Genomic DNA, 137,623 nt, shown 5'->3' with positions numbered 1-137,623 from the left:
CCCCGCCCCCCCCCCCACCTCTGGGCACTGACCCCGCAGACTGACCAGACCCAGAGCCAGCCCAGGACAGGCGCCCACTGGGGGCCTGGCACACCCACTCCTCCTGCCTCTGGGTGTGGACCCCGGGCTCACAGTGCGGGGTGTCGAGCCTGAGTTGAAACCGTGTCACTGGGAAGAAGCAGTAACCCCTGCCCCTCTCCCACCCAGCCCCCTCCACACGCTGCTCGCAGACTCTCCCCAGGTTTCCAGCCTGAAGGAAGCCTGTGCTCTTTCTGAGCAACATCAAAGCGGGAGGCGCAGGCTGCCCGGATCAGTCAGGCGGCAGCCTAGCCTTCCTGCCCAGCCTGCGGCCCCCGGGAGCTGGTGGGGGCAGAGCACATGGGGGCAGGGGGACGAGGTGCTCGGGGGGCACACTGATTGTGCCAGGGGGAGAGAGGTGCCCAGAGTAGATAGGCCTCAGGGCACATGAGTCCTCCCCACCCCCATCCCCCAGTGCAAATGGGGAAACTGAGGCCCACAGCAGGGCCAGCCCAACACAGCTCCTGGTTTTGTGAATTTGCATCAGAAAAAGCCTCAGAGAAGAACAAGACTGTCGGTGGCAGAGAATTTTGGGGGGGTGAGCCAGTAAGTCAGAGAGCAGGGAGGAATGGGCTGGCTAAAACAAAGAGACGGCCTTCTCAGACTGGATGGTGAGGCCAGAGATGCCGGATCCAAGAACTGTAGCTAGTGGGCAGTGGGGAGGAATAAACAGCTAGCAGAGAATTCCCAGGCAGTATGGACAGAGCTCCTCTGCTGGCCCACCTGGGCCAAAGAGCCAGGAATCACTGTGCCTGTCCAACGTATCCAGATGCAGTGGGTCCATCGGGACATGCCCACTGGCTCCAGGAAGGCTGCCACTGCACCTGCCATGAAGGAAGATCCCAAATTCTCTTTGGGTCTTCGAGAGACTCAGTCACAAGCCTAACTACTGATTCAATCTACCAAACCTCATTGAATTCCTTTTGGTTGTTTCTTCTTAGCTTTATTCCTCCCCACTGCCTACTCCTTTTACACACGGACACGCACACAATGCAAGCACGTTCCCATCCTGACTCAGCCACTGAGTGCCAAGATGCGGGCTGGCTGTGCGTCCTGGGCAGGGCCCCCAAGCTCTCTGAGCTTCAGATCATCTTTGCAGCCCCACCTTCTCAAAGCTGCCAGCAGGGCGCAAAGCCTAAGAGAAAACAGGACGAAAGCCCCAGGAGCCTCACACCCGGACACTGATGACGGAGCTCACTGAGGTCAGGGAGAGGTGTGCACGGGAGCTGTTGTCTCTAGCCCAGCAAGACAACTTTACACATAACTGCAGCACACAACACACTCACAACCGCTGCTGACAAAGACGTCTCTCCAAACCCACACTGAGCGGGCCCCTGCCCGACCTTCCACTTGACAGGCCCGCTCAGGTCACCCGACGGGGAGAGGCCCATATCCCCATCCAGCTGTCCCGGATCAGTGGCCCAGGATCCACAGGGACGGTCAGCCCCTTCTGCAAGGCCGAGACACCCTGCAGTCAGAAGCTTCTCACAGCCACTCATGGGACACCCGTGGAGCAGACTCAGCTCCACCTCAGTGCACCCCCCAACCAGGGCCAGAGAACCTGCCAGAGGGGCCTGGGGGCATGCACACAGGGAGCCGGCTCCCCCACCGGCGCCCTCAGCCCGCGACCCAGGAGGCGGGGCCACAGCCCCTCTGCCAAGGACAATGGAAGTGACAGAGCAGAGATGGATCGGCCGGGCTCAGGAGAGGAGGCTCGTGCGGGTCAAGGCCCCACACTCGCGGGTGGAGGTGAGGGGCCCTGACTGCTGGTGCGCTGGGGGCCATCCAGCGAGGGTGGGAGACCCCTCAAGGCAGACACCTTCTAAAGAGAGGGTTGTCAGGATGGCGGGTGGTGTCCGGATATCAGGTTGTCAGGATGGTGGGTGACGTCAAGGGTCTTATCAAGTCCCTTCTGGCATCCACAAGGCCTCGTCTAAAGGACTTGTGGGGGAAGGGCCAGCGGCTGACACTCAGCGGGCCTTCCGCTCGCCTGGCCCGGGGGCAAGGCCTGAAGGGCTCCTGCCTTGCTCTCGACTCTGTTTCTGACCCTAAGTCCTCCGGTCTCCTCCTGGGCGTCTCTCTCATCCTGCAGGGCCCGGGGTGAACCAGTGCTGTCCCATTCAAGGCCGGCCGGCAGAAGGAAGGCTCCCTCCCCAGCACCCCAGGGAGCCCCCTGGACGGCCCCTCCGAAGCCTCAGTGACACAGCCGCTGAGAACCGCCACCAACAGGGAGGAAACTGAGGCGGGGGGGTGATGGGGGGGCCTCGAAACACAGGCCTGCACCTGGGCCCCCCACGCATCAGGCTTGCTGTGAGCGAGACAGTGAGGCGCATGCAGTAGGCACCTACTGAATGCTCTCCTCCAGTGCCGCAGGCCCACTGTCCCCAGAGGTCCCCCAGGCTTCCTCCTTTGACTTCTTCCTAAGGTACAGACCTGAAAACATCCTCATTGTGTGTTTTCAAACACCCCCCGTCCATAGACTGGAAAAGGGCAGGTCCCTCCTGAGAGGTGAAGGAGCCAGCGCGCACCTCTCCAGCTCAGCAGGAGCCTGACTCCAAGTCAGGTGCAAATTCACGCGTTTGAGTGCCACAGGCTCCTTGAGCACGTGGGCTCCATGGGCACACGGGCCCCTCACGACACAGGGGTCCCTCACACACAGGTTTCTCAGGCACACAGGGTCCTCGGGCGCACGGGGTCCTCGGGCGCATGGGCTCCTTGGGCGCGTGGGCAGCAGCACCGTCCAGGCTGTTCTGCTGCTGGTCCTGCTCCCCGGGTCTGGAAGCGCCTCTCGGTTCTTGGGGCTTCAGCACGGCCTCTCCCTCCATCTGCTGCAGCCATGCTCAGCACCCCCTACATGTGGACACTCACTTGCTTCCGGGATGTGACCGCTGTGGGCTGAACTGGAGACACCAAGACTCACACACCCCTGGGGCCAAAACCATTCTCCAGGCCCTGACTCTGTTCCTCGCCACCCCACAGAACAGAGCACCCCAGACGCTCCAGAAAGACCCTTCAGGCACACAGAGGAGGCTGCAGCTCAGAGGACCCCTCCTCTCGGGTTTCGAGGCCGAGCCAGCCACCTCTGACCCAGGGTCTGGCCCCAGGCAGCCAGGTGGGCACCCGCAGGAGGCTGGCTGTGGGCAGAATGAATGAATCTGTGAACCAAAGATTCAGCAACAGGAAACACTCCCCAAAGCGTGCCTTGTGCAAGGGAGGCCCTTGGAGGATGGGCACACGGCGAGCTGGCACGCATGGCCCCAAGCTCCTTCCTCAACCAGCCTGAACCTCCGGGCCTACTTACGCCCTGGAGCACCTCTGTCCCCCCAAAGGGAGCAGGGCGGGCCAGCCCCCACCCTCACCTCCCGCAGAACCCAAGCTGCATGGAGACAAGAGGCAGTGGGCAGTCTGACCCAGCACCTCCCCACCGCGGCGCCCACAGACACACTCATCTCCTCCTTCCCTGCCTGTCTCCATCCTGCCACCAGCCCCAGGGGGAGGCAGGCAGAGCCATGCCCCGAAAATGCTCCACAAAACCCCGCGTGTGTCCAGGCAGCTTCGGTTACCCGGTGTCCGGCTGGCCCAGCCTCCCACAAGCCCTGCCAAGGCCTGGCACCACTGCCCCGGCCGCCCCTCTCCCTGCCAGCAAGCCCGCAAGGCCCGAGGGCGCAGGCAGATTGCTTTCCCGGCAGGCTCAGCCCTGCTCCCCAGGGAGAAGGCCTCAGTGTTCCCACCCCCAGCGGCCGCCGCCTGGCTCGGAGGCACCCGGGCTCTGAGCCTCGCGGTCACCGGGCCGCGCGGAATCCACCTGCAGCCACACCAGCTTCCAGGAAACCGAATCCCTGCGGCAGATGACAGCCGTGGCTGCAGGACAGAGTGCCCATTCAGCGTCCGCCGGAGCCGGCCTGGCCCGACCTGGTGGCCGCCTCCCGCACCCGGGCCCTCCCGCGCCCGGGTACCGACTGCCCAGTGCCAGTGCTGCCCAGACCACCCGCCCACCCAGGAGCTGCAGGTGGGATGGAGGGCTGGGACATGCCTCACCCTGGATGCCCAGGACAGGCGTGAGGAGGAGCGGAGAAGGGGCAGAGGCCCTGTCCCACCTGCAGAGCCTCACAGACCGCAAGCTGCCTGGGTGGGCACAGGGAACTCTCAGAGCCAGCCTTAGGGGAGGCAGCCACCCACAGGAGCCAACATGTGTCAGGCGAGTCTTACTGCACCCATTTCACAGATGGGTCAGGTGCAAGCAGCCTAGGAAACAAGTGGATTCGTGGGTTGCATTGAAAGCAGAAGGTCCCCACCCTCCCCACTTTAACACCTGCAGGGGAGTCCCAGAATGACCTGGGGCTCCTGAGTCCACCGGCCTTGGATGGTCTGGTTGGCCTAGCCCAGCCCTGGGCTCTGCATCGGGGCACGGGCTGCAGCCTCCCAGAGCTCAGGGATGCGGCGGGGGACAGGCAGAGGGAAGCTATTTCTCTTCCAGCGGGGTGTCCCACCACCAAGACTCCTGCCAGAGGGGGCCACATGTGGATCAGGTAGGAAGAAAGGAGAGGGAAGGGAGGGGGGCTCAGCTTCTGCACGCCCACACCCTCTGTGTTTGGAGGCACCTGCCCGAGAGACTCGGGCTCAGACACTTGTCCCTGGATTCCCAATTTCCAGGAATATTAGTTGGCAGGCTAACTTTCACTAGAGTGTTACTGACTACTCAACTTTCAGCTTCTCTTTCTGGTAGTAAGCCCCCCGAAGGAGCAGCTAAAGAAGACCTCACCTGAGCCCTGAGGAATATATTTCGGGGGATATTTTAGAATTCTGACCCCTGCTAAGGGGAAGTATTTGAAGACCCCCTCACACATACACAAATCATGACTCAGCCTAGCTGCTCACAGCCTTAGAACCCAGCACCTCCCGCATCTCCAGCATCGCCCCCTCATACACCAGGGACAGAATCCCAGGCCTCAGCCCCACCCAGCTGACCCGGAGATGGACAATGGTCCCCCTGCCCTGCCTCTGTCTCCCTCCTCCAGGAAGCATCCTCACCCTCGGGCTGGGTCAGGGGTCCCTCACGCCACAGCCCCTTCAGATGTGCTGGGAGCTGGGGCTGAAAGGCAACAAGGTCCAGCGGCCACAGCCCAAAGGGTGTCACTCTGAACAGGATCAGCAGGAGCCCATTTGTGCCCCCTGGGGAAACCAAGGCCCAGAAATGGCCTCACGCACCGTCCTCGGGCAGGTGTCCAGAGTCTGAGCGATGCTGTTGAGGACTTAGACAGGCATCAGGTGACCCGGGAATCTATCTCCAGGGCTCCCGGTCCTGCCTCCTGCTTCCAGAACGCTGGGCTAACCCGGTTTACCCGCAGGGGGCTCATGGGGCTCCTCTAGCACCACCCTCTCCCACTGTTGAGATTCTCTGAGGACTTGGTCCTGAGCAAGGAAGGTGTGACTGCTGACTAGTCACTGAGCCTGGGTCACCAAGCTGGAAAGCCATGTGCCAAAGAGTCCCCCTGCCGTCTAAGGCCCACAGAAGACTTTACAATCACCGTTCCTGAAGATGTAGGGCATTAAAGACCATGGGGGGAGGGGCTGTCCAGATGTTCAGTTGGTCAGTTTTTAGTATCTCGACCCCCTCCATCCATGCCCCCTCCACCCACCAGCTGGGATTCTAGGAAGGACAGCACCCCCTCTCCAGAAAGTCCTGCCCCGGAGGTAGGCAGGGCAACCCGAGGTGCTGCAATGGGGGCTGGGGCAGCTGGGGACCCCCACCTAGGGGCTCCGCTGACTGTGCGGCTACGGACCCGCCCTGCGAGGGGCTCCAAACCCCCAGGCCAACCTCCGGCACAGGCCCAGCGAGAGCCAGGCCTCCGGTGCCCGGCCCCGGCCTGGGCCGCTTGGGGCCGCGGGCCGGCAGGCGGGGCGGGGGCCGGGTCGGGGGTCCGGCCAGCTTTAACGCGCTGACAAAGCCTCATTTGCAGGTCAATGCCGCGGCACACTCGCCGCTCCCCTCGCCCGGCGCCCTTTGTCCGGCCGCGCCCGCTCCTCGCGCCAGATGGCCGCGGAAATGCTAATTTCGGGCGCCCCCCGCCCCCCGCGTTTAATTGCGCCTTTGCAGATGGGCCGCGAGTGTGCGCTTCATGCAGATGAGGGCTGCGTGGCCGCCGCCCGGCCTGCGGGCCGCCGCCCTCGGACCCGGGCCTGCCAGGCCTGCGGGCGCGAGGGGGAGGGGGAGGGGCGCCACCCCCCAACCCGCGCGCCGCCGGGCACGAGCGGGCACCCAGCGGGCCGGGCGCGGGACGCGCGCTTTTCTCCTTTCATTTCTCCAAAATGGGATCTTAAGTGATTCTGAATGAAAACAAATTGGCCCGCTTTCTTCTCCAAACAGACGCGCGCGGCGCAGTGGGGGCGGCAGGCGGGGAAGGCACGGCCGGGCTGGGGGTGGGAGTCGGGGGGCGGCCACAGAACCCCTGCTCTGGTCCGGGCGGCCACAGAACCCCTGCTCTGGTCGGTCCCTCGTACCCCGACGGCAGGGCCCCGCCCCAGGTTGGCACTTGGGGCGGCCTGGTAAGTCCTGGAGAGCGTGGGACCTCCTTAAACTGGACCGACTGCTCCTGGGACTCAAGCAACCCAGAATACGAACAGACGCCCCTCCCCCGATTTCCAGGCAGAAACAGATGCCCAGGCCGGACTGGACGCAGGGGGCAGGCCGCGGTGGGGCGCGGGGGTGGTGGGGGACAGCCTCTGGGGTCAGCAGAGCCTTTTATCTGCTCTGTCTCCAGCTCCAGGAGCCTAGCTGCCCCTCAGGCCTCTGCCCCCATGAGGGGAGGACGAACCCTCAGATGCAGGGTTCCCCTCCGCACAGAATGGGGCTCAGACTGCACTCGGTGCAGGGGTGGGCAGGGTGTGCAGCAGGACCCAGGATGGCGGGGCTGGGGGTTGGGAGAACCATAGGTGATGACGATCACCGAGAAGGCCCTTTGTGACCTTGTGTTTTAACCATGAACTTACAAACCTTATGCTTTGCTGGGTGAGGGACTTGCTCCACTAACAGCTCCGAAACAAGGAGAGGGCCATTTTCTGGACCAGCAAATACTCCTGACACATAACTCAGGCCACAGCACCCGTTAGAAAGACAGGGGACCCGTATGCTCCTCAGAGCATGAAATTAAAAGACGCTTGCTCCTTGGAAGGAGAGCAATGACCAACCTAAACAGCGAATTAAAAAGTAGAGACATCACTTTGCCAACAAAGGTCTGTACAGGCAAAGCTATGGTTTTTCCAATAGTCAGGTACGGATGTGAGAGTTGGACCATAAAGAAGACCACACATTGAAGAACTGATGCTTTCAAACTGTGGTGTGGAGAAGACTCGAGAGTCCCTCGGACTGCAAGGAGATCCAACCAGCCAGCCCTAAAGGAAATCAGTCCTGAACATTCACTGGAAGGACTGATGCTAAAGCTGAAGCTCCAATACTTTGGCCACCTGATACAAAGAACTGACTCATCGGAAAAGACACTGATGCTGGGGAAGATTGAGGGCAGGAGGTGAAGAATGAGGGCAAAGGATGAGATGGTTGGATGGCATCACTGACTCAATGGACATGAATTTGAGCAAAACTTTAGGAGATGGTGAAGGACAGGGGAGCCTGGTGTGCTACAGCCCATGGGGTCCCAAAGAGTCAGACACAACTTAGCAACTGAACAACGCCAGTGTTCCTCAGACTTTCTGTTCTGTTTCTGTGGTCCCCTCAGGCAAAGGGCTGACACAGCACTATACCAGGTGATCCATCGGTCAGTTCCAAACTCGGCCGGCACCAGGGAACTGGTCCAGCTGCCACCAGCCCAGTGCTGGCTCCTGGCCGCTGATCCCTCTGCCCGGAGTGCCTTCCCTGCTGGCTCCATGCCCCTGCCCCTTCCCCCAGATTCTTCCGGGCTTCCGGTACAGGCCCCAGCCCCTCCCTCACCCAGGCCCTCAGGGGAGCCCTCGGCCCACTTCATCTATGCATGCACAGCACCCAGCCAGCACAGAACGTGGCTCAGGGGGCTCAGAGGGGGACGTCACAGGGGCATCAGCTGACACTCAGGCCTGGGCCAGAGAGCTCCACCGACCCCTGACGCCCGACCTGCTGCGCTAGGACCTGCACCGACACGGTGACGAGCTGCGGGGAGGCAGGAGGGCTCGTGGGAAATACACAGCTGGACGCACCATGGAAGTTTCCATGGTCACGGGATGGAAACCATTTCCTATCAACGTGGAAATAACAGGTGCCCCCTCAGGCCTCCCCTTTCATTTCTTTCCAGGAAACAGTTCAAACAAGATTTGCACATGCGTTTGAGACAAACATGGTTTGTCTAACCTAACCCCTGTGATCACTTCATTAACCAGAGACTTCCGTCTTCATGGGAATGGTCCTGGAGGCCTTGTGGGAATGGAGACCATTCGTGGGAAGGGTGGAGCGCTCCCCCACCCCTGCGAGGTGTCCTGGGACGGCAGCCCTGCCGAAGCCTCGCCGGCCACCCTGGACCTCATGTCCAGTGACCGCATGTCTTTGGGCGAGCGGCCTCTACAAGCATGCCTCCTTTCCTCCTGGTGGTGTTACCACGCTTCAACCTGTCCACTGGGGAGGGTCCAGCCCTTCACCAACACAGGGACTAAGACACAGATTTTGCTACAGCCGCCTGTTGCCGCTTGGGCTGAAATCTTTCTTCCAAACGGTGTCTGTCATTTCGTTTACCACACTCATATTATGGGTCTCAAACCTCTCATCATGGTTAAATATTTTGAAATTAAGCTATGTGCGTATATGTGTTTACTCTGATGCTTTAAAATACGTACTAGAATATGTGCTTTGAGTCTTAAGGTAAACGTGGGCCCGACATTGTGTAGAGCCCCAAACTGCCATCTCTGATGATGCTCGGGTAGGAGGTTCTGTCTGGAGGAATTTTACTTTCTTTTTGATGCATTTCTGTATTTTTTGAATTTTTTCACAATGAGTGTATAATACTTCTACAATCAGAGGGAAACAGAAGGCTATTTTCATGTTGGGAATTTAAAAAAAAAAAAAAAAAAAAAACACCATTGGTTTGCCAACCGTGTGACCTGAGCCTTGTGGCAGCAACTCAGGGAGCTGGCCCAGGGCCAGTGGGGGAGCAAGGGTACGAGGCAGGACCACCTTACAAGAGGAACCGCCTTCGAATGGAGTCCTGGGGTCGCCTCAGTAACGAAAGCCCCTTGGACACAGGCCAGGGCAGGCCCCCTCCATGCCAAACTCCACTCGGGCCCACTCGAGGCTCCAGCAAAATTCCAGAGTATATTGTTGTTATCATTATTATTTTGCAATTACGTGACATTTTTTAAATGCCTGGAGTGTTTTTTCAGCCATTTTCATTAGCTCCTTCTCACTCTGCCCACGAGCCTGGTCAGCATTTTGCTTGACATGGAAGAGGCCTGCCAAGGCTCAGAGAGGTCAGGAAAACCTGTTTGGGTCACACAGCAACTGGGGGAGTTGGGGGGTGCCGGGCTCCGGCCCCAGGTCATCCTGCAGAGTGTGGAGTCCGTCTCACGTTTCAGCCCCTACTGGGCTTTTATTTGGATTTAGAAATTGTGGGGGGCGGGGGGACATTGGGAAAGAAAAGAAAAGTCAGGAATGTGATAAGAGAGGGAAAAAAAGGAAAGAAAAGCCCAAGTCAGGCACGAGGGACAGAGCAGGAAGCGCTGATTCTGTGGGGCAAGGGGCTTGGCAGAGCCGCCACCCCGAGGCCCAGGAGGGGGACTGGGGCCCTCGAGGTGGCCCTGCCCCCCTGGACTGGGGCCCAGTTCCAAAGGACCTGCGCTTGAGATAAGCATCCATTTCTGGACTCCAAGGGGAATATTCAGTCCAGAAAGGAGGTGAGATGGGCCTGGAAGGGCGGGGGTCTCTGAAAAATATGAGGCCCTATAGCCTGCATTACTCATGAGCGTCGGTCACCAAGCCCACCCCCACCCCCAGCCTCGGGAGCTGGCACCACCGCCCAGCCCCCACTCTCACACTGACCCAGGGTGCTGGAGGCAGGACAGGGTAGCTCCCTACTGGGCATCCCAGGTCACAGGGCATGAGGCCCTAACTGGAAGCCCAGGATTATGGGCTGAGCTGTGCTGTGTCCCCCGAAAACTTCTCCTGGAGTCCTAACCCCCAGTATCTCAGAGTGTGACCTTATCTGGAGAGATGACCTTTAAAGAGGTGAGTCAGTTCAAATGAGGTCACAAGGATGGGGCCCTAATCCCACAGGACTGCTGTCCTCATAAGAAGAGGAGGTCAGGATGCAGACACACTCAGAGAGACGACCCTGTGAGGACACGGGGAGGGGAAGGCCGTCTGCACGTCCAGGAGGGGGGCCCCAGGAGGACCAGCCCCGCCCACAGCTGGGTCTGGGATTTCAGCTCCAGGACTGGAGATGTGAATGTCCAAGGGATGTTGTCAGAGCAGCCCTGGGAGACTACTACCCCAGCACCCACCCAACCCCAACTCTACTGAGGGGAGACACCTGTCCAGACCCCTGTCCAGACAGAGAGGCCACGCCCCCGGCCTCCAGACCCACACAGGCCAGGCTTTGAGACGTTTCTGATTCAGCGCATGACGCTGCCTCCCAGCCAGCTTCCACTAGAAGCAGCGTCCCGACACCTGGGGACTCCTCATGGAAGTGGGGAGTCCCGCAAAATGCCATTTTCCGAGGACAAGATGAAAAAGCCAGGAGCAAAGCCCATGGCGGTGTGCCCCTAACACTAACTGGGGAGAGGGCAAATCTGGAGCTGACAGGCTTGGGTCCCCTGGAGAATGGGGCCCGTCTGCAGGGCCGAGCCCAGGCCGAGGGCTGCAGAGCTGCTGGGCCTCCGCCCCGCCCACCGGGCCTTCATTAGCAGCCTCATCCAGTCCAGCTGGAGTCAGCTGATTAGCCCATTCTGGTGGTATTGGGAGTCCCCTATATCTATTTTTCCACCCTCGCATGTTCAATTAAATTTTGCTTTTGTGCCAGAGGGGCCTCTGATGTGAGCGTTTCTTGGGAGTTTTTCCATGTTTCTTTATGTCCTTGAAACCAAAGTCAATCACCAAGTTTCAGAAAACACCCTCCTGGATGGAGCGGGTAACAGGAAAGAAAACCACAACACAAAACAAAAGCAGAAGAAACAAAAGAGAAAGCATTGGGTGCCTTTGTACAGAATCCTCCCGCGAGGAGACAATTCATTCCGACTGAAACGTCTCCATTGTGCAGCGTTCGCCGAACGCGCTCCTCGCGTTGGGCAGAAATGCAAATCCTCCTTTTTCCTTTGATTCAAATATTTAAATTTTCAAATATATATGCTGTGACAATTGAATGGCAGCTGACCTCACTTATTTTCATAGAAGATGTGGAAGCCACGGGCAGCAGTTAATCTAGCCAGCAGAGGCCCCCACGGTCCTGGGTGGGGGGGAGCGGGGGAATAATCCTTTTATTCAGACATTTGGCTTAAAAGAATAACAAGGAGAAAAAGCTGGAACGTAATTGCATTGCATGGAAAACAGAGAAAGATTTCTCTCTCTCTCTCTCTCTCTCTCTCTCTCTCTCTCTCTCTAACGAGCTTTCTCTTTTTCCTTCTTCAAAGAATGGGGCGTATGGCCGGAGGCTATTTTCTTGGTTAAGAAATCAGAAGTGTTTTCCTTCCTCATTGCCCCCCCACTCCCACCCACCCCCAAGGGATTTTCTCTTGGGGGTTGGGTTGGCTGCCCTTGGTTCATTCATTCATTCATTCACTAAATTCCATTGGAAGACCTACTGTGTGCACAGCCCAACCCATCTCAGCTCTGGCTGGCCCAGTGGAACCAGACTCGCTACCCCCACCAACCCCATCTTCCTTCTGGTTCCTTTCCTGGGGGCGATTAGGGTACTTGGTGCCCAAGCAGAGCCACCCCTGACCCATCACTGCTGGGAGGTTCCCTGCGCACCTCCTCCCCGCTACCTAGAGCACCTAAGAGCCAGGCGTGGGAGCACAAGGGAAGGGGGAGGAGGCGGGGACCCGCGCTTGGGCCGCAGGGCCGGCGTCTGCCGCTCTTGCTGCCTTGTTCCCTGGTCTGGGGCTCCCAGAGGACCCCGGCCCAGCCCCTCAGCAGGGCTGGGTCTTTAATATTTAAAGAGCTCTCCCGGACATTTCAAGAACTCCCCGACACGATTTTCTGTGATGCGTGTGCTGTCCGGACATCTGTCTTCTATACCTAATAAAGTCGCCCCGATTCAGAATGAACTCCTCGGCACCACTTTGAATCCGGGCTCACATATGGTTGGTAATTAGCTGGCTATCTCTTGGAGTTAAATGATTTTTTTTCTCGCCCGTCCGCATCCATAATAGACGCGAACAGAGTTCTGATTGTTCCCCGTTGCGGGACATTCTGCGCCTGAATGAGCGGGGGGTGCTGTGTCGACGCGGATTTGCCATATGGTTGCACGGAGCCGGGAAGAATGGGCCCCTGTGTGTGCGCCCTGGACGCGGCGGCGCGGGGCTGTGCCAGCCGGGCGGAGCCCGATGCCCGACGGCGCGTGAGGAGCGGGCACCGCGGCCGCGGGCGCACGTCGGGGCGCGGGGTGCCCTCCGGCCGGGCTCTCGGGTCGTGCGCGGGGCCAGAGGCCCGGGCGCGCGGGCCCGGCTCCCCGCCGCTGGGCGCGCGGATGGACGCGCCAACAAGCGCACGACGGAGCGGTGGCCCGCGCCGCCCCGGGGCCCTCGCGCCCGGGGAAGGCCTCGGGCCGCCGCGGGGGCCGGCCCTGCGGCTGCGGCAGCCCCATTGTGAGGCCGGCGAGACAATGGGCGGCCCGAGGAGGCACCTGCTCGCCTGAAAGGCCCATAAATCGCCGCCGCGTCCAGCTGCCTTCACGCCCCTCCCCGCGGACCGGCGAGCCGAGCGCGGCCGCGGCCCGGGGAAGGAGCCTCCCGCCTGCCACTACCGCGCCCGCGGCCGCCGCGCCCGCCGAGCGCCCTCCCCTCGGGAGAGGCCTGCGCCCCGGACCGCTGTCCCCTCGGGTGGCCAGTGCTGGCCCTCCTGCCCGGCGCCCAGGCACCCACACACGCACCCGAGCTCAGGTGCTCGCTCGGGCTGCCCCCGAACCAAATTCTTGAGCTTTGGAAGCCCAGTTGTTAACTGTTGAGCTGCGGTTTACAGGGTTGAGGGCCTGGGAAAGCACCCTGACCCCGAGGACCAGGCTCCCCGCCGACCGAGTGTGGGATAAACAATGCTTCCTCTGCGCCCCCAGCCAGCCTTGCTCTGGCCTAGCTCCCTAAACTAGGTCCAGCCCATTTAAGGACCTGCCAGCCTGTAAAAAGGCCCGTCTAGTCAAACCTATGGTTTTTCCGGGAGTCACGGAGGGATGTGAGAGCTGGACCATAAAGAAGCCTGGGTGTGAAGAATTGATGCTTTTGAACTGTGGTATTGGAGAAGATGCCTGAGAGTCCCTTGGACTGCAAGGAGATCCAACCAGTCCATCCGAAAGGAAATCAGTCCTGAATATTCACTGGAAGGACTGATGCTGAAGATGAAGCTCCAATACTTTGGCCACCTGATGCGAAGAGCCTACTCATGGGAAAAGACCCTGATGCTGGGAAAGATTGAAGGCGGGAGGAGAAGGGGACGACAGAGGATGAGATGGTTGGATGGCATCACTGACTCAGAGCACATGAGTCTGAGCAAGCTCTGGGAGATGGTGAAGGACAAGGAAGCCTGGCATGCTTCAGTCCATGGGGCCTCAGAGTCGGACACGACTGAGGGGCTGAACAAGAACAGCAAGCTTGTAAAAGAGGGGCGGGCACCTGTGTGTCCCAGTCACACCTGGCCCTCCTGGTCCCTGCCAGGCCAGGGTCCCCACACTTCCTATCGGCCTGCCCCTTTCAGAGGCTGGACTGAGGCCTGCAGCTGGAAGGGCCACGCCCTCAGGTACCTGAGTGAATGGCCTTCAATTTGTGGACACTCACCCGTGCACCAGCACCAATGTCCCCTACAACTTGTGATCAAGAAAACCAGCCTGTAGCCACGGTCATCTCCGTGGTGACCCCGGGCAGAGAGGGCGGGGAGACGCAGCAAGTGCAGAGCCCACGGGGTCAGGGTGGGGGTAGACCACGCATTCCTCCCTGTTTCTCATGCAGCTGTGGGCCTTCCCAGATCTTCAACATTTTTGGTGGCCCCCAATCTCCCTCCCTGGAGGGCGGAAGAGACAGCCAGCCTGGGCCCTCTTGACCACTGGGAGGTGGTGCTGCTACGGAGGCTATCATGGCGCCCCGGGTGCCCCCAATGCAGCAGGCAGGCTCACCTGTGAGCATCTGCAGAGTCAGGGAACAGGGCCTGCCCCAACAGCCGGCTTCTCGCCGACACTGAAGCTGGGCCTCGGCCTGAGTGGAGGGTGGGGATGGCTCCAGGCTGTGGACAGGCTGTGAGTCCGGCTGTCCCTGCTGTGGAGCACCCTGTCTGTCCATGGAGGGGGCTAGACTTGGGCACCACACGGTCTAGGCATCTTCACGTGTTGGCACCCAGTTCTGCTAAGAGTTTTCTTCCAGGAAAAGGAGTGCATTCAGCAACCAGGTCTTTGGCATTGCCAGCCCTGTGCTGGTGGCCTGCTGCGTGCACCCTGAGGGACGCCTCATCCCTCCGCCTGCAGGAGCCAGCGGGGATGGCCAGGCCTGTCAACGTGGATCTGGAATCCCAGCAGAGGGGCTCCCCAGGAGGCCCCTGAGCCGACTCCTTGGGTCCCCTGGGAGCAGGAAGGTGCTCACCCCAATCCCAGTTCTCCAGTTCTGTTGATCTCCATGATCTTGATTTTAATTATCTTGTGCCTCCATCTCCCCCCACCCCTCCCCTCATCAAGGGCGAGCATTTCCCCCACTTCCTCTTTTCTCCCTGACATATTAGAAGAATGTTTTTCCATTTCCTTTGATGTCCTTTACAAGTTGCATCTCATTTCCTGCTTGGGCATTTCTGACCTGGCATGACCCCCAGCAGCGGGGCTGTGTGGCGGTGTCTCCCCCTGAACACCCCGCCCAGATGCCACTTCTGGTTCCTGCCTGTGCAGTGGCCCAGCCAGTGCAATTTCCTCCCACCGCCTTCCCTGCCTCCCGGGGGGCAGCCCCGGCCAGCCTCCCTGGAAGGCTCCTCAATGGGAGGCCCATCTCCCCGTAGAACCAGGGTGATCTGCTTCCCAGGGATCCATGCTCTTTATTTTCTCAATTCTTTGGGTGGGCTGGTTCTGCTCACTCTTCTTCCCTTGGCGGTGAGCTGGGTGGGAGGGATGGGGGGCCTTCAGCTCCCCAGGCAGGTGGCAGGAGTCTGTATTGGAACCCGAGGGACACCGTGGCAGCCCGTGGGGCTGATCTCTCCTTAAGCCCCCAAAGCAGCTCAAGGAGAACTGAAAGGCACGTCCCTGAGATGAGCTACCCAAGAAGGAAAGCAGAACAAGAATTAACTCGGCGGGGATCTGCTGGAAGGACCCTCACGGCATGTCCTTCGCCCACCTCTTCCTTCTCCCTTCCTTCCCTCCTCTTCTTTCTTCCCTCCTTCCCTCCTCCCTCTTCTTTCTATCCTTCTTTCTTTCCTTTCTCTCATGCCCCCCAAGACCCAGTCCCTCGCCCTCTCTTTCCTGATCAGGCTCCTGACTCTGAGCTTAAAGCACCATCACAACCCGTGGAGGTCTCTCCATCACAGGCTGGGAGCTGGGTCCAGGGTCCTGACACCCAGTGCCTACGCCCTGGGGTCTAACAGGCCACACTGGGATCCCCCTGGGGCAGGAGGACAGTTAGGGAAGGAGGTTTGCACAGGAAAGCGGAGGAGACAGACACTTGTCTTTGTCTCAAACCCCAGCCAGACTCCTCCCCAGGGAGGTCTGCATATGCGACAGCTCCACTTTTATTAGAATTTCTATTTCAGTCACCAAAAATGGACTCAACAGAGGATCAGAAGAGCAGCCAGGACTCTGGATGTCCTCTCCAGGCAGGGACTGTCCCCCCAGTGGGAGGCTGCAGAGGAGGCCCTCTGGGCGGCGAAGACCGTCTGCAAACAGGACATCGTGCGCTGGTCCCCTGCGCCAGGCCTCTGCTTCAGCACTGGCGTGACGTCGGTCCCCTGCGCCAGGCCTCTGCTTCAGCACTGGCGTGACGTCAGCAAGGTTTCTGTGCTGTTTTCAAATGAAGCCCAGGGCTGTCCCTGGAAGCCAGCAGTGATCTTCTAGGACGCGGGGAAGGAGTGCTTTCTGGACAAACTGCCCTGAAGGCGGGGCCGGACCACAGCCGCCTCGGCCCTGAAGGTCAGGGCACTCGCTGACCGATGCCCACCACGTGGTGGGGACAGACTTAGCCCGTGAGAGGATTCGGGGTCTGGAATCTGCTTTAAAACAAACAGCATTAAAAAAAAGTTAAAAGTTGGGGGAGGGAAACAAATGGACAAGTTTAGGAAAATGTTAAGGATTGTTGACTCTGGCTGGTGAGCACGTGGAGCTCAAGGTGCACTTCTGTGAACCTGGTGTGTGTTTGCAGGTTCCAAGTTCCCTAAGCACTTTTTTAAAGGAGTTACAAGTGATACTATTGCTGAGAAACTTGAGCGCTAGCTACAAAGTTAACAAAGAAAAGGAGAAAGGATACATGTGTGTGTGCTCTGTACATGATACACATATATATAATACCTGTCACGTGTTGCATATCTGTATAAAGTATACACACGTACAATAAAAGAAGAAGGAAAGGTATTGTCATGCTGCCAAAGTTTCTGTGGTCTTGGTGCGGAGGGGTCCCTACTGGCGGTGGCATGTGCCCCCAACTCTGACTCTCGCCTGGATCCAGCCACCCCCGGCGCTTGGTCCGTTCAAATACAAGAAGTACTCAGTGCTTTTTTCCTGCTTATTACTAAAATTCCCTGCTGAAGGAAACCAATTTTGTTTTTCATCTGGGTAACAACTGTCAAACTTGGGAAAACTCGGGGAGACGGTAAGAAGCAGGGGGGGCTGGTGTGCTGCGGTGCATGGGACCACAAAGAGTCGGACGCGACTGTCAACTGAGCAGCAGCAGCAGCTGTCCTGTGAGTCCTGAGGCAGAACCGCAGAGCACGCCGGGTACTCACCGAGCCCCGGGGCTGAGCACTCCCGGGAAGGGCGCTGTGGCCAGGTGGTCGCAAACTCTTGGGCAACGTATCTGTTTGGTCGGACGGGGCAGAGGTGTCTGGACTCAACATCCCAGGCCCGGCTCCTACAGACCCTGCCGCTCCTGCCAGGACCTGGATCACGAGTACTCAGAACCCAGCAGCCACGCTGCGAGGAAGCCCAAGCAGGCCTGAGGAGACACCCCACGGGAAGGAGCGGAGGCCCCAGCTGGGGGCGGCTCTGCCTTGCCGGGCGTGGGAGTGAGCCAGCCAGCCTGGGAGCCAACCCCCAACCCCATCAAACCACCCTAGCTGATACCCCTTACACCAGAGCCAAGCTACCTGCCAGCGCTTCCCAAGCTCCTGACTCATCACAGCCTAGGTATCAACAAAACGGTTGTTTCAAACCACAAAGCACTGGATGGTTTTTACTTGGCAAGAGATCACTGGAGCAGGTGTTCTCACGCCGGTGGGAGAAAAGGGCCAGGTGCCAGCACTCCTCTGACTCCGTGCCCTGGCGTCGAGGGGCATGACCCCGGCTGGGTTCCAGGGCTGACGGGGAAGTGGGCTGGCTCCTGGGGGAGCCCAACCCCAGGGCTCAGGCAATGCCTAAGTTCACAGCATTTCTTCTTAAAGCCACTCATGCCACCAAAGGCCATTTCCCTGTCTCAGTCTAAGGGACACAGGCCAGTGGTACAGTCTGTATCTTCACCACCCCTGAAAAACTCACTTCCAGGCTGAAAAAACACCAACGTTAAATTTCAGAATAAGTGACTGGGGTTACCTAAGTATGGTTGAGACTTCCCTGGTGCCCCAGGGGCAAAGGCTCCATGCTCCCAATGCAGGGGACCAGGTTCAACCCCTGGTCGAGAAACTAGATCCCACATGCTTCAACCAAGAGTTCACACACCTCAACTAAAGATCCCACGAGACCTGGCACAGCCAGATAGATAAATAAGGATAAAAAAGAATCACGCGCACCTGTGGGCACAGAGTTTAATCTCCGAGGCTGTGTTGTTGCTGTTCAGTGGCTAAGTCGTGTCCAACTCTGTGACCCCACAGAGTGCAGACTCCTCTGTTCTCCACTCTCTTTCAGAGTTTGCTCGAATTCATGTCCACTGAGTCAGTGATGCTTAACCATCTCATCCTCTGCTGCCCCCTTCTTTTGCCCTCAATCTGAGACTGGGACTCATTCCCAAATTTTGATAATTTTCCACCTTCAACAAATAAAAAAGTTAGATGAGTTACTGGACATGTGTGTATGTGTGTATGTGTGTGTGTGTGTGTGTGTGTGCGCACGTGTGCAGGAGGTTTCACTTGGGACCAGTCTCAGACTCACCCATACAGGGGAGTGAAGGAGCAGGCTTGGGAAGGAGAGAAGCTGAGCTCTGAACGCAGATGTGACAAAGGTCTCCGCCAATCCCCTGCGAGCCCCAGAGCTGGGACAGCCCCTCAGAGTTGTCTGTTTAAGGCAAGGGGCCAGGGCTTTCCCTCCAGATCTCTCAGCCTTTGGAGGTGGGGCTTCTACGCACAGGGATGAGACTGGTCTCTTCGACCCAGAACAAGACCTGCAGAAACACTCGCCTGAGCTCCAGCTGCCAACCTCCCTGCGGCGGGGGCCGATGCCTTCATGGCCCGCACACTGAGATGTGGGAATGTGAGCCTTGCTTCCAGGGCCCAAGTCCCCTGACCACCCAGCCGGCTCAGTGCGGGGCCCAGGGGGAAAGGCGGAAGAACCATGTGGGGTCTCATTCGGGTGATATCTTGTGATCAGTCCTATTGCCTCAGGAAAGCTCAGGATGGTGGGTCCCCATGGTGGGGCTGAACACGCGGCCAGCGTGTACATCTAGGGATGAGTCAGAAGCTGGGTCACTGTGCCATTAGCCCTGCAGAAGAACCACCGTCCTGCCCTCAGATTCTTCCATCCCACCTGCAGCTCCTCTGCCCCGATGCTCCCTGATGTGCCTTGTCGTTCAGCCACCCAGGGGCCTTGCTATCATTCCTGGAAACCTAAAACAGTGCGTTGGGATCTTCGAAGAAGCTGTCTGTGTCAGCTTAATTTACCTTATGCTGCGTAACAAAAATCTCAATTGGTGGCTCACACCGCTACAGAGGTTTTCCCTCTTCGACAGTCCCGTCCTGGTGGGAGTAGGCTGGGGCTGGGTTCTACTTACTGCAAGTCAGCAGAAGGGGCAGCCTGTTGGGACCCTGCTGGTCTCATAGCAGAGAGATGAAAAGGTGGCCCCCCACCCAGGGGAGTAAGGACTTCTGCTCAGCCGTGGCATACGTCACACCAATCACATTTCACTGGCCAGAGCAAGTCACGTGGCCAAGTCTGATATCAACATGCAGGAGATATAGAAGCTTCCCACGACTTGGGGGGCGGGCAGCAAATACTTGGACAATGATGCAATCCACCACCATGCAGAGCAGCTGACCAATGTCTTGGGCTTTCTGTCCCAGCCATGTCAAACCTGAGAGGTACTGAGAGAGAGCCATAGTCACCATCAGGGTGCTTTTGTTTTTCAGTCACTAAATCATGTCCGACTCTCTGTGACCCCATGGACTGCAGCGTGCCAGGCTTCCCTGTCCTTCACCATCTCCCAGAGCTTGCTCCAACACATGTCCATTGAGTCAGTGATGCCATCCAACCATCTCATCCTCTGTCGCCCCCTTCTCCTCCCACCTTCAATCTTTCCCAGCATCAGGGTCTTTTCCAATGAGTTGGCTCTTCACATCAAGTGGCCGAAGTATTGGAGCTTCAGCTTCAGCATCAGTCCTTCCAGTGAATATTCAGGGTTGGTTTCCTTTAGGTTGACTGGTACATCTGTCCAAACCCACAGAGTATCCAACATTGAGTGAACTCATATAAAATATAGACTCTAATTAATATTTGAATAACATTAAATATTTGAATAAAGAGTCGTGTGACTCTTTGTGACCCTATGGACTGTAGCCCATCAGGCTCCTCTGTCCATGGTCTCCAGGCAAGAATACTGGAGTGGGTTGCCATTTTCTTCTCCAGGGATCTTCCCCACCCAGGGACTGAACCCGGGTCTCCCGCATTACAGGCAGACTCTTTACCAACTGAGCCACCAGAGAAGACCATTGAATAATGTATAACTTAAAAAAAAAAAGCTCTTGAGACAGCATCAGCTAGTCCCGTGGGGCCAGCAGCGTGGGCTGCATCCTGACTGGCGCTTTACCAGTAAGTGACCTTGGGCCAGTGACCTTGGGCTTTGCCATCCTCACCTGTAATGTGGAAAGCTAAGGCCTCATTGACAGGACTTTTGAGAGAAAAAATGTGTCATGGTGACCACAGGGCCCGGCTGAGAGTGGAAATCAGGGCAGCCTGGACAACAACTTGTGTCCAAAAACGGGGGGACTCTCCCTTCCTCTGGAAAGGGTTCCTGAGCTCTGGGAATGGCCCACGTTCACCTGTGTCTGGGACCAGGGCCCCCACAGGCCTACCCCTGCCGGCCTTCTGGCCCCGCACTCCCAGTCCCAGCCCAGGCCACCAGCAAACCCCAGCGGCTCTCCCTCCCACTATATCCCACAGCTCACCCTCTGCAGCCCCGCTCCGGCCCCTCCAGTCCACCTTCCAGACCTCAGGGCCTCTGCACCAGTGGTCCCCCTCCTGTGACTGTCTTCTTCCAGTTAGTCCTCGGGACCAGCACCCCTCACATCCACCGAGCTCAGGTGGCACTTGCTGCGGGGTGGGGAGGGGGCTTCCCCACGTGGCCTCCCTTAGACAGTAGCCCCCAGGCCCCAGGCTCAGCTCTGCGCACTCCTCACACCACCCAGGAGCTCACTCATGAGGTTTTAGGGGGTCAGCTCCCACCACGGAGGCAGCTCCAACGAGCAGAGAACCATGTTCCTTTCCTGCACTGCTGTGTCTCTGGGGTCCCGAGCAGGGCCTGGCATGTCAGAGGCTCTGGAATTATTTGCCGACCTGGTACCTCTGCCTGGGTCGCCAGAGGAGCCCCTAAGTGGCCACTACTTCGCTCCCGTCCCAGCAGCCTCAAGATGCTTTCTGAAATGGCCTCAGCTTCTGTCCCCCATGAATCAGCCCACCCCCCACCAAGGGCTCCCTACGGACTAGAGTCAAAATCCAGCAGTTATTCCAGCTCATCAGACCCAGGAAGGTCCAGGAGACCAGGGGGACACCAGGGAATGAGGAGGCCCGGGAGGCATACCCTAAAAGGAACGATTACATTGAATAATACTTAAACTGTGTGCCCAGACGACATGCACCAAGCAGGCCAGGCCAGCTCCAGGGAAGACCTCCCTCTGCGGCCCCCTTGGCCCCACTCTCCTGCTTCACCAGGACCCTCCGGTTCCAATGCGCTCACCTTGTCTCCCTCTCGGCCTTGGTCCTCCGTCCACGCACAGGCCCCATCCCACCCAGCACATGGGTGCCAGCCCATGCCCGAACACCCAGCTAAAGTGCCTTGCCCATCGCTGCCCAGGGCAGTTCCTCCTCAGATTCTGCCCTTTATCCTCCCTTCCTTGGTTTATGGTTAAAGGCCCTACATTCTGTCTTCCCAGTCTGGTCCAAATTAAGCTGCCTGGTCACATATGTGTGTCAAAATGCAGGGCTTTTCCCCTATGGGGGGCAGCCTCTGGGTCTCTGCTGCGAGCCCCTTCCCCTAGGGGAGGGGACTAGCCCCCATCCCTACACAGCCCTGGCGCTGCTTTTGAGAAAGCCACCCTCGGTGACACCAGGAATCCAGGTGGCAGGGGGCTGCCTCTGCAGGTCCCAGGCGGGGGCTAGAGCTGTGAGAGGCAGACAGGGGCTAGGATGCCTGGGCGGCACTGAGTTTGGGAGTGGGGAGGTGCCCACCCTGGCCAGACTCTGTTCTCAGTCACGAGTCTCCTTCAGGCAGGGTGTCGCTGCCCTCGATGGCTCCCAGCACCCTCCCCCGCTCAGCGGGGCTTCACTGGCTTCTGGTGTGCAGGGGGAGGGCAGGCGTAGCGCAGACCCCCATGTTGGAGGAGAGGCGTGGAGTCTGAAGTCCTGGCAGGCCTCCGTGTATTCAGGCTGTGCTGAAGGCAGCAGGGGCCCACTCTCATGTCCCTGGGTGGCAGTGGGGGGCTTTTCTCAGCCCCAACTGGGCCTGGGGACCGTCTCCATCTCCCTCCTCCCCACCCTTTCAGGCAGCTAGGGGAGGGTAAGTGAACCTCCAGGACTGAGGCTTCAGCCAAGCCTTTGACCCTGACCCGTGGGGGACATCAGTGTCGCAAACAGTCCAAAAACAGTTAACTCAGGAAAATACACCACCGCTTCTCTGCTTCCCCTGGTCTGAGGCACCAGCAAAAATACCGCTAGCCGTCGGATTTTGCTCTTTTCCGTCACCCTTTCCATTGTAAGCCATAATTTTCAGGGGTTTATAGGTCAGCTACTAAAAATATATATATAATAAACTTCTCCTTTTGACTAAAAGGGAGCAGTTAGAGATGAGAAGGCTGATGGGTGCGCGCGTGGACCGAGCCTTGAATTCTTCCACCGAAGCCGCGGCTCATGGCATCCCTCCCCACCCCCGCCTGCCTCTGGGCGCCTCCCCATGTCTCCCCCTCCCCCTTCTTCCCCCGCAGCCCGCCCCTCCCCCACTGTGGGCTCAACGAGCCACGAACACATCTGGGTCGTGCGGCCCCACCCTGGGGGACACCGGGGCCCACGAAGCTGGGGGCTTCAGAGAGGCTCGAGGTTCCACCTTGTGCGGGGTCTCGAGAACTTGAAAAGCTCAGGTCCCGCTCATTGCGCCTGCGGCCAGCCCGGCCCCTCCGGTGCCCACCTGAGTCCCACTGGGCAGCCGGGGTGTGGGTGGTTTCCCCGCAGCCAGGGAAACTGAGTCTTGGTCCCCACTCCGAGCCCTGCACGGGGTGTGTGTGTGTGTTCGTGTGTGTGATAAACCGAGAGCGAGGGCGGGGCCGCTCATCCCTAAATTAGTGCCCTGGTGCATGTGGGCGCGCGCCAGCGCTGCCAAGAGAAAGTCCCCGTTGTGCCCCGCCGTCCTAGGCTGCCCCCCTGAGCTCTAACTCCCTAACTTTTGGGGGGCGCCAGGGGTGAAAGCTGGAGGCAGTACAAGCACACAGGGGCTGATTTGCAGCAGTTTTCGGCCTCTTTATTTAGAACCCGGCGGACGAGGAGCCGGGGCAGTGGTGCAGACGGCTCAGGAACCATTTTTTAAAAAACAGATTTGTCTTCAAGTTTAAAATAATCATAATAGTAAAAAGAGACAGCGAAAGCGCGAAGAGACTGCAAGCTAGATGGGCTTGTACGGCAGCTACAGCTTGTGAGTGACCCACTCCCCCTAGAATACGCTATAAAAAATAAATTTACATTTGTTGATAACCAGATGCGAGTGAGGTGCCTTTGGCATAACCAATAACCGAGCTGCGGCGTGGCAGAGCGGCCCACGCCTCGACATAAATAGAAAATATAAGTTAGTATAATTTTAAAAACTTTTTGTACAAATATACAGGTTTTTTTCTTTTTTCCTTTTTTTTTGTCTTTTTTCATTTTTTTTGCACTGAGTTTCAGCAGAGATTAAACATTTTATATAAATGACTCTTAAAGCTTTACACCTTGGGGCCAGTGTACTCCTTGGGCAGAATACATTTAGATATAAAAGACGTTATTAATACATTGCACAGTTGTCAAACTTTAAACACGAAACCGAACGCTGCTCGCGGCAGCTGCCGCGGGTTGCTGCTACATGGACGGTCCCAGCCGAGGCCCAGCGCTCCTCTCCTGTCCACTGCCCAACGGGCTCCGTCAGGGCTCTTTGAGCACGAGGCTACGGGAGAGAGGCGCGGTGAACGAGGGGCGACAGAGGGGCCGCGAGGACCGCGCGGGGCGCCCCGCCCCACCCCCCCACCCCCGCCACGGCTGCCGCCCTCACCTCTCATCGCAGCCGCTTGCGCGGGGTTTGCTCAGCCGAGCCGACGGCTGGAGCGGCGCCAGGCGCGGCGCATCCCCCAGGAACCTCGTTCGACGCCTTGGCTTCGGGCGCGGGTCTCTTGCGCTTGGCGAAGAAGTCTACGGGCGACAGCGCGCGTCGCCGTTCAGGGCGGGGCGGGCCGAGGAGCCTGAGAGGGGCCGGGGCAGGGTGGGGGGCGCGCGGGCGGCTGCCGGGCCGGGGTGGGGGCGCCGTCCCCGCCCGCGCCGAGGTCCGCGGCGGGTCAGCTTTGTTTACGTCGCCGCGCAATGTGCTGTGTAAGCATTTCCCCTTGTCCCGCGGCCAAGCCCCCCGGGGCTACCGCCGCGCTTAACCCCCTCCGCGCCGCAATCGCGGCTCCGGGCCGCGCCCGAGGAGGGGCTTCGGTGGCCCCGGCGAGGACCGTGCTCGGAGGGGACCAGGGCGCGCCCTCCCAACCCCCCCGTGCGAACCTCTCGAGAGCACGACCACGGGGTGGGGACGGGGTGCGGGTGCAGCCTCGCCCCGCGCGGTGCGGGCCCTTTAACGCCACGGAGGAGGCGGGGACCAAGCGAGGCCCCCGAGGGCTGGGGAACCCGGCCGGCCGGACAAAGCAGGGCCGAGCCGGGCCGGGGCGGGGCCGCGCGGGACTCACCGGAGATGAGAGGCCCGGACAGCTTCTTGATCGCGGCGCCTCCGGCGGCGGCAGTGGTGGCAGCAGCGGCGGCGCTGGTGGCAGCGGCCGCAGTGCCCGGCGCGGGGCGCCCCGAAATCCCTGAGTGCGGCGGCTCGGCCTGGGGCTCCTGGCTGCGCGGCGGCGGGACCGCCTCCAGCTCGGAGCCCTCCTGAGGCGCCGGGGCCGCGGCCTGGGCAGGCACTACGGCCGGGCCGCTGGACGGCGACGCCGGCGCCTCCCCGAGGCCGTCGACAGACTCATCGGCCGGCGGCCCGGGAGGCGGGTTATTGACCGCGCCGTCCGGGCGGGGACGAGGCGCCAGAAGCAGGCGACAGCGCCCCACCTGCACCGTCTCGCGGTAGAAGGCGGGCACGGAGTCGCTGTCCACCTCGGTCCACTGCAGGCGACCGGGGCCTCGCAGTGGCATATCCAGCTGGAAGTTGTAGTCCCAGCGACGCTGGTCCTCGGCGCTCAGCTCGGCCAGGCGCATCTGCAGCTCGCGGCCCAGCTCCTCGTGGTCCACGGGCCCGAAGAGGCTGCGGCAGGCGCTGGTGCGCGCGATCATGGGAAAGGTGCGGCGGGCGACCAGGCGCTCCATTGCCAATGTGCTGCGGAGACACACGTCGGACGTGTCCGGGGGCTGCGCGGGCCGGGCGGCAGGAGAGGAGAGAAAAGGAGGAGGGAGGAGGAGAAGAGGGAAGGAGGGCGGGGGCCGCGTGCAAGTGAGACCCCGCGCAACCGGAGTCTGCATTTGCACAGGGACGCGGCGGGAGCGTGCCGCGGCGGCTACCTGGCTGTCGGGCAGCTGACTGCTCCTGAGGCTCGTTTGCGGTGTCGTCCGACCGGCGGCCGCGCCCCCTCTGTGCCTGTCCTCGCTCGTTCGGCTGGCTCTGGCCTGGCTGGCACCCACCGAGCGCAGAGCACTTGGCCTGTGGAACGCCCAGTCCTCGCGCGCCCCTTTATACGCGAGGGTCCCACCCCCCCCCCCCCCCCCCCGCGCGCGGGCCCTGATGCTATTAGCATAATGTAGTATTTTCAGTTTCAACAACACCGCGGCGATTGGCCGGCGCCGCGCTACCCCCGCCCCTCCGGCGGCCCGGCCCCCGCCCGCCGCCCATTGGCCCTGCGCACACACCCACCCGAGGGCGGGGCGGGGCGCGAGGGCCGATTGGCAGGGCGCGGGGCGCGCGCGGCGGCGGGGGCGGGGGCGGGGCGCGGGGCGGGGCCGGAGTTAAAGGGCGCTGCGGGCGGTAACGTGACACCGCGGCGCCCCGCCCCCTCGCCCCATTTCCCCCCCCCACCCCCACCCCCCGCTCCCGCCCCCCGCCAGCTCCTTTGTCTGCAAGGCGGGGGCTGCTAGGCGATGGTGGCGAGGGCCCCCCCACCCCACCCCAGCCCGCGCGCCCTCTCGGGCTTGGCGGGCGACGACCCCCCGGCAGGACCGGCGTTCAGCCTGGCCCAACTGGCCCCCCGGGGGTCGTCCAGCCGGGCCGTCTGCGCTCGGCCTTGGGCCTCCGGTGCCAGTTGACGGGCCTTGAAGCCGCCGCGGACAGCTCGTCCCTGACTGGAGCTAGAGGGGGTCTTCGGCTGCCCCCGCGCGGCCAGCCACGCCCAAGGCTTGTGTACCCGCCGGGGTTCCGCGCACCTGGAGCCCTAACACCTGCTAGACCGAAGGCCTTCGGCGCTAACAGAAAGAGGGCATTGGGGGACCAGGCGGAGGAAAGCTCTGCTCCACTGTTTTCTCCGAGGGAAAGTGGCAGACACCTTGAGGGCCAGCTGTAATCGTCTGGGGCCAGGGTCTGAAGACCCTAGCTCTTGAGGCCGCCCACCCTGCTCCGTGGATGGGAAACTGGCTGTGCCTATCCTGAGCTGTGCCTATCACGTCACTAACTGGATGCTCAGCTGCACAGGGCTTGGCCAGGGGCGGGGGGCTCTGGACTGCCCAGGCTGGCTGGCTAGAGGCTGTAGTGCTCCATATTGGACAGGGCACTGGAGGCTTCACTGGGGTGGCCTGGCCCTGCCCAGCCTGGGCCCCTGACTGCCTGTGCTGAATGCTGACCCTATCTCTGTCACCGAGGGAGGGCAGTCAGCTCTGCTCCAGAGCTGCACCTCTCTTCCTCCATCCTGGAAGGCTGGCACTCCTTCATTTGTGCCCATAAACATTGTTAATTGAAAAGTACACCCCTAAGAATGCTAGTGTGCCCACCCACAGTGGCAGGCAGAGAGGCCAGCCCAGAAAGGGCAGGCTCTGCCAGGCAGGGTCATGACCGCCTGCCTCCACTCCTTGGTGCTCTCTGGGCCGGGTCACAGGAGACCATCACATTCATCTGCTTCCCCTTGGCCCAGCCTGTCTGGGGGCTGAGAGCCTAGGAAGTGCCTCCAGCAGCCCAGGCAGGGATGTGACCTGCTAGGTGCCTACTGCAGGGCCCAGCAGAGCCCGGGGGAGCCCAGGGCCCAGTGAAGGAGGTGAGAGGAGGCTGGCCCAAACCCACCTGTCTGCCTCCCCCGCAGGGTCCCGTGGGTTCCGGGACACTCGGGGAATGGGGCTCCGGGATGACACTGCAGACGTCCCGGAGGTGGCTCAGGGGAGGCAAGGTTTGAAGGGAGGGGCATCAACCCAGCTGAGGGACAGGACAGGTTACCACTCTTGGCTCTGGAGAGCAGGACCAGAGGTGATGCTTTGTATCAATTTCTTTATTCTTTTTTGTGCACTCTAGTCCAAATTTCCCACAGCAAGTACAGATGCTACACATTTTTACCTTCAGGAAAATAAAAACAAAATGACAAAGGCTGCCCTGGCCCTGTGGATCCCTTGGGTGGGGCTCGTGTCTCCCAGCCTGGGCCTCCCCCCACCTGAGTGCCACGGCTGTGCCAGCCTCCCCAGAGGCCGTGTGCACAGATCACAGTGGGCAGTGAACACATAACGTGGAACCACGCCCCTAGGATTTCCCACCGGGTCAGAATGCCCCGGCTCCAGCCATCCAGGAAGGCAGGCCAGGGAAGGGCCAACTCCCAACCCAGGCTTTGTCTCCAGACTGTCTCCTTTCCACAAGAGAGAAGCCGCCACCCTCCCAGTCCCGCTCTGGACCCCGGGGACTGCGTGGGGTGAGCACCTGTCCGCCCAGGGCCCCACAGGGCGGGAGACCTAGCACGCTCCTCGTACACGACCGGGATCCGGCCCTAAACCAGGCCTCCACGAGACCCGCCCTCCGCAAGCATCATCCGTGGAGCGGCTTGGGAGGGCCGCCCCACCCACCTCGGGGCACACGGGACACCTCCATGGGTGCCAGCTGAGTCCAGGCAGGTGGGCCCCAGTGACAAGCCTCCACAGTGACAAGCCCAGCAGCCTGTGACCCAGAGCCTGATCTCCACGATCAGGGGTGGATGTGCCATCTCACCAGGTCACACAGTGCCGCAGCCGTGGAGCCCTCGGGCAGCTGAGCCCTGGGCAAGATGGTTGGTGGGGCGGGGGGGCCCTCACTGAGCCCACCTGTCCTACAGGGGAGGGAGCAGAGAGCCTGGGTGAGCCGCCAGGGCCGCAAGGCAGGGTTTAGACCCACCCCACCACCAGGCTTCTGACTTCCTACTTAACACTTCTCCAGGGGCCTTGGGGACACCTCCTCTCGGGGCCACCTTCTTAGTGAAGGGAGGTGACTTTCTGAGTCTGGGATCTAGAATTTGATCCAGGGTGGTACCCACTGGCCTACTAAACCTGCTGGTCCCAGGAGTGGGCTAGGTCCCCCCTGAACCTGGGATGGGGGGTGGGGGGGTGCTGAGTTCTGCCCTGAGAAGAGGCCCACAGCCTCTGAGAGCGAGCATCTATCTAGGCACAACAACCAGGCTCTACTTTTGTAATTAAAAATGTAGCCGAAGGAAAAAAACAAGGGAAAAGGAAAAAGGTTTGTACAGGCATCAGAACCGGGAGGGGTGTGGCTACTCTTGCCCCCAAATCCTGCAAGAGGGGAGGGGAGCAGAGCCTATTTGCAGCAGGGATGAGGGGGGCGGGGTAGCAGGCCTAAGCACCGGGCCCCCTGCTGGCATCCTGCATCACCCTGGGCCAACCGAGGAGGGCACAGGAAAAGCTGTGAGCTCACCAAACCTCTGCCTTCTCCTCTAAGCACACTGAACCACATGGTTCTCCCCAAGCCCTTAGCGGCCGGGAGTTGGGGGGGCTACAGAACGTGGGTAGGGGTCACTTCCCCACCAGGCCCGCAGGGCAATCCTCTGCCTCCCCGCTGCAGGGGGCAGGAGCCCCGAAAGCCCATCCAGAGTGGGACCCCCCCCCCAGCGTGGGACTCCCCCAGCCCCAGCGGTGCCCTCTGCACACCCACGTGACCATCTTGGGAGTGCGAAATGAACTTTTAGAGCATCTTCAGCCACTGTAAAAATGAGGGGTGTCTGCGACAGACACTGGTTCCCCCGACTCCCATAGATGGCCCAGGGATACCCAGGCGGGCACTTTGTAGGCGAGGAGCGAAGGTTGGGGAAGACCCAAGGGCCTGCTCCAGCTTAAAGTGGTCAAGGCCCCGGTGGGGTTTAGTCCTCCCAAAGCCCCCCAGGCAGTCATGGCTATTGTGGGCTCTGTTTACAGCTGTGGAGGCTGAGGCTGGGAGAGGGAGCTGTTCTGGACTTAAGCGGGAGCCTGGTCCCTGGTGCCTGGAAAGCGCCATCCTCAGCCGCATGCTGCCCCCTGCTGGCCGAGTCCCCCACAAGCCGCCTCTCTAGCTGCCCCAAATCCCCTTTTCCCGGGGGTCCCACTGGGCCAGTGTGTGTTGGGGGGCTCATCCCCCACAGTTCTCCTGGGCCTCTCTTGTGTCTGTGCCCCTCCCAGCAGCTCCCCAACTGCTATACAGAGCGGCGCCCCATCTGAGAAGTCTGGAGGGACACGGTGAACGCTGACCTTGCGTTGGAATTGACCTTTTTAGTGGAGAACCTCTGTGAAATGACTGCTTCTGCAGCTCCCCCACCGCACTGTCAGCGACCTCCAGCCTGCCCTGCACCCCAGCTGGGCACCTTGCCTCATAAACCTTTCCAGAACCTGCAGAGGGAGACGTTTTGATGCCCATTTTCCAAGAGAGGAGCCCAGGGCTCAGACAGGTTAAGCACACTGCCTGTGGTCACCCAGCGCTCAAGGGCAGCTGGTTCGTGCCCCTGGCCCAGCCCCCTGGACTCCTCTGAGGGTCTGGTAGGCAGGAAAGCAGGAGAGGAAAGAAGTCAAGAGCCCACAGGTCAACCTCCCCTGACATTGCTCCCAAGCCCTGCAGGGATGGCTGACCCCTAGGGTTCATCCCACCAGGGAGCTGACCATGCTCCTGCTGGGTCAAGTCTTCCTTCCCCCATGTAGGTCTTAGCTTGTCCACCTGGCGCCCACCAGGGCAAGGCCCTCCACCAGCCCATGCAGAGTGCCGGGGGTGTTAAGGCGCATCCCGCAGTAGCGAATCGCACCAAGGCTCCGGGCCGGCCCGCAGGCCACTCTAAGCCTCACTTTCCCTCGTCTGTAAGATGGGGCCTCCAAGGGGTATGGAGAGTTACAGATTAACCGACAGCCCCCAGCGATGGGCGGCCCGACCGGCTCTGAGCCCCCGCGCCTGCTCAGGAGGGTTCCCGGCGCACTTGGCCGGCGCCCAGCGCCCGCGCGGCCGGGCTGTCCCTCCCGCACCGAGTTCCCGCGCTTGGCTCGCCCCGCCCCCAGCCCCCCCAGGACGGGCTGTTCTCGGGCCGCTGCCAGGCACGTCCTCCGCAGGTGCCGGCCTCCCTCCGCTGACGCGTCCACAAGCTGCACGATGCGAATCCGAAGCTCCGATTACAGGAACGGCCTTGTGCTCGGGGGTCCGGGCCGGGGTCCTCACGCCCCCCTCCCCTGAGTCGGCGGGAGGGACTGGGCAGCCCTGGGTGGGGGGAGTAGGGGGAACAGGAGCAGCCCTGGGCCCCAGAGCGCCCCAGCCCCAACTCCAAAATAGCCCGGGGCGGCTCTCCGCGCTCTCCCCGGGGTCTCAGGCAGGGGGATCCCCCGTCCCACCTTGCCGCGGACTTTTCTGGCTTTAGTCCTGAAAGGCCCCGGAGACCCTGGTCACCCAAGGCTCCAGACAGAGCTTCCCAGGGCTGAGGAGGGGGTCCTGGGGCAGGGGGCAGGCACCGAGGAGGGTCCCAGGGCCCACCTCAGACCCCCTCTGTGGTCAGCTCTGAGCCCCACCAGGCTTCCCTCCTCCTCGCCTGCAGGAGACAGACTGGACGGTCCTACCTCGGGAATAAACTGCCCCCATCCCCAGACCTCATGCCCACGATGCCCCCCACTTCCTGTCTCGTCTTCTTGAATTAGTGGGGTCCCCCATGAGCATCTTCTGTCCACCCGGGTACACCGGGGACCCACCTCCCACCCTGCTTCCCCTACCCAACCTGGTTTAGGAGCAGCTGAAATGCCAGGGAGGAGGTGTGAGCGCGTCCCCCGCCCCCCCCACCCCGCCCCCCAGCGGGACCTGGTCTGCAGTCACCCAACAAGAGAGGGGGTTCCGGGCCTCAGAGAGACCTTGTTTGAGACCCCACTGAGCACTGGTACTGACCCAGTACTGGGCGGCCAGCCCCGGGGCGTCCCGGGTCAGGGCAGGATGCAGGAGCCGCTGCCGCCCTAGCCACCCGTCCCCTCCCCCTTGTCCACTCTTTCTTCACGTTTCCCCAACTCCCCCTGGGCGAGTTTCCAAGGTGAGCGCAGCAGCTGATCAGGACAGGGGTCAGGAGGTGAAAGCCGGCCCTCCCCAGGGCTGGGCAAAGTGGGCGCTTGGCGCCAGGGGTGTCTGTCCCGCCCCCCTCTCCCCGCAGAGGGGCTGAGGCCAGGGGGGCCGTCCTGCACGTGAGCGGCCGCCCCGGCCCCGGCCCCGGCCCCCTCCCCACTCGGCCTCCGCGGCCCCGAAGCCGGAGACTGGAGGCCTGCTGCCCCCTGGTGTCCACTGGTGGCACCGCCGTCCGCTGCAGCCCGCCCAGCGCGCACACGGGACCCGAGCCGTGCCCCAGCCCGGCCCCCCGCCCTCGCCTGCGCACCTTGCCCCTTCCTCACTGTGTGGGTGGTTCGGACAAGGGCCTCATCCCCTGTGACCCCTGAGCCTCAAGTCTAAGGTTGGGGTGGGGGCCTGCCCAGTGTGGAAGTGGAGCCGGGAAGCCTCAGTTTCAAAACCGTCCTGGCACCCCTAGGTGTCACTCACACCTTAGTGGGAAGTAGCGCTGGGCCCCTCCTGTCTCCAGGGCTGTGTGGGAGCCAGGGAGCCAGGGAGCAGGGAGCAGGGCCGGGGACGGGGGAGGCAAAGAAGCCACAGACCCCAGGTGAAGCCCTGCCGCCCTCCCCTCCCCGCTTCCCCAGGCCCGACCCCGCCCTTCCCTTCCCCTCACTCCTTCCCTCCTTCCCCGCTGCCCCGTCACGCCCCACCCTCCTTCTCTTCTTCTCCTCAGGGCCCGCCAGGGGCCAGGCCTCACCCCAGTGCCCCTGCCTTCGCCCCCTCCACTGGGGTCGCTGGTCTGAGCCCCCCTCTAAGGCCTGCCGGTGGCTGCGCGCTGCAGGGCCTGGGCAGCCGCTGCAGGGCCTGGGCAGCCGCTGCAGGGCCTGGGCAGCCGCTGCAGGGCCCTTCCTCCTGAAGAGCAGCTGGGGAGCCCCTTGGTGGTCCAGTGGTTTGAACTGGGCGCGTTCACTGGCATGTGCCTGGGTTTGACCCCTGGTCTGCGAACTGAACTCTGATCCACCTAATAACATCAACAACCAAATCAGTAATCGTAACTCTGGTTTCTGGGCTGGGAGCCAGGGCCTGGAGCCATGTGGGCACATGCGGGCCCCTTAGGCGGGAGCATCTGACTGGGGAGCAGCAGATAAGACGCAAGCTTGAGAGGACGTGCGTTCCCCGCATTCTCCATCAGCTGTCCACACCCGAAAATAAGCCTACACCCCGAGGGAACCCTGCAAGACGCCAGGGAAGGCCTGCAATCCACCTCCAAGCCACCGACAACCAGGCACAAGCCCTGATCCTCCACAGCTCCTGGGGGCAGGGGTCGTGCCACGAGGGGGAGGCAGGCTCCAGAAGGAGCCCCCAGCAGGGGCCAGTCCAGGTCTGGGACGAGGAGGAGGTGCTTAGGAGGGGAGGGGGCCCCAAGGCAGGGAAGGGGCTGGGCATTCCCAGCCCATCGCGGCTGGTGCCCCGCAGAAGGAGACGGGCATGGGCCGGGTGGGGGCTGGAGAGGGCTGGCTCGCAGGGCCTGGGGCTCCGTCTGGCTCAGGACTGGTTTCATCCTGAAGGCACAGGGAGCACCGGAGCTTTCTAGCTGGGGGTCCAGGCTCCTGTGGTTTGAGTGGTGGAGGCAGGTGCCAGCGCCTGGGAACGAGGTGAGAAAGGCAGTCAAGCGGGTAATGACGGGGCCCCAGGCCGGGGGCTGGGGACCCAGCAGGTCTGAGGGCTCCAGGAGCCTGGGGCGGCGGCAGGCAGAAGGAGGGGGGACTCAGGAGGACGACGCCTCGTGACTTTGGAGCGCAGGTGGCAGGTGAAAGGCAGCAGGCCCTTGCTGGGGGTCAGGGGGTCTGGCCACCAGCCACAGCTGCCCCCAGGGTGCTGGGGAGCCCGGATTCCTGCTGGTGGCATCTGGCTTTTCCACCTCTGCCACTTTACTCCCTGCTGGTCGGCTTCACACAACAGGAGGAACGGGCCGGGGGGAGATCTGTGGGCTCTGAAGCTGGGCAGAGTGACCGCCCCCTCCTGGGGCCAAGGAAGGACGGGTGGCTGCTCTGCACCTCACTTTCTCACCTGTGTGGTTCCTGAAGAGGCTCAGAGGCCGTGTCTGCGTGCCTGGCCCAGCGGCCCCTGCTTGAGAAGGGCCAGCAGCCTCCCTGTGGGTCTCTCCCTCCAGACCTAGCGGAAGGGCAGGGCACAGCTGAGCCCTGAGGACCCCACTGGCTGCCTTTGTAATAAAACCTAGACGTTCGCTCCGAGCCCAGGGATGTGGGCTGGCAGCGTGACTCAGACCCCAGCAAAAGCATCTGCGTCACCCAGTCATGTGCGGTTCCCCAATAAACCGTCAGACGGGATGAAGCGGTCTTTAAGTAACAAGCAGCTGGGACCCCGGCCCACCCAGGGGTGACTGTGGATGCAGATCGCCGTGCCTGGTGGGCCTCCAGCTAATGCTCAGGCCGTCCAAACCACTGCACACATGCCCGACTCTCACCAGTGGCCCTGGCTGGGACCCAGCTGCTGCTGGCACCACACCCGCTCTGTGCCAGGCAGCCACCCCCAGCCATGCAACTTGCGTGCAAATTGCTCCATTAAACCCGCATATGTGTCTTACGAGGGAGGAATTAGCGTTGTCCCCTTTGCCCCAGCAGTAAAGAATCCGCCCGCATATCAAATTACCAATGGCATTTTTTTCACAGAACTAAACAAAAAATTTCACAATTCGTATGGGAACACAAAAGACCTCAAATAGCCAAAGCAGTCTTGAGAGGAAGAAGAATGGAGCTGGAGAAATCAACTTACCTGATTTCAGGTATATACCACAAAGGTCTAGGCTATACTACAAAGCCACAGTCATCAAGACAGTATGGTCCTGGCACGGAAACAGAAGACCAAACCAATGCAACAAGAGAGAAAGCTCAGAGATAAACCCACACACCTATGGGCACCTTATCTTTGACAAAGGAGGCAAAAATACGCAATTGGGAAAAGGTAGTCTCTTCAATCAGAGAAGGCATGGCACCCCACTCCAGTACTCTTGCCTGGAAAATCCCGTGGACAGAGGAGCCTGGTGGGCTGCAGTCCATGGGGTCACTAGGAGTCAGACATGACTGAGCGACTTTGCTTTCACTTTTCACTTTCATGCATTGGAGAAGGAAATGGCAGCCCACTCCAGTGTTCTTCCCTGGAGAATCCCAGGGATGGTGGAGCCTGCTGGGCTGCCGTCTATGGGGTCACACACAGTTGGACATGACTGAGGTGACTTAGCAGCAGCAGCAGGAGTCTCTTCAATAAGTGGTGCTGGGAGAACTGGACAGCTACATGTAAAAGAATGAAATTAGAACACTTCCTAACACCATACACAAAGATAAACTTCAAATGGATTAAAGACCTAAATGTAAGAGCACGCATGCTGTGTCTGACTCTTTGTGACCCCATGGACTGTAGCCTGCCAGACTCCTCTGTCCATGGGATTCTCCAGGCAAGAATACCAGAGTGGGTTGCCATGCCTTCCTCCAGGGGATCTTCCCAGCCCAGGAATCAAACCCACGTCTCCCTCGGCTCCTGCACTGCAAGTGGATTCTTTACCACTGAGCCACCAAGGAAGCCCCAAAATATAAGACCAGAAACTATAAACCCTTAGAAGAAAACACAGGCAGAGCACTGTATGACAGAAATCATAGCAAGATCCTCTATGACCCACCTCCTAGGATAATGGAAATAAGAGGAAAAATAAACAAACGAGACCTAATTAAACGTAAAGCTTTGCACAGCAAAGGAAAGTATAAACGAGGTGAGAAGACAACCCTCAGAATGGGAGAAAATAATAGCAAACAGAACAACTGACACATGGTTAATTTCCAAAGTACGCAAAGCGGCTCATACAACCCAACAGCAGAAAAGCAGACACCCATCAAAAGTGGGCAGAAGACCTAAGCAGACATTTCTTCAAAGAAAATATATGAACGGCTACTAAGCACGTGGAAAGATCCTCAACATCGCTCATTATTAGAGAAACGCACATCAGAACTATAATGAGACGTCACCGCACACTGGTCAGCATGGCCATCGTCGAAAAATCCACGAGCAGCAAGTGCTGGAGGGAGCGTGGAGAAAAGGGAGCGCTCTTGCACTGCTGGTGGGAATGCAAATTGATACAGCCACTGTGGAAGATGGTATGGAGGCTCCTTTAAAAACCAGGAATAAAGCCACCATAGGGCCCAGCAATCCCACTTCTAGGCATATACCCTGAGGAAACCAGAACTGAAAAATACACACATCCCTCAGTGTCCACGGCAGCGCTCTTCAATAGCGGGGACGCAGAAGCAACCTAGGTGTCCACTGACGGATGAATGGATAAAGAGGCTGCGATTCGCACATATGATGGAATACTACTCAGCCATAAAAAGGAACGCATTTGGGTCAGTTCTAATGAGGTGGATGAACCTAGAGCCCATTATACAGAGCGAAATAAGTCAGAAAGAGAAAAACGAATATCGTATATTAACTCACATATGTGGAACCTAGAAGGATGGTGCTGCGGTCAGGGAAGCGATGGAGACGCAGAGACAGCACACTCATGGACACGGTGGGGAGGGAGAGGGTGAGATGAATGGAGAGCGCAGCAGGGAAGCGTATACACTAACACAGGTAAATAGACAGCCAGTGGGAATTTGCCGTATGACTCAGGGAGCTCACACCAGGGCTCTGTAACAACCTCGAGGGCTGGGAAAGGGCGGGAGGTGGGAGAGAGTTTCAAGAGGGAGGGGGCGTGTGCACGTGCATGCCCGCCAAGTCGCTTCCGTTGTGTCCGACTCTTTGCGACCCTGTGGACTGTGGCCCACCAGGCTCCTCTGTCCATGGGATTCTCCAGACAAGAATACTGGAGCGGGTTGCCATGCCCTCCTCCAGGGGAACTTCCCAACCCAGGGATTGACCCTGCATCTCCAGCGACATCTGCACTACAGACAAGATTCTTCACCGCTGAGCCACCGAAGGCCTGACATATGTACACCTATGGCTAATTCATGTTAATGAATGACAGAAATTAAACCAATATTATAAAGCAATCATCAATCAATTAAAAGTAAAGAAATATAATTTAAAAAAAAATCTGCCTGCAATGAAGGAGACACAGGAGACTCAGGTTTGATCCCTGGATCAGGAAGACCCCCTGCAGGAGGAAATGGCAACCCGCTCCAATATGCTTGCCTGAAAAATTCCATGGACAGAGGAGCGGGGCAGGCTATAGTCCATGGGCTCGCAAAGAACTAGACATGACTGAGCAACTGAGCACACACACCATTTCACAGACGGGGAAGCTGAGGCTTGAGAGGACAAGATGCTCGCCGAGCCTGGCTAAGCCGTGGACGTGCTGACCCAGCAGGGCTGCCTGCAGAGCAGGTCTGGCCCCTGCTTGGCCACTGTTGGCTCCATGACCTTGCAGAGCCCCTCTTCCTTGACTGTCAGATCAAGGCCTGGACCAGAGGTGTCCCACTCGTGCCCTGGCTGTGTTCACCGGTTCATCCGGCAGGGCTGAGTCCCAGGGTGGCAGGGGCAGAGAGAGAGGCCCAGGTCATCCCTCGTAGCTAGCATTCCCATTCGCAAAATGCGTGCGAGACCTGACCACCCCCGAAGCTGGGCATCAACCAGAGGCCCAGGGGCAGAAAGGCAGCAGGGGCCCTAGAAACCTACCCACCAGATCCCAGGGTGCCCAGAGCAGAGATGGGCAGCTGCTGCTTGTCACTCCTGGAGCCGTCAGCGTGGCTGCCCCCAACAGAAACCAAATAGCCAGGCTCCTTGAAACTGCCGTCCTGGCGGCGGGAGAGGACCAGAGCTGGCCAGGGCGGGGCTCTAGGGTAAGAAGGGCCGTGTGGGTTTGTGACTTCTCTTCTGGGTCCTAGGAGTCTCCCTGCTTCTCCCTGGATTCTCTGCTGAGTTCCTGATGAGCGGAGGTTCCAGGAGACGTGGACATGGGATGGATGGTCAGAACATGGCGGTCCCTTCGGGCAGGAGATGAAGGCCCAGGACGGGAGGAGGTGGTCCTTGGGGAGAGAGAGCAAGCTCCCTCCAAGTCCCTCAGGCCTGTACCTGTCTCAGGGACCGCAACACCAGGAGCACGTGGAGAGGAACGCGTCCAGACCACGTGTCCTGCCTCAGGCCCTCCCTGCGCCCAGCCTGGTGCACAGGTGTGTGTGTCTCTTCCCTGAGCCCTGCTCTCCCAGCCTGGTGCACAGGTGTGTGTGACTCTTCCCTGAACCCTGCTTTCTTGTGAAGTTGGAAGGCTCGTCTTTTGTTTCCACACTGCCCTTTGGCCCTCCCACCATCGCCCCATGCCTGACCATTGGCGACCAGCCACTCGCCCCTGGCTCTCCTGGATGGACACCCCTCCCTTGAGGCTGCAGTTCCTTCAGAACCCCAGGGCCCTGGAGATGGGGCCTGCGACCTTACCATGCCACCCCCACTCTGCCGACCGGGCTGCCCCCCACCCCAGCGTCCCCCCGTCCTTCCTGTAGTCAAAGCCCAGTGTGAGTCTGTCTGGCTTCCAGGGACCTGAGAGGCAGGATAATTGGGTGGCCCCGCTTGTCTGGAACAGTTCCTGTTTGCACATGGCAAGCCCCAGGTCCCAGGCAAGCTGGGGCCATCAGCACCTCCTTGAGGGTCTCAAGAGCAGGGTCCCCTGGTCCTCCTCTCCTCTGGTCACAGGAACGCGTGGCCATCACATAGTGTACCCCAGCGGTCATCTGAGGGCCCCAGGGCCTCTGGTCTGCAGGCCTCTGGCCTGGATGCCACCTCCAGCAGCCTACGCACCGTGCTTCCCATCAAAGCTGTCTTCCTCTCCCGGCTGTGGCCGTCGGCCAGCAAGAGCCCCTGGAGTGAGTGACCCCCCACCGCACCACGTGGCCCCAGCGCCCTAGCGCTGGGCCGGGAGTGGGGCAGAGCCAGTGGGTGAGAGCTGGGTCCCCAGGCCTTGCCTCTGCCTGGACCCTGGGTCCAGGGGGCCCCGCATCACAAGAAGCCAGGGGAGAAGCCCCCGGCGGCTGGCAGAGCCTCCTCGGGGACGTGGGCAGGCCCAGTCCTGAAGGCCCAGCCCTCGGACCCCACCCACAGGGGAGTCGGAACCCACACGAGGCCCAGCTCCTGCCCCTCCTCCAGGAAGTCCCTGCCCAGACTGCGGTCCCCGAGGTCTACATCACAGACTCCAGTTCTGGTAGGCTCCTCGGCACCTGAGCCGGGAAGACCAGCTCTCCCAGAGACCTGCCCCAGGCCCTGGTCCTGCTCCAGCCAAAACCTCCTTGGCTTCCCTGAAGAGGTGCTGTCATGGTGAGCCCTTGGGGAAGAGTTTAGGCACAGTTCCACGACACCCCCGTCAGCCCCCTCTTGGGCCTCTCTCCCAAGCTGTTGTTCAGTCGCTCAGTCATGTCCGACTCTTTGCAACTCCATGGACCGAAGCACGCCAGGCTTCCCTGTCCATCACCATCTCCCAGACTTCGCTCAAACTCATGTCCATCGAGTCGGCGATGCCCTCTGTCGTCCGCTTCTCCTCCTGCCTTCGATCTTTCCCAGAATCAGGGTCTTTTCAAATGAGTCAGATCTTTGCATCAGGTGGCCAGACTACTGGGGCTTCAGCTTCAGCCTCAGTCCTTCCAGTGAATATTCAGGGTTGATCACCTTCAGGATGGACTGGTTTGATCTCCATGCTGTCCAAGGGACTCTCAAGAGTCTTCTCCAGCACCACAGTTTGAAAGCATTAATTCTTCAGTGCTCAGCCTTCTTTATGGTCCAGTTCTCACATCCATGCATGACTACTGGGAAAACCACAGCTCTGACTATAGGGACTTTTGCTGGCAAAGTGATGTCTCTGCTTTTATATACACTGTCTAGATTTGTCATAGCTTTCCTTCTAAGCATCTTTTAATCTCATGGCTTCAGTCACTGTCTGCAATGATTTGGGAGCCCGAGAAAATAAAATCTATCACTGCTTCCACTTTTTCCCCTTCTGTTTGCCATGTAGTGATGGGACAGATGCCATGATCTTCGTTTTTGTTTTTTTAATGTTGGGTTTTAAGCCGGCTTTTTCGATCTTCCGGCATCAGGGCCCTAAATACTGTCTTGATCCAGGAGACATGCTATTGCCCCTCCAGCTCAGACCCCACCTCCCGCACCTGTGTGTGGGCCACGACCCCACCCCCTCGAGCACTGAGCCCCAGAAGGTTCTCCCCTGCAGACCCCGCCCCCGCACACACCCTGGCTCCTTCTCAGCTGACTGCCACCACCCACACACCCCCAGCAGCTCCTCCTTCCCTGGATTTGCAGACTGTCATCCTGCGTCACCACCTCCTATCTGAGTCCGCCTGCCCCTCCTCGGGACTGCAGACACGCCCCTGACCAGCCCACCCGCTTCAGTCATGATCAGCACATCAGCTCGAGGTCCTTCTCGAAGTGGTGGGCTTGGAGCCCGGGCTCCATGGCAGTCAGGGCAATCGGCGCACCACCTCCTGTGCATCCTGCATACTGGGTGTGCTCTGCCCTCTCCCACACATGCAGACACGTGCACACACACCTGCCTGCACACGCCTGGCTCACCACCATCACAGGCAGCGGGTGTGTGGCGGGGGCACCTCCAGCTCATCCTTAGGACTCTGCAGAGGTGTCACCTCCTCTCAGAAGCCCTCCTCCCCAGCCCCGCTCAGATCCGGCCGGAGGCTGTGACTGCTCTGTGTGGGGGGAGCAGGTCCACGGGAAGTGCAGTTGCCGGGTGAAGTGAATGGATTTCCCAGCTCCCTCCAGACCAGGAAGCTCCCTGCCCACAGAGCCTGTTGTGACGAATACTCAGGCCGTATCTGATTGCCGCTGCTCCCGCCAGCCCCGTGCCACCCGCGGGTCCTGTGTGCCGCAGGAGGAAGGGAGAGGTGAGTAAGCAGCCCCTTCCTGCACAGCCCTTGCCTTTCAAGTCTGCTGCCATCACAGGCCCACTCTGGGAGAAGGGGCATGAGCCACTGGCCCTGAGGCCCGAGGGCCCTCTTGCCCCTCCCAGAAAGGCCTCGCAGTGGCCCTGGGTCTCCCCCAACTCCACGCGTAACTGCTGGACTTCGGCCTGTCTCCTTGGGCACCAGGGCTTCCCGGGTGGTACGGCGGTAAAAAACCCTCCTGCGGGAGACACAGGGGATGCGGGTTCCATCCCTGGGTCAGGAAGATCGCCACCTGCTCCAGTATTCATGCCTGGAGAATCCCATGGACAGAGGAGCCTGGCAGGCTACTGTCCATGGGGTCACAAGAACAGAACTGAGAGCCCACACACACACACACACACACACAGGCACAGCAGGCTCCTGGGCTGCCTGCCCCACCTGTCTCAGGCTCCCGGTCCCTGCAGTTAGAGAGCTGCCTGAGCTGAGGGTAACGCATGGCGGAGGGGACATGGATTTTGACGTTGGCCTGGCCCTGAGCTGCAGGCAGGTCGTGGGAGGCAGAGTCCTGTGTGGACCTCTGCTCATTTATTTGGGAAACTGTGACCCGAGAGGGAGTCTGTGTGTTTCCCTGGGCTCCGGCAGGGGCTCTGGGTGACTGCAAGGGGGCATGAGCTAGTCCCTTGGAAGGACAGCTTGAAGCCAGGTGGACCTGCATACTTTGGGGCTCTGATGGCCCTGACCAAGCTGGTGGGCGCGCCGCAGTGTGAAAGGGGAGAGAACCAGCATCTCAGTAACTGCGGGGCGACGTGGGGCCAAGAGCAGTTCCCAGGAGGTATCTGTCTCCCTGCCTGCCTCTGGCTTTCTGCAGACCCCACCCAGGGGGCAAGCCAGGCATTGCCCTCTCCCTTCCTCTCCTTGCACCTCTCTCCTTCCCAGCCCGCCCTGCCTCCCTCCGCGCAATCTTGCCCACCCAAAACCCAGACTGGACACCCAGAGCTGCTCCAGCGGTCTGAGCTCCGGCCTCCCCCGGCAGTCCGGGGGGGAAAAAGCAGGAGAGGGCCGGTCCAGGGCCACGGGGCGGAGCGGTGCCCGCCGGGGGGCGTGTCGGGTTCGGCCAATGAGAGCGCGGAGGTCGCGGGCGGGGGGGCGGGGTGTCCGGGTTGGCCTCGGGGGCGGGGAACTACCCTGGGAGGGTAGCTGTCCCAGGGCACCCTGAGTCTGCCGGTGTCCCAGGGCACCCTGAGTGGGCCGGGGCCTGAGCCCAGCCCTGGAAGGGCAGGAAGGCCGGAGCTCACCCCACGAGGGCTCACCTCGCCAGGACGGAGCTCAGGCCGATCCCTGGGAAGGCAGGTACCAAGCTCCCTTCAGCACCCCTGCCAGCCAGGTGCCCCTGACCGGCCGCTCTTACCCTCTGCCGCTGCTCCCTGCAAGTTCCCCGCACCCCAGGATGGGAAGTCTGGGCACAGCCCCAGGTCCTTCTTTGATGTCACCCCCCTCCCCACCCCTGGGTCTGGGTTCTGAAGGCGACCCTTGGGCCCAACTGTACAGCTGGGTGTTCATTTGGCAAAACTTGGTGGAGGCCTCCATGGAACCACAGACTCTGGCTACAGCTGGTGGTGGGGTGTGGGGAGCAGACAGGGCCTGGCTACCCTGCCTGGAGGGCCTGGAAGGCTGAGCTGCCCCTCCAGCCCACCCCCAGATGCTCCAGAAGGCCCTCTGGCCTGGTGGAGGAGCTGGGCAAAGTAGGCTGTCGGCTGAGAAGCGCTTCACAGGGGTGCTGGAAGCGGGGCCCTGGGGGCCTAAAGACCTGCCCGACACACACACACACACACACACTCACACACACACGAGTCACCTACCTCAGCTGCGGTCAGTGACCACTCTGGCCTCAGTTTCCATCTCAAAGTCAGGCCCTAAGCCCAGCCCACGCTGGACAGGAGGCTCCCATCTCTGGTTCCGTGGTGGCCGTGTGCCCAGATCCCCAGAGTCGGCCGTCGAGGAGGGGAGGGACACTTGATCTCCGAGAGCAAGACCGGCCCAAGGTCACTCGGCGGCAAGAGGCTGGAGAGCCCCGCTGAGAGTCCAGCACCCCGACCTCTCCCCTGGGCCCTCTGGTTGCCGCCCGCCTCCCGCCCCATGACTCAGCACCCTCGCCCAGCTCAGGAGGACTTTTGCTCCCTGCCCGCTCCTGCAGCCTCCCGTTCTTATCCCGGCAGGGTCTTCCAGCAACACCTGCCCAGCATGCGGAAAGTCGGGGCCCCCGGGGGCCAGGGCCAGGCCCCCAGCGGAATGGGCGCCCTGGGCCGCTCGGGGGTCGTGCTGCTCACGTACGTGCTGGCGGCCCTGGAGCTCACCTGCCTCTTCATGCAGTTCTCCATCATGCCCGTGAGTACCCTTCCCCAGGCCGCCTGCCCCATCCCCCTCGCCTTCCTTCTGGCTCCGGCAGGGCCCATGGTCCGGCCTGATGCTGCCAGGCTCCTCTCTCTGGGGCCCCTTCCCATACTGGAGCTGAGCCAGTTGAGGCACCCCGGGACTGTGCCTCTGGGCCCCCCATCAGCAAGTCCTGGGCTCTGTTGCTCCCGCCCCAGCTCGAGGCCATGGCCCTCTTCACCCACCAGCCTGACACCCATGCGGCTCACTTCCTAGTCTCACTTCCTAGTCCCGCTGAGCCCTCTTCCGCAGATCTCCCCCGCAGCGGGGCCCTCCCCCTAGCACCCGCCAGGTACCCGGAGTCACTTCCCCTCCGGTCCTGGTTGGTCCGGCCTCCTGAGGCTTGCCCACACCCCGCACTGTATGTCACGGTCTTGGATCGCTTCCGTCTCCCCAGCCAGGATGTGAGGGCGGGACCAATCCGGCTGGTTGTCTGCTGCCTGCCCTGGTCTGGACTCTTCTGGCCCCCAGCAGCCCCTGGGTTTCTGTGGCCCCCATGGCTCACTGTGCCCACCCACTCATCACCCTCCCCCGTGCACTCCTGTCTGTTCATTCCACACCCCCGTGTGCAGCTGGCCCGCTGGGACTCGCCCTCCTGGGGCAGCAGCTCCCAGTGGACTTTGGAAGACTGGAGCTCCAGAGGTCCTTGTCTGCCTGGTCTGGGTGGGACTGTGGCCCTAGCCACTGACCACTTTTAAAAGTTCCCCAAGAGATTCTCATAAGCAGCCTGGGCCTGCGGATCTGTGTGGGAGTGGGTATGGCCTTTGTCACAAGTCCAGCCATGGCGGGGGTCCCTGGCCAAACAGCAAGCCCAGCTCCCCTGCCTCCCAAGCCCGGCTCACCTCCACCAGGCTGGTCCAAGCCCTGTATCCCCTCCTTAGCAGCCAAGGGGCCCGAGCAGGTGCCCTGCTACCCTTCAGAGAGCCGCTGCTGGAACATGAAATCCTGAGAACTCGGGGCTCCCAGTGCCACCTGCCCTCCCACCGGCTCTCCCGGGGGCGGGGGGCATGTGTCTGCTCCACAAATGCTCGCAGGTACCCCAAGTGCCTGTCCTCAGAGCTCAGAATACCGCAGAGCACAGTGCGGACTGGACCACAGGCACCCCAGCGCTGGTGCTCCTGAGCTAGGTGACACCTGTGACAGTGTGTCATTAGACTGTGCTGCAGGAGGGACCTGGGGCTGCTGAGGAGCGTGGCGGGTTTGGGCCCAGCGGGGCTGCCCTAAGAAGGCGACCCTGTACAAAGCCTTAAAGGAGACATGGGAGTGGGCTGGCCAGTACAAAGGCCCCGGGGCAGCCGTGGGATCAGTGCTGGAGGGGAGAAGGCGCTGAAGCCAGGACGGGCTGCGGGCACCCCAAGGGTGGAAGCATCAGCAGGAGCTGGTCTTAGAGGAAAACCGGGAGTCAGTTCTGGATGTGCTGAGGTCCAAGGGCTTTTAGAACTGAGTGCTGAGCCAGGGCAAGATGGGGTCTGCCTCACACCCTTGAGGTGTATCCCGAAGAAGGGAAGGGGGGCCAGCAGCTGCCCTCACCGAGTTCTGAGTCCCTGGAGCCTGGACCCAGAGGCCCTGTCAGGCTCCCCGCTACGATATAAGCAGCTGAGTCCAGGGTCACAGGTCACCCCAGATGCCTCATGGGGCGGTCAGAGCCAGACCCTTGATCACCTCACACGCTGCTCAGAGCTACCCTTCTTCCCCCTTCCCACCAAGGACTCCGGATCGCAGGTGCTGGGGGCCTTCCAGGCCCCTCCCACCGACCCCTCCTATGTTTCAGTACCTCTCTCGGAGGCTGGGCCTGGACTCGGTCGCCTTTGGCTACCAGCAGACTGTGTTTGGTGTGCTGCAGCTGCTGGGCGGGCCTGTGTTCGGCAGGTACGGCGGGGTGGGGAAGTTTGGGGGCCCTCATCCCGTGATGACCCACGCCTGCCCTTGGGAGGTCATGGCCTGGGTGACTCCAAGTTCCCAGACCTCACACTGGGCCCCACTAGAGGGATGGCAGCCCCTGAGGCATGGATGAACTTTGACCCTTCGTTGTTCCGTGGCTCAGTCGTATCTGACTCTGTGACCTTCACCATCTCCTGGAGCTTGCTCAGACTTGGCCCCTTTAGTGCTGGGTTAAGCCGCTGTTCCCAGGGTGTCCCGACACAGAACCGCCACTAACTCTGGTTTGTGGCTGGAGAGAGGATGTAACTGGTGAGGCTCTTGTGGCTATAAATGCCCTGCCCTACTGAGCTGGGGGGTTCCACCAGCAACTTTTCTGGAAAAGAGAATTCTGGGAACTGGGACTCCCACTAGCCTTAGTGCTCTGGGGGTGCTGGGCTCACCCTCCTGCAAACCCTGGCGTGGACAGATCAGTGTGGCAGGAGTCAGATCTCAGAGTCACTCCGTGGGAGAGAAGGGGCTCCAGACCCGGTAACGCAGGACAGAGCAGGGGTCTTGGGGGTGGGGGGCATTCCCCACTTGCGCCCAGGAAGAGCTTTCTGTAAAGCATGCATCCCACAAGTTATTCACTAAGAGGGGGAGTGACCGAGTGGGTCAGACTCCCCAAGGTCACTGAAGACTGCCGCATTGGAAGGGTGGAGAAACAGGCCCTGCGAGGAGGGAGGCGGGGACCCGGGCCCTCCCGCACCCTCACAGCACCCGGACCTTTCTGCGGCCCAGCTCCCCGGCCTTCCCAAGGGGCCGGTGTGGGGCAGAAGAGGGGCACCCCTGCCTCCTGCCGGTGAGGGTCATGGGTGTGGGCCCCCCAGGTTCGCAGACCAGCACGGGGCGCGGGCAGCCTTCACGCTGTCCTTCCTGGCCTCGTCCGCCCTCTACCTGCTCCTAGCGGCTGCCTGCATCCCCGCCCTGCCCGGCGTGGCCTTGCTCTTCGCCTCGCGCCTGCCCGGTGCACTCATGCACACGCTGCCAGGTAGGGCGCCCTCGGCAACATGTCCCAGTTGCCGGGGCCCAGGGCTGGACTGGAGGGGGCAGGGGGCGGGGCGGGGGCTTGGTGTGGGCGTGGCCCGAGCCAGGGGAGGGGCAGACGCCACCCTCAGGGGCCCTGGACGCTGATGGAGGGGTGATGTACGGGGTGGGCTGTGCTTCCACGGGGCTGAGTAGAGGGGGTGGGGAGCATGCGGCCTAGGGACAAGTTGGGGTGCAGCTGGTAAGGCGGGGGGTGACAGGGAGGGGGCAGGTCGGAGGAGTGGAGGAGCGTGGCCTGTGGGGAGCAGGTGCAGTGGGGAGGCGTGGCCTGGGCTCCGTGAGGGGTCCGCGTGGCTCAGCCTGCGTCCCACCCGCCAGCTGCCCAGATGGTCATCGCAGACCTGTCCACACCTGAGGAGCGGCCCGCGGCCCTAGGCCGGCTGGGCCTGTGCTTTGGCGTCGGTCTCATCTTCGGCTCCCTGCTCGGTGGAACCCTCAGCAGCTCGTGCGGGTGAGTGTCCGGGGCGCGGGCCCGGCCGGGGCTGGGGCTGGCCAGCCAGGCGGGGTGTGGGTACCGGGTCGGACGAGCAAGGACGTGACGGCTCTGTACCACCCAGGCCCTCAGCCCGGCCCCGCCGCCTCTCGGGGCCTTGGTTTCCCCATGGGCACCCTGACCTGGTGAGTCCACAGGAGGGGAACCAGCTGGAACCTCCGGGTGGGCGTGGGCATCCAGGGGCGTGGCCTATGCGGTGGGCGGGGTCTGAAGGCTTAGACAAGCGAGTGCCGTACACCACGTGGATTCCTCAAACGTCAGGCGGGAGGACCTCCAGGGAGGCAAAGGCCCTCACATGTGGACGCGAGAAGGCCTGTGAGGCTGGAGTGGACTGAGGAGGGGTGGGCAGCGCGTCAGGCCGTGGAGCCCTGAAGCAGGGGCCCGGGGTGACCTGGCTGCTGTGTTGAGACTGTGGGGGCTGGGGCCACAACAGGGAAACCAGAGGTGGGGACTGAACTGCTCCATGTGGGAGAGCACCGCGGCTGGACCAGGGGCGGCCGTGGCGCGCAGAGGGCAGCGGCGGGATCTGGGTTGGTTTTGCTGGTGGCTGGGGTGTAAGTGTGAATGCAAGGCCGTGCCTGGGCTTGGGCTGGGCCTGGGGGAGCCATGGGCCTCGCTGAGGTCCCTGCTACCCTGGCTACCCATGGGAGTTGGGTCCCCACCAGGGTAAGTCTGGTGCCTGGTAGATGCATGAAGGAGTTCCCGAGTGGACTGATGGGGGGTCTGAGCTGGAGGAGAATGGGGCTGTGCTCTCAAGTGGGGGGTTTCTAAGCCCTGGGAACTGCTCCAGAGGAGGGCTGGGGCCCAGCACTTCGTGTTAGAAGCCAGGAATTAAGAAAAGCCACCTGGAGGACCCGAAGAGATGGGATTCAGGGGGGTATCCAGGCCTGAGGGTCAAGGACGGGACCCACTGCCCACGACTGCGGACTCCCCCTGGACCGGGCCGCCTCCCTCCCCGCTCAGCGTGGGCGGGAGCCTGGTTCGGTAGATGGGCCCCGGGATGAGAGAGAGGGCCTCTGTGTGCCCAGGGAGAGACGAGAAAGGGTCAGGGGCTGCGAGTGAGAAGGAGCACCTGGGGAGTGAGGACAGATGGAGCAGGGGCAGCCCCACCTGCTGACCCTGCGGGTCAGGATCAGAACCAGGACCGGAGCTTCACCGGCCAGCCCGGCCACCTGCCTCCCTGGGCCCTGGGCAGGTTTGCTCACCTTGCGGAGTACACACACCCAGAGGCCTCCTCGGGCCAGCCCCCTCATCCCTCCTGTCTTTACCTGCCCTTGTCCCCAGCGTAGCTGCTGACCCAGGAAAGACCACTCACTCCCCTCCCCCTCCTCAGTCAGTCAGTTCAGTCGCTCAATCGTGTCCAACTCTTTGCGACCTCATGAATCGCAGCACGCCAGGCCTCCCTGTCCATCACCAACTCCCGGAGTTCACTCAAACTCATGTCCATGGAGTCGGTGATGCCATCCAGCCATCTCATCCTCTGTCATCCCCTTCTCCTCCTACCCCCAATCCCTCCCAGCATCAGGGTCTTTTCCAATGAGTCAACTCTTCACATGAGGTGGTCAAAGTATTGGAGTTACAGCTTCAGCATCAGTCCTTCCAATGAACACCCAGGACTGATCTCCTCCTCCTCGAAGCCCCCAAATCCACCCCATCCCTTCCCTCACCTTCCAGGGCATTCCACTAGCTTCCCAATTCCATCAGCTTCCCAATTCCATCCCAAGGTCTAAGGCTCTTTCTTTGATGGGTGGGGAAACCGGAGCCCCACAGAAGGTAAGGCCCCCCTCAGTGGAGCTCCCAGTACCCCCTCAAGGCCCCGGGAAGTGGGGGTCCTCTGGGACCCTGACGCCCCACGGCAGGGGCTGGCCCCCTGTCTCCTTGTCCGGCCTCTCTGCTAGGCTCACCTGCTCTACCTCCCGGCACAGCCCACGGCAAGGGCAGGCGGGATGCAGAGGCCGCGTTCCCACCCCTCCTTCCCCTTGATGGAAACTGCAGCGGGGGGTGAGGTCTCCCTGGCTGTTTCTGCCTGCCCATCCCAGCCTCCCCTGCCCTAAAGGCCCCTAAAGGCCCCAACTGTGCCCCAGCCCCCACCACCACCAGGGAGCAGGTGGAGGGAGGAAGTGGCCTTGGCAGCTGCTGCCCTGGGCTAGGTACTGGTATAACTGGTTTAGGCCCAGCCTGCAGCTCAGGGCTGGGAGGCCTGGCTACCACAGAGCACCCAGACCTGCGCCCTGAGTCACTCAGCAGGTGAGGGGCAGCTCCGTGACTCTGAGCCCCCAGCCTGGCACCTCGCAGCCTGGGGAGGCCTCCACCACCCGCTCCCCCAGGGGGGCCTCGTGCCCCCAGGGTGGGCAGCACCAGCCTGCCTAGCCCACCGCATCTGGATCCTGGCGAAGTTAGAGGGGAGTCCGGGGGATCAGCTCAGGCGTTTGAGAAACAGGGGCCACCTGTCAGGCGCTGCTGAGAGTGCAACCCCAGGCCCGAGCTAGACTTAGCGTGGGGGTCTCTGCAGGACCCCCTGCTCCTCTAGGCACTAAGGGGCTGCCCCACAGTCACAGATATCACTGAGCCCGCAGGCCAGCACCCAAGGGCTCTGTCCCCCTAGAGGTGACCCAGCCGGGCATGCTACTTATCCAAGCTGGGGCTGGGAGCGCCTCCAGCCACAGACTTTAGAGGTCAGGCCAAGCTGGGTTCAGTGTCCCTGGCCAGCCTTCCTGGGCGCTAAGTGATCCCAGTCCCACGCCATGCCCAAGGGGCACTGTGACTCGGTCAGTGTGACCCCCTCCTTTTCTGGAGGCCTGGGAAGGCTGGTCTCCCCCAGGACCATACCTTGGCCCCTGGACGAGGGGACGGGAAGCCCTCACCCTGCTGATGGAAGGCTCCCAGCCCAGTTAAAACCCGGGTTGATGAGCAGACGCCGGGGCTGCCCTGAGCAGCTCTGAGGCGACTCGGGGCAGCCAGGCTGCCTGCCCCACTGCCTCCTGCCCTGACTCGCCGAGGCCGTGTCGCCTCCCCACCCAGGGGTCGTGCAGGCCCTGCAGATGGACCCTGGTGCGTCAGGCCCTCGGGGGTCCACAGGTGGGCGCTAATGGCTGAGATTAGTGGGGCTGGACCTCAGCTTAGAGCTGTCGGCCGGACAGGGCTCCGGGAAAGCCCGCGCAAAGGCGGAAGGAGCTGGGGGCTTGTCTGGGGACCTGCCTGGGCAGAGGCTTGGCGGGCACAGAGGCTGGACCACGAAGGGTTAGGCCGGACACGGCTTCAGGGCCGTTTTCTGGCACTTGAAGCCAGAGGGGGGCTGAGTCAGGGGTGGCCCTTAAGGCATCCATTGTCAGACACAGTTCCACCCACAGTGCGGTGGCCAGGGCTCAGCTAGGACAGGGGGCTTCTCCCCCCAAGCTCAGACCGGGTGGCTGGTGACTCCAGGAGGCCCCTCATAGCCAGGCTCCACCTGAAGCTGGGCCCAGCTGACCCCAGGCCCCTCCAGGAGGGACAGGACTGGGGTGCGCAGGTCAGGAGGCCCTGAGGGGGGCCTTGGCGGGAGCGGTCCCCCGCTGGGAGCCCTGGAGCTGATGGGGAGGGCAGCTCCAGCTCACGAGGAGTGGTCACCTCAGATCAGGGCGGGAGTCGGACGGTGTCGGGCAGAGAGGATGAGTGTGCAGAGCCCACACGAGGTGAGCAGGTGGACAGGCCTCCCACCGCCCGATAAGGTCAGATCGGCAGATTCCAGGCCCTGAGATAAGGATGAAAGGCAGTGTTTTTGTGGCTGCTGACATTTGACCAGTGCCCGTGGCAGCCGCGACCAGCCATGGCCGGTTCCAGAGGCATCCCCCGGCGGGAAGCAGGCGCCTGGGAGGGTGGCCCCTGGGAGCCCAGCCCTCACTGGCATCTGAGGAAAGGTGGTCACCCAGCAAGCTAGCCACCGAGAAGGGACAGAGCACTCGGTGCCCTGAGTCCGACCCAGGGCCTTCGAGGGTCTCTAGGGTCTGTATGTTCGGTCTCCCGTCAACCCATCCGACCGAAAGCAAGAGGGAGTGAGTGGACAAAGACACGAACCTGCCTGCCTCATGGCCCACACCCAGTTTGTATTAAATAAAAACGGTCCAGTGAGCCAGGGGACAGACGGCCCAGAGCCCCACCTGCCTGAGCTGCACCCCAGAGGTGCCCGGGCCGGAGGCAGACTCGGGGGGTGTGCTGATGACAGAGCACCGGCGAATGGAGGCAGGAGGCAGGAGGGGGTCCCCACTGAGAAGCCCCACCATGGGCAGCTCCCCCGTCCTCCACTCGCCTTTCTGCCGTCTTGCCCGGGGGAGTCAGAGAGCGCTACGCGTGCAGGACACCCCAGGCTCCCCGGGCAGTAGGGGCCCCCACACCTTCCCGGGGCCTGCCAGCAGCCCCATGCCCCTTCAGTTCACTGGCCACCCCACACGGGACAGGAGAGAACCCCCCAGAGAAGGGGCCTGGGGCCCAACTGCCCACCCCTCGCTTGTCACCAGCCTCCCAAAATAACCATCTAAGTGGCCGCCTCTGCCCTCACGCATTTCCGGGGCCTCTGGCAAGGAAAGCTGGCTTTGTCCTTGCCCGGGCAGGCCTAGAGCGGTGACGTGTGGGCCTCGGAGGCCACAGTCCTGAAGAAAAGGCCCTTCTCTCTGGCTACCAGGGCTGGGGTGTCCCTGCCATCTCGGGGAGGGGGCTGTGGGGTCCAAACCCACCCACATCTCTCCCAGGGGCGTCCAGGGTCCTCTGACCCTTCCCACCTGGCAGCCGATGGACACACCCATTTGTCCGGAGCCTGAGCAGCCAGAAAGCTCAAATGTTCCACATCCCGGGCGGTGGCGTCGTCCGGGGGACCAGAGACGGGCCCGTGGGGAGGGGTGGGGTTCAGGGCCCGCTGCAGCCCTGACCAGTGGTATGAGCCCCGGCAGGTCCCAGCCCAGGAATGAGGGTGGCCAGGGCCCAGCCTCTCTGGTATGGAGTCCCCACGGGCTTCCTTGATCCCACGTGGAGGAGATCCCCGTCCTCCCTGGGGCTCCGCGGGGTGCTGTGCATGTGTACGTGTGGGCACGTGTGGGCACCTGTGCTGAAGTTGGGGCGGGAGAGTCCTCTGTCTGAAGTCTGAGGAGAGTCAGGGGCAGCTAGTGGCTGCCCTGTCTGAGGGCGCAGGGAGCCTCTCCCAGGACACTGATGGGGTCTGGGCCAGGACAGCTGTCGTCCGTTTGGTCCACAGTCTGGCCCATGGGGGTCTCAGAGGAGGGTCCCACCCAGGCCCCCCCGCCCTGGGGGGCGGATAGTGGCCCTGGAGTAGAGCAAGCCCTTTTCAGAGGATAACGTACCTGCTGTGGAGGCGGGCAGGGCCTCACAGAGAGGGCCCTTGCAGGATGTGTAGGAGTTTTCTCTGCTGTGGAGGGGCAGGGTGTTCTGCCATGCCCAGGCCTGGAGGTCCACGCAGCCTGGCTCAGTAAGAAGCTCCTGTTTCTCTCCTCTAGCCTTCAGGAGGAAAAGGGGACAGTCAGAAGGGCCAGGCCCCAGCGCCCTTGCTCCTGGCTGACATGCACGGCCTGGCTGGTACTGGAGGCAGAGGCCTGCCTGTGTGGCCTTGGGGAGGTCACAGGCGGAGTGTCCCTGCGCTGACCCACGGAGAGGAAGCACACCCTCAGAAGTGAAAGCCGAGGGGAGAGTCTGAGTCACGGCCTTGGTGGGAGCGCAGGCAGGTGGGCAGGCGCCCTAAGGGCTGTGTCCTGGGTCTTTAGGGGCCAAAGGCCCCCCACCCTGCGGGCCCAGCCTGCCCAACGCCCTCCTGGAAGTGGGGCCTCCTGAGACCCACTAAATGCCGGCCTGTCTGCCCCAGGAGAGCAGGGAGGGCTGACGGCCCCCGAGACACAAATGGGCCCATGGGGGTCCCACGGCCTTCCACGTGGGCGCGTGGGGCTGAGACTCAAAGCCAGGTCCTGGCCCACTGGGCACGTCGGGGCTAGTATCTCCAGCCGCTCCTGGTGCCCCGGCCCCAGTGCCACCTGGCACCCCACTCACCGTGAGCCAGTGTTGCGCCTCTCCTGAGTCACCCAGGGCAACCAACAGTCGCCTTCTCAGCCTCCATGCTGGGCAGCCCCTCCAGTCCTGCCGAGGCGGAGGCCAGAGGGCTCTGGGGACCGGGTCTTTCCCCCAGGAGCCTCAGTGTCCTGCTCCCCAGGGTGGGCGGGACTCTTGGCGCTGCCAGGGATGTCCAGGGGAGTCTGGGGGGCATCCCCCTTGCTGGGTTCCGTTCCCCAAACACGGCCCCCAGGGCTCACAGCAACCCTGTCCTTCGGGAGCCTTCTCACCCTTCAACAGGCTGGGAGCCGTGCGTCCCCAGGACTGTGGCTGCCCACTCCAGGCCCCTGCCCCTGCCCCTCTGGGGCTCAGCATCCCACCCCCATGGCCGCCCACCCTCAGAGACCCCCAGGGATGGAAGGGTCTGTTCCTTCACCCATCCCCTAATGAATGCGCCCTGAGGGTCCCGTGTCCCGCCCTCCAGACCGAAGCCGGGGGAGGTGGGAGGGGTGGGGCGAGAGCTGAGAACAAGCTGTCCAAGCCCCAGTGCGGCTGATGGGGGGGGGGAAGGGGCCCGCGCGGCCTGGGGCCTGAGCCCCCTGTGACCACTCGCGCCGCCCCAGTGCGGCTGATGGGGCGGGGGGCCCGCGAGGCCTGGGGCCTGAGCCCTGTGACCACTCGCGCCGCCCCAGTGCGGCTGATGGGCCGGGGGGCCCGCGCGGCCTGGGGCCTGAGCCCCCTGTGACCACTCGCGCCGCCCCAGTGCGGCTGATGGGGCGGGGGGCCCGCGTGGCCTGGCGCCTGAGCCCCTGTGACCACTTGCGCCGCCCCAGTGCGGCTGATGGGCCGGGGGGCCTGCGCGGCCTGGGGCCTGAGCCCCTGTGACCACTCGCGCTGCCCCCAGGATTCAGTGTCCGGTCATTGTGGCCTTCGTGGTCACCCTCCTGGGAGCCCTCCTCAGCGTCACCTGCATCCCAGCCAGCACCAAGGGGGCCAGCGCCCACGCCCAGACCACACTGCCAGGTGAGCCCTGCCAGGTAAGCCCCAGGAGGTACACTGGTCCAGGTGCACACAAGGCGTGTCCCAGCGGGGCGTCCCTACCAGACGCACCTGGCCAGTTACAGCCCCCAGGTATGCCCCCTGGGGATGCAACCAGTGTGAGGCGTGAGCCCTCCGCCCCCAGCAGCCAGCACCCTGGACCTGGGGCCCGCGCTCCCCCAGCCCAGCCCTCCCTTCAGGGACACTTTGCCAAGACCATGGCGAGCCAGAGCAGCCGTGGCGGCAGGGGCTGTGCCCCGGGCAATGGGCCCGCGGGGCCGGGGACATTCAGCCGCTGTCCGGTGGGCTGACGGCCCCTCTGCCTGCCCCAGGGAGACCCAAGGCCAGCGTGTTTGATCTGAAGGCCATCACCCGCCTGCTGCTGCAGCCAGGCGTTCTGCCGGTGTTTCTGGTCAAGGTCATCTGCGGCCTCCCCATAGGTGAGTCCGGGGCCAGGGTGGCCGGGAGTTCCGGGGTCCGCGGCTGGAGCACCGCCCTTCCTCTGCCCGGCCTCTCGTGCTCCAAGACCCCCTGAGCCCCAGGCCCACATCCGTCCCAGGGAGGACGCAGCCCACCGGTTGGTGCAGGCCTGGGTGCTCGGGCCAGGAGGAGGACAGACCAAGGGTCTCCCCCTCGCCTCAGGCCCCAGTCACCCCTGCTTCACGAAAGCTCTCGCTGCCCTGCCCAGTGGCTTCTGAGGCCTCTTGGGACAGTCCGAGAGAAGACAGTGGGTCTGCAGGGGGACACACGCATTCTGCCCACCCCTGCATCCCTTCTCAGGGGCCTGGGGACACCCCTGAGCAATCAGGCCCAGGAGCAACCCCTCCGAGCCTGTGTCGGGGGTCCTCCACCCAGGGAGCCTTGCAGAGAACAACCGTGAGGCCTCGCTCACAGGTGCTCAGGCGTTCCCACGTGGGTGCTAAAAGGTTAGCCCCTCCTCTGCAGACACGCTCTGCCCTTGCCATCGGGGGAGCCCCTCCCAGCTCACCTGCCCCAGGACGCTCAGGGGGGCACAGTAATGGGAACCCAGGTCATCGACCTCAGTTCTGGGGCCAAACCCTCCCACCGGGCATGCCCGGGCCCCCCGGTCTCCCATCCCCTCACCTCTCCAGACAGCCTTGGGGTCTGCCCACCCCGGGCAAGGGCAACTCCGGGCACCTTCTCACTCACAGCCCACGGCAGCCCCGTGGGGCAGACCCACCAGGGAGGACCTTGGGGAAGGCTCGCGTCGGTCCTTCCTGAGCTGGTCGCCGCGGGCAGGCCCCTGGTGCCCCGGCGGGCCAACTGTCATGGGGGTAGACAGGCATGGCTGCACAGCCCTGACCTCTGACCCCTGACCCCTGACCCCCACCCGCCCAGGGCTCTTCATGGTCATGTTCTCCATCATCTCCATGGACTTCTTCCAGCTGGAGGCCGCCCAGGCCGGCTACCTCATGTCCTTCTTCGGGGTCCTCCAGATGGTGAGTGGGTGCCGGGCACACCGGGTGGGTGGGCTCCCGGCACTGCCAGGGTCCCAGGGCCTCACAGACCAGCCCCTCGGTTTCTGAGCAGCACGGGAGCCATCCTGCATGCCCACCTTTCAGGTGCCCCGTCCACCTTCGCTTCTGGCTCGTCCCCTCTCTCCCTGCTCACGGTTCCCACAGCTTCGTCTGCACCCGCGTGCCCTGTCTGCCCGAGCCTTGCAGATGGCGCTAGCAGTAAAGAACCCGCCTGCCAATGTGGGAGGCGTAGGAGACGCAGGTTTGATCTCTAGGTCGGGCAGATCCCCTGGAGGAGGGCATGGCAACCCACTCCAGCATCCTTGCCTGGGAAATCTCATGAACAGAGGAGCCTGGCCAGCTAATGGCCAGAGTGCGCAGAGTCGGGCACGACTGAAGCGACTTTAGCACACACACGCACGCACGCACTCTCTGCCCGTCCATCTGCCCGGGGGGTCCCATCTGAGAGGGGGGGGAGCTTCATCCGCACTGGGGGCTGGCGAGCCCTCAACCTCCCATCAGGAAACACGTCAGAGGCCCATGGCCCTCCCCGCGTCCACCTGGGTACCGGTGGTGCCAGGCCAGCCGGGGGTGGGGAGTGGACCCCCGTGGGGGGCGCGTGACCAGGAGAACGGCTGGGCTCTGTGTGCCTCGCGCCTGCCCACCGGCGGTGCGACCGTGGCGGGGACAGGTGGCGACGTGCCTGCCGCCCCCCGGGACGTCTGCCTGACAGCCGGCGCGCGGGAGGGGCTATTCTGGGATCTGGCGGGCAGCGGAGGGAGCGCTGAACCTCTCCGGAAGCGGGTGGCGGTCCCGCACCTCCAGGCCATCTGCCGCCCGAGCCTCTGGGCCCGGGGCTGGGCTGGACCCCGGACTGAAATAGCCGTTCCGGGGAGGGGCTGGCCCCCACCCCGCCGTGGGCCTAGCTGCGTGGACTGGGAAGCGCCAGGCTGGTGGGGGAAAATAGATAAACATAAAACCACAGTAACACGGATGCTCTGAACTGGGGGCCGTGGAGCCTTGTTCTAACCGGCCCCTCCCGGGACGTGCCTGACGGTCCAGTGGTTAGCACCCCAGGCTTGCACTCTAGGGGGCGCAGGTTGGATCCTTGGGTGCGGGAGCTGAGATCCCGCATGTGTGTGTTGCAGCCAAAAATAAATGAATAACATTTTTTTAATTAAAAACTTATATATATGTATATATATCTTAAACAAGTAAAATAAAGAGCTGCTCCCAGCCTTCCAGGGGCCTGAGCTCGTCCTGGGCTCCCTGAGGCCAGGAGACCAAGGCCAGGCCCTGGCTGAAGTCGGCAGACCACTTGAGACCCCCAGGGACAGACCTTGATAGCCTCAGGCCTGGTGCAGGATGAGGGTGGGCCTGCCGTGATGGGCTCGGGGCTCCGGTGCCTGTAATGATGGGGTGGACAGGTGGGCGTGGGGGAACCTGGGTGCAGCCTAGGGACCCTCCCCCAGGCCCACCAGGAAGAGGGGGCTGGGGAGGGGGAGCCTGCAGAGCGGCTGGGTGCCGGGCCTCAGGCCTTCAGTCCCGCAGGCGAAGGTAGGGGCAGCTGAGGCCCTGAGCTGTGTCTGTAGAGAGGGCCTCTGTCACCTCCATCCCATCCAGGGTAGGGCTGGTCACCGGGGGTCCGGGGAGGGGAACCCGCAGCTGCTGAAGCTGCCCTGGCAAAGCTCTTCCTGCCCCACCCAAGGGGCTCACTGCGTCTCCCAGCTCCCTGTGTGTGGGGATCCTTGGGGTTGGGATCTCAATGAGGACAGCCCACGTGGTCCTAACGTGGAAGGGATGGCACTCACTCTCCTCCCCTGGGGGGCACTTGCAGCCCTCTGTCCCTCCTGGGGGGGCCCCCACTGAGCCCTCAGGCCCCTGCAGGGATGCAGCATGTGCCCTGCAGGGGGAACAGAGACAAGCCCCCACCACCTAGGCGTCTGGTGGGTCAGGGGAGACAAAACCCAGGAGAATCAGGGCCCTTGTCAAGGCAGAGATTGCTGTTTCGGTGGGGCGGCCAGCCAGCTGGGGGCTCTCCCCCGGCCCAGGGAGAGGCCCGGAGGGAGAGAGCCTCACGCAGGGAGGGGCTGCAGGTGCAAAGGCCCTGGGGCGGCTCGGACGGCCGGAGGGGAGAGGACTGTGCTCTGAAGGCCTGCATGGGGGGTAGGCTGCAAAGCCAAGAAGGACCTGGATTTACTGATGTACTCGCTGTGGGTGGGGCCTTGTGGAGGCCGGGTGTGGTCTTACCAGCTGGCTGCCCCCGCCCCTAGGCTGTGTTAGAGCAGGGGTGGGCAGGGGCAACTGTGTGCCTGTGCCCGTGTGACCTTGGGGGAGGTGGTGGCCACGCGGGCCAGGGCGGCAGGGAGTGGGCTGGGTGAGCGGACAGGGTCTCCATGTGGGAGGGTTGGGAGAAAGTGAAGTTTCTGACTAACTCTAGTTACTAGTTCACTAACTCTGGTTTCAGGTAATAACCTGGACGGCAGGAAAGCTTAGGCTTTTTTTTAAGTTAATGGGAAAAGGGAGAGCTGACTCCCAGCGCATCAGGGTCCTGGTCTCGGGGTCTGTATGAAAAGTGGAGACAGATTTCAATCTCTCCTGGTTTGTTGGTTTCCTCTGGGGTGTCAATTACTAAAAGAAACTTGTCAAGTAGATCTTCCCTTTAAACAAACAAAATGAAGATAAGCAAGCGTGAAAGTGGGATTTTTTTTTTTAAGGACACCCTTGGTTGTGGTTTGAGACGGTTTCATGATGCCAGGCAGGCAGCAAGGAGAGGGCTCCCTCCTGGTCCATGGGGCTGGACCCGCCCCCACCCCGGGTCACACAGCCCAGCCCGGGACACTGACCCCCAGCTCCAGTGGGCGCTGCTCCAGCCTCACGGTTCCCCTGGGCACTTCCTGCCTGCCTGGTGGAAGAGGCACGGACCAGCTAGGGAGCCTCACCCCGGCCTGGGAACGGCCTGTGGGCTGGGCTTGTCCTCTGAGTCACATCCCAGGTGTCAAGGGTGTCCCCGCTCTGGGCTTTTCCTCCCACCCCCATGGGGAGGAGCTGAGGGCAGGAAGGGGAGCTGAACCCAGCCCCTGGCTGGCTGACCCTGGGGCTGAGCTGGTGGGGGGCAGTGGGGGGCAGGACAAGGAGGACAAAGCTGGAGGTGGAGAGCTGAGCAACAGTAGGGGTCTCTCGGGGAGCCTGTGGCCCTCCCCTCTCCTGCCCAGGCTCAGGACAAGCCCACCAGCCTGGGCTCCACCCCACCCCACTCTGGGACCCCGGGCCTCAGTTTATCCGGTCACCGTGGGAGTAGTGGCCCGCTGGCCTGGACCCTGGCCCCAGTAGGTGGTGGCCGAGGCGCTTGCCTTCCAGGGCCAGGCCTCGGAAGGGCCAGCTGCTGGAGGACCCCACACGGCCACCAGGGCCCTGGGCTCACGTCCCAGTCCAGCCCCTTCCACCCCCAGCCCCTGTGTGCCCTAGCCTCCCCATTTGTGGCAGCTCCCAGCTCTCAGACCAGATAGCCGAGAGGGAACCGAGGAGTGTGGTGGTGGGCCAGGGCACATGGGAGGGGGCTCCCCAGGGCCCCAGGGCTGGACTCAGGGCCACACTGTGAGCTTTTCACCCTGTAGTCGCGGCCTCCCCATCCCTGTCAGGAGTTAACCGGCCCTTTCAGGGTTTCCCTGGTGGTTCAGATGGGAAAGAATCTGCCTGGGATGCAGGAGGCCCAGGTTCGATTCCTGGATCCGGAAGATCCCCTAGAGAAGGAAACGGCAACCCACTCCAGTATTCTTGCCTGGAAAATCCCATGGACAGAGGAGCCTGGGGCAGGCTACAGTCCATGGGGTTGCAGAGTCGGACACGACTGAGCGACTAACACTTTGACTTTCATCACACCTGAAACAGCAGAGATGCAATTATTTCTGGATGTGAAACATGTATGTGCATGGGTGGGTGCATGTGTGTGCATGCATGTGTGTGCACGTGTGTGAGACCCCCAGGCTGCAGGCCTTGTCTCCCCAGAACCTTGGGGCCATCATGGGAGTTGCAGGCTCACCCCTCTGCCCTGTGCCTTGTCGCTGCTGGGGCTGGTGTCAGGGGCCCAGGGGTCGTGGGCAGCAGGGGAGGCCCCCAAGTCAGCCACAGCCCAGACGCCCTCCCAGGCCCGGCTGTGCCCACCTCCACTCTCTCGCCCTCACCCAGGTCATCCAGGGCCTGGTCATTGGGCGGCTGAGCAGCCACTTCTCCGAGGGAGACCTGCTCCGGGCCAGCGTGCTGGTCTTCAGCGTGGTGGGACTGGCTATGGTGAGAGACCCCCCCCTCCATCCCACTATCCCTGAAAAGAGCAGGGTCCCAGGACCTCTCCACTGGTCTGCACTTGAGCCCCGAGGCTCTCTTGCCCCCAACTCCCACCCAGGACCACCGCAGAGGGACCTCAGGGGTGGGCGACCCCTGCAGTCACCACAGCTTCCACCTGCCTCCCGCCAGGCACTGATGGCCAACGTCTTCCACTTCTGCCTCCTGATGCCCGGCCTGGTCTTCAGCATGTGTGCCCTCAACGTGGTCACCGACAGCATGCTGACCAAGGCCGTCTCGACCTCAGACACAGGTGAGTGAGGTCCCCGGGCTGGGTGAAGGGCAGGCCCTGGGGGGCTCCCCGGCGCTGCTCTCTGGGGAGCTTGATGAGCAGTTTGGGGCCAAGCAGCTGCCCTGGGTTGGGACCCAGTGGGCACTGGGTAGGATGGGTGGCCAGGGGTCTGAGTGGGCAGGGTCGGGGTGGCGGCCCACAAGAGGGTTCAGGTGAGAATCCTGCACCAGGCCCTGCACCAGGCCCTGCTGATCAGCCCCAGGCCAGCCTGGGGGAAGGGAGGAGGGCTTCCTGGAGGTGGCATCTGATTTGGTTGAAGTATGCACAGGGTTTCACTAGGAAGGGGAGGAAAGATGGCATCCCAGGCTGGCCCCAGCTGAGCCAGGGTGTGGGGTGAGGCTCAGAAAGGCTGCTGCGGAGGCTGGTTAGGAAGAGGGCCAGGCACAGAGAATGGCAGGAGGCCAGAGAGGGTGGGGTCAGCATGGGGACACCTCCCAGTCCCTGCCGGCACAGGCTCAGGTGCCTCCCGAGGGACCAGTGACTGACAGCTCACAGCAGCCTCAGTCTAAGAAGCCCCTGGGCCTCCCAGTGGGGCTCAGACACCCCCCAGACACACCCCCGCATCCCACTCTGCAGCCCGCCTTCCTTCTGGAGGCCGGGGAATTTCCAATCCGGACTTGGGGGGTGGTCCCTGGACCTGATGCTCCCCAGGCTCTCGCCCCACACTGCCCTGTGCATAGGGCTGGTCAAGGCCAGGGGCTCCTGTGGGCTGGCTGCAGTCAAAGGCCTCCACAGCAGCAGGGCCAGAGAGCTCAGGGCCCCAGCTGACCCTCTCTCTGTCCATCCACCTGCGTGTCCAGGAGGGGCAGACAGATTCAGAGTCCCCGCTGACAGTGGGGAGGCTGCCGGACAAGGCGTCTCCTCAAGGCTGCCTTGGAAACCCCCAGGGCCCCCCAGATCTGTGACTTTGTGGTCTTGGGAGGCTAGACTGGTCCTGGAGGGCTTCCTGGAGGCAGTGAGCCGGCTCTGCCCAGAGGCCAGGAGGAGGAAGGAGGGGAAGACCTGGAGAGATGAGGGCAGGGCCTGCAAAGAAGCAAGAGCAGCGGACCCAGCTGCCAGGGGCACCACCTCTTAGCTCGGAAGGAGCCAGAGCTGGTTCCCAGCGCCAGCCTGGGAACTGGAGAGGGCAGAGGGGGCGGTAATTGCTCCCTGGTGTTTGCGGGGCCTGTGGGCGGTGGGAGGGGCTGCTCTGAAATTCCCCCTACGCGGGCCCTGAGCCTGGGCGGGGCCTCGCCAGGCCACGCCCACCTGGTCCACAGGCGGGCGGGGCTTTCCAGCGCCAGAGAGGAGCCTCTGAGGACCCGGCAGCCTGGACCTGTGGGCACACGTTGCTTGGTGGCCCTCATAGGGCACAGCTTACAAGGGGAGGGTAGAGATAGGGGGGTCAGGTAGAAGGGGTGCAGGCAGCTAGGTGAGCCTGGGGAGCAACTGCAAAGAAGGGGGCGCCCTTTGAGCACCTGAACCTCCCCCCCTCCGCCCTGTGGGGGTGTTCCCTCCAGTCCACTCCAGGGCAGTAAAGGTCATGGGGGTGACCTGGAGTGTATCGTGGCCCACATTACACCCCAGCCCAGCCCCCACATGGGGGCCTCCCCGGTCTGGGCTGGGCTGGGCTGGGGTGCTGTGTCCCTGGCAGACTGGGAGGGGTGGCGCCTGGCTCACGACCTGGGGCCCTGCTCCCAGGCTCCTCCTGTGCTTGGGCGCTTTCTGGAGCAGGGCAGAGGCACCACATCCGGAGGCCGCAGTGCTCCCCACGCATGGCCTGCAGGGAGCAGACCGGCAGGCAGGCCATGTGGAGCAAGCTGGGGTGCGGAGCTGGGGACAGGGGGACAGGGAGACCTGGGCCGTGTCCAGGACTCGGGCCGCTGGGGCAGTGATGCTCAGGGACTGGCCAGGCCAGGCTTGACCCACCCTCCCCCGCCTCAGGAACCATGCTGGGCCTCTGCGCCTCTGTGCAGCCACTGATGCGGACCCTGGGGCCCACCCTGGGCGGCCTCCTGTACCGCGGCTTCGGCGTCCCTGTCTTCGGCCACGTGCAGTTCGCCGTCAACTTCATCGTCTTCCTGGTCCTCTGGAGGCAGCCTGTGCCCCGGAAGATGGGCAAAGCCCAATGACCTTGGCCCCAGGCAGACTGGCAATAAACTCCCTCGGGACCTCTCGCAGCCTGGTTTCTGCAGGCTCCTGCCTGCTGGACAGGGGGTCTAGGGAGGGGGTGGGGTGCCGCTTTGGAGGCTGGAGGGCTTCCTGGAGGAGAGGGCCTGCAGCTGGGCCCCAGGGGTCCAGGGAGAGAAGAATCACCCAAGAGCATCCCAGCGTGAGGTGGGTCCTGGCCCTGGAGTCCACCACCCAGGCCAGCAAGGAGTCCTTCCTGCTGCCGTCCAGACGACTCTGCCCGCGTCCCTAGAGATGGAGCTCTCTGCTCACCCGCAGCCCCAGTGCCGACCCCTCGCCAAGCACACTCTGCCTGCACACCCTCCATAGCCCTTGAAATTGCTTCCACTGGTGAACGGAAAGAGGACAGGGTCGTTTTAAAAGGTCAGGCGTTTGAGACTTGGGGAGAGTTCGAAGAAGAGAACCCTCATTTCATGTTGGGGAACCCAACAGGTAGAGAGCCAGGCCTCCAGGCTTGAGAACCGGGGAGCTGTTCCTCCGCCGCCCCCCACCTCCAGCCCAAGTCCCATGGCAAAGGGCAGCAGACACGGAGGCCTGCCGCGCCAAGAACCAGCGTGGAGAGGACAACCTTGTCGGGTGTCTGCAGACGCCCTTGAGACCAGGAAGGCCACCCTTCCCCCACAGGCTACTTTTAACAAAAGCTATTAAACTTGGAATATTCCATGGCCCTTCCTGGAGGAGCCTCCGAGAGCCGAGATCCACATTTGTGCACGCTCTCACTCTCACACACACACACATACATACACGCACGCACACACACACACACAAGCACACATACACGCTCCCAGCCCCAGAGCTCAGGTCAGACCCCGCCCCCCGTGAGCCCCACCAGGAACTGGCGAGGCACCGGGGCCTCGCTCGCTGACTTGCGTCATCCACCAGAGGCTCTGGCGGGAGAGGTCTCCAGGGTGGCGCAGGATGGAGGTGGCCCTAGGTCAGTGGGGGCCCTGGAGCTGGCCTCTCCTCTCTGGAGGAGCCCCCTCCCATTTGCCCTGGGGCCTCACAGTGTTGTTGTGGAGGAAAACATTCATCGCAGGAATGGTTTCTTCTCTGGACCCAGCACCCAGCCTCCCAGCAGGACTACACCCCCGCCAAGCCTGACCCCAGCAACCCAGGGAGTCAGGAGGCCTGTGATGGTGGCCCCCACCCCAGTCCAGGGTAAGACCGACATTAAGGCCCAACTGGGGCCCTTCACTGCCCCCACCTCGGCATCTCCCAGCCCCACACCTGGCTCCCTCCAGCCCCAAAGGCGACGTGAAGGTGCCCTAGCCAGGCCAGGATCGGAGTCCCATCTCGTTCTTCCATCCTTGGCTTCTTCATCACCAACAGAACTTCTAGGTGGAGGGACACATGTCCCCTCCCCATCCCAAGGCTTGGGGGGCAACCCTGGATACCCCACTTCCAGAGTTGGAAGGGCGGAAGCTGCCCACTGGTCAGAGATCTCAGACCTCCCTCCTGATGACACATCCCGGGCCCCTTGGAGGCCTCAGCCTCCTGCCCAGGGCGCAGACCACTCTCCCGTTTGCCCAGAAGCACTGGCCGCCTCGCTGGCCCAACGTGTCAGGTACGGGCCAGCAGGGCCTGACAGCTGGTCCAGCCCGGGGTAGGGTTAAGAGGAGAGTAGCAGGTGGGCAGTCAGAGGCCTGAGGGCTTCCTTTCAGGGATGGGCACATGAGCAAGACGGGGCTGGAGGGGGCAGGTGAGGTCAGGCATGCAAGAGCCACTCGGATGGGGAGGCACGAGGGCCACACAGGGCCAGTTGGTCGGCAAGCAGGGTCCCAGCCTCCCCATTCACACCCGGAGTGAGCCAGGGCCCCCAGGGAGCACTCCCCCACCTTGGGAGAGGGTGACCAGGGTCTGGGAGATGACGGTGAGCACTCAAAGTGCGTTTCCTTGCCCTTCCGACACCTGGGATGGTTGCTCCCCCCAACACCACCCACTGAAGGGACCACCAACTCCCCTCCCACAGAAAGCTCAGAGCATCACACACTGGCTGATAGAAAAGAGAATGAACCGAGTGCTTTATTGGAATGGTGGTGGAGTACAAACGTTAAGACAGATGGTTTGGATCAACAGGCACCATCGAAATAAATACACAGGTAGCTAATTATGTAGCTTGCCCGCACAGCGGACTCTGGAGGCTCAGTGAATCAGCACGGAAAGGTCATTGTGTGTGAAGTAGAGTAGCACCGGGCTATATCCTTGCCCTGGTCAGCAATAGGGTGCTGTCGGGGCTCCTGTCTCCCCGGACAACTTCTGGGCTCCCGATGGTGCAGCTGGCATGATTCTGTGGAGAGAGAAGGATTCAGGGAGCTGTGCCCGAGCCCGGGGGCTGAGCCAGCCAGGGTCCAGCCTGTTGGTCTCCCGAGGCCCCTACACCGAAGGTGAAAGCGACATCTCCTGCCGCGCGCCCGAGGCGCGCCGCGATGGCGCGGCACCCAGTCCCCTCTCTACACCTAGACGGGGCAGGACCTCCACCCGACGTCAGAGATCGAAATCGTCCTCCCCCACCACCGCGTGCCGCGGGGGAGCGGGCTGCCGGCACTCACCGCCGTGGGACTTAGGGCTGGCCGCCCGGCCCGGCCTCGGGCTCCTGCTCCGCGGCGGCCGCGGCGGCCGCTGCAGCCGCGGCGGCCGCGGCGCGCTCGCGGCGGCTGCGGAAGTCCTGCATGGCGCGGCGGTTCTGAAAGTCGATGAGCGCCAGCGTGATGGACGCGTTCCAGTAGCTCTCGCCCGCGCAGCGGAAGTCGATCTCCTTGCGGTCGGTGGTGACGATGGTGAAGTAGACGTACTTGCCGGTGCGCTCCACGCAGTCCACCTTGAGGATGGAGTGGAAACGCAGCTCCTTGGGGCGTGCGCCGGGGCCGGTGGGGAACAGCCTCAGGCGGTCGGTGGTGAGCACGCCGCGCTTCTTCTTCCACACCTGGAGCAGGCTGTCACTTCGCTTCTCCAGCTCGCCCTCTCTCAGCACCTCTCCCGGGCTCCTCATGTTCGCCAGCTTGACGGTTGGAGGGAGACGACGCTCGAGCGATGGATGGCAGTGCGAGTGATGCGCTCCGGCGGCGTGGGAGCCGCCTTTATAGTGGCCGCGCCTGGCGCGCTCCGCCCCCCCCGCCCCGGGTACGCCCCCGGCCCCGCCCCCCGTCGTCCTCCCCCTCCCTGCCCGCCGCGGTCGCCCGGGGGCTGCACACAGCATCCTCGCCCCGGGCCACCCAGTGCACGTGTCTGCAGCCTGCGCACCCCCCTCCCTTGATTTCCCGGCGCTCCAACCCCCACCCCCAGCCCCGTGGGGCGACTCACGGTCCTCACCCCGCCCCGGACGCCGGCCCTGCCCGCTGTGACTCACTGCTCGGGAGACCCGGGCAAGCGCCCGCGGCCCAGGCCGGCCCGGAGAGGGGTGATGGCGGGGCCCAGACCCCCACCTTCCAGGTGCCCTGACACCCAGCGCAGGGCTTGTGGGGCAGAGGCAGCGGTCGCCCCGTTCCTCCCACGTCCGAGGGTCCCTCCTGGGGAGACCCTCTAGGGGCTCTGCCCCAGCCGGCCTGATCTCCCACCTTGCCGCCCTCCGGCCCTCTCCTCCTTGGTTCGGGCCGGCAGGAGAGCAGGTGTCGAGAGCTTCAGTTTTCACTCCTGTTAAGAGACAACAGCCACTTGTTAGATTTGGCAACCCACGGAAAGTGCTAGAACAGCTCCCCGTAGTGTCCAGTAAGCGTGAGGGCAGGTGAGGCTGCTCCAGCTCCCTTCCTGGGTCAGCCCTCCTCCCGGACCCTCCAGGCCTCTCCACTGTCGGGGGAGGGGGGACACATGGGGACCTGCCAGGGGGGCCTGGGAGCCTAGGGAGTGGGAAAGGGGTTGGTGCCTGCCCGGGGAGGGGGTCGGCCTGGGCTGGGGTGGGGGCCGTGGAGTCATGGCCTGCCAGCCGGACTAGTCTCCTTATTCACCGTCGTCCTTTAAAGGGTTTAACAGGAGCAGGAAGTGATTGCTAGCTCCTGCCGGGTTCCCAGGGGTGGGGGTCCAGCTGACAGAGGGGATCTGATCTGTGGGGGCCCCACCTGTTCCAGGGCCCCCACTTTCAAAACAGCCTACCTGGCTATGACCTGGGCAGGTACTGCAAAGCGAAGGGAGCAAGGTGAGCTGAGTCCTGCTGGGCGTGACAGCCACCCCACCTCCTGGTGCAAAGTGGAAACGCAGGTACTCTGGTTCAAAAAGGATTAATACCCAAGGCAGCCAAGGTGGAGCATTAAGCCACAGGTGGGACCTCCTGGGTGCAGGCCCGCCCTGAGCCAGCCGGCCCTCCGCCACCTGCCCTGGCCCTGCCTCCTGGTCCCAGCCCGGGGCCTGCAGGGTCACCGTGAGGAATAAGGGGCGCCACTGGCTGGCTCAGATGGGCAGCTCGGGCCAGGCCTGAGTGGATGGACAGGGGTGTGGAAGGGGGGCAGCTGAGAGGTGGAGTTGGGCCCAGGACTCTGGCCTGTGGAAGGGAGCAGAGAGCAAGCACAAGGCCGGCTGGTCAGCCTGCGGGCAGCACGGGGAAGCAGGAATTGGCAGGCTCGCTGAGCAGGGGAGCAGGCCGAGGATGAAGCAAGCACGGGGTGGGTGGGGAGTTGGGAGACACAGCTCCCCTCAAGGCAGCACAGGGCAGAGATGTAAGGGGTGAGCTCCCCATCGCTGAGAGCATCCCAGCAGAGCTGGTAATGGTGAGACTGCTGACCCTCCTTCCCCAGGTTCTGTGTCCTGGGCTTTTGAGGGACGCAGGGAGGCAGACCAGGGCCGAGCTCTCCACCACTGCCTCTAGGGAGCCACTGTGAGCTGGCTGGGTGCCTGGCACCCTGCCTGGACCCCTCTGAGGCCCTCTGGCCGTTACCCTGACACAGGTGCCAGGCAGTGGCAGCTCAGTCAGGGTGAGGCACACCACAGACACTCAGCATTGCTTGAGCATCTACTGGGTACCTGCAGGCCTGGCTGGTGATGGGGCCTGGAGGAGAAGGAAGGAACCCCGCCTGCCTGGGGAGCACTCGGCGTGGGGAGGGCGCTGGGGGTTGTGGGGCCGAGAGGACGGCTTGGCAGTCTCCCTGGCGGGGACAGGGTGCCAGAGAGGGCTTCCTGAGGAGCCAGCTGAGCCAGGTCCTGGGGGGCATTCTTCGTGCCCCTTTTCTCAGACGTAGAGCGGAAGCCCTGGAGAGGACGAGCTGAGAGAGGCAGGAAGGGTGTGGAGGACTTGCAGTCCAGGTGAGGCCAGGTGGGCGGTGATCAGCAGGCCCACCTGGCACTCTTCTCCATCCCCACTGGGCAGGTACCCTCAGGGCCAGCCGGTGACCAGCGGCCTGGGGGTGGTGTCCTGAAGGTGGGTCCACGGGAGCTGGGAGGGCAGGTCATCGGGTGGGAGCCCACCGCCGCCCTCTCTACCCCCCACCAGGCAGCTGCACCCCCACCAGCCAGAGGTGGGGGGCCTGGGACCCCCACCAGCCAGAGATCTCCCTGCCTGGCTCAGCCAGGCCAGTGTGGGCCTGGAGCAAGGAGGGGACCCTGCTCCCGCCTCCTATGCAGGCCTGTCGGTCCTCAGAACGTGAGGATGAAGCGAAGGGCTCACCTTGCAACCCCCGTGAGGGTCTTCTAGGGGGACACCTCCCAAGCCGTTTGATAGCAGGAAGGACCCGCCAGGCTGGCTTCCTGCCCAAGATGGAGGTGTGCAGTGTGGACTCGGGCTGCACCCACAGGGAGCTCTGGCCCCAGCGGGTTCTGGGCTGAGTTGGTGCTGGGGGCAGGGCGGGGGGACCCTGGCCTGAGAGACGGGGCCTGGCACCTTGGGGAGGCCAGTGTGGGCCCTGCTTTCTCCCTCCGGGTCACCCCATGAGCTGGGGGCCTCTGGGGAGGCTTTCTTGGTTCTGCAAGGAACGGAGAAGGGGTCTCAGAGAAGTTGAGTGACTCAGTGGAGGTCACACAGCCGGCCAGTGGGCCTCAAATGCATCTAACCGCGCCCTGAGCCTGGGGGCAGGAACTGGCTCTGCCCAGGGGCTGAGTGGGTGCTAGCTGGGCGGTGTTCGTGGGGCCCTGCCTCACGACACCGGCGTCAGGCAGCACTGGTCTGAGCCAAGTTTACTAATATTTATCCAAGGGCCGCTTCCGGGATTCTCAGGGAGCCGAGGGGACCCCCGTCCAGCAGGCAGACAGAGACTGGTCCCCAAACATCCGGCTGGGGACTCCTGCCTTCCTTCCCAGCTGGGTGAGGGTGTCAGGCAGGCCGGAGCGGAGCGAGGGCGCCTCTTCAAAACTCCCCATGAGGTCATTTCCCTGCGGTGACGAGGCCAGGCCTCCAGGCTCCAGCACAACCAGCCTGGAAAAAGGCAGCCTGTGAGGAAGCTGTGCGTCATGGCAGCCCCGAGCCTGGGGCTCCCTGCCATGTTCTTCCTGCGGGTGGCAGTGCTCAGGAACGGCCCTGCTCCCCTGCCTGGAAGTCCCCCTCCTCCAGGAAGCCCTCTGGGATTGCCAGGCATGACCTCAAGCCGGCTCTCACCAAGCACACCACTTGGGGTGTCACGGACTGCTCCAGTGCGGGCCTGGGGAGGCCCAAGCTGCCTGGAGTTGCAGCATCAGAGAGATGGCCTGACACCAGGTCACCTGAGCCTGACACAGCCCATTGGCCATGGCCTGTGACTCAGGCCTGTCCTTAATCCTTCTCCTCCAAGTTGTGGCCTGGGAAAGGTGAGAGCTCCAAGGGCAGGAGGCAGGAGGCCTATCCCCACCTGGTGCCAGGCTCTCACTGTCAGCCCGGCCTTGGTCCCTCAGGGCTGTGTCCCTGAGCCCCTCAGCTAGAGTCCACCGGGCCCCACCTCACAAGGCACTGGGGATCGAATGAGAGACAGTGACACTGCCCAGAGCACCGTTCCCTCCTCGGGCCCTGGCGAACTCCTGTTCATCCGTCAGTACCCCGCTCAGAAGTCACTGCCAGTCCTGGAAAGGCAGAGACAAATGTCTTAGTCTCGGGGACCCTTGGGGTCCAGCCTGGGTGCTTAGGAAATGTTTCTGGACGCGAGTGGACCACCTACTGCCCAAGAGACCCAGCCCTCTGGAGTCAGAGTAACTGATGCTGGTGGAGACTGTTTCTTTGACTGGACAGCTAGGACATCCCGTGGTGGGGACAGGGCCGAGCAGGTCCAGACCTGCGGGAGCTGAGAGGAGGGTCCTCTCCTGTCGCCACAGAGTGGGGAGAGGAGAGGGCAGCCAGCTGGGAGACAAGGGACCTTTCTGGACGCTCAGACGAACCCATGAGCAGAATACAGGAAAGGAGAGAGGGCGAGTGGACAGGCACGGCCACCACCTCCTGGACGGTGCTCAGCCGCCTGGCAGTGCCATCCCAGGACGGGCGGGGCATCCTGCTCCCAGCCACCGGGCCTCGGAGTCTCGGGCAGCAAGTCTGGGATGGGGCTGTGTCATCCGGGCTTTGATCTTTGTAAATGTGTCTATGTGTGTGTATATATATATACATTTTAGTGGCTGTGTTGGGTCTACACTGCAGTACAGGCTTTTCTCTCGTTGCGGACAATGGGGGCTACTCTCCGGTTGCGAGGCGCGGGCTTCTCATTGTGGGGGCTTCTCCTGTTGTGCCCGGGCTCCAGGGCGTGTGGGCTCAGTAGCTGTGGCTCCCAGGCTCCAGGGCACAGGCTCGGGACCTGTGGTGCCCTGGCTTAGCTGCTCCGCGGCATGTGGGATCTTCCTGGGATCAATCCCTTGTCTCCTACACTGGCAGCAGGATTCTGTATCACTGAGCCATCCAGGGAAGAAGCCCCATCATGTATATGTTAATCAAATTCTTTACTACTTAAAACAATTACCAAAATAAATGACCAGTTGTTCATATAAAAAGTTAAGAAACTGATTAAATGATTTCAAAGTTCTGAACACTGCTCTCTCACAACTCCACCTCAGGCCCACTCTCGATGCGGCGACTGACCTTTGATTCTTTTTAAAAAATGTATTGGTGTTTCATCAAAAAATTAAGAATAGCATTATCATGTCATCCAACAGTCCCCCTTCTGTGTCTGTTCCCAGAAGAAGTGAAAGCAGAGAACTGAATACATGGTCACACACCCTTGTTCACAGCAGTATCCCAACAGCCAACAGCGGAAGCAAGTGCCCATCCACGGATGCTGTTGTTCAGTCGCTCAGTCGTGTCCGACTCTTTGTGACCCCATGGACTGAAGCACCCCAGGCGTCCCTGTCCTTCACCATCTGCTGGAGTTTGCTCAACTTCAGGTCCATTGACTTGATGATGCCATCCAACCATCTCGTCCTCTGTTGCCCGCTTCTCCTCCTGCCTTCAGTCTTTCCCAGCATCAGGGTCTTTACCAGTAGGTAGGCTCTTTGTATCAGGTGGCCAAAGTATTGGAGGCTTCATATCAGTCCTTCCAATGAATATTCAGGGTTGATTTCCTTTCGGATGGACTGGTTGGATCTCCTTGCAGTCCAAGGGACTCTTAAGAGTCTTCTCCAACACCACAATTCGAAAACATCAATTCTTTGGCGCTCAGCCTTCTTTATGGTTCAACTATCACTGATTCTGGAGCCCAGGAAAATCAAATCTGTCACTGCTTCCACTTTTCCCCCTTCTATTTGCCATGAAATGATGGGACCAGATTCCAGCCTGTGCTTCATCCAGCCCGGCATTTAACATGATGTACTCTGTAGCTGGAATCAAGACTGCAAGGAGAAATATCAATAATCTCAGATATGCAGATGACACCACCCTTGTGGCAGAAAGTGAAGAGAAACTAAAGAGCTGTTGATGAAGGTGAAAGAGGAGAGTGAAATAGCTGGCTGAAAACTCAACATTCAAAAAATGAAGATCATGATATCTGGTCCCATCACTTCATGGTAAATAGATGGAGAAACAGTGGAAACAGTGAGAGATTTTATTTTCTTGGGCTTCAAAATCACTGCAGATGGTGACTGCAGCCGTGAAATTAAAATATGCTTGCTCCTTAGAAGAAAACCTATGACCAATCTAGACAGCATATTAAAAAGCAGAGACATTACTTTGCTGACAAAGATCCAGCTAGTCACACCTATGGTTTTTCCAATAGTCATGTATAGATATGAGAGTTGGACCATAAAAGAAAAGCTGAGCGCTGAAGAATTGATGCTATTGAACTGTGGTGTTGGAGAAAACTCTTAAGAGTTCCTTGGACTGCAAGGAGATCAAACCAGTCACTCTTAAAGGAAATCAGTCCTGAATATTCATTGGAAGGACTGATGCTAAAGCTGAAGCCCCAATCCTTTGACCACCAGCTGTGAAGAACTGACTCATTACAAAAGACCCTGATGCTGAAAAAGATTGAGGGCAGGAGGAGAAGGGGACGACAGAGGATAAGATGGTTGGATGGCATCACCGACTCGAAGGACATGAGTTTGAGTGAACTCCGGAAGTTGGTGATGGACAGGGAAACCTGGTGTGCTGCAGGCCATGAGGTTGCAAACAGTTGGACACGACTGCGCGACTGAAGTGAACTGACAGAACCAGAGGCCACGATCTTAGTTTTTTGAATGTTGAGTTTCAAGCCAGCTTTATGGAAAAAAGCTTTTCGCCTTCATCACGGGGTTTTTAGTTCCTCCTCATGTTCTGCCATTAGAGTGGTATCACCTGCATATCTGAGGTTTTTGATATTTCCCCAGACAATCTTGATTCCAGCTTGTGATTCATGCAGGCTGGCATTTTGCTTGATGTGCCATGCATATAAGGTAGTCCCTCGTGGCTCAGATGGTAAGGAATCTGCCTACAATGCAGGAGACATGGGTTCAATCCCTGGGTTGGGAATATCCCCTGGAGAAGGGAACGGCTACCTACTCGGGTATTCTTGCCTGGAGAATTCCACCGACAGAGGAGCCGGACGGGCTACAGTCCATGGGGTTGCAGAGCTGGACATGAGTGAGCAGCTAACACTTCACTCTGCATGTAAGTTAAATAAGCAGGGTGACAACATACAGCCTTGTCGTACTCCTTTCCCAATTTTGAACCAGTCTGTTGTACCATGTCCAGTTCTAAGTGTTGCTTCTTGACCCACATACAGGTTTCTCAGGAGACAGATACGGTGGTCTGTATTCCCATCTTGTTAAGAATTTTCAAGCTTGTTTTGATCCACACAGTCAAAGGCTTTGGCGTAGTCAGTAAAACAGAAGTAGATGTTTTCCTGGAACTCTCTTGTTTTTTCGATGATCCAGTGGGTGTTGGCAATTTGACGTCTGGTTCCTCTGCCTCTCTGAAACCCAGCTCGTACATCTGGAAGTTCTCGGTTCAAGTACTGAGGAGGCGGGAGGACCCTCCCGTAGCGCCTTGGCAGGGGATGTGGTTCCACCAACACCTTGATCCGGGACTTCTGGCTTCCAGAGCTGCGAGAGGACAACACTCACTGTGCGGCCGTTTGTGACGGCCGCCCCAGGACACTGACACATCCCCCAGGGGGTCTGATGGTGAGCCTGCCTCCAACCCCGCCCACTCACTCTCACCCTCCCCTGGGCCTGCAGCCAGGTGGCTGCAGATGAGAGCCCGTGTGAGACAGCGTGATGGGGTCATCAGCTGACCACATGTGCTGAGACCACCGGTGACTCTGAGCTGGGTTCTCAAGGTGAGCTGGGGTTCTCCACATCACCTGACTCTCCCCAGGCGTGGACAAGAAGACAGCTCCTCGCGGTCCGGAAGTAAATACTTCCTGGCCAGGAGGGGAGCCAGAGGCGAGGAGAGCAGGCTTGGGGCGTTCTGAGGGGCCTGGGCTGCCCCAGGAGGTGGCTGAGAGGGGACCAGCAGTGGGGAGGGACCTGGCCATGGGGTCCCCTCAGCCCCTCCTCTGGGTGGAGGCTCTGCTCTTTGGCCCATCGGCCTTTCGCTGGGCACTGCAGTCTCGGGCAGGTCTCTGCACAAGGCCCCTGCCAGCTGCCAGCCCCATCTCGGCACCCACCCATGAGCTGCTAAAGGGGCCGGGCACCCTGGCCCTGGGTCCCCGGGCCACCTCAGACCAGCCTGGGCACCTCACGCTCTCATGTGTCCCCTTGTGCCTCCCACTTTGAGGACCAGGGTCCTGCCACCTACTCCCCTGCCTCCTGCCCACCCTACCCTTTTCTGCAGCCATCTGCCCTGCCCTGACCCTGGAACCTCCTGAGGCAGGCGGACGCCTGTCTCGCGGGGGCCCAGCACCACCCCCAGGAGCCTCTGTCCCCAGGAGGACGCCCCAGCCTCGCGGAGGCCCAGCGCCGCCCCCAGGAGCCTCTGTCCCCAGGAGGATGCCCGAGCCCCACGGAGGCCCAGGGCTCTGAGCCCGCAGGCTCTGGGGAGGCGGTGTGGGCAGCCAGCCCTGTATTCAGGGTCTGGGAAGGAGGCGGTTCTGGCCTCACACCCCGGCTTCCCCTCCCTGAATCCCCAGGGCAGGAAATGATGGGTCCCCTCAGGCCCCAGATGCAGAACCAAGACCTGGGCAGGCCGCAGCCGAGTAGGCATGCTCGACTGCAAGAGGAGCCCTGGGGAGCCCCCGGGGAAGGAGACCACAGAGGCTGTTTGTGGCCTGTACGAGGTCCACAGGCCCCACGAGCATGGATCCCCGCTGGGCCGGGGTTGTCGGCTTGTCATGGGAAGCCACGTCCGGCTGCCTCCCCGAGCTGTCGGCGTGGCCAGACGGGCCGGTGACCGGGCCAGCAGTGACACCTCGGGGTGGGCGGGGGCCGCACGCAGGCGCACCATGGTGCCTTGGCCTCGAAACATAGCCAGGCTGCACCTTCCCGGTGGCCCAAGGAGGCAGGGCTCACAGGGGTCTCCAGGGCCAGCGCCTGGTGGGAATCCACGGACAGGCTCCAAGGGCTGAGAAGGATTGGAGGAGGCTGAGGTGTCCAGAGCATCAGGGCGAGTTCAGAGGCCTGCCCAGGCCAGGAGGGTCCCAGAGCTCTTGCTGTCGGGGACCGCCTGCCAGCAACTCTGGGGGGAGTAGGGGGACAGCTGGGTCTGGGGTCATGGGCTCCTGCTACCCACGTGGCCCTGCCCTCTGAGCCTGGGGCCGGGAGGAACATCTGCCCCCACAGGAAGGAAGCTGCTCACGAGGGCTTGGAGGCAGGGGCCCCAGTCCGGTGCGGCGGCCATTAGCCAAGGGCCACCGTGCTCGGGACGGTGCCCTCCTGCGGGGCCCAGCCCCCGGCACAGCGCCTGCTTCCATCAGGGGCCTGGCTGGCGGCGCAGCTGGAGGTTGTCCCTGTCCCCCCAGGCCTCTGCAGCCCAGCCAACGTTGCCTGGCCCACTGGGCACTTGGAGGCAGTAGGGAGGAGAGACTGAGCGGACGGTAGGCCAGAGATCCTACCCTGGGCTCCACCCTCCCACTCTGTCCAGTCTAGCCGCCCACCTCCCTGGCTGGGAAGAGTTCAGGGAGAAGGAACCACTGGGTTGAGCCAGCTTGGCCCTGTCACGGCGTGGACTGAAGGGGGAATCCGTGGGCCTGGGGGGATGGCTGAGCCCTGGAAGAAGAGAGTCAAGTCTCTGTGGGGCCCCTGCCCCAGATTGGAGGCCATGAACCGACATGGCAGGCCGGCCACCAGGGCGAGGCAGGGGCCGGGAGGCCTGGTGCCCACGCCAGGCCCTGGGGCCAAAACCCCTAACCCGTAAAAGAAAACCAGAGTTTTAAGTGGAACCACCCCCATCTGCGGGGCTTGTGAAAACTCAGCTACGGTGAAGTGTAAACCACACCTCCCCATGCAACAAGTGTGCGCCCTGACGAGTGTGCACAGGCCCCACCCTCAGGTGACACTGCTGAGACGCCAGTGTCGCTGGGCTCCTGCTGTCAAGGGTCGCCCCGGGCCAGGTGCACGCCACTGCTGCCATCTTCAGCACCTGGGCTCCTGCCCCGAGGCCTGGGCGCTGGGCCGCACAGAAGCTGGGGTGCCGAGGCTGGCGGAGGAGGGGGTCAGAGTGGCCACTGGACCCGGAATCCACCCCTCGGTTTTGAGGACACAGTGACTGACGAGGCGCAGGCCCTGAGGGAGGCAGGGAACCAGGCCCTGAGGCCTGCGACAGAGCAAGGGGGGCCTGGGGAGCCTCACAGCAGAGACCACAGGAGGGAGGGGACCCCTGAGGAGCACTGTGAAGGCCGGGCGGGGCGCCCTGGCCATCAAAGCTCTACCTGGCCCGCGGCAGTCAGGGGGCAGAGGCGGAGGCCTGTCCACACAGGCAGCGCTGGGCCCAGGCAGCCGCAGCTCCAGGCAGAGCCGGGCATGCTGGCCAGGCCACAAGTGCCACCAGCCCGCTGCCTCCAGGCTGATGGCTCTGGGCAAGCCTCCTGGATGCTGCGACCTTCCAGCTGCAATGGCAAGGCCTGGCCGAACGCGGGGGCCCGTGAGGGCGTGGCCATGGGGTCAGAGCCCCAGTGCGTGGTGGGGAGGGCACAGCTGCAGGGCTCCACACGGCAGTCTTGCCAAGTGTACCTGGAACAGCCAAGCGGCAGCCTGAGGCCCCAGCGCCAGGCACCCTCGCCCACCCTTCCTACCCCACAGGGGAGACAAAACCCAGTGCTGCTTTCTGAGTAACCTCAACATGCCGCCCTCTGCCCTGACTGTCCTGAGGTAAACCCACCTCGTCTGCCCAGGCCCTCACATGGTTCCCCAGAGCGGACACAGAAAGGGGCCATCCCAGTGCCTCTCCCCATCTGCAGCGCCTCCGTCCAGCCTCCTGTTGAGCTGGGAGCCTCCACATGGGATGACTCGGCACTCACACACAGGTGTTCCCATGCACTGGTGTGCATTCACTAGTCTTCTGATGTACCAGTGTGCACTCACACACAGCTGTGTTCCCATGCACTGGTGTGCTCCCACACACAGCTATGTTCCCATGCACCAGTGTGCATTCACACACAGATGTTCCCATGCACTGGTGTGCATTCACTAGTCTTCCCATGTATCAGTGTGCACTCACACACAGATGTTCCCATGCACTGGTGTGCACTCACACACAGATGTTCTCATGCACTGGTGTGCACTCACACACAGATGTTCCCATGCACTGGTGTGCACTCCCGCACAGATATTCTCATGCACTAGTGTGCACTCACGCACAGGTGTTCCCATGCACTGGTGTGCACTCACACACAGGTGTTCCCATGTACCAGTTGCACTCACACCCATGTTCCCATGCACTTATGTGCACTCACACACAGGTGTTCCCATGCTCCGGTGTGCACTCACACATAAGTATGTTCACCACATAGGTTCTGTTCCTCCCAACACATGCCAGATGTTCCTCACGGGCAAGGAGGTGCCTTGGTCCATCGTGGCCAGGAGTTCGCCAAGGGAGGGGACTCGACCCCTCCTGTCTCCTGGGGGTGAGTGAGGGGCCGCCCCACCCTGTGGCCATCTCAAACCGAGAACCATGTCCACAGACTCGCACCCAGGTGACATGCACCTCCTCTCCTAAAGCCTACAAGGTGCTGGGCAGAGAACCTAACCATCTTCTCTGGCTCTCGTCACACCAACCTGCCAGACGCTCACCAGTGCCCACCAACGTACGGAAGAGCAGCTGCTCGCCTAACTCGCCTAGCATGCTTCCACCCTCAGGGTGGAACTGCTGCTTCGGATGTGAACTCGGGTCCATCTCCCACTGGTGAGGACAGTGGGAGAGGGACCAGGGGCAGCGAGATAAGGTGCCCCCAGCGCCATGCCGTCTGCTCGCCTCCTGCAGCCCCCCCGGGCAGTGCCCTGCACCACCACCCTCGAGTGGGGGCTCCTGAGGGGACAGGGCGGGGGTGTGGGGGCCTCGCGCACTCCCCAAGGATGAGGTACTGGCTACGTGTGGGTGGGAACAAGGCAGCCTCTCCTTGATGGCCTCTGGGGCGGGCACGGGCAGGGGCCCCCCCTCCACTGCTGGGGGGTCTGAGGCTCGGCCGCAGACACTTCAGTCAAGACCTTCCAGCTCTACAGTCGTCCCGGAACGCAGGTTCACCCCTCAGCCATGCTCTGTGCCTCCCACGCTCCCTCATGGCCACCAGTGCCCTCCCCTTTCTGGCCGCTCTCATGAGACGCCAGCCCCGGAGGCAGGCGGGCATCGGGTGAGCTGGACGCCTGTGTGGACGGGAGGCGGCCAGCCACCTGCCTGCCTGCCCTGGCGCCTCCTCCCTCTCCGGGCGCCGCGACCTCGCCACCGGCAGAGTCCCAGCTGTGCGGCTGGAGCGAGAGACGTGGGGAGCAGGTGCTTCTGGGAAGGGGGTGGAGCAAACACCGGAAACCAGAAGGGCCTGACGAGACGCGGCCCTCACGCCGGAAGCGTCTTTTCTGGGACGAGCTCCTGCTCTTGAGAAGGGGGCGGGAGGAAACCCCGGGAAAGCAGCGGCGAGAAGACCGACGGCACACGGCCCTCTCTCAGGAAGCGTCCCTTCTGGAACCTTCCAACCTAGAGGGTGCAAACCTGCAAATGCTCAGAAACGACTCTTTGCTGGGTTCGGAGCCGGGGACCCCAACCCATCGACAGGGAAGCGCGCCTCAGGAACACACACCCCAGGAGTCCGGAAGCCCTGGACCTGCCCACACGCAGCGCCCCAGATAGCGGCGTCCTGCAGCCCCGCCCGCCGCGGCCCCCCAAGGAAGACACACACGCGCTGGGTCCATGGTTCACAACTTTAATAGAATATTCTAACTATTCTGTACAAATTGAAAACACTGTATTCAGTTACAAATGTTAAGTAAGGCTGAGCACTCTACAGCCTGGCCACAGCCTGAACTCCCCGGGCCAGAGGTCACACACTCAAAACCCACACGCCACCAAGGACAGGTCGCTCGAAACCCAAGGCTTTTAAGACAAAATGAGTGTGGGGCCAAGAAATGGGAGCTACGAGAAAGCAAGACGTGTGGCACTACGGAGGAAAGCTGTGCTTGCCGGCCGGAGCCCCTCCCCGCGAAGCCTGGCAAACCCCGGTTCTGCCCACAGCCCCACCCCCGTCCCCAAGGCCAAGCACGGTCCGCGTGTCCTGAGGGAGCAGCTTCTTCCGCGGGGTCTGCAGCCTGACCAGCACCTCCGGCTCAGGGCACCGGGTGTCTGGTCCCCACAGGGTCTCGGAAACTTGGAGGACAAGCGAGAGAGCACGCCCCCAGCCGTCCCCAGCGTGAAAGGTAAATAAATACGAGATGAACCACAAAAGCAGGAGCCTCAGGGTCAGTCCTGAGGAAAATAGAACTAAAGAAGGAGCAGGGTGAGAAGGGCGCCTACCCCCGCTGGCGCTGCCGGGACTGGCGACAGCGCATGGGCGTCTTCAGACAAAACGCATCCTGTCTGATGGCGGAAGGGTGAGCGAGTCCTAGATGCCCTGGAACCACACCCCTGGACACGTGCCCCTGGCGTCCAGGGATCCCCAATGCGATCTGCAGGGCCCTCCCCAAGGCCGGGCTGGGGGAGTCCACTGAGCTGTGCCCGAGGCCGTAGAGGGTGCTGGAATTAAACCTCCTATCTCTGAAATGCGTCTGAGCTGCCGCTGTACAGGTTAAGCAAAATAATAAAGTAAAAGGAGAAGTTAAGTGAAAACCATGCACTTGAAAACGAGTCAGGCGTGACGCTGTCCACGCGGCCGCCTCACTGCTGCTTGCACTCCGAGGGCTGGCTGGGCTCCTTCTGTCAACGAGAGAAAACGAGACTGTAGAGAACCGGGCCACCCATCAGCAGGCGTCTCCATCCAACGACAACAAAGACTCAATACGTCACTTGCTCTTACTAAAAAACTGGTTGCTAACATACACTTTGAAAATAGTAACAAAAAAAATAAGCTAACTTCCCATAAACAAGGGCGCAGTGGGGCTGCCTTTTCTTGTTTAAAGACATCCTAACTGTCAGCAGGAGGATCTCAGGGTGAGGGGAGGTCCTTCAGTGGCACAGAGTAATTAAACAGAGCAGCACCCCGTCCCCAGCTGGAAGGCCCCGGCTCTGGGACAGCGCGGATGGACCAGGCGTCAGGGCCCTGCCTGGAACACACCTGCCCCCAAGCCCAGGCCTCAGAGCTCCGCTTACTGATGGGGACAAGGCCATGACAGTGGACGAGGGGCCACTAAGAGCTCCACAGACAAAGCCCAACCCTCCCAGGAGCCCCGCAGCCGGCACGCGAGCCTTCCAGAAGAGGAGGAGGGGAGACCCTCCCCAGAGCAGACTCACTTGACTACAGTCTCACGGAGAACAGCTCACAGCGTCTCAACCTGTTTAGCAACCCCATGAATTTTGTGTGGAGATCACCAGAGCCTCAGACACAGACAACGATTTTACTAATACTTCTGAGCCAATGATTTACTCAACAAGAACCCACGATTTCTGGCTGGGAAGATGACAAATTACTCTGAATATAACCTGGCATGTCTCAGAGTCTAAGAAAAACTAGCATCACACAGTTTAAAAGAAACATCTGGGATAATACAACCAATGCTGAGGATTAACAGGCCGGGCACCTGTGGGATGGTGCCCGGCTTGTTAATCCTCAGCACACGTGTGGGACGAAGAGCCCACGTGTAAAAGATGCACAGAGACAAAACAGGGAGCGCGGGCCCCGGGCTGAGTGCGTGAGCACAGGGCCAAGCGGGACGCTCGCTCCACGCCTGGCCTCGGGCCCGCCCACCACTGGGCTAACAGCACCGCATCACACACTCCCCAGGAATACACCCGGAGCCTGGGCCCAGAGCGAGCACCCCGACGAGAAGTTCTACTTGGAAGAGACCTAATTCAAACTGTCATCTCAAAGGGGGCCTGGAGGCAGCCCGGACACGTGGCCACGGGGCTCAGAGGCTGGTTCCAGACTCACTGGGTGTGCAGAGGTGCTCCGGCCTGGGGCAGCAGCGTGCAGCCGTCTGGGGACAAAGGGAGGCGTGTATCTCCAGGCTGGAGAGCTGAGGCTGAGGAGGTGGGCCCGGGCAGGAGACTCAGGACCAGGACATGGCACCACCCCCCTCCAGGGAAATGGACGCAGAGGACAGACAGGATGCTGTGTCACACGGAGCAGCATGCAACTCAGCGCACCGTCTCCGGGGCAACACCTTCTCTGCCACGAGCGTGCATCACCAACTGTTCACCTCGGGGGCTGCAGACACTGGAGGGAACTGGTTGTCCCCAGGCCAGGACTGGCAGTGGGGGTGGCGGTGGGGAGCTCACCGGGCGGGGGAGCGGGGCTGCCTGCGGCACGCTGCCTCCCCCAAACACAGCCCCACCCTGGGCCAGTGTCCACACAGACGCAACTTCCAGGCTGGAGCACTGACACAGAGCCCTGCAGTCCCGAGAGTGAACTCTGTCAACAAGACACCAGGTTCTGGCCTGTGAGCCCAAAACAACCTGCAGGAACTCCCGCCCTCACATTACGAGTTGTCAGAAGCCTGGTCATCAAGGGATGAAAGGACCAACACCCTGCCAGCTGGGGGCATTTAGGAGAAAGCCCTTCACAGATAGCAACTGCCCAAGAGGGCAGGCCCCCACCAACCCACCCTAGCCTCAGTGCTGGTGGCCCAGTCCTGGGGGCGGCCTCCTCCACAGGGGCTCCGGACCTGGAGAGAGACGCTCAACAGCGTGACTGGTTCTGCCAGAGGACACGCTGGGCTGCTCACGGACGGCCCGCTTCACTGGCTAGGCGCGGGGAGCAGAGGGGCTTCGGGCCTAACAGGCCTGGTGCCATCCCTTGGACAACATGGGCAGCGGGGGCCAAGCGCAAGGAGACAGGACCCGACACAAGCGCCCTAACCCCTCAGACAGCCCCGGGTGGGCGTGCACGCCGCCCACCACAAGCTTCTGTAGCCCCGTCCGCCTGCCTGCCTCGGTTTCCTGAGAAAGCCAGCCCGCCAGAGCGAAGGGACAGGGTGCAGACAGACGCCCTCTCCAGCTCGGAGGTGCAGACACAGCCCTGCTCTTCCGGGAGCCCCCCACACGAGCGCAGGCTGGGGAGCCCTGCTCCCGCCTGGATGCCGACACTGCCACCCCGGCTTCACACGGGTCTCCTGTTCGCACCTCCCTCCCTTTCCCACAGGAGCCAACAGCAGCGTCCATGAGGGGGACTCGTGACACGGGCAGAGCCACGAGCAGGGGACCCCGCAGGGGACGGGGCGGACGGCCTCAGTCTGGAGCCGGTTCTTAGTCAAGCCGCACACGCCTCGGCAACCTCCGCAGCATTCAGCAACACCCACGGGATGCTGGCGCCAGCAGCTCCCAAGACAGAACATTCTGGCACATTAACGTCCACCCTTTAGTCCCCGCCGGTCTGCACAACACCTGAACTTAAGCAGAATGAACGGGCAGCAGACACACGTTGTGGGGGGCGGGTCACAGTGGGCAGCAGGCTGGCCCTGCTGGGGGGCCTGGGCATCCTGGTCCAGCCTCTCACTCGGGGTGGGGAGCGGGGGGTGGGAGGGTTGGGAAGTGGGGCAGCCCCGCTGTCAACAGAGGCGTCACACCAGTGACATCGCCACTACCTGGCTGGCAACAAACCCTGGGCTCCGCCAGCAGGAGCCCGACGTGGCTTCTGTCGGCTGGTTTTCAAAGTGCACACAGCAGACACCCGCTCTTGGAAAGCCCTGTCCAGCCCCGCACACACCAAGCGGCCCTGGACACGCTACCCGTCACAACGTGGCATTGTTACAAAACACAGACCACAAGTTTGGAAGGTATGAATGAATGGAATTCCACCTTACCTAGAAACGCATGAATGATTAACAGACAAAAATTACACCTAAATGGGGAAAAAAATTGAAAGGAACCATCAGCATGAGAGAAAATGAAATGCACAAGATTAAACAGGAGGAAAGAGCCACAATTTCCCATGGTACCAAAGGGCTGCACAGTATCAACCCTACGACGGGAAACCTCACACGCAGACCTGCACCTGTAATGCCCAAACAGCCCCTCTTCCGTACTGCCCTCTGCTCGTGGCAGATTGACCTGAGAGTCCTCTGAAGAGGAGCACCGCAGGAACAGCGCTGTCCCCTCACGGCCCCAGAGGACCAGACCGGACCCTGCGGCGAGGCTGACAGGGGCCCCGCACACCACGAGCCCCGGTCCCTCTCGCCCGCCCCCGACCAGCAAAACACACCCAAGCCCTCATGGTTAGTGCTAGCCATCCCCTCCTTCTGTGGTCACCAGGTGAGGCTGCTCTTCTAGAAGGCCCAGACATGAGACAGGACAGGAGGCCTGGCCATGGAGAGAAGAGGCGGACGACGACGACGGGAGACGACAGGACAGGAGGAGTGAGCAGCCTCAGTGCCGTGCGGGACGGGCGGCAGGCGGGCCCTGGAGTCGGAGGCAGCCGCTGGAGCCGTCTGCCTCTGGCCTGGAATCCCACTGTGAACGTGTGCCTCAGCCCCTGAGGGCTGCAGAGCAGCCAGGCACATACACCTGGGCGCAGGCAGGGCACGGCTCCTCACCTGACGGCGAAGGGCGAGGCACTTGGGGCCCTGGTGTGCACGGTTCCACCATGAAAGGGACAGGCTGGCTTAGAGAAGATGAACGTGTCCGAGTCCGTGCCCAGAGCAGTACCTGCATGGTACGCTGAGGTGGTCAACGCACTCACACCCTTCCCCAGAAGGAAGCACCACTGTGAGCGTGCATTCGTAGACACAGCTGGTGCCACGGAACACTCAGACCCGGTTACCCATGGCCAGCCTCAGGCCCGAGCTGGGGAGACAGACAACCACGTCTCCTTAGAGCCCACAGCGCCGAGCACAGCTAGTCTTCTGACGGCTGTGACACCCTTAGTCCTAAGGGGCAGGTGAGCCATAGCTTTCCTATGAGCACGCAAGAGAGCTCTCAGTGCAGCTTCAGAGCAGCAGCAACACAGCTCTGTGTTTAAAATACGCGCCAAGGGGCAAGCTCCTTGATGTAAGCTCATCTGAGACGGCAGGTGAAACCTAACTACATGTAAATCACTGGGACTGCCACTCATCCCCATCAGGTGCTTCTTTGTTGGTTTTTGCAAAGCTTCCTGGTTTATTTCAAATTATCTAAGCTATTGAGACGTATCTCCTCACTAGTCTCAGTACAGTTACAACTGTAAAGTTATGCCTGCTGCTCCTCTATTCTAGTCATCAAGACAAACCAAACCCTATCTCTGTACTTTTTCCAAAAACAAACACAAAACAAAAAGGTTTATTCACGCTGCCAACTACACCATAAAGATAAAGAACATAAAGCTGCTCTCCAGAATAAGTTTACATAAATAAGACACAGATTGAGAAAGAGCTGGAAAGCCATTTAACACTCAAATTGTTTATCAGGTATCTAAACAGCTCGTCATCTGAGTATATTTCTGGTACAATTTTAACTTTTTTAATTAGAGAATGACAGGCACATGTTCATAACAGCCCGGCTCAAAGCTAGGAATGTGTTTTAAAAGTTCAGCAGTACAGCAGACACAGGTGTGGGGATTCCCGACAACTCACCTTGGGGTTAATCTCGGCATCATCGTCGTCTTCCGCTTCCTCGTCTCCTTCTAGCTCCTGCATCAAAAGGAGAGACAACGCGCTGAGCAGACAGGACTCCTCTGATTCACAAGGAAACTGGCTACAATCACGATCACCCACACTCAACCAAATCCCTCCTTTGGCCACTTTTCTCACAGATGACCCTGAAGTAAACACACTGCTGACCAAGTGGATTGGTCTGATCGATGGTTATTTTTTAAGACGCACTTTCATCAGCCAACTGCAGGGTCCGACTCGACACTGCCACCCATCTGCGCATCGTAGCGAGCGCTCGCCAGGGCCGAGGGCCTCCAGGGCAGGTCCCCACAAGACAAGGGTATCGTGGCCAGTTAGACCCCACAGCCCCTGTTCACTCAGGAGACAGGGCCGAGGACGACCTCGGGGAACAGCGTCTCACGTGAGCCAGCTCTTACCTCCTCTTCTCCTTCCTCACCTTCTTCAAACTGCAAGGGAAGGAAACAGGTTTTTACAAAGCACAGTGGCAGCCTGACCCAGACACAGCGCCTGCCCCGTGCCCACAGTGGCCCAGCCTCCGAGCAGAAGCCAGCTTCCTGCCGTGTCCTGCCATGTTCGTGGGACACCAGGTATCTGAAAACCGCCCCAAACAAAGACTATGGGTGGGGCTGGGGCCCAGGAGCCGGTCAGCGTGGGCTGCGCCGTGTCCAACCGGGAACCAGGCTGATCTAAGTCAACCAGCCGCATGGTTTATTACACACAGGACTCTCAGTGTCACCCTACATCTCAGACAAGGGGAAATCGTTCGTCTGTACCTAGGAATGTAATAAAACCTGGTGTTTAAAGTACGCCAGGAGAAACTCCAACACTGTGGCTGAATGAACGTCTGGACCCAACCTCTCATGTGTCCAAGGACACTGCTGGTCAGGCTCCCGGCCGAGTCCCAGATATCAGGCTGCTCCCAGAAGCAAACAAAACTACATGAACCTCATTCCCGTTGGCTGCATCGACAAGGCACCCGCAGATGGAGCAGGCTTTCTCTCACGGTCTTTCTTCCTGGAGCCCCCCTCCCAAAGTCCTCATCAACAGCTCAAAGGCACTCGGCAGAGCGCAGCATGGGCCTGGTCTGCACATCCCCTTGGCCTGAGCAGCAGCAGGATGGGGACGTCGCGCGCTCCTTCCTAACCCATGTCCTGAGCAGCCTCTGACAGTGTGGGCGGCCCGTCCCACAGGAACCAGCCTTGCACACGCTCACATGCTGGTTTCCTGAGGCTCCACAGGCACCGCCTCACCCTGGACCGACCTCTGAGAGCTCTGTGCAGCCACCTCAAATTCTGGCAGAGCCAAGGCTCCGAGCATGTGGAAGCCCAAGCCCGAACGCCTGCGTGCACGCCACCCCGATATGACGCCCAGCCCCTGCGCTGCTCTGAGCAGGTCTGACACGGGGGCTCGCACGCCTGTCCCCACACCCTGCGCTTCCTCGATCAGGAGCCTGAAGAGTAGCTGGAGTGGTTACATCAGCCCCAGCGTACACGCGGGCACCTGCAGAGCTGGGGCTCCAGGCCTGCAGGCCGAGTGAGCCCCTGGACCACACCGTGAACCTGCGGTGTGGCCGATGGCATCACTAGTGAAAACAGACACAGACGTCACCAGGAGGAGCTGCCTGGCGTGTACTGTGAGTAAATAAACACACACGCGGCATCGTTAGGTGTTTACAGTGGTGGGTATGTGATCACGAGAAGGCCTGTGGACCCTCGTCTGGAGGGCGTTTCCAGTGTGCAGCCACTAGATCTTTCTTGGCCAGATTAGATAAATCCAATCCTCTGGCTCCTCAGCTGCCAACGGCCGTATCTCACATCGTCCAGTGTCATGCAGTGCCAGCCCTGCCACAGTGGACAGAGTGCAGGACGGTGCCCTCGCTGCAGAAGGTGCTACTGGACGGCATCGGATCAGAATCTGTACAACCTGCGTCTCCTAAGCTGATCCTTGAGCAATGACCCGGGCGCTTTCCTAACCCCTGGATACGCCATGCCGGGCGTGTCCGTGCTCCTGGGGCAGACTGCACCTAAGAAGCCCACTGGTCTCAGGCGATGCAGCCGCACACCCGAGCTGGCCCACGCTCGCCGCCCCGGGGCCAGCAGCACACAGGAGGGTGCTGAGCAGCGCAGGCCCGCCCAGCTTCCGCTGCTCGGCCAGGAGCCCCCACAGACCTCACCAGAGAGGACCCCTCCGAGTGCTCAACACGAGGGAGTAAACGGCAACTAAGCCGCTCCCAGCAACACTACAGGACGCACACCTCCCCTCCACACAGCAAGAAGGCTGGCGGCACCCGGGCCGTGGTCACGACGGACAATGGTCTCGGGTGACGGCTCAGGGACAGCTGGCCAGGCGGGCTCAGGGGCCCCGCTCCCAAGCTCTGCCTGTGAGAGGCCAAGTCCTCCAGGCCGAACGGAAGGGGCTGGCCCAGGGGGCCGTCCTCCTGTGGAGCGTGGGGTTCTCTCTCTGGAGTCAACACGCACATGCCAGCACGACTCGGCTCTGAGAGTCCCCACATGGCGCTGAGTGACAGTCCCCACGTCTGGAGGTCACCCCAGCCACACACCTCGCATGCAGCAGTGAGCTGTGGGTCTGGAGAGGACAGCCTGAAAGGCGTCACTGCACAGGCTGACTTGGGCACTGGGCCATGCCTTCTGCCCCAGGCTCCAGAGAGCACCGCCCCCCTGCAGGGCCCCCCAGGCCACCCGCCCCCAGACCACCTACGTTGTCATCATCCTCGATGGCCTCCCCCGTGAAGTAGAGCACGGCGCGTGGCACGATCCGCTCACGGAAGAAGTGTCCGATCTCAAAGTCGGAGGCTAACGTGAACTCGGAGTCTTCATCCTGGGAGGGGAAGCTCAGTGCTTACCTGTTTCCACGGGGTAAAGTCACATTCTCTCACCAGACCCCACCCCACTGCCTGGGACCTAGTTTAAAGGTGCCGGGCGCTGGCGCTGCCATACTGCAGGAGAGGCAGGTAAGTGCTGGGTGCAGGCTGAAGGACACGGCTGCCCCTGAAGCCCACCCACAGAGCACACCCCTGTCCCACACCGCGGTGCAATGGATACAGGTTCACCCCTGGTTTTTAGGGGAGCAGGAATGGGTTAAAAAGGAAGCAGCGAACTAGTCAGGAGATAGGCCTTAACAGCAGAATAGATTCTTAGTAACAATGCAAATCTTACCAGTGATTCTCCATCCCCTGATGCTAGAAAAAAGAAAACATCTGATTACACAGATAACCCACCTTTCTAAAGCCCCCTGGACGCTCGGCTGACAGATAAGCAGCATGGTATACCAGAAACTGCCAAAGCGGGATGCCCCCACCTGCTCTCCTCCCACCGCAGACTGAAGCTGCCCAGGGTCTCCCAGCCCCCAGGCCCAGCTGGAGAAGGCCACTTTCAGAAGAGAACTGGCAGAGGGTTAAAGTGTCGTGGGTGGAACGGTGCACGGGGAGCCAGACTGCGGGTCTCAGTGCATCTGTGCTTCGGGCGGCGCTTCACCTCGTGTAACTCCGTGTGATGAGTCAATAGAAAACAGGAAACTCTAAGTCCCTGGAAGTCCTCATGGCACTGAGGTGCTACACCTCAGCTAGGCTGGGGCTCTACTTCTGTTTGCTTGCAAAGGAGGAGGGAGGGGACAGTGCTGACCGCCCCTCCTGGGACGGCTCCGGGTGGGCGGGGTGCCAGCACTGACGCTGCCCTTGGCAGCGCCCCACACCCCGCACTGAAGCTGAGCCATGGAGCCTCCAGCGCCAAACGCCAGGACAGCCCAGCACAGAGCTGAGCGTGACAGAGGAGCGGGCCTGAACCCGTGCTCAGCAGGGCCCAGCGATGTGCACGCGGTGCGTGAGTCACCTCTGCTGGGCACGCACTGTCCCCCACCTCCCCGGCGCCCCACCACTGTGAGGTCTGTCCCGGTGGGGTGTGAGCCCCACCCCCAGGGTGGCCCCCAGCCTCACACGCAAGCGAAATGCAGGTTCTGGGACTCTGGCCTTGGGGCAGCAGTCACAAGGGCTTGCTGCCCGACTGCTGGGCCGTCCTGCACTGAGACCACGGGGGCGCTGGACCAGCAGAGGGGGTTTCCTACATCCGAAAAGGCCTTTTACTGATCTTAGTTTTTCCCTCGACCACGCCACCATCCTTCCCCCACCGTCACCCTCTACTCATTTTCATAGAGTGGATCACTTAATATTGTTTCACAACAGTGACACACCCTAAAACTCAGCCACTTCAAATACACGACTTAGTGACCTCTGACACCTTCAGACTTGTGCAACCACAACACAAGGCAGGAGGGAAGGGGCGACAGGGGTGGGACGGTCAGAGGTGTCGCCGACTCAACAGCAGGAGGGAAGGGGCGACAGGGGTGGGGCGGTCGGAGGCGTCGCCGACTCAACGGCAGGAGGGAAGGGGCGACAGGGGTGGGGCGGTCAGAGGCGTCGCCGACGCGATGGGCCTGAGTCTGAGTGAGCGTGGGGAGATGGGGAAGGACAGGGAAGCCTGGCGTGCTACGGTCCACGGGGTTGAAAAGAGCTGGACATGACTGAGCAACGGAACCACCATATCAGAATAGTTTCTGAACCCCGCTAAACTGCCCCCAAATCCTCAAGTCCACTTAATGTCATCTTAATTGCTATTAATTATCTGGAAGTCCAACAAGCTCAGTGAATTTAGGATTCAAAGCCCCTCTTCTTCATGGTGAGTTCACACAGGAAACCTCCAGCATTCCCAAGTGAGGCTCTGAAAGGGATCTTTCCAAACAAGGAAATTTGAGACTCATGTTTACAGCTGATCTTATCCCCTAAACTGACACACCCTGGGACCTTTCAGGCTCAAGAACAAACCGAGACAACAGCCACAACAGTGAAAAACAAGGCCCCGGGTGGGGACAGGCAGCCTGCCCCTCGGCTTGGGGTCAGAGCCCAGTGACGCCACCGGGCGGCCTCTACAAACAGCCCGAAGGGCCGCCATCACCTGGAGCGGGGCTGCCGTTCCGCACTGGCTCCTGTTCACAGAAAATAAAGTGTTCTCCCCTCACATCCGTACTCCAGCACGGCCGGCAGGCCTGGCTGTCGAATCCTCGGGAGGAGGAAGTCACGTGAAGACGGCGTGCGGCCGTGCTCTCGGCCCCCCGAGTCCCGTCTCGGGCTCAGAGCTGGGGGAGGACAGGCCCGCCGCCCGGCCCCGCCTCTGCCCTACGCCCACGTTTGTCACCCACCTAAGGCCCAAGCGCCGCTCCGCGCCCCAGTCTGAGGGGGCGTGGACGGTCTACAAGCTGTGCGCGTGTCAGAGCTCCCGTGGGCCCCGCCTGCCAGGACAGGTACCCATGGACCCCCCAGGACAGCCGCAGCTGCAGGGCAACTCACAGCACCGTCCTCGCCAGAGGACCGGGGGACACCCTGACGGTCACTGGCAATCCATTCACACCTGTACTGGAGCCACAACCCCGCCTGCTCACCTCTCAGTGGGCTGAAGAAGTTGAAAAAGGAATCGTTGGGGACTTGCTTGGTGATTGTTCTGACGGTGCCTCGGCCCTTATGTTTCTGCTTCTTCTTGATGGTTTTGACAGTCACGTTCTTTCCTTTCTTCCAGTCAATGGTGCACCTACAGGGGTAAGACCGTCACCACCGTGTGCCTGGCAAGCAGGCCCCAGCCCGGCGCTTCACCAGGAACCGGACGCCAGCACCTGCCAGTGGGCACTGGGCACGCCTCGAGGAGGCAGAGGCCGCAGGCGCAGGAGGCCGCGCGGTGGCCCCGCAGACACTCTGCAGGGTCCCGCCAGGTCCTTCCCATGACCGTGCCTGGGCAGCAGCTTGTCACCGCTGCCCCTTTACAGACACCACAGTGCACAGGAAGCCACCGCTCAGGCACAAGGTCTCAGCAACTAAGTGAGCGGGACTAGATGGGGAAAGCACACCAGCTGCTGCCAAGACCGATGGCTGGTGAAGGACATCTGGCTTCCGGGGTGCTGAGCGGGCCTCGGTGGGGCTGACCTCTGAGTCACCCTGGCCAACAGAGAGAGTGCGGAGAGGAAGGCTCCTCACTCGGTGGCCTGGGCCTGGGCAACAATCTTTCTAAAGCATTCTGGCCATCTGAGTCCAGCAGAATTTTAATCAAGCTCTGTATACTCACTCACACAGAGAAATGCATCAGGGTAAGTCCTTGGTTCAGTAAGTAACTGCTTCAATCAGGAATAAAATGATTTCCCAAACTGTCTCAAACCAACCAAGAGGACACGTTCTAAGCTGCTCTCCTCCGTGCTCCAAAGGCCACAGCACCGAGCGCTGGGTCCCGAGGCCACGCGTGCTCACGCGGCCCTGCACCGCCCAGCCACTCACTCAGCAGGGCCCTGCCAAGAGGACCGACTAGCTTCATGGTCTCTGCGTCCCTCTGGGAGACTGAGGATCCCAAGGCCCGCATTCAATTGGGGAAACTGGGCCACCACCCTACAGGCTGGCCCAGGGAACCGCAGGACACATTTCCCAGCGCCAGCCGTCATATCCCCAAAAGGAGAGACTCTTTCATTGACTTCCCTCTCTGTCTGCTGGGCTTTTAAACAGATAAAGGCTTCCTGCTTTATTCTTAACTTCCACCTTACTTGTGACGTTTTAAAACCATCTTGTGTGTTTCAGAAAAAGAAGCTTAATGGCATTTTCTTACCCGTCACAGTCAACAATCTCAGGGCCTTCAAAAGAAAACGGATCGGCCTTGTCTGGCTCTGACTTCATCTTGTACGTTTTTGTCAGGACTGGATTGGTAAAGTAGTCATTGGGTTCAAAGTGGAACTCTAATACAAAAGACTGGGAAAAAAAACTCAGGGTCAACACCACTTAAAATCTACAGGTAACTGGGGACAGATTTTACCAACCACACAGTGCCTGCTGGAACCCCGCTCCCTAAGGCAGAATACCGAAGAGCTCAGGAGGCGTGCTCACATAACGAGCATGTCTTTACTGCAAAACCACCAGCCCAAAGGTAGAGCCCAGGCCAGGCCAGGGAAACCCCCGCCAGCCTGAGTGCACATGTGGGCACGTGGGCCTGCTGCCCAGGACCCCAGCCCCATGGTCACAGCAGGCAGGGGTCTGGAGGGGGAGGTCAGCTGCAGCCCAGCCCCCACTCCGCCCCTCTCAGGCAGAGCAGTTCCTCCCAGCCCCACAGTGAAAGCGCAAGACTCCACGTGGGCAGAGAAGCCTTCTGGGACCCACCACAGACGCGCTCACCCTTCACTCACACAGCGCTCAACAGACAAGAGGGGGTACAAAGCAGTGGGAACAAATCAGATGGCAACAAAGAAGACATGTGTACCCACAGGACAAAACAGACAAAAAATGAGATACCCCCTCTCTGGGTAAGAAGTCCCAGGAACACAGCACTGGCCTGCATTTTGGGAAACAAGGGCACTCGTGTGCTGCAAAGGGCAATTTGGCGATACCAAACGTTAACAAAATGAAACGCTCTGGGACTCCATAATCCGGTTTTGAGGAACGTGTTCTATTTGAGAAGGACACTGGCCAGAAGCAGCAGCGTGTGCAGGCCTTCCCCTCAGCCCTGCTTCCCCAGAGCTCAGTGAACCCACTCCGGGCCTGGACGGCCTCTGTCCATCGGCGCTGTCAGATTCCGGGAAGTCACTCAACTTCCCTGTGCTTCTGCTTCCTCGCCTGTAACACGGCATCACAAACCCCTCTCTCCATGGGTCACCCGAGGATTACTCTGCAGGAGCAGTCAGAAGGCAGCCGGGGTCACAGGCATTACCAGTTAAATGTTAGCTCTTCCCATTTTTATTCCAAGGGTACAACAATCAGCTGGGAAAGTAATTTAGGAAAACTAAGGGGAGGAGGTGGAGAAGGCAATGGCACCCCACTCCAGTACTTTTGCCTGGAAAATCCCATGGATGGAGGAGCCTGGTAGGTTGCAGTCCATGGGGTCGCTGAGGGTTGGACACAACTGAGCGACTTCACTTTGACTTTTCGCTTTCGTGCATTGGAGAAGGAAATGGCATCCCACTCCAGTGTTCTTGCCTGGAGAATCCCTGCTGTCTATGGGGTCACACAGAGTCGGACACGACTGAAGTGACTCAGCAGCAGCAAGGGGAGGAGGAAGAGAAGGGCCACGAAGGCCTGGGAGGCAGACACAGGCGGCCAGAGACCAGGCAGCAGGGAAGGGAGGCCGACAAGCACACACCACGGCTCTGGGAGACCACACCGCAGTCAGGACAGTATCAAGGAAACAGAGAACCGTCCTGTTCAGGCTTCAGAAGCGGGGAGCAGGGCTCTGACCTGCTCTTGACCTGCCCGGATTCCAGGCCTGCCCGCGAGCTCAGTGAGTCAGGTGGCACTCTAGATAAGAAAAGGAGTGGGTCCTGGAATCTCTTAAGCGCCCAGAGGCCTGGCCAGCCCCTCGGGGTCTAAGAAGTCTTATGACGCAAGAGGTGAAACAAACAGCCGGTAAGAAGCATGCACCGCGGTCATGCCCAACTCTGTGACCCGACACACTGGAGCCCGCCAGGCTCTTCTTGTCCATGAGATTCTCCAGGCAAGAATACCAGAGTGGGTTGCAATGCCCTCCTCCAGGGGATCTTCCTGACCCAGGGATCAAACCCGCATCTCCTGCAAGCACAAGCAAGTCAGGTGGCGCCCGAGATAAGGAAGGGACAGTTCCCGGAATCTTAGGCCCGGGAGGCCTGGCCAGCCCCTCACGTCTAATAGATCTTAGAGATGAAACAAACAGCATTTCGAAAGCTAAAGTGAAACCAGAGCTACGTTTCTGTGCACAAACTGATCACGGTATCGGTTCGTGGCCTGAGACTGTAAACAGGAAACCCCCAAACTCCCATCTGAAGATCTTCCATGGGGCAGACGCACCGCCCAGGACCCCTTCCCAGTCAGGACCCCAGCCTGCTGGAGTCTGGGTGTGGGCTGTGGGCCCAACCTGGTGATACACGCACGGTCACTTCTGTCTGTCGTTTCTATTCTTTTCTTTTAATGACCATTTATTAAATTAAGTCAAATAACCTTCTATAAAAAATTGAAATTGTGTGTAACAAGAGGTTTGTTTTGTTGTTGAATCCTTTGAATCTAAAACTGAAGTCAAACTTTTGGTACAAGACAGGAAGGCAGCTACAGGCAGTGAGAGCGTCAGTGGGACCCTCCCCAGGCCTCTCCTGACCTGTCCCCCAGAAACCCATCTCCACGATGGGCTCCAGCAGCATACGCTCTTCCGTCAGAACTGCTGAGGGTCGTGACCACAGGCGTGGACGGGCCACCCTGGGGACTGGGCTGGACTAACCAACAGCTCTGTCCCACTGTCCTTCATCACCCCTACTGCCGAATGGACAGAATCACTCACTTCTCTCTCTCCCCTGTCATCTCTCCAAGCCTAGGGTGTTACTTCCTTCCTTCACATTTTCCTCCTTTTCCTTCTTTCCTAGGCCTCTGTCTAGTTGAGAATAAGGTGGGGGTGTGGGTGGGAGGGAGACGCACGAGGGAGGGGCGTGTGTAACTCTGAGCCTCCCAGGTGGCACAGTGGTCAAGTCCACCTGCAGGAGCAGGAGCGCACGAGACCCGAGTTCGATCCCTGCAGTCAGGAAGGTGCCCTGAAGGAGCACCTGGCAAGGCACTCCAGCACCCACTGGGAAGCTGAGGAAGGCAGCAATCATCAAATCACACATATACCATGCACGCACACCCCACCACCCCAGGGGACAAGGGTTCAGTCGTCGCAGCGCACTCAGCTCACTGCCACAGGACGCCTCTAGGGGTGCGAGCCCCACCCGGGGGAAGAGTGTCACCTGGAAGAGAGCCACAGGGGAAGGCCCTGCGATGAGTGGGGTGTGGCGGGAAAGAGGGGGCTCCCTCGCTACCTGAAGGGCCCCCACCCCAGCTGCAGAGGGGTGTCAGAACATCTTTCCAGGGTGGAGCCAGCAGGGAAGGGACAGACACAGGTGTGCGGCCCCACAGGCCACATACTGGACAGGAAAGGGGACAAGCCCTGCGGTCCGCAGGCGCCGTGTCTCCAAGACCTGAAATGCAGAGCCGCAGGCAGGCGGGCAGCAGGTGGCGCTGCAGCTGCTGTGGCGCTGGCATGGGCCCCACCAGGCACTCTCAGAGGACCCAGCGCAGGCAGCCTCGTGCTGAGACTGCTGCAGAGAGCGGGGCTGGCAGGCTCACTCACTGGCACGCAGCCCACAGAAGCAAGAATTCTGGGAAGCACAGCTCAAGGAGCAGAGGAACGCCTCTCCATCGTACCCACCAGAGTCAGTCTCAAAACCGAGGGCGCCGGCCTCCCCCAGCCCCGAGGACCTCTGCTAAAGCACTGCATGTACCTGAGGATGCGCCCGCCGCCCCTGTAACCCGCTCTATATACATCCTGTCCTCAGAACCCTGGGGGGCACCTGAGAGAAGGCTGACACCAGCCCACAGGACACAGGAAACAAACCGGCTCAGAAAGCAGAGCACGGCACAGCGCATCCCGGCCGACCGCTGCGCCTGCCACCGAGTCACCAGGCAGCCCGCACGCTGCTGAGCCAGGCGGGAGACTGAGAGTGGGCGCGGCACTCGAGGCACCCAGCAGCGGGCGCGTTTCTCGCTGGCTCCCAGCCCATCACCCTCAGGGCCCTGACCCTCTGACACCAAGCAGCACTCACCATAGGCTGTCCAGGGTCCGAAAACTTCACTTTTATATCCTGCAGGTGTTTCAAGATTGGCTCATCGTACTCCTAATCACAAAGAGAAAAAAAAGGCCCTGGTGAGTGGCAGCAGACAACAGACCTGTTCCCACTGCGCCGCTGCTTCATTGCCCCCTAGACTCTGGGTCATTAGCCCTGCAGAAATTCTGTCCTTGTCACTCACCGCCAGCCCCGGGGTGGCCGCAGGGAGGGGCCGTGGGGCAGGAGCCGTGCTGGCTCTCACACCACCCCCAGCTGTCAGTGCAGACGGAATCAGGAACGCCACCAGTGCAGACTGATGGTCCTCACATCCCCAGAGAGACAGGATCAGAAGAAACGCCTGGACAAGCTACTGACCTGGGCAGCCATCCCCTCACCAGGCAGTCAGGATCCAGTCACTCAGTCAAGACCACTCACACAGCGCACCCGAGACCTGAACGATGGGCACTACAGACGCGCGTCTGACGGCGGCTCTAGGCTTCACAAGTCATCATTATGCAAACACACAAGTCCACCACGCCTGCTATTTGAGAAGAACTCAGGGGAAAAAATCACAAGACCCGAAACCCAGAGACCACATGCTAAGGAAAGGTGCTTTATGTGTAGAACAGTCACTTCTTCACCCCAGAAGTCTAAGGACTTCCTGAGGCTCATTAAGCCTGAAAACTCCCGTTTCCCTATTTTAAGTTCTTTCTACATCGTAGGCAGACCTCGTTTAACACACTTCACAGATATTTTGGGTTTTGTTTTGCAACGTGAAGGCTTCTCTTAACCCTAGGCTGTCAGACAACGGTTAGCATCTTTTAGCAATAAAGTATTTTTAAATTAAGATATGTACATTTTTGTCAATGGACATGATTTTGAGCAAGTTCCGGGACATGGTGATGGACAGGGAAGCCTGGTGAGCTGCAGTCCACGGGGTCACAAAGAGTCAGACACAACTCAGTGACTGAACAACAACAAAAATGTACATTTTTTAGACATAACGCTATTGTACACGTAACAGATTATAATATAGTGTAAACCTAGTTTTTATTATTCACTGGGAAACCAAAACATTCACATGACTCACGTTAATGCTACGTTCACGTTACTGCAGGGTGCTGGAACCAAATGCACAATGTCTCTGAGGCCAGCCTGTATAAAACCAGCAATATCAAAGGCACCTTGCACGTCTCTGGACAAAAGGTAAGCTCAAAACAGTTCTTAAAGGCCACATCCATATGAGACGTCAACTCCAAATTCCAGAAGCAGAAAGCAAGGCTCCACAGTGATGCCTGGGGCTCCCCCGAACCCTCAGTCAGACCAGCAGCGCCCACGGGACTGTGCCACATGTACAAACAACCAGGATGGCCTCCACTTCCGCAACCAGCCATGGATCAGCACCGGAGCGCGAGGACGTCCCGTGGCCTAAACGGTGGTCCAAAACTAAGCGCCAGTGGCAGAAGCTACTCGAGGGCCGGTTTAGAGCTGCTCCCCACAAGCTTCAAAGTCATGAAGACAGTCAGAACCTCCCGAGCCTCTACAAGCACCTCACACCCTCACTGACTGGGGGTGGGAGGCACTGATGCCGCGACTTCCCTTTAAAACTTGCCCGGGAGACTCTAACAGTCAGTGAGAATCTGATTCTAGCATGTACTGCTCAAGTTCCTCAATACATTTCTGGCTCACGGCACTCTCAAAAGCACGATCCAGTATTCTTTCTCCCTTTTCTCTTTCTGGACCACACTACTCGGATTACAGGATCTCAGTTACCAACCAGGAGTCAAACCTGGGCCTGGCAGTGAAAGCACAAGGCCCTAACCACTGGGCCGCCAGGAATCCCTAATGGTCTACTGTTCTTGAACCACAGCTTTCCCCATGGAAGAGAAGCTTGGATAAGAACACACAGGCTCGTGCTCCTGCCTGGAGAAGTTCTTTCAGCGTCTGTCCTAAAGCTGGTTTGGCGCGGCGGACTTCTCTGACTTTCGCTTGTCTGCATGGGCTTTCGTGTATGCACCTCCACTGACCCTATCACTCTGCTTGACCCCCCCAATTGCGAATGATTATTTTTTATTGTTAGGCTAATCATGTTCCCATTATGGCAGGCAATTGTAATTAGTTTTAATTTTTTGTCTGGCTATTGATTGTAAAAACTGATAAACACATCTTTCGCTTTTGTGATTTCGTAACTATTACTCATTTAATATCATTGTATCATGATTGGTCAACAGAAAAACAATAGAATCCTGTATCACCAAGACTACCATTTAATAGAAAAGCCTGCTGCTGCTGCTGCTAAGTCACTTCAGTCGTGTCCGACTCTGTGTGACCCCATAGACGTCAACCCACCAGGCTCTCCTGCCCCTGGGATTCTCCAGGCAAGAACACTGGAGTGGGTTGCCATTCCCTTCTCCAATGCGTGAAAGTGAAAAGTCAAAGTGAAGTCGCTCAGCTGTGTCCGACTCTTAGCGACCCCATGGACTGCAGCCCACCAGGCTCCTCCGTCCATGGGATTTTCCAGGCAAGAGTACTGGAGTGGGGTGCCATTGCCTTCTCCGAGAAAAGCCTGCAATCACCTGTAAAAACCTGTAAACAAGATGTATATCAGAATAATCTTGGAATTTTTGAAAAAATACAAATGCCCAGGTATTGCTTTTATTCTCCAAAGCCACAGCTGCGCTTCTGCTGAGCAGCCATGCTCAGAGACAACTGGACTGTCTGACCCTTTATCACGTCTGCTTCACTTTTTCTGTTTCATGCTCAGTGCTCCCATTTCATTTACGTTTTCCCATTTCTCCATCTCTTTTTTTTTTTGATGTTCTTTCTCAAGTCTTTATCAAACATAGGAGAAAAGCTTTTGTATACATATATATAATAACATGTATAATATATATTTTAGAAAACTTACAAATTTTCGCCTGTCAGAAAAATTTATGACATTTTGCTTCCACTTGTTTGAGTTAGTCTGAGTAGAATGCTGCTGCTGCTGCTAAGTCACTTCAGTCGTGTCCGACTCTGTGCGATCCCATAGACGGCAGCCCAACAGGCTCCCCCATCCCTGGGATTCTCCAGGCAAGAACACTGGAGTGGGCTGCCATTCCCTTCTCCAATGCGTGAAAGTGAAAAGTCAAAGTGAAGTCGCTCAGTTGTGTCCGACTCTTAGCGACCTCATGGACTGCAGCCTACCAGGCTCCTCCATCCATGGAATTTTCCAGGCAAGAGTACTGGAGTGGGGTGCCACTGCTTTCTAATTAAAAAAAAAAAAATAGATATGCAACAAGCAACAAAGGTCTACTGTATACCACAGGGAAGTACCGTCATTGTCTTATAATAATCTGTGATGGGAAGTCTGTATACGTACCACAGAATCACCAGGCTCCGTACCTGAAACACTGTAAGTCAACTATACTTCTACACAACATGTATATTAAGAAAGAAAGAACACAGACGACTCTAATACACTGAAACATCCCCCAGCCCGGACAGAGAGCAGGAGCAGACTCCTGCCACGCCTTCTCAGGCTCCGGCGCCCAGACACGGGTCCGAAGAGGCAGGAGGCGGCAGCGACGCAGCGCGTTTCTGAACCGCAACAACCGCCGCCCTGGAATCGCACCGGAGCTGCAGCAGCGAGAGCCGTCTGCACGCCCGCCACGGCCAAGCTCTCCGATGTGAAAGCACTGTGCCGACCCACCCGAATCAAATGCAGAGCCCACCCTCTCTGTGGACTTCTGAGCAGTACTAATTTCTGAATTCTGGAAACTCATCTCAGGGAACGTCACATCTGTTACCTTTTAAGTGGTTCACCATTTCACTCTAGAAAGGTCCATAAAGCAAGACAAAGAGAGCCTGGCCATTGCCATTGAAAAAAAAGACTTTTTCAATAAAAGTTATTAGAAGAATAACAGCAACTTGTTAAATATTTGTACAATTAGCAAGAGTGCACGCCAGGCCATTTCAGATAAAAACCTGATCAAAAGCCACAACTCCCTAAACTGGGGAAGGAAATAATCACCCAAGTCCAAGAAACCCAGAGAGTCCCAAACAGGATAAACCCAAGGAGAAACACCCCAAGACACATATTAATCAAATTAACAAAGATCAAACACAAAGAACAAATATTAAAAGCAGCAAGGGAAAACAACAAATAACACACAAGGGAATTCCCATAAGGATAACAGCTGATCTTTCAATAGAAACTCTTCAAGCCAGGAGGGAATGGCAAGACATACTTAAAATGATGAAAGAAAAGAACCTACAGCCCAGATTACTGTACCCAGCAAGGATCTCATTCAAATATGAAGGAGAAATCAAAAGCTTTACAGACAAGCAAAAGCTGAGAGAGTTCAGCACCACCAAACCAGCTCTCCAACAAATACTAAAGGATATTCTCTAGACAGGAAACACAAAAATGGTGTATAAACTCGAACCCAAAACAATAAAGTAAATGGCAACGGGATCATACTTATTAGTAATTACCTTAAACGTAAATGGGTTGAATGCCCCAACCAAAAGACAAAGACTGGCTGAATGGATACAAAAACAAGACCCCTACATATGTTGTCTACAGGAGACCCACCTCAAAACAGGGGACACATACAGACTGAAAGTGAAGGGCTGGAAAAAGATTTTCCATGCAAATAGGGACCAAAAGAAAGCAGGAGTAGCAATACTCATATCAGATAAAATAGACTTTAAAACAAAGGCTGTGAAAAGAGACAAAGAAGGTCACTACATAATGATCAAAGGATCAATCCAAGAAGAAGATATAACAATTTTAAATATATATGCACCCAACACGGGAGCACCGCAATATGTAAGACAAATGCTAAAAAGTAGGAAAGGAGAAATTAACAATAACACAATAATAGTGGGAGACTTTAATACCCCACTCACACCTATGGATAGATCAACTAAACAGAAAATTAACAAGGAAACACAAACTTTAAACGATACAATAGACCAGTTAGACCTAATTGATAGCTATAGGACATTTCATCCCAAAACAATGAATTTCACCTTTTTCTCAAGCGCACATGGAACCTTCTCCAGGATAGATCACATCCTGGGCCATAAAGCTAGCCTTGGTAAATTCAAAAAAATAGAAATCATTCCAAGCATCTTTTCTGACCACAATGCAGTAAGATTAGATCTCAATTACAGGAGAAAAACTATTAAAAATTCCAACATATGGAGGCTGAACAACACGCTGCTGAATAACCAACAAATTAAAAAAAAAAAAAATAAAGCACAGAGATGGCCAGAGTACGAAAAATCATGAACTATCTACTAGAACCTTACTGAAAATGAAATAAAATGGTCAAGTTGGAAGTAAAAGGATTGGAAAAGATACACAAACAGTAACCAAAAAAAAAAAAAAAAATAGTAGTGTCTATATTAATATCAAGTAAAATTGATTTCATATCAAAGAAAATGACCAGAGACACAGAGAAACATTATATATTGATGAATCAATCCATTAAAAAGACATGGCAATTCTAAGTGCTTATATACCAAATGACAGAGTTGCAAATTATTTGATGCAGGAACTGGTAGAACTGAAAGGAGAAATAGACTGAAAATTAAAGTTGGCAAGTTCAACATCTCTCTCTAAACAATAGAGAGAACTAGACAGAAATCAGCAAGGATCTAGAAGAAATCAGCAATACCATCAAACATCAATGTCCAATCAACTATAATACTTCACCCAATAACAGCAGAATAAATATATTTTTAAAGGGTCTATGAACACATACCAAGATCATATCCCAAGCCATAAAATAAACCTAAACAAATTTAAAAAACTGAAAAAAAAAAAAAAAAAAAAAGCCACAACTCAGTCAGCATGCGCCCGCGTGTCACCGTGCACAGACGTGTGTGTGCACACACTGGGCCCCTCAGCACCAGCACTTCCACCTGGGCCCGCGCCCCGACGCCTCTCTCGTGTCCACATCATGTGAGTGAAGCGAGGAAGGCTCGGGATCTGCTCATTCTCTTCCTGGGGCGAGGCTGCAACCAGCAGCACGGCTACCTCAGGCTCGGCAGAGGCTCCTCGAGGTGGGCCTTCCCAGGGGACCAGGGCACGAGGAGTCAGGGGCCCCGCTGACTCCTCCGCCAAGCTACGGCCACACGAGAGGCCTTTCCACCGCCGCCAACACCTGCGGCGAGCTCACAGCCAGCTCGCCTGCCCAAGGGGGAGGTGCCGTGAGCCCACCTGCACCAGCTCGCTCAGCATGTCCACGTTTCTGAAAATGGTGAACCAGAACTCCGGAATGCCTCTGGGGGCGGGCTCTTCTGCTGCTGCTGCTTCTTTTTCTGCTATGACTGCTTTATTTTTCATATCTCCCTACAAACACAAAGATGCAAAACAGAATACTTATTATGAAGCAACAAGTTTACAGATTTTGCAGTGGCTTATTTAATACAGAATATAGTTTCAGAATCCCATTAAAACCTCTATCAAACTCCTTGTCTTTGAATCTGCATCTCCAGGACCACTGTGCCATCACACACTCAAATGTCTCGGAGAAACAAAGCCTTTCAGGCATCCATATCCGGATGTAATTCCTCAGTCTAATTCTAGACCACGGGGAGCAGAGCTGGGGACTGGCACAGGCCCCCAACAGGGAGAGGCTGCCCAGCGCTGGCTCGCCATCCACCCGGGACAATCACCAGCAGAGGACACTCCAGGACCTCCACAACAGAAATGCCCGCCACGCTGCACACCCAAGCTGCAGGGGTGTAGGGACAGAGGCAGCGTGCAAACAGCAGGGTGGTGAGAGGAAGCTGCTGTGCCCGAGAGGAAGGGAGTCTCTGCTATGTCACAGCCCTGATGCGTGATTCTCAGGGGCAATGATGACAGGGGTCTTCAAGCTAGCAGAGGCAGATTCTCCTCCCATAGTGAAGACCTGATGCACAGCTATCCACAGGCACAGCTTCAGCTACATCAGACTTGACATGTTTGTAAATGATCAAAAAGACACACAGCGACCAAAAATAACATAAAAAACCTCTCTGAACGTTTACACTATGGGGTAGAAAGACGACTTCCAAATGTGCTATCGGGCAACAGAGCTCACCGGATCGTGCTGGGGCTCCCACAGCACTGGACTGGCGCCCGTCACCAGCCCCAGGAGAAGGCTGCCAGCAGGGGGGTCAGAGCACGTGGCCCGAGGAGCACCTTCCAGCGTCCAGCGGTGAGAGGCACCAGGGCCACTCCGCCAGCACTGAGCTCCTGTGTGCTCTGCCCACCGCAGCCCTGCCTCCAGGGCCTGCCCCACCAGGCGCGCTGTGCTCTGCCCTCGTGGGTCTCTGCCTCCTTCACCTCCCCAACGGTCTGCACTACACGTGGGTGCCCGACGGCCGAGAAGGGGGACAGTGTCTGGTGACTGCCAGGGCCAGTCAGACGCCAGACTTGCAAGCCATCCTGTTTCACCGTCCTGAAGACACCTGAACACTCAACCTAAGGGTGAAGCCACGCCTGCTGTTAGGAGCGCTCCTCTGCGTAGAGGAAAACCATTTTATTTCTTTTTTCACCCATACCCCACTGCACTGCACAGCTTGGGACCTCAGTTCTCCAGACCAGGACTAGAACCGGGCCGTGGCGGAGAAAGCACCAGGCCCTAACCACTAGACCACCACCCAAGGCCGTCTTGTTTGCAGCAGCACTGAAACAGAACGCCAGTGGCGCCCACGAAGAAGAAACTTACGGCCAACTTGTCCTCCTCTTCAGTCTCACTGTGCCACTCAGACTCTGCGTCTGTGGGCTCAACGTCACCAGTGATGAATTCCCTTCTCTAAGAGTAAAAAATAAGATCTTACAGTTATTCAGAAACTCGAGAGTCAAGACAATGAACCTGTAAATAATGTGAATGAAAAGACTGAAAACTGGATGCCTTCATAGCTTGTTTTGGAGAAGGCAATGGCACCCCACTCCAGTACTCTTGCCTGGAAAATCCCATGGACGGAAGAGCCTGGTGGGCTGCAGTCCATGGGGTCGCTAAGAGTCAGACACGACTGAGCGACTTCACTTTCACTTTTCAGTTTCATGCACCGGAGAAGGAAATGGCAACCCACTCCAGTGTTCTTGCCTGGAGAATCCCAGGGATGGGGCAGCCTGATGGGCTGCCGTCTATGGGGTCACACAGAGTCGGACACGACTGAAGTGACTTAGCATAGCATAGCATAGCATAGCTTGTTTTAAGATGCTAAGTTTTGAGGCTTAAAGTCAGACATTCAGTGATCCCCGGGTATTTCTGGATGTCTTTCCAGGAGAAAGATCTGAAACTCACTAACAGCACCTGACCTTGTCGAAGAGAGGCTGGTATAAGGCTGCGTACTTCCTCTCCAGGTCATGAACTTCTTCATAGAACTTGGCTTCTATATGCGCACATTTCACCTGGAGCTGCTTCAATGCATTGATTCTTCTTTTTACTGCTTTAGGTAAACTAGAGAGGGGAAAAGAATCCAGATGAATGCGAAGTAAGTACTTATTTTTTTTTTTTACTACAATATTAACATAGAATTAACATCCCCACCATGAAACAGAGCTTCTAAAAATCATTAAGAACAAACAAGTTTGCTTCAAATGTCAAACGACTAGAACGGTTGGCGTTGAGCTCTTCGGCAACTTCTCACGCAGTTGTAAGAGGATCAGCCTCAATGACTGCTCTCAGTTGGTCGTTGTCAGCTACTGATGACCGGCCACTACTCTCCTCATCTAAAGGCTCTCATCTGCTTTGCAAAACTTCTTGAACCACCACTGCACTGTACATTCATTAGCAGTTCCTGGGCCAGAGGTGATGTTGATGTTATGAGTTGTCTCCCCTGTTAACTATCCATCTTGAACTTGAATAAGAAAATCACTCAAATTTGTTTTTTGTCTTACATCATTTCCATAGTCTAAAATAAATATAAACAGCAAATATTATCACATAAAATGAGAAATGTGCAATAAAATGATGTGTAACATAAAAAAAAAAAAAGAACAAACACCCACCCCCACCAAGAGCAGGGTGGTAGGGGAAGAGGAAGCTGAAAAGATAATTCACAAGAAATACTGGACTGACCAAAACGTTCCATTGCTTTTTCAGTTCAGTTCAGTCGCTCAGTCGTGTCCGACTCTTTTCGACCCCATGAATCGCAGCACGCCAGGCCTCCCTGTCCATCACCAACTCCCGGAGTTCACTCAGACTCACGTCCATCAAGTCAGTGATGCCATCCAGCCATCTCATCCTCTGTCGTCCCCTTCTCCTCCTGCCCCCAGTCCCTCCCAGCAGCAGAGTCTTTTCCAATGAGTCAACTCTTCGCATGAGGTGGCCAAAGTACTGGAGTTTCAGCTTTAGCATCATTCCCTCCAAAGAAATCCCAGGGCTGATCTCCTTCAGAATGGACTGCTTGGATCTCCTTGCAGTCCAAGGGACTCTCAAGAGTCTTCTCCAACACCACAGTTCAAAAGCATCAATTCTTTGGCGCTCAGCCTTCTTCACAGTCCAACTCTCAAATCCATACATGACCACAGGAAAAACCATAGCCTTGACCAGACGGACCTTTGTTGGCAAAGTAATGTCTCGGCTTTTCAATATGCTATCTAGGTTGGTCATAACTTTCCTTCCAAGGAACAAAGCGTCTTTTAATTTCATGGCTGCAGTCACTATCCGCAGTGATTTTGGAGACCCAAAAAATAAACTCTGACACTGTTTCCACTGTTTCCCCATGTTATTTCCCATGAAGTGATGGGACCAGATGCCATGATCTTCGTTTTCTAAATGTTGAGTTTTAAGCCAACTTTTTCACTCTCCTCTTTCACTTTCATCAAGAGGCTTCTTAGTTCCTCTTCACTTTATGCCATAAGGGTGGTGTTATCTGCATATCTAAGGTTATTGATATTTCTCCCGGCGATCTTGATTCCAGCTTGTGCTTCTTCCAGCCCAGCGTTTCTCATGATGTACTCTGCATATAAATTAAATAAGCAGGGTGACAATATACAGCCTTGATGTACTCCTTTCCCTATTTGGAACCAGTTTGTTGTTTCATGTTCAGTTCTAACTGTTGCTTTTTAAGTAAATATAAAAGCCATTTTTCATTTTCATCAAAAATTTCATTGAACAACATATTCAGTGTTTTGTTCTGCTACCTTCTGCCATTTTTCAGGCAACCTCATAACTCCATTTATTTATTCACTGGCTCTGCTGCCTCTCTGTTGCTGCACTGAATCTTCTCTGGCTGGCGAGCAGGCGCTGCTCTCTAGTTGGCCCCTCAGGTCAGGGGCTTCTATTGCTGAGCGCAGGCTTCAGCAGTTGCAGCATCAGGACTCAGGAGTCGAGGCTACTGGGCTCTGGAGCACAGGCTTGAGAGCTGGGTCATGTGGGCTTAGCTGCTCCGAGGCGTGTGGGATCTTCCCGGATCAGGGATCAAACCTGTATCTCCTGCTTTGGCAAGCAGATTCTTTATGACTGTGCCACCAGAAAAGCTGCTTTTTATCTTTTTGAGCCAAAAGAACTGTTCCAAGTGCCTTTTACAGTCTTCCAGGGAAGTGAAATTTTTTTCCATTAAAACAATTTCGTAAAGACCAAAATAAGTGGAAATTGGAAGGTGCAAGGTCTGGTGAATATGGCGGATGAACCAGAACTTCCTAGCTGAGCCTTTGCCTGGTCGTCAAAGAAACACACGGTCTTACACTATCCTGACGAAGGAGCACGTGCTCGCTGGTGACTAACCCCGGACGCTGTCAGTCGAATGCTGCTTTCAGCTGGTCTAACTGGGAGAAGGCAATGGCAACCCACTCCAGTGTTCCTGCCTGGAGAGTTCCAGGGGTGGGGGAGCCTGGTGGGCTGCAGTCTTTGGGGTCGGACACGACTGAAGTGACTTAACAGCAGCACCAAGTGGGCGCAGTACTTGTTGGGATTAACTGCTCGGTCTTCCGGAAGGCGCTCGTGACGCAGGACGCCTCTCCAATCCTCCATACACACTGTGTCACCTCCGCTGGGTGAAGGCTGGTCTGTGGTGCGGCTGCTGAGGGGTCATTTCACGTGCCCTATGATCTCTTCCATTCCACATTCTTGTACACTATCCACTTTCCATCTCCCGTCACAATTTATTTTAAAAACAAAACGTTCTCATCACATTTAGGTAGAGTAAGGTAAGGAAGTGTTAGTTGCTCAGTCGTGCCCAACTCTTTGCAACCCCATGGATAGCAGACCACCAGGCTCCTCTGTCCATGAGATTTTCCAGGCAAGGATACTGAAGTGGGTTGCCATTTCCTTCTCCAGGAGATCTTCCCAATCTAGGGATCAAACCCAGGTCTCCTGTACTACAGGCAGATTCTTTATTGACTGAGCTACAAGGGAAGCCCATTTAATTTAAGGAGAGAATCACATGTCGAGGTTTTTTTCACTTAACTTACGTGGAGCCTAAATATCAAAGTGATTAACGTAACCAACTTGTGCGAATGATTGTCAGTGCCTGATGTGGACACTTGGATACAGGCTGCCTCCTGCAGACGGTAACGCTGACTGCCGTCAGTTAACGTCTCAATTTGATCACCATCAATTTCAACTAGTCTACCCGACCTTGGAGCGTCATCCAGCAAGAAACCTCAGCATGAAACCACTTTTGATACTTTGATCAGTCACAGCACCCTCTCCATATATTGCACAAATCCTTTTTTGTCTCTGACAAACAACGTTCAAACTACCACACAAATGCACTCATCTCACATGCTAGCAAAGTAATGCTCAAAATTCTCCAAGCCAGGCTTCAACAGTACATGAACCAAGAACTTCCAGATGTTCAAGCTGGATTTAGAAAAGGCAGAAGAAGCAGAGATCAAACTACCAACATCTGCTAGATCCGTGAAAAACCAAGAGAGTTCTACTTTATTGACTACGCCCAAGCCTTTGACTGTGTGGATCACAACAAACTGGAAAATTGTTGAAGAGATGGTAATACCAGTCCGCCTGACCTGCCTCCTGAGATATCTGTATGCAGATCAAAAAGCAACAGTTAGAACCAGACAAAGAACAACGGACTGGTTCCAAATTGGGAAAGGGGTACGTCAAGGCCATATATTGTCACCCTGCTTATTTAACTTATATGCAGAGTACATCATGCGAAATTCCGGGCTGGATGAATCTCAAGCTGGAATCAAGATTGCCGGGAGAAATATCAATAACCTCAGATATGCAGATGACACCACCCTTGTGGCAGAAATCGAAGAGGAACTAAAGAGCCTCTTGATGAAGGTGAAAGAGAAAAGTGAAAAAGCTGCCTTAAAACTCAATGTTCAAAAACTAAGATCATGGCAACTGGTCCCATCACTTCATAGCAAACAGATGGGGAAACAACGGAAACAGTCACAGGCTTTTTTTTCTTGGGCTCCAAAATCATTGTGGACGGTGATGTAGCCATGAAATTAAAAGACGCTTGCTCTTTGGAAGGAAACCTATGACAAGTATTAAAAAACGGAGACATTACTTTGCTCACAAAGGTCCATCTAGTCAAAGCTATGGTTTTTCCAGCAGTCATGTACGGATGTGAGAGCTGGACCATAAAGAAGGCTGAGCACCAAAGAATTGATGCTTTTGAACTGTGGTGTTGGAGAAGACTCTTGAGAGTCCCTTGGACTGCAAGGAGATCAAACTAGTCAATCCTAAAGGAAATCAACCCTGAATATTCATTGAAAGGACTGATGCTGAAGCTGAAACTCCAATACTTAGCCGACCTGATGTAAGAACCAACTCACTAGAGAAGACTTTGATGCTGGAAAAGACTGAAGGCAGGAAGAGAAGAGGGCGGACAGAGGATAAGATGGCTGGATGGCGTCACCGACTTGATAGACTTGAGTTTGAGCAAGCCCCGGGAGATGGTAAAGGTCATAGAAACCTGGAGTGCTGCAGTCCATGGGGCTGAAGAGTCAGACACAGCTGAGCGACTGGACAACCACCATCACTTCCAGAACCATCATACAGGAAGAAGTCGAAATTTCTTTTGCCAACCTAACACAAATAATCAAACACGGCAGAAAGGCCCAATCTCACAAAATATCCAAAAGAATTTAAATTTAAAAGAATTGCTGTCTTGGACTTCCCTGATGGTTCAGTGGGTAAGACCCTACCTTCCAATACTGGGGACACAGGTTCGATCCCCGGTCTGGGAAGATCGCACATGCCACTGGCAGCCTAGTCCGTGTGCCACAACTACCGAACCTGCTCCTGAGCAGGAGAAGCCCCGCTGCCCGCAACTCGAGGAAGCCTGCACACGGCAGAAGATAAACTAACAATAAAATGGAAAGTAAAACAAAACTGCTATCTTTTATCAAATTGGCAATTAAAAAAAAAAAATTCCCAGGTTTGATGAAGCTGAGGGCAGAGGCCCTCTTACTGACCCATTTTTCTTAAGGACAAATGAGAACCTTGAAAATATCCTTTGTCTCAACTTCTCCTCAGAATTTAGTCTAAGAAAACAACCAAATATTTATGGACTGGATGACCGCTGATGTCAAAGTTAAAGACTGGGAACAGGGACAAGATGAACAGGATGAAAACAGGGCCGGTGTACAACGTGTTCCCAAAGAATCAGTGCTCCTACCAGCACAGCAAAGGAGAAACCAGAGACAACAGGCGTCGTGCTGAGCCAGAGTGCGACGGGCGCCTCAGCCCTTCGGCACTCTTTACCTTCTAAGAAGTAGCTTCATTTGGGTGTCTTACTGTTATAAATCATAAGAGGGGGAAAAAAACACTGTAAATCCATCAAAATCATGTATTTAACCCAAAGCCCTGAGTCACAACCTGGAAAAAACAGCAGACTCCTGGGCCTTCAAAGATGCACACAGCCCCTGCTTCGGGCCTGGGTCCCGCCTGGAGTCCTCCTCCGGGGGGGGGCAGGCATCAGGCTAGGAGGACACAGCGCCCGCAGCTCTCAACACGGCACTGCTCAGAAGGTGCGGCCGTCCAGGGGGCCGGGACCATGGCCGTCAAAACCCACTCAAGTCCCTTATGTATAAGAGGGCAGCGTGTGCACACATATAACCTCAGCATGTCCTTCCATATACTGTAAATACAACGTGAACGCTATGTAAATAGTTCTCCTTTCTGCAACTTCCTGGAAAAATTCTGTCCCCCAATGTTTGATCCTCCGTTGGCTGAATCTGCAGATATGGACGGCCTAGTGTCCTGGGACAGCCTCGATCACAGAGGCCCCATCTTGGGACAACCAGGCAAGTGCAGTGTGGACAGAGGTGGTGCACCCCAGGCTCCCAACCACAGAAACTGAGCAAGATGCCCGGAGAAGGCAGGGCAGGAATTTATGGCACTGAACACATCAACACCTGCACTTCTCTTCCACACTAATTACGCAACTTAGAGGTTAACTTCGTACGCTTCAAATCAGAACAACACGGGGCTCAAGCCAACTGGACTCGACACGGTTCCCAGCTGGCCTCCAAACAGTGGCAGCACCCGCGCAGCCTTGTCCCCACGACAGGCACCTCACACGCAGCACGCAACACGGGGCTAGTTCCACCCCACGGACCGCCTGCCGCTCCCGTCTCCTCTCAGCCAGCGCCCCCACGCGCCCAGGGTCTGCAGCAGGAAAGGAGAAACCAACGTTCTCGCTCGTTTCCCCGGCTCACCCCAGGTCACCGCCTACCACCACACACACCGATCCAGTCTGCAGCCCCTCACAGAACCCCTCCCTCGAGCTCATCTCCCGGAACACCCTCTCTCTGGGCAGAGCAGACCCCCAGCGTGCCCTGCCTGTGACATCACCCCGTTCTGTGCGGGGGCGCCCGTGGAGACGGTGGACACACTGAGGCCCAGCCCTGCCCTGCGAAGGCCGTCCAAAGGCCCCAAGCACGGGCGTCCTCACACACCCGGGACAGGGCTTGCCCAAGTGAGCAGGCCTGGCGCCACAGGCTGGCGGGGCCGAGCAGGCAGCACGGGCTCCCTGGGCCCCCCTCCGGCCCTTCCTGCACAGGTGAAGTCCTCTCAAGGCTCCAGGACGGCCCAGGGAGCCCGACCCGCCATACCACCTTCACCACAGGCCTGCGTCCTCTGCCAGGCTTTAACCCACGCTCGTCTCTGGAGCCCCAGGGCCTGCTCTCACAGCAGGCAAGGTCTACTGAATGAAAGCATACTTATTGTTAATCCTAAGAACCCAAAGAGTTTTCTTTCTTTGTTTCTTAAAGTTGCATCAAGTCTCGTTCAGGGCATACTTACGTCTCGATGTAGCTTGAAGGAGTGTGGGAGACGTTGTCAAGTCGTTCCTGCAAAGCTGCCAAAACTTGAGGATTCTGCATTACCTGATCTGTGAGCTTTTCTGTTAAGAGTTAAAAAAAAGACAAAGCCAAAAAAACATAACATACACCCACCACACAACAGTCAATAGTAAAAAACATTTTTTTCAAAAATAATTATTTTTTGGAGAAGGAAATGGCTACCCACTCCAGTATTCTTGCCTGGGAAATCCCATGGACAGAAGAGCCTGGCAGGTTACAGTCCATGGGGTCACAACCGAGCAACTAAACAACAAAATACTACGGCACACAGAGCTGTGACAAAGTGAAAAGTGTCAAAACACTTATTTTTAAAGGGTTTTAAAGGCATAACCTACGTCAGTCACCAAGTGGGCGGTTACGAACGTACACAGGGCGCTCGAGGGTCCTGCCCTCGCCTGAGCGATGGAAGCCCCCACCTCCCAGCGAGGACATGGTCACCAGTCACACACATGCTGTGCTGACCCCCAGTGAACAGAACACCCTGAGGGCCATCAGCCCTCCTGAGAACCGGCACAGCCCTGGCTCATGACACACGCTCTGCCCTGAACCGACCAGCCCTCAGCGACATTACAGAAACCCAGAGTCTGCGTCCTCACCTGACTCGAGAGGAAGCACAGACCCAGAGCACTGCCCACCCTTCTGTAAGACGGTGACGAGAGCAAGCTGAATACGACAGCAGGCACTCTCTTTTAACATTTAACTACAAGGACAGTGGCTAACATGAAGCACTGTGCACGTATATGACACAGATGTGACTGTGTGTCTGTAGAACTGTACACACGCACAGCACGTAAATACTGAACACACAGACGCACAGCTCTGGCTCCAGCCGCCGAAAGGCCTATAAACCGACAGCACATATGTTCTGGTTTCTAAATCTCTGTCCCCACTAAAAGACACAGGGCTCCTGGCATAAATGTGGACTTCAGGTCTGGGGCAAGGAAAGCTCAACAGACAGTGGAACATCCCCTGTGCCACAACGGCAGAGAGGACCCAAAACGGATGGAGACGAAGCAAAGGGGCACGGAGGCCAGCTCTAAGGGGCCTCCACAGGCCACATGGGACAACCTGCACCCCAAAAAGAATAACGATGGCAAATGATAGAACACAGAACAAAAAGCAAACCCATGAGTCTACATAATGTTAGAAAGGGACAACGGGAAGTGCTTCTTTACGGATGTTATCTGTCAGTCAGATTGACAGAAGCAGGAGAACACCCTCTGCTGCCCACCAAGGTCATCCCCGATCCAGCTAGGACCATCAGTGCTGTCCGAATCCCCATGCGAGCGTCTCAGGGTAGGCAAGAGGCCCACAGAACGAGGTGTCTGACAGCCTGGTGACTACAAGGTCCCTGTCAGTGGAGAGACTGGCGGATGCAGGCTTCCCCCGTCAGCCTGAGGTGCCTGCTGGTCACCTGACTTCTGCCGGGTCTGAATGAAGCGCTGGCCTTCATTTTAATCATTCTAACTCCGCTAAAGCCTCTGAAGTACAATAACCCAGAACTTGAATTCCTTGTTCTATTTTACTAAAAGGTTCAAGAGTAGGAGCCCCCACTCTGCATGCAAGTTCACCAGAGGCTCACCCTCCCACACGCAGCACTAACCTGTATTACTTGCATTTTTAGCAGCTTCCAAGGAATCTGAAGGAACCCCATCTGAAAAACTAAAATCGTATATTTAAAAGTATTAGTCTCCACAAAGTTTCAAGACAGACAACACGGGCCATTTTTCTTATCTAACGAGAGCCGTCAGCTGCAGCACCTGATGACACCTGGCCCCGGCGCACCAACTAAAATGTACACTCCAGCAAGCAGAGACCACTCTGCCTTACCTGTTATCTGCCATCTGAATGTCTTTATCTCCTACAAATTAAAAAAGAATGAACATTACCACAACATTACTACAAACATTCATAAACAAAAGCATTTCAAACCCGTTCTTCTAACAGTGACTTTCTGAGATGAGGGTGAGGACCTCCCAGGGAGGGAATGCTCTGGGGCGCTGGGAACGTTCCAGACCTTGAATGGGGTACTGGTTACCTGGATACATACACTTGTCGAAACTCAGCAAATTATACAAACTATATGCGTTTCAGTGCAAGCACATTTCGCTCATAAAACATTTCTCTTGTTCGCACTAAAACGACCAGATTTCAGAATAATGACAATTAATCAATTTTAACTTGTGTTTATACCAAGTTTTAGAAACAGGAACACTTATTTATGGTAGGCCAATTATTTCAGAGTAATTCAAAGCATTTACTGGTGTTCATATTGTTTTTAAACTGCAACTTATGTGATGAGTTTAAAATTTTATTACATATGGTCCTTTTTTTTTTTCCTGGCAAGGCACATCTATTTTGGATGGTCTTTTAATACTCAGAACCACTCTGTAAAATAGGTACTACCGCTATGGGCATAAAAAGGCTGAGGAACTTCCTCTGTCACAAAACTGAAACCGTCTGGGACTGAATCTACGAGTTGTACACTGAAGATGCAGTGCTTGTGTGAAAGCACCATGTAACACACTCAGGATGATCCCACTCTCACAAGAGACATAAAGACAAGTCCAGCTCCACATCAGGGGACTGTCTACCCATAAAAGGCGGGTTCTAAGACCTTTACTCCTCAGAGACCCTGATAGTAACCCTATCCAAATGCACAGGTAAAAAGAGTCGGGCTTGGTGATCAACCTTCTTAGTCCTACGTTTAGCAACAACCCCCCCATCCCGGGGCTCCGAGGGGCATTTTCAGGCTGATAGCTGGTGGATGTCTCCTTCCTGGGCATCTGAACAAAGCAGAAACCCTTTAATCAGTGCCCTGGGGTCAAAGAGAACAATAACCCTTCCTAGTTAGGAAAAATAGCTCCAACTGGAATTTATGAGCTACAACAGCTTTAACTGCATCTTGTTTCAAAATAAAACATGCTAACTAGTGGCGGCTCAGCCGGTAAAGAATCCGCCTGCAATGCCGGAGACCTGGGTTCGATCCCTGGGTCGGTAATATCACCTGGAAAAAGAAATGGCAACCCACTCCAGTATTCTTGCCTGGAAACTCCTAGGGACAGATGAGCCTGGCGGGTCCACGGGGTTGCAAGAGTCAGACACAACTGAGCAACTGAACTACTACCAACTATTTTAAGAATTGAACATAGTACATAAATGTTACATTATCTTTTTCAAAAGCTAAACGATTTAAGCAAATGAAAACCAGCAATGGAAAAACACTCTCCAAGGGTCCCCATCACCTCCTACTGAGTCCACAGTCACCCCACACAGAAACTCGAATCCCCGTGCTTCCCAGCTCAGCTCCCCTGCAGTCGGCCGCATGCATACAGCTGCACCCGGGCTACTCCCAGGCTTATATTCTGCCGTTTCACATACTATAAACGCAAAACACGAGACAGGCAGGCCTTCAAAACGACATCTGATGACATGTTAAAAGCTAACATACTTAGCTTTTACCAGCTGTTAAATACCAAAGCCTTTTCCCCCAGGATGTACCTCTGGTAGTGTCTACATGAAGACATCTCAGTTTACAGGGCTTCCCCCATCCCAGGTTAGTCTTCACAGCAACAGGAGATTGTGACTGCAGGATTCCTGGGCCAAAGACTAGGAAAGGATTCTGACACCTACTGCCAAGTTGGTTAATCACTGAAACCAGCGATCACTTGGCTACGTAAGTAAACCCTGCACCGCCTAACACACACATGCACCAACCCCTTCTGTGCAGACCGCACGCAGCACCTGCTCCCTGCTGCAGCAGCCTCACTGCCGGCTTAACAGCCACGGCCCACTTTCACCACCCTATCAGGCCACACCTGATGCCAACCCCTTCCGTGCTGGCGAGGGACGTGCGTAAGGCGCCTCCCCACACGGACTCTAGCAAGGAGGCGCACCCCGGGGCACAGAGGACGACGCTGAGGAAGGGAAAGCTAAGGTGCCTGACCCGAGGTCACATGGCTAGCACGGTGTGTTTCTGTCAATCTAGAAGTGTTAGGGGACGCATACTGATCGAAACTGCCCACCCTGGCCAGGCACCATAGTAACCATCTGCATGAGTTGTTTTACAAGAGGTCCTGCTAAGGAACATGGAACTAATAAGCCACCACCAACCGAAAGAATTCGGGAAAGGTCAAAAGGAGACACATGTCCGACCACCTCCCAGAATCCTTCTCTCTGACATCCATCTTGGCTGAACAAGGCATGCGCCACCAGGAAGGTCTCCGAGTCAGAATGACTGGTTAAGGACAACCCGGAAACTAATCTGGACTCTTCTTCGCTGAGACTGACATCCTGACCACTCGGGGTACTCAGGGGCCAGCTTGCCTGCCAATGGACCAGACCCAGCGGCCACAACTGGGACCCTTTTGTCCCTGGTCTCCTCCTAACGCAGACAACTGGCCAGAGTGCCCTGACTGGGTAAGGAACAAGAGACTTTATTGACGTCTCTCCCCTTCCCTCTCCTTAACCCTTCCCTTCCTTCCCTGTTTTTCTAGTCCCCCGATTCTGGACGCAGGAATCTGGTCGAAGGGCCTCAGCCCGAGATGACGATTGGAGACTGATCACCTCCTCTTGGCAGAGAACTCGAATTCTGGTTCTGGTCTGGTCTGATTGCTGGTAGGGCCGAGTTCCAGTCCTCCCTTCTCCGGAGGCCCAGGGTAAAGTCCCGTAACGCCTGGGTGTCTGTAGGTGGCAGGAGATGTCTGTAAGGCCACCCCTTTTGCCCCGCTCTCCCGCCTCCTCCCTCTTCTTCTTTCAACCTGGCCTCCTTTCCTCCCTTTGAAATCTTTGAAGACCTGAGATATTTTCCTTTGTTAGTACTTGGATCTGAAGTTGTGTCTCTATAGGAGGTTTTCTGAGAGACTGTATTCTTGTGTTTAAGGGAGTGTCTGATGAGGACTGCCAGGTTTACATGTGTGTGTTTTAACTCTGTGTTCTGTGTTGTGATTTTTGATGGCCATTTTGCTTTGTCTGGCCACCATTTGGTTTAGACCTGCTGCCATTTTGTTAGAACTTGATTTTCTTTCTCTGTGCCTTGAGACCAGGGCTCTCAGGAACACTTATCCAGACCATCTCTAACCCCTGAGACTGAGGGAAAATGGGGAAAAGCCTTTAAAAATTTTATTTCAACTGTTTTTTTATGAACTAGTAAATTTTATATTGTAATACCTAATTCATGACTAAACTTAGAAAATAAAGCTAGATCTTGTGTTGTATCTGTCTAAATATGTCTTGGTATGTCTTTGTCTCTGGATAATATTTTTGAGATTAATTTGTAAATGAGCTCTATTTAATTGGCTTAAAGAAAAGAGCTTACAAATCAAATAATTCTAAATTAAACAATAAATTCCAGGTTCATGTGAACTGGGAAATATTCAGTATTAAATACCTGATATTAATGTTTGTTTGTTAACCTATCTAATATAAACATGTCTTAGAATAATTAACATTAAGTAAAATATTTTCATTGTACCTAGGTTTAATATAAGTTATACCTGTTACAAGTTTGTTAATAAGGAAATTACCTTGAGTGAAGCAACTTCTAAAAAAAAATGCCCCACACTATGCAGTGTGGAGGTTTGGGGCTCGGTAGTTTTGAAAGACAATTCTGCTAGGCTGTCTACATGGGTCTGTTGATACTGGAACGCTCTGACACAAGCATTAAAAGTTAAAGCTGTGAATCAGGAGACTCCTAATTACCTTTCTAAGTTCAGCTACTCCACCCCACGGCAACAAGCCCTCGGTAGATCCCATCCTCTCTGTCGTCCCATCTCATCCTCTGTCGCCCCCTTCTCCTCCTGCCTTCAATCTTTCCCAGCATCAGGGTCTTTTCCCATGAGTCAGCTCCTTGCATCACGTGGCCAAAGGATCGGAGCTTCAGCTTCAGCATCAGGCCTTCCAATGAATATTCAGGGTTGATTTCCTTTAGGATTAGCTGGTTGGATCTCCTTGCTGTCCAAGGGACTCTTCACGTCTTCTCCAACACCACAGTTCAAAAGCATCAATTCTTTGGCACTCAGCCTCCTTTATGGTCCGACTCTCGTATCCATACATGACTGTGGACATACACGAATACAGACCTTTGTCAGGAAGTGATGTCTCTGCTTTTCAACACACCGTCTAGGTTTGTCATAGTTATTCTTCTAAGGCGCAAGCGTCTTTTAATTTTGTGGCTGCAGTCACTGTCCGCATTCATTTTGGAGCCCAAGAAAATGAAATCTGACACATCTATTTGCCATGAAGTGATGGGACTGGATGCCGTGATCTTAATTTTTTGAATGTTGAGTTTTAAACCAGCCTTTTCACTCTCCTCTTTCACCTTCATCAAGAGGCTCTTTAGTTCCTCTTCGATTTTTGCAATAAGGGCAGTGTCATCTGCATATCTGAGGTTACTGATATTTCTCCTGGCAATCTTGACTCCAGCTTGTGCTTCATCCAGCCCGGCATTTCGCATGATGTACTCTTCATATAAGTTAAACAAGCAAGGTGACAATATACAGCCTTGACACAGTCCTTTCCAGTCTGTGGTTCCGTGTCTGGTTCTAACCATTGCTTCTTGACCTGCATACAGATTTCTCAGGAGGCAGGCAAGGAGGTCTGGTATTCCCATCTCATTAAGAGTATTTCACAGTTTGTTGCGATCCACACAAAGACTCTAGGATAGTCAACGAAGCAGGGGTAGATTTTTTTTTGGAATTCCCTTGCTTTTTCTATGATCCAGCGTATGTTGGCAACTTGATCTCTGGTTCCTCTGCCTTTCCAGCTTGTAGACCTGGAAGTTCTGTTATGTACTGCTGAAGCCTAGCTAGAAGGATTTTGAGCATAATCTTGCTGGCATGTGAAATGAGTGCAAGTGAACAGTAATTTGAACATTCTTTTTTTTTTTTAATTTATTCATTTTAATTGGAGGCTAATTACTTTACAATATTGTAGTGGTTTTTGCCAATTTTGAACATTCTTTGGCATAACACATACCTTAATTTAAAAATATTTAATTGCTAAAAATATGGTAACCGTCACTCGAGTCTTCAGCAAGTTGTAACATCAAAGATCTCTGATCACAGATCACCGTACCAAAGAAAATAATACTGTGAGAATTACGGAACGTCACAGACCCACGAAGGGAGCAGATGCTGTTAGGAAAATGGCATCAGTTGTCTTGCGGACACAGGGCTGCCACAGACCTTCCACTCAGGAGCACAGTGTCTGTGAAGCACCACAGGACGAGGCACAGTGGTGCGGTTCAGCTGGCTGAGCGGAAGCAGCCGAAGGGGAGGAGGCAGTCTCAACAACCTCACACCCAGCACAGGATTTACCCCCTGCATGCTTCAGTTAAGAACCATTAGTTAGTTGGCAAACTACGCAAGATCAAGACTCAGTTAGGAGATGCTTGTAAGTAGTTATGAGGTGTCCCTATGACGCCACCCAAGTCAAGTCACAGGAACTTGACCAGAGGAGGAGGGGAGATGCGGGGCAGGCTGAGACTGTCACAGTGAGTGAGTGATGCGTGCAGAGACTGGGAAGACTCCAGAGGGTGACACCGGCCTGCCGGAAGGTGCGGCAAGGAGGGGACGCCACACAGCCGAGCAGTGCCAGATGCAAAGATGTCAGCCTTCACCAAGAGGGCAGCACCAGGCACCGCTCTAAGACATGCCATATCCTCAGGCCAGGGATCTAACTGTGGGCGGCAGTAACCCAGGGGTCAGTTTTGGATAAAATCCCGAGGGCATTCCCTTCCTTCTCACTCACAATAAGGAAAAGGGGTAGCTGATAATCTGGGTATCCAAGGTTCAGTGGAATTTATTAAACTTTCTTTCAAAGGCTAACTGTGGTGTTGGAGAAGACTCTTGAAAGTCCCTTGGACTGCAAGGAGATCCAACCAGCTAATCCTAAAGGAAATCAACCCTGAATATTCGTTGGAAGGCCTGATGCTGAAGCTCCAATACTTTGGCCACCTGATGCGAAGGGCCAACTCATTAGAAAAGACCCTGATGCTGGAAAAGATTGAAGGCAGGAGGAGAAGGGGACAACAGAGGATGAGATGGGTGGATGGCATCACCAACTCAATGGACATGACTTTGAGCAAGCTCTGGGAGATGGTGAAGGACAGGGAAGTGTGGCGTGCTGCAGTCCACGGGGTCGCAGAGAGTCGGACATGAGCAACTGAACAACAGAACTACCCTGGTCACCCTGAACAAGGCCGGATTTGCTGCTCTTTAGAAAGGCATACAGGACTTCCCTGGCAGTCCAGTGGTTAAGACTCTGCACTTCCACTGCAGGGGGTGTGGGTCTGATCCCTGGTCAGAGGACTAAGATCTTGCAAATTGCATGGCAAAGCCCCCTTCCCACCCCTTGCCCAAAAAGGCATATAGGGGCACAGTCATTAAAGAGAAGTTTGGAATCCAACTGCAACAATAACCCACTAACCAAAGGAAACCCTGTAACTGACACTTGAAGAGTCTGGAGAGTTTTAAATGCCTGGAGGTCTATCAGGATCTAGGTGTATTCTGTGCTCTGAGATTACATGTCCTAGATATCAAATGTGTGTTTGGACAAATTGCAGTGTTTCCTCTGAGACCTTATATCCCTTAATGGCTAAGATTCTTAACAGGGGAACAATGTCTTTGTGTGGAAATTTTGGAAGGGTGAGCAAAGAAGCAAACCATCTACATATTAACAGTAAGGTGGTACCTCCAGAGAACTCTATGTCATTTAAGCAAGCCTTTAAAACCTGGGAGAAGGGCTTCCCTGGTGGTCCAGAGGTTAAGAATCTGCCTGCCAACGCAGGAGACACGAGTTCCATCCTTGGACTGGGACGATTCCACAGGCCACAGGGCAACTAAGCCTGTGCACCACGGCTACTGAGCCCACGCTCCGGTGCCCTCGAGCTGTAACCACTGAACCTGCGCCCCTAGAGTCCCTGAGCCTAGAGCCCGAGCTCCACAAGAGAGGCCACCGTAACGAGAGGCCCAGGCACCACCACGAGGAGAGCCCCCAGGCACTGGCACCAGAGAAAGCCTGTGAGTGGCAATGAAGACCCAGCACCACCAAAACACAATGTTTTAAAAACACCTTAAAAAAAATCTGTGAAAAAGGGAACCTCAGTAAAGCCCCCAATACATGACTGTCCAGGTATATTGTCCTTCCCAAGTAAAGGCAGGAAGTTACATTTATCAACGGGAATACAAAAAAAAAAAACAACTACACAAGTCGCCCACAGTGAAAAAGTTGCTTCCAGTAGAGATGACCACCAACAGCACATGGGGGTTAGGGACGCGGGCAGCAGGGAGTCACAACGCTGTCGCTGCCCAAGGCCCTGGACACACCCCTGCCTGGGCCGTCGGCTTTCTGGTAGGTCAACGGGCACGGCAAGGACGAGTGCGCGGCCCCGTCTGGGACAGAACCGGGTCCTGCTGGAACGCTTGCACCTCTGCCAGGGGGAGCTGCTGAGCACGGACAGAGCCGCCCTGGGCCCACCAGCACGGGGAAGGCCGTCTCCCTGCCTCCTCACCGGCGGGACGGGGCAGCCCGGGTGTCCTCGGAGGCGTTGCATGGGTGGGTTTGGCTGTGGATTCTTGGAGGCCAGACCCGCCCTGAGTCTCCATCTGCTGCAGCTGTCTTTCTTCTGGTGTCATCTTCAGGGATCCAGGCCAACTGACTGGCCAGACTGACAAGACCAAGGCAGACACTGTCTCCAATTCTATACAGGTTGTTCCAACAGGGTAAGCCTACGGTTAGGTCACTTACAAACACGGAATTACAAGCCACCTCTGTGGACTCAGCATTGGTACAGAGAAGCCTGACTTGCCTCCGAGAACAGTTTGGAGCCTGCTGTAATAGCCACGGACGGACACGGCAGGCCTCTGGGGGTACACCTGCCTTGCACTCCAGCCCAGGGACTGGGGGCCGGCTCCAGGCTCCATGCACGTTTTCGGCTGTACCGCAGCTTGGTCACATCAAAGGGCTGGCAGTTGGATTCATTTAAGCTTCAGGGATCGTTCAGGGTTTTCTCAGCTGGTTGCCTTAGTCTAGCGTTAGGCCTGACTTATCCGAGACAAGCACATGGCCTGACTGACAGAGGCCGGAGGGCTAAGCTGGCAAACCGGGGACCCAGTACTGAACTCCTCCCCCGGGTCTATGAGGATGCTGTTACCTTGGGAAAGTCCATGCAGCCCTAAGCTTAACCTGTGCCCATGGGGTGTAGGAAACTTGCTATGATTTAGTAGGATCCTCAGGTCTAATTTTGAAAGGGTAAGTCTTAATGGGCTTCGCTGGTGAGGTTTCAGTGACAGGAAAGAAAGGAAGTTCGGGTAACAGGGGGCGGGAGGATAAGGAGGCAGCAGCAAAGAGAGATACTGGAGAAGGAAACGGCAACCCACTCCAGTCTTCTTGTCTGGAAAATCCCACAAACAGGAGCCTGGTGGGCTACAGTCCATGGGGTCATAGAGTCGGACACGACTGAGCAGAGAGATACAGAGGAGATGGAGCAGCAGGATAGGAAGGGCCTCAGCTCACGCCGAGGAAGAGGCCTCCGGCGTTTTACAGCCCCACCTCTTGTTGTTTGCTAGGTTCCATCTGGAAACAGTATTTGGTAAGGAGGCAATTTTATAATCCCGAACACATTTAGAAGGCTCCAGAGAACAATTACCGTAACTACTCCACGTGGATGGCTTCATCTGGTAGCTGCAGTTTTCTAACTTGGTTTGAAGAAAAACAAGTTTGGGGAGATCAAAGGTTCCTTGGAATTCAGTTATCCTTAGTAAGACTGATCCATTTAGTTAAAAATCTGCACATTTGTAAGTGGAAAGACCCTTAAACACATCAGAGTTCCTGAAGGGGCCACTTTTAGAACCTTCAGATGACCGGATCCTGCTTTTGACTTCAGAATGAAACAGCCCTCCCCAGACAACCTGTCCCTACCAAGACCCCAAATACAGTCAGAGAGCTCATCCAAAAGGAGGGGCTTTGGATCCGAGAGGAGACTTCCCAGACCAAGTCACGGAGGCCTGCGGGACGAAGGGCACCAAGGGCTCGCTGGGGTCCCCTGCTCACTGGAAGGGGTCGTTCCTTGGCGGGTGTCTCCTCTGGAGCCCACTCCTCACACCATGTAATGACAACCTACCAGAAATGAGGCAAACTGAGGCCAGCTCAAGTTACCAGAAATCAAGTTTATTTGGGAGAGCAGAGGAACTGCATGTGGAACATGCAAGCTGAAGTGAGCGACAGCAAGTCTGAAGGCTGAGGGCAGGCTGCTTCTGTGGGCACAGGGTGCAAAAGAGGAAAATCCAGTGAGGAGTTCACATACTTGAAGTTCACTGACTTGAAGATGGACAGAGTGCTGGCAGATGCCGACTGGTCAGAGCACAAGGCTCGATCTTCTGTGAATCGAGCAATTTCGGGAAATCAGTCTCACAGTCTTTAACTTTCATCTTCCTGAGGGCGCAGGCATGAGTTTCCCATTCGTATCCTTTGATTCCATTTTAGATGAACATCCTCGCAGATTTCAAATTCAGACCCTGGTGACCTTTCCCTACCACCCCCAGCGCAGACTTCACTTCTGCTGCCACTCCCACTGCTCAATTCAACATGGCAGCTGCTACTGTTGGAACAGGTGACAACCCACCGCTCAGTCAGGGTCGGGGCCAGCAGTGCAGCAGCACCCCAACACACCTCCCTCCACAGACGGAGTGTGAAACACTCCCCAGGTCCTGCCGGCCACACCGAAGTCTCAAGGACTGAGACAGCAGCTGACGATAAACATCTGGTCATGGACAAACGCCCTCCTGACGACAGAGGCCAAAGATGCTTGGCTCCCCCCGGGATGCCACCACTCCAAAGCGACACCACACTGATACAGAGACCATATTCTGGGTGACGCAACCACCCAGCAGTTAGAATTAAACACAATAGAACATTCCCCATGCCTCCAGAAGGCATTGAATCAAGGAAAGAACAACAAACAAGATAATGAGTTTAAAAAAGTGTCAAATACTTCGAGGTCAAAACACCACAAACCCAGAACTCCACACTGAACACAGAGCACACACACAGCAATCTGGTTTTGATCTGGGTTTGAAAACCATTCCTATCATTTCCTGCTGTGTAACCTCGGTTCCAACATCCATAACCAGGGCCTACCTGAGAGGCGGCCTTGAAGATGGGATGAAACCCAGAAGGGCCCAGTACATGGTCTACTCCGGGTCTCCCTCTGCTGTTACAATATGCTGTTAGATCCTACTTATCGCTTGCCATAAAACATACAAACCAGGTTACTGTAAACACGACTACCCTTATCTAAGAAACAGTCACCTAGTGTGGTGACATGTTACAAACAAGCGGGAGTTCAGTTAGTCAACCTTCATCACCACTATTTTAACAAAACTTTCTTAAAATAGAAAGTTATAAGGAATTACCAAATTTGCAGGTTTAAGAAATATAACCATCCATTTGTTTCAAATGTTAGCATACTGAGTTTAATATTAATTTCATGAAAACTCAGCTCCAAACCTCATCAAAAGGATCTCTTACTTTTAAAAGGCAACTAAGTTGAAATATGAAAGGAATACCAGGCAATAGAATATTCTAAAATTTCAAAAGAACATAGCAGTTCAGGTTCCCTTTCAGGGTCAAACAAAAACCTTGAGCCTCTAACTCTAAATCTGGACTGGCATGCAAATTTCCATGATTACACAAATGAATGTTTTGCTATTTATATAAGACACCTCACAATTCTATTTATGGATTAAACTTATTTTTTTACCGCAAACTTTTCATAGGGGAAAATATTTTGGTTGTAAATTATCCAATGTAACTTTAAATTCTTAATTTTTAACTGACAACATTTAGCCCATAGTTAGAGAGTAATTTCGTAATTTCAAACTGGGCCACTCTCAAGAGACAAGGTGTGAACTGGGGAATGTGGTCAGCCCTCACATAACCAAACCTGTTTACACATGTATTACCTATCTTAACTCAAAGGTCCTCAGTATCTCCCCATAACTGAATGATTAAAATGAACTTAAATGTGATCAATGTATTTCTGTAAGACTTCGGAATATCACCAGAGTCCACAATTCTTATTAAATTAGCGTGGCCGTCAAATGAACCCCACAGCACAAGCACTTGGTTCACATAAAAGCCTGAGGGCTGCTGACCCCACTCTACCCACCCGAGGGGGAGCCCGATCAGTCTCCAGGGTTACCAGGCCACGTTCTGGCCCAGGGCAGAGAAGCCACTCTGTTCCAAGAAGGAATCAGGACGCTACCCCCAGGACATCCTAACGCCTCCACCCACAAACCCTGGCCCCTGTACAGAGCCGGACCAGGAGAGTCTCTCACTGCACGCCTTAGTTCAGGGGAGTTAACTGTGTTGGATTCACTGTGCCAGCCGCTAAGTGAAAACACATCTAGAGCTAACAATCAGATCACTAATGTAAATAGCTGGAACAATAGAAAACGTCTTTGTAAATCAACATACTCTTCAGTATACTTGTAGTCTCTTAGCAGTTAAAAAAAAAACTGTCCATGTCCTACACTCATACAAGTAGTCTTAAAATTATGTTCAAACTGATTTCAAACATGTGTAACAACTATCTTACATGCACTTTTTCTTTTGTCATGATCAAAAAATTATTTAAAAAACCGTATGTATTACATGTTTACAGATGAACTAAAACTGGCAAGTAGTTAATTTCTAATTTCTGTCACCAAGTGTCAGTGGTGTATGCGGGAACCACAACTTCTGTAAATGTCTGAAGCTTTTTACTTGCATGTTTTTTAGAAAAAGAACAGATAAATGATTCAATGTAGCTGAAGCCCCAATACTCTGGTCACCTGATGCAAAGAGCCAACTCACTGGAAAAGACCCTGATGCTGGGAAAGCTTGAGGGCAGGAGAGGATGACAGAGGATGAGATGGCTGGACAGCATCGCTGACTCAAAGAACAAGAACTTGAGCAAGCTCCTGGAGACAGTGAAGGACAGGGGGGCCTGGCGAGCTGCAGTCTATGGGGTTGCAAAGAGCCAGACACGACTCGGCGACTGACAGATGACCCATGTCTGCCTTCCCACTGAAGACTACGTTCCACGAAGGCCGAGGTTTATCTACCTGCTCAACGCAGCCATCCCTGGGTCCAGCACAGGACTAGGCAGAAGACAAGGACCAGGCAACCCACTGCACTCAACCACTCCCCGATGCTGAGGGACGGTCCGCCACGAGCTGCCCGAGTACAGCACAACAGCAGGGACCCTGCACACTCGAAGCCTCTCCTGGGCAGGTTCTCAAGACACAGGAAGTTGCCTCTGTCCATGAGACAAGGGCAGACCGTCTCTTTAGAAGCTTGCTCCAGACCAAGCCCTCAGTTTTCACAAAGAAAGTAAAAAAGTTTCCTTTCCTTAACCAAAACAGCCTATTTTTACTGGAGGCACAGTGGTTCTTCATTGCTATAGCTCCAATTTCCTCCTCCACACTCTCTTCTCTGCAATTCTTTGTATATGAATGAATGAGTCAAACATTTCCAAGTCTTCTTAATCCAAGGTCTTGTCACCTTGTCAGTAACACTGTCTCCTTTATTTCAAACTGCAAACACCCAAGTCCCTATTCCTTCTTTCTACTCCTGTTTTCAAACGCACCGACCCCTATATAACGTAACTGTCTCCCACTGTGGAAACAGGTGAGGGCAAGGTCTTTCATCTGTTTTATTCAGTGCAATAAAACACCCCAGGATCCAGAACCCTAGAACTACCTAGCAGAGATGGCATTCACGGACGAACAGACAGATGAAAATCAGGGAAAGCTACTTCACGGTAACTGGGGAGTAGCGCTTGCTGTCGTTGCTGTTTGCTGCCTAAGTTGGGCTCCAACTCTCCCGCGACGCCATGGACTGTGGCTGCCAGGCTCCTCTGTCCATGAGATTTCCAGAGTACTGGAGTGGGTTGTGTTGCCATTTCCTTCTCCAGGGCATGTTCCTGACCCACGGATCAAACCTGCATCTCTTGCACTGGCAGGCAGATTCTTTACCACTGAGCACCTGGGAAGCTGGACAAACAAGTACTAATGTCTTAAATTAGAACACCCCCAACTTCATTCTTAAAACCTGTGAATAAAATGCACTGTGTGTGTGTGTGTGTGTGTGTGTGTGTGTGTGTGTCTGTGAAGCTGGATAAACAAGTACTAATGTTTTAAATTAGAACATCCCCAACTTCATTCTTAAAACCTGTGCACATATTTAAATTGTACACTTGCTCTTTCCACCACTCCACACAACTATTACACAGAAATCATTTTAGCTTGTTTTCGAACAGGCTTTTGGGGATAAGAATAAAATGCACAGTGTGTGTGTGTGTGTGTGTGTGTGTGTGTGTGTCTCTTAGTCGCACAGTCATTGTCTGACTCTTTGTGACCCCACGGACTGTAGCCCACCAGACTTCTCTGCCCATGGAACTCTCCAGGCAAGAATACTGGAGTGGATTGCCATTCCCTTCTCCAGAGGAACTTCCCAATCCAGGGATCAAACCCTGGTCCCCTGCATCGCAGGCAGATTCTGCACCGTTCATTAAAAAAAAAAAAAAAGTCCCACAGATCCAGAACGGAGGCACCTTTCGTAACAGCTTACAAAGTATATTTTTAAGAGGAAAATTAAGGCTACACAGTGAATTGCCAAGATGAAAAGGTAGAGTTCATGAAGTGATCTTTTGTAGTTTTGTCCCTATAGAAATACACCACCTCTCCGATTACTAAATACTCATGAAATTTAAAATTCAATGGCAAACAATGTAAAGCAGTCCTGCTTTCTCTGAAGAGGACGGGGAAGAAAACCAAAAGCTGTCAAACAAAAACAAATACACGGCATCATAAACTACCTCCTGAAAATCCCACTAACAGTCCAACACAAAACTCTTTGCTGCCCGTTAGTAAGCGCAGCGCTCAAGAAGAAAACCTCACAAGTGCAGTCTAGGAAGCCATGCTCACTGGACCAGGAGGCAGTGTGCAGATTAAGCACGGCTGGAGGAGAGCAGTTTCCTGCAGTGACCCTGCACCAGCTCCTTTCTGCTTCTGGAATCACCCCAGTGGTAGAGCAGTCTAAGTAATATCGGCCTTTTATTAGGTTGATAGAAAAGTAATTGATGTCTTGGATCCTGAATTTTAAATCATTATAATTAAGCTCAAACACATCTTTATTAATCAAAACAGGAACTATTACAACCAACTCATTTTTACCAACGAGAAATAAGTTGGTTTATTTCTCCAGAGTAAAAAAATCTGTGTTCAGGACCTAATCAACACTTGGAAAGCATTTTCTGCCTAATGCTGGTTGTGGAAGCGCTTTCCCTGCAAAGTTGTCCAGATGTTTGAAGAAGTGGTAGTCAGTCGGCGAGGGATCAGGTGAATATGGCAGATGAGGCAAAACTTTGTAGCCCAGTTCACTCAACTTCTGATGTGTTGGCTGTGTTAACGTGAAGTCAGAAGCTGTTGTGGAAAAGAACTGGGCTCATTCTCCTGACCAATGCCGTCTGTAGGCACTGCAGTTTTGCTGAGCGTACTTCTCAGATGTAATGGTTTCGTCCGGATTCAGAAAGCTGTAGTGGATTAGCAGACTACCAGTGACCATGACCTTTTTTTGGTACAAGTTTGGCTTTGGGAAGTGCTTTGGAGCTTCCTCTCGGCTCACCAACTGAGCTGGTCATAGCCAGTTGTTGTATAAAATCCACTTTTCACCTGATCAAAAAATGTTTGTTGCTGTTACATTCTAAGACAACACATCAAAATTGTGTTTCTTCTGATTTGCAATCAGCTCATGAGGCACCCACTTAACGAGCTCTTTCACCTTCCCAGTTTGCTGCAAATGCCGAATGACTACAGTATGCTTGACACTGGGTTCTTCAGCGACTTCCCGTGTAGTTGCAAGAGGAACAGCTTCGATGATGCTCTTAACTCTAGTCGTCAACTTTCAATGGCCGGCCACCACGCTCCTCGTCCTCAAGGCTCTGGTGTCCTTTGCAAAACTTGAACCAGCATAGCGCTGTGCTCGGAAGCACTTCCTAGTTGTTGATGTGTTGGTGATGTTGCAAGTTGTCTCTGCTGCTTTACAGCCCATTTGAAGTCAAATTAAAAAAAAAAAACTCTCAAATTTGCTTTTTATCTAGTATTTCTACAGTCTAAATATAAAATAAACCACAAGTAATAAGTCATTAGCAAAAAACATAAAGCAAGAAATGCACATTAAAATCATGTATAACATTACCACATTTAGCTTAGGACGTATACCAGTGTCAGACGGCAAAGCTAACAATGAAGAGCATAATTACTTTCGCACCAAACTAATATTAAACCGTAATCACTTTTGCACCCACCTAATACTGTCTGCCTAAACACCTCTTCCTTTAAAAAAACAAAAAAGTAAGCACTCCCCAAACAGCAGTCCCAGACCAATCTCCCAACAAGCTCCTCAACACCGCCTTATTATTCAAACACGCCATCACTCAGAGCACCAGTTCTTCCCTGTTTCATATAGCTGGTGGCCCTTTAGGGCTTTGGGAATTTAAACCACCCACTGGTCACAGACACTATCCATGTAAAAAAACACAAAAAACCACCCTTGGTTCTCTGGCAAAACTTTTAAAAAGTACAACACAATCAAAACAATCTTAAACCATTTTAAAACTGTGGACAATGAACAAAAAGGAAGAAAAGTAACTGAATGTAAGTAATTTTGAACTCTATCAGTCCATGTATGGATTTACATTTCAGGTCACACCTCCTGATGCTAGAAGACTATCTACTTGCTCAAAAAAAAAAAAAAAAAAAAAAAGGAAGGATTTCAATTTCAACCCTAGTTGGCCACAAGTTGCAGACACAGAATTAATAATGCTTTCAATATTAAGAAGCTGGTAAAAATCCTGACAGATTAATGGAAATAGTTTAACTAAAGATTCAAGCAAGAATTCACAGGCTGTAATGCACTGACGAACACATACCAACTCTAAGCCCTCAATTTCTACAAATTCATGATCTCAGATTAAAATCTCTCAACAGAAAATATCACAGAAAGGTCTGATAATCTTAATGGTCAATTCACAGTACAGCATCTGTACACTTATAGAGGGCAACAGTCCTCAAACCTAAGTATCCTTTCCAGAATTCGGTTTACTAAAGCTATCAAACCGAAAGTGGTAAGAATCAACTATTGGGAAGAATTCAATGTCTCCAATCACCATTCTATACAGTATTTTCAAAAATAATGCAAAAGTCACAAAAGTATTTAGATGTTGATTTGAAATACAGAGGCACAAATAACAGTGGACATTCTAAATTAGTAACATGGGTCAAAAAAAAGACTACAAAGTAGTAACTGCTGTTTAAGACAGCACTATAGTGTTCAAATTATTTTATATAATTATAAATAACTATTTAGAGAATAATTACTGTCATCATTCCATGAGAAGAGACCTCAAAGTTCCAGTGAAAGCTTTCCTAAATAAACTTAAAATAGTCACGATTTATTTTATCTATAAAACAATCTCCCTTTGTCACTTCATTCTATAGGAAATTAAGTCTTGCAATGGTATTTTTATTGACCAAGTCTTCAATCAATCCCCAAATCTCAGAACAAATAGGATACTTTACCTTCGAAAGATGAAAGAAAAAAATTTCCGTCACAAAACAAGTTTAAAAAAAAGCAGCTAATAAATTGAGAAAATTCATTTTCTACAATTTCCTTCTCCTGTCAACTCTATCTTAACAAGTTAACCGCTAATAGATAACGCTAATGTTTAAGCCACCTTCCTCCACTTTAGCACTCAATCTTTTAAATGTATTCCTGCTCGTAACACCATCTTTCTTTCTTGCAAAGTCTTTTTTATGTTAGCATATTATTAATCCCACTAGCTATCATTAATCGCTGTCTGTAATCATTTCCAGATTCTACTATGGAGAGCACTTAGCATTCTGTGGAATCACAGAATGTGGAGCTGGAAATAATCAACCAGCTTAAATTATCAAAACCTAGACTTCAGTTAGGCTCTGCTGCTGCTAAGTCACTTCAGTCACGTCCAACTCTGTGCGACCCCATAGACGGCAGCCCACCAGGCTCCCCGGTCCACGGGATTTTCCAGGCAAGAGTATTGGAGTGGGTTGCCATTGCCTTCTCCGCAGTTAGGCTCACTGCAATAATAAAAACAGCTTATTAAAACTTTTCATCCTCTCTACAGAGAAGCTGGAAAGTTAGGCAAAGTTCTCAGGTGGCTCACTGGTAAAGAATTCACCTGCCAATGCAGGAGACACGGGTTCAATCCCTGGTCTGGAAAGATCCTACATGTCGTGAAGCAACTAAGCCCGTGTGCCACAACTATTGAGCCTGTGCTCTAGAGCCTGGGAAGCGCAACTACCAAAGCCCGTGTGCCCTAGAGCCCCAACTCCACAGCAAAAGAAGCCACTGCAGTGAGAAGCCCGCACACCACTAGAGTACCCTCCCCCACAAACTAGAGAAAGCCCTCGTGCAGCAATGAAGACCCCCTAGGCCTAACTGCTTGCGTTTTAACCCAAGTTCTGTCACCCTGCAAACACCACTTTACTTAACCCTCTCAGGGCCTCAAGCTTCCTGAGTGGTTAAAGGGGAAAACAACAGTGCTTACCTCAAAAGTCATTAGACTTCTGAAATGAGTCAACGCAAGCCAAGAGACTATCAGAGGTCCTGGTGTGTAGGACAACTATTAATCACTTAAGAGGAACAGTTACTTTAAAAAAAAGAGTAATTTTAAAGAAGACAACTTAGTTCAATGACTCATTCCGAGAACTTTCGGGTGCCTATTATACTTCACAGCGTTGCTGTTGTTCAGCGGCTCGGTCATGTCCGACTCTTTGCGGTCCCGTGGACTGTGGCCCACCAGGCCTCCCTGCCCGTGGGAATTCCCAGATGAAAATATTGGAGGGAGGTTTCCGTTTCCTTCCCCAGGGGATCTTCCGGACCAGGGATCGAATCGGGGCCTGCCGCACGGACAGATGGGTTCTTCACCACTGAACCACCAGGACAGGTTAAGGTGGGGGGGGGGGGGGTGGGGGGGGGGGCGGCATATGAACCACAGGCCCGCAAACAAGGGAGGGTATGGGCACGCCTGGCCAGGAACCCGACCCCCGCCTTCCTCGGGGCTCAAAAGGCTTCATGCTGAACCCAGACCCGGAGTCACTGCGGACGGTAGAAAGGAAGTCTGATTGCGACCGGGCGGCCCTCTGCTGGGACGCACAGAAAGCATTCGGGAAACAGAGGACTGGGGAGGGAGGGGAACGCGGGTAGGCAGTCAGGTACCAACAGGCACACCGCTGTGACTGCCGTCACCGTCTCCGGCCGCGCTGGGTTCGTCGGCCGGCCGCGCTTCCCCGCCTGCAGAATGACGCGGCCGCCCGGCCCCGACGACGGCCAGGGCCGCTAAAAGTGCCGCCGCGCCAGCAAACCCGGGCCCGAAGCCCCCGGCGGCCGCGAATCGCGGTCACTCCGCCCCGGGGAAGGGCTCCGGGGCCGAAAACAAAGGCCCCGGGAGGCTCCGCGCTCCCCCGGGCGCTCGCGGCCCGGCCCGCGGCCTCAACCTCCCCCGGGACATCGCAGGGCTGGCAGACGGGCTGGCGGGGACCGCGCGGGAACAAAGCGCTCCTGACCCTCGGGCCGCGCGGACACCTGCCGCCGCCTCCCGGCCGCCCGCCGGGCCCCGCCCGCCTCCCCGCGGGCTACGCTCCCGCCCGCTCGCTCCCCACTCCGGGTCCGGCCCCGCCCCTGGCACCGCGGCTCCCCGAGATGGCCTCCTGCGCGGCCCCCGCCAGCCCGGCCCCGGCCCCGCCGGTCCCAACAAAAGCGTTACCCGGCCGAGCCCTCGCCGCCGCACCTCGCGCCTCCTGCGGCAGTAGCGGCAGCCGTCTGGGCTTCGCTCGCTCCGGGACTGCGCCGCCGTGGCCGCCAACAACGCCGCCGCTCATTGGCCGAGTCCGCTGTCACCGCCCTCCTCGAGCAAAGCGGGCTGCTATTGGACCAGTGCGGCGCAAGTCCGCTACGCTTCGGCGCCGCCGGCGACGGCCAATCGGAAGCCGTCTCGGGGACGCGGCGCCGAAACCCGCGCGCTCATGCAAATAAGGGCGTGTGGCGTCACCAGGGAGCGCGGCCGCGCTCCTTCCGCCTCTTTAAGGGGCGGGGGCGCGCGGGGCCCACGTGGAGGACGCTTGCCGCTGCGCACCTCTCTATGCAACCCGGGCGCCACCCCTTTCGCCCCCTCACCCACCCACCCCTGCCTGCGCAGTCCATTCCCCACCCCAATCGCCCAACCCCTGGCCTGTGCAGCCCCCTATCCCCGATTCGGGCGCACCCCTTTCCCCTCCCCGGCCCCCCGGGGGCCTGGGCAATGTCTCGGATTCCTCCCGCGCCCCCTGGTACCTCGGATTGAGCTCCACTCCCAGGAACGCGCGCTGACCCCGCCGACCTCCGCGATCCCCTGGCCCAGATCTACCCCCTCAGGTCCCCAGGCTCGTCCTGCCTGCACGGCTTGGCTCGTGGGTCCCCTCTTCCTTCCCCACCCTACCCCGCACACTCACGGGCTCTCCCAGGGCAGCGCCCAGGCCCGCGTGCCCAGTGTCTCAGACTGGTTCTGGCCTGGCTGACCTCCCCGACCAGAGGAAGGGCTGGGCCGCTGGCGTTGGGGTACCGACCCCGGCCTCCCCACAACACAGTTCCTGGAAAACTTAAAAAGCGCTTTAGTGAGATGAGATGACAGTTCGGTGGAAACCCACATGCCACAGGCCCGGGCTTCAGAGTGTGTTTCTGGGCGCTCTCTTCAGTTGAGGGGTCGTTTTTGTCCCTTTCTTCCGAAACTTTCCTGTCTTTGAATGAGCCTGCTCCTGAAACAGGTTCTAACTTTGAGCAAGTTTCATGGGGCGAAAGTTGGAAACCATCTAGAGGCTCCTGTTGGAGGGACTATTAAGGACATACGGTCACTAACCACGGGGTGGCCAGCGGGTGCCCAAATGTGACCCCCAACGTGGGGACCTGCATCTGTATTGGGAGCAGGTATGGGATCCCAAGCCTTACTTGGCTTTTCTGACTTCTGCAGTGACCTTGCTTTGCTTTCAGTAAGGATGGAGCAGAGCTGGGGGAGGAGGCGTAAACGGCAACAGAAAAGAACCCCAGAATTTTCAGGTGAGGGGGTCTTCCTCCTCCTGTTTAATAAAGACTCATATTCACGAGGCCACCGGGTCTGGCCCTGCCCAGATATTTGGGGGTCAGTGCAGGTGGCAGGGAGCTGGTGGAGCCCCCCACCCACCACACCACACCAGCACTAGTTGGTTGGGCAGGCTGTGGGCTGACCACTGGACCTGGTCCTCGCTCCACTGGCTGCAGTGAGGCAGCCTGTCCTTCTCTGGGTCGCTTTAGTGAATTGGTGGGAAGGTGGATGACCTTGTCCAAAGCCTTTCTGTTGGTGTCAGGACTGAGAATGCTGTCCCAACTTCCTCCGGCTGCCACAACAAAGGGACGCAAACTGTGGGGCCTAGAAAACACAACAGCCTTGTGTACTCTCACGGTTCTGGAGGCTGGAAGGCAGAAATCAAGGTATCACAGGGCTCAGTTACCTCCAGGGGACTCCCAGGGAGGATCCTTCCTGCCTCTTTCAGCTTCTGGGGGCTCTGGGCTGTGGCGGCATCTCATGGCCTTCTCTGTCTCCATAGATCCTCTTTAAAAAATAAAATCAAGCCAAAGCAGGAGTTTAATTGCTAACGGATTGATGAAGTGACATTTTCCACTAAAAGACGAAGATCGTTCTGAGAAATAAAGTCAGAATTATATTTAGGGCTCATGAGAAAGAATCGAGTAATATCAGGAATCTTTTTAAAAACACAAAATATTTTATTTAACATATGACCAAACAGTTCAAAGTATCCCTACTCAAGTTCAGAAATACAATTCATGCGTGTGCACTCAGTCGCCTCTGACTCTTTGTGACCCTGTGGATTGTAACCCACCAGGCTCCTCTGTCCATGAAATTTCTCAGGCAAGAATACTGGAGCAGGTTGCCATTTCCTCCTCCAGAGGATCATCTCGACCCAGGGATGGAACCCCGGTCTCTTGTGTCTCCTGCATTGACAGGTGGATTCTTTACCACTGAGCCACCTGGGAAGCCATGTATTAAGAAAACATTACCCTCATATAAGTCCCATATAATAGTTAGTTGTTATTTAGTCCTGTGCTCCAAAAATGATATCTGAAACATTATCTAATTACTCTGCCCACAAGCTGAACAAAGGACTTTGTTTTGAAATATAAAAACAAAAAAATTGAATTACAAAGGATGCAACTTAGTTACTGACACATTTTGCTGCATTTGTCTCTAAAGAATTCAAATACTACTTTTGCATTAGGGTCCCTGCGTAACTTTACATGAAACTTTTTTTTTTAATGACTGTTTTTAATTAGGACTCTTTAGTCCAGAGTTTTAGGTGCTAGGATGGACACCTAACTTTGCTGTCGTCACTGATGAAATAAAGAGATGTATTAACATGGCATAGCGTCTGTAGTTGGTAACAGATAAATCTACAGAAGGAGGTGAAGGGGCTTTCTCGAGGCCACGTTACTTAAGAAGCAAAACTGCTAGGAGTTGAGTCTATTCCGTTTTGGAAAGGAAACCATGACTGAATTTAAAGGGTTCTCTGTGCTGACTTTTCTTGCCCCTATTCTTGCAGGTAGTTTCTGTATTTTCAGCTACCAGAGGCGAGGGCCATCACAGTTTTCCAGATCCCCTATCTCCCTGTTTCACATCTGTATATATATTCTTGTTTTAATGTAATTTTTAAAATGTTACTTATTTTTGGTAGGGCTGGGTTTCTGCTGCTGTGTGTGAGCTTGCTCTAGCTGCAGTGAGCAGCGGCTACGCTTCATTGCAGGGTGAGGTTTTCTCATTGCGACGGCTCCTCTTGTGCAGCACAGGCTCTGGGGCAGGCTGCGGCTCGTGCGCCCGGCTCAGTAGTTGTGGCACACTCCCTCAATAGCTTGAACTGTGTCCCCTGCCTTGGCCAGCAGGCTCATCCATTGACCACCAGAGAAGTCCCTGTGTATATTCTTGTTACAATGAGGTTGTTTTTCCCACTTCCTCAAGGGCACTTTTAAAGGTTTTTGAGCTACCTTGGAACAAATACAACACTCTCAGAATCCAGTTAAGTGTAAATGACTATCCAAATTTAGGTCTGATGAGTAGTTCCTTCTTTGTCATTACTCTTGCACAGTCCCGAGACATACAGCCTAGGGTGTGGCGTTTCTGTTGATCCTGGTTTTGCTGTGGCTGCTTTTAGTTAAGGTGAAGACTTACTGATAACATGATCGGCAGAATCAACTACAGCAGGGACAATAAGAGAAATCATCAAGCCCAACAAGGACTGTGCAACTTGTATGTGATAGTAATACATTAAAGTGGAAATCACAGACCTCCCCAGTGGCCCAGTGGTTACAACTTCGTCTTCCACCACAGAGAGGGCAGGTTCAATCCCTGGTCAGGGAGCTAAGCTCCCAGCTGCCTCACAGCCAGAAAACCAAAACATAAAACAGAAGCAGGATTATAAAAATTCAGTATTTTTAAAAAATGGCCCACATTAAAAAAAATCTTAAAAAAAAAAAAAAAAAAGCACACAACTAGGAGACAAGTAGAAGTATAAAAGAAAGGTGGGCTATCCAAACCACTTTTTACATCCAAAGATCTTAACAGTGCTACTTCCCCACAACCCAGGGGTGTGTGTGTGTGTGTGTAAGTCCCTTCAGTCAAAGGTACTTCTTTTTCTGTCTCCCCATTCCCCCATGCAACTTAGCCCCTTAAAAACAAGCCAACGGCTTTATCTGGGATTCGATGGAAGAAAAAGCAGCGTTTCCGTATTAGATGAAAATGTTCTGCTGGACTCACGTGGGGATGCTGTGTGTCTATATTGCACGTTAGGAGTGATTTAAAGTCTTGTCCAGTGTTAACTTTGGTCCTGAAAGTGTTAAGTTGCTCAGTTTTGTCTGACTCTGTGCGACCCTATGGACTGTAGCCGGCGAGGCTCCTCTGTCCATAGACTTCTCCAGGCATGAATACTAGAGTGGGTAGCCATTCCCTTCTCCAGGGGATCTTCCCGACCCAGGGATGAAACCCAGGTCTCCTGCATTGTAGGCAGATTCTTTATCTTCTGAGCCACCAGGGAGGCCCCAAACTTTCGTCCTACCTGCTGATGTTGGACTACTGTTCCTTGTAAATCATGAAGCATCCAGAGGGTCAGCCTGTCCTGGATTTATGATCTTGAGAAAGACTTTCACCGTCTTGGACAGTAGTTTCCTCATCTACTAAAGGGGGTGAGTGATCTTTCAGATAACCTTTTAGTGCTAACACTGTGTGATGCTAGGGAATACAGTTCAATGCAGGCAATGTATTAATATATAAAAACATTTTGCTCAAGTGTCTGTTCTGATGACCCCAGCCGCATTCCAGGACCTGCAAATAGCTCAGGGTGGCTCATGGCCCTAAAGATAGTGCCTGGGAGTCCCACTGGGAGGTGAGCTGGGGCCGGTGCCCCGGGGTACTCGCTGGGCCAGGCGGCATGCCGTGTCCCCGCCTGCCCATGGGCGTGACGGGCAGGTGTCGGGCTCAGAGTGATGCCAGCCTTGCCATCCCAAGCCCCCTGCCTGGGTCTGACATCTCAGATCTCAGGCACTGGGTCTTGGACTCCCCAACAGAAGCGGGAACCAGAACCCCCTGCAGCTGGCCTCGTCGCAGCAGCTCTTTGGAAACTGCACCCAGTCTCTCCACGTCTCTCTTGAGATCAGGCAGCCATCCTCACCTGCCTGCACTCTGACTGTATTTTCTGCCCCGCTCCTCACATCACAGCCACAGATGGATTTAAATTAAGCAACCTGGCCCTGGGGGGGACCCTGGTCCTCGCCGCCTGGGGGGACCACTGCTCAGTGAACAGCCCACAGGGCTGGTAGAAGAGGGGGAGAGGGGGAGCCTGGGCCCCAGAAGCACCCATGTGCCTCCCCAGGGTGGTGGCACCCAGGTCACGATGCTCTCGTGACACAAGACACGTGGACACACAGAAGAAATAGAAAACCGCAGTATACTGACACCAGAAGACATCCTGCCTATTCCGTGCAGAGCGAGGGGCACCTGACGCGGGCTGTGTCTGTAAACGCACACCCTTAGAAGAAAGGAGCCGGGAGCTTGTGCCCAAAGTGTTACAGGCTCACTCAGAGATGGCCTTAAGGAGACACTCAGTTGCGATTTTATTCTGGTAGTTTGCTGCATGATTTGATTTTTAAAAAAACGTATCTGGCCGTGTCGGGTCTCAGTCGTGGCGCGCAGTCTCAGTTTTGTCCTGGTCTCAACCGCCCTGCAGCACGTGGGCTCTTGGTTCCCCGACTAGGGATTGGACCCGCATCCCCTGGCATTAAGGCAGATTCTTAACCACTGAACCCCAGGGAAGTCCCATGATTTGATTTTTAAATTGTGAATCTGTAATTATTTAATAATGAAAACTTGGAAGATTTCTCTTTTGGAGAGAAACAGGAAGACTTTGGGTTCCCCGGGTGGTGCTAGTGGTCAAGAACCCAGGTGCCAATGCAAGAGACGTAAGACAGGTGGGTTCAATCCCGAGGTTGGGAAGATCCCCTGGAGCAGGGCACGGCAACCCACTGCAGTGTTCTTGCCTGGAGAATCCTATGGACAGAGGCGACTGCGGGCTGTGGTCCGTAGGGTCGCAGAGTTGGACGTGACCGAAGCAGATGAGCACACACCCATCCAGGAAGACAACTCTGGCTCTTAAAGCTGGAAAGAGGTTTCATACACACACATGAAAGAAACAAAATTTTACTAGTGAATTGATACTTTCCAAGTTAAAAAAAGTTTTTCACCCCATCTTGTTCCAAAAGGTTCTGCTGTGGCTTGTGAGGGTACAAAGGCCAAATGCAAAGCGGACAGCAAGGACTCTGCTGACCAGGCTGCGGTGGGGCGGGGAACCCCCTGGGCCCCACACCTTCCGCAGGCACCCTGACCAGGCTGCGGTGGGGTGGGGAACCCCCTGGGCCCCACACCTTCTGCAGGCACCCTGACCAGGCTGCGGTGGGGTGGGGAACCCCCTGGGTCCCACACCTTCCGCAGGCACCCTAGCCGGGGCCAGCCCCTACTCCCCACTGTCCTTTGCAGCTGGCAAAGGGCTCATGGTCTCCACTAAAGACAAGAGGGTGAAGGACCTCCCTGGCAGTCCAGTGCTGAAGACTCCATGCTTCCAATGCAGGGGCCGTGGGTTCAGTCCTTGGTCAGGGAACTAAGACTCTGCATGCTGTGCGGCCATAGCCAAAAAGATAAGCAAATAAATAAAATAAAGACAAGAGGATTCCCTGGTGGCATGTTACAAAGAATATCAGATCGTGAAGAGTCTCGCACACGGGAAGGTAGAGAGGATGACCTAGGGACAGACGCCGGTGGCTCTGATGTGACGAGAGCGTGCTTGATTGGCTTCATCTGCTGTTTCGGCCAAAGGTGACTCCATGAGGGACCTCACACCGCGCTGCCCTAAACTAAGACACGAAGACACAGCCCGCACGATTGCGCGGACAGAACCGAGAACCCCTTAGTCACGCCACGCCCAGTCCACACGTGAATGTCCCCGGACATCTCTGCGGCAGGTTTGCTCGGCACCATCAAGGCCCACACGCTGGGGGTGGTGCTGGCACTTCTCGGGCCCCGCCTCCGTGGGCACCGCCTGCCTGTGCCTGGCTCCCCAGTGCAGCCTGTGAGCAGGACGTAAGGCCTCCAGGAGGGGCCCCCGAACAGGGGCAGGGGCCTCACCCGAGCACTGGGGGCGGTGCGCTCTCCAGCCTCAGCTACGTCCCAGCCAGGGTCTGCCTGGGCGGCACGGGTCGGACGCTTCACTCGGTGCTGACTCTGTGTTCTTAGTGGAAAAACCTTTCTGTGCAGGTTAGCCCGGCTCTCCCCCGCAGGGGACCCCTCAGGCCCCGGTGTCCCTCTCGGGGGATGCGGAGACTGAGAGATGCGGGAAAGGGTGACGGGCAGAGCACACCTTTCCTGGTCCCTGTCACCTCTGAGCCACCTGCGGGATGACGCTCCACCATCGTTGAGAACCGTCAGCTCCCAACTTTCAGCTGAGCCCACCGATGGCCCTGGCCCGAGTCGGCGCCGCACTCAGGGCCCGGGCACAGAGGCTGTCCAACCGCCCTGTTCCAACCGCCCTGTCCCGTCCGCTTCTGTCCCGTCCGCTGGCCTGCTGTCCCTTTCGGTGGAGCCACTGGGGGCCCTGAAGCGCAGTGTCCATGGGGGCGGAGATGCTTAATCCTGCCACTTAGTAAAACCAAGTTTGTGGGGCAGATGTCCCCTCCCACGGTGACAGGTATGACGTCTTGGTCTTCTTTGCCCTCGAGGGCAAGTGTGGACGCCGGATTTCAACGGCTCCTTCTTTTCACTGCCCAGGTCTTCCCAGACTGAGCTGGGGGAGACTGCTGAGGCTTTTGACTTTGAAACAGTAAGAGGTTCCAGGAAACTGCAGCAAAAGGGTCCCTGTGCCCTCCACATGATTTCCTGGTGCTTACGTCTCACCCAAGATCAGTGCCCGGAGACCAGCCCTGGGGGCACGTGGCCTTGGGCGTGGA

At 57.2% G+C, this 137,623-nt stretch overlaps 4 protein-coding genes across 9 annotated transcripts; 1 reads left to right on the top strand and 3 right to left on the bottom strand.

Moving 5' to 3' along the window:
- Positions 1-23,701: 23,701 nt before the first annotated feature.
- On the bottom strand, positions 23,702-25,708 carry CDKN1C (cyclin dependent kinase inhibitor 1C). The gene is given in 4 exon segments (NM_001077903.2): positions 23,702-23,979; positions 24,085-24,221; positions 24,755-25,383; positions 25,566-25,708. Coding segments are annotated over 2 exon segments (753 nt in total). The 5' UTR covers positions 25,374-25,383; positions 25,566-25,708; the 3' UTR covers positions 23,702-23,979; positions 24,085-24,087.
- A 14,148-nt stretch (positions 25,709-39,856) lies between these two features.
- SLC22A18 (solute carrier family 22 member 18) lies at positions 39,857-61,607 on the top strand. Of its 4 annotated transcripts, none has more exons than NM_001434723.1 (11): positions 40,270-40,388; positions 42,605-42,773; positions 44,590-44,687; positions 45,566-45,726; positions 46,101-46,233; positions 53,207-53,325; positions 53,673-53,780; positions 54,700-54,800; positions 59,007-59,108; positions 59,292-59,412; positions 61,375-61,603. In NM_001434723.1, the coding sequence occupies exons 2-11, from the start codon at positions 42,630-42,632 to the stop codon at positions 61,560-61,562; spliced, it is 1,275 nt and encodes a 424-aa protein (NP_001421652.1). In that variant the 5' UTR covers positions 40,270-40,388; positions 42,605-42,629; the 3' UTR covers positions 61,563-61,603. The 4 variants fall into 4 exon arrangements, with proteins under 4 accessions (XP_059738769.1, NP_001421652.1, NP_001421653.1 ...); NM_001434724.1 differs by lacking the exon at positions 40,270-40,388 and adding an exon at positions 41,584-41,738; XM_059882786.1 differs by lacking the exon at positions 44,590-44,687 and having other exon boundaries at positions 39,857-40,388; positions 61,375-61,607.
- Positions 61,608-63,614: 2,007 nt separating this feature from the next.
- Positions 63,615-64,671, bottom strand: PHLDA2 (pleckstrin homology like domain family A member 2). The gene is given in 2 exon segments (NM_001076521.2): positions 63,615-63,907; positions 64,170-64,671. A coding segment is annotated over 1 exon segment (429 nt). The 5' UTR covers positions 64,610-64,671; the 3' UTR covers positions 63,615-63,907; positions 64,170-64,180.
- A 12,565-nt stretch (positions 64,672-77,236) lies between these two features.
- NAP1L4 (nucleosome assembly protein 1 like 4) lies at positions 77,237-129,948 on the bottom strand. Of its 3 annotated transcripts, XM_005227333.4 has the most exons (16): positions 129,819-129,948; positions 110,801-110,831; positions 110,574-110,632; positions 108,912-109,011; positions 102,002-102,143; positions 101,406-101,492; positions 99,911-100,042; positions 93,697-93,768; positions 89,715-89,854; positions 88,513-88,658; positions 86,238-86,260; positions 85,780-85,899; positions 83,478-83,507; positions 83,023-83,079; positions 81,280-81,317; positions 77,237-78,238 (listed from the first exon to the last, which is right to left on the bottom strand). In XM_005227333.4, the coding sequence occupies exons 1-15, from the start codon at positions 129,931-129,933 to the stop codon at positions 81,312-81,314; spliced, it is 1,260 nt and encodes a 419-aa protein (XP_005227390.1). In that variant the 5' UTR covers positions 129,934-129,948; the 3' UTR covers positions 77,237-78,238; positions 81,280-81,311.
- Between the last annotated feature and the right edge of the window lie 7,675 nt (positions 129,949-137,623).

Source organism: Bos taurus, chromosome 29, assembly GCF_002263795.3.
Source record: "Bos taurus isolate L1 Dominette 01449 registration number 42190680 breed Hereford chromosome 29, ARS-UCD2.0, whole genome shotgun sequence".
Classification (NCBI taxonomy): domain Eukaryota; kingdom Metazoa; phylum Chordata; class Mammalia; order Artiodactyla; family Bovidae; genus Bos; species Bos taurus.
The sequence above is the reverse complement of the archived record's forward strand: the minus strand, read 5'-3'. Positions and strand labels throughout refer to the sequence as shown.

Coding starts and splice junctions, on each gene's coding strand:
- SLC22A18 (XM_059882786.1), top strand. CDS start 40,244: ATGGATTTCCCAGCTCCCTCCAGACCAGGAAGCTCCCTGCCCACAGAG. Junction 46,234..53,206: donor ACCCTCAGCAGCTCGTGCGG/GTGAGTGTCCGG, acceptor CGCTGCCCCCAG/GATTCAGTGTCCGGTCATTG. Junction 59,413..61,374: donor CGTCTCGACCTCAGACACAG/GTGAGTGAGGTC, acceptor CCCCCGCCTCAG/GAACCATGCTGGGCCTCTGC.
- NAP1L4 (XM_005227332.4), bottom strand. CDS start 129,933: ATGAGCGGCGGCGTTGTTGGCGGCCACGGCGGCGCAGTCCCGGAGCGA. Junction 110,832..129,842: donor ACTGCCGCAGGAGGCGCGAG/GTGCGGCGGCGA, acceptor TTTAATTTGTAG/GAGATAAAGACATTCAGATG. Junction 83,508..85,779: donor CCATCGAGGATGATGACAAC/GTAGGTGGTCTG, acceptor CTTCCCTTGCAG/TTTGAAGAAGGTGAGGAAGG.